The sequence below is a fragment of the Miscanthus floridulus genome, chromosome 8, assembly GCF_019320115.1.
Source record: "Miscanthus floridulus cultivar M001 chromosome 8, ASM1932011v1, whole genome shotgun sequence".
Taxonomy (NCBI): domain Eukaryota; kingdom Viridiplantae; phylum Streptophyta; class Magnoliopsida; order Poales; family Poaceae; genus Miscanthus; species Miscanthus floridulus.
This window is the reverse complement of record NC_089587.1, coordinates 72770762-72914940: the sequence shown is the minus strand read 5'-3', so window position 1 is coordinate 72914940 and position 144179 is coordinate 72770762. Positions and strand designations below refer to the sequence as shown.

General features: G+C 43.1%; 5 protein-coding genes, 1 long non-coding RNA gene and 2 pseudogenes across 12 annotated transcripts; 2 read left to right on the top strand and 6 right to left on the bottom strand.

The window, feature by feature from the left end:
* Positions 1–16856: 16856 nt before the first annotated feature.
* Positions 16857–18304, bottom strand: LOC136469376 (uncharacterized). Its single transcript, XM_066467590.1, has 3 exons — positions 17471–18304; positions 17173–17393; positions 16857–17004 (listed from the first exon to the last, which is right to left on the bottom strand). Exons 1-3 carry the CDS (start codon positions 18302–18304, stop codon positions 16857–16859), a joined length of 1203 nt encoding a protein of 400 aa, XP_066323687.1.
* Positions 18305–35863: 17559 nt separating this feature from the next.
* LOC136476675 (uncharacterized) lies at positions 35864–41333 on the bottom strand. 2 transcript variants are annotated; one of them, XM_066474607.1, is made up of 2 exons: positions 40834–41333; positions 35864–35888 (listed from the first exon to the last, which is right to left on the bottom strand). In XM_066474607.1, the coding sequence occupies exon 1, from the start codon at positions 41230–41232 to the stop codon at positions 40834–40836; it is 399 nt and encodes a 132-aa protein (XP_066330704.1). In that variant the 5' UTR covers positions 41233–41333; the 3' UTR covers positions 35864–35888. The 2 variants fall into 2 exon arrangements, with proteins under 2 accessions (XP_066330704.1, XP_066330703.1); XM_066474606.1 differs by lacking the exon at positions 35864–35888 and adding an exon at positions 39331–39579.
* A 565-nt stretch (positions 41334–41898) lies between these two features.
* On the bottom strand, positions 41899–45529 carry LOC136476674 (uncharacterized). Its single transcript, XM_066474605.1, has 8 exons — positions 45327–45529; positions 44303–44380; positions 43683–43790; positions 43420–43499; positions 43178–43253; positions 42679–42864; positions 42446–42571; positions 41899–42255 (listed from the first exon to the last, which is right to left on the bottom strand). The coding sequence occupies exons 1-8, from the start codon at positions 45390–45392 to the stop codon at positions 42085–42087; spliced, it is 891 nt and encodes a 296-aa protein (XP_066330702.1). The 5' UTR covers positions 45393–45529; the 3' UTR covers positions 41899–42084.
* A 14087-nt stretch (positions 45530–59616) lies between these two features.
* On the bottom strand, positions 59617–71585 carry LOC136476673 (putative F-box/FBD/LRR-repeat protein At5g56810; annotated as a pseudogene).
* A 14696-nt stretch (positions 71586–86281) lies between these two features.
* LOC136476671 (uncharacterized) lies at positions 86282–97657 on the top strand. Of its 4 annotated transcripts, XR_010763678.1 has the most exons (9): positions 86282–86802; positions 87522–87731; positions 87871–88107; positions 88235–88461; positions 92764–93231; positions 94026–94413; positions 94514–94628; positions 95454–95560; positions 96646–96677. XR_010763678.1 is itself a non-coding variant. In XM_066474602.1 (8 exons), exons 1-8 carry the CDS (start codon positions 86547–86549, stop codon positions 97360–97362), a joined length of 2607 nt encoding a protein of 868 aa, XP_066330699.1. In that variant the 5' UTR covers positions 86282–86546; the 3' UTR covers positions 97363–97657. The 4 variants fall into 4 exon arrangements, 3 of the variants coding, with proteins under 3 accessions (XP_066330699.1, XP_066330698.1, XP_066330700.1); XM_066474602.1 differs by lacking the exon at positions 94514–94628 and having other exon boundaries at positions 88238–88461; positions 96646–97657; XM_066474601.1 differs by lacking the exon at positions 94514–94628 and having other exon boundaries at positions 96646–97657.
* On the bottom strand, positions 88477–91708 carry LOC136476672 (uncharacterized). The gene is made up of 2 exons (XM_066474604.1): positions 90239–91708; positions 88477–90147 (listed from the first exon to the last, which is right to left on the bottom strand). Exons 1-2 carry the CDS (start codon positions 91706–91708, stop codon positions 89656–89658), a joined length of 1962 nt encoding a protein of 653 aa, XP_066330701.1. The 3' UTR covers positions 88477–89655.
* Positions 97658–130466: 32809 nt separating the features above from the next.
* On the top strand, positions 130467–132674 carry LOC136472569 (uncharacterized). 3 transcript variants are annotated; one of them, XR_010762383.1, is made up of 5 exons: positions 130467–131024; positions 131146–131317; positions 131405–131494; positions 131617–132237; positions 132348–132674. It is a non-coding gene; the product is annotated as an uncharacterized lncRNA (long non-coding RNA). The 3 variants fall into 3 exon arrangements; XR_010762385.1 differs by having other exon boundaries at positions 131617–132242; XR_010762382.1 differs by having other exon boundaries at positions 131617–132674.
* A 9751-nt stretch (positions 132675–142425) lies between these two features.
* The window catches only part of LOC136476669 (protein NCA1-like), a 3157-nt pseudogene continuing 1403 nt past the window's right edge, over positions 142426–144179 (bottom strand).

Genomic DNA, 144179 nt, shown 5'->3' with positions numbered 1-144179 from the left:
AGGATTCCGTCTTACCAGGAGACAATGTCTATATTGTGGCCCAACAGGCCACACAAGTTTATTATCTCCCATATGCGTGTCAAACCAAAAGGCATCTTAAGGGTTGGGATATTGTGCACAGGGTATCGCCACACGGTAAAGTGCATGTCCCTAACGATGAAGATTACAACTTAGACCCAAACACATATGATGGAGAATTCTTTCAAAAAGAGGGACTAGAAGGGAGGTTTGAGATAGAATTAACCGAAGCGATCGGAATGGAAGTAGACAATGAAACGGTTATTGAAGAGGACGCTGGAGATAAGGTGTAAAATGTGAAAGACTTACAAATGCTTGAGCGATTACATTTAGACAATGACAATGGCAACATTGCTCATTCGGATAGTGTTGATTATTTCGACATGATTGATAGTGATGATGAGACTTATGATGCAGCTAATCCCGATCATGAAGATTATTTCTAATACATGTAATACTATTTTATTTTGTAATTACATTTTATTTATTTTGCATCTCTTTCTAAGTACTTCTTGTTTATCTATGCTTATTGGTTTACTCTTTTTAATTGCAGGTGATTGAACAAAGATGGTGGGTGGTGGGATGAGGAAGCTAACGTCCTTGTACCGAAGAACAATATATATTTATGATATATTGTGAGACATGTGACGTTTGTGATATATATGTGACGTTTGTGATATATATGTGGTGTTGGTGATATATATGTGTTGTTGATGATATATATGTGATGTTGGTGATGTTTGTTATATATATCTTCTGTTTGTTTGGATGGGATGTAAAAAAACAAATAAAAAAGACTATTTTCAGTCACTTTGCCGAGTGCAATGGTCATGACACTCGGCAAAGTGACTATCTGAGAACTACCTGGAAACATGCTTTGCCGAGTTTGCACTCGGCAAACATCACAGATTTGCCGAGTGCCACGGGCAGGCACTCGGCAAAGGTGGCCTGTTTGCCGAGTGTCTTGTCGTCGGCACTCGGCAAAGTGACCACCTTTGCCGAGTGTCTAAGTCAACGGCGCTCGGCAAAGCGGTTACCTTTGCCGAGTGCTTGACCTTGACACTCGGCGAAGTCGCCGTCACGGTGGCGCTCACCGTCACGGCCACTTTTATTTGTCGAGTGTCGGATTGGCACTCGGCAAAGCCTTTGCCGAGTGCCCGATAAAATGCATTCGGCAAAGAGGTCTTTGCCGATAAACTATTTATCGAGCGTCTTTTGCCGAGTGTAACACTTAATAAAAGCTTTGCCGAATGTATATCGCCTTTGCCGAGCGGAAGCCGCCTCCGGTAGCGGTAGTTTGCAAGTGCTGAACAAGAAACCATCATACATCTCGGCTGCCGTTTTTTGTCAACTGTTTGACACTGCAGTCATGATTACAACGTTTACCTGCTACACCAAGCCCATGCATGCAGATCCATCTGCTCCGGTGCACAGAAGCAACCGGAAAAGAAATATGTACTATATATCTACTTCTTTATTTTTTGACATACTTAGCGCGCGCGAGATTTTTGTATATTTAGTTTCTTAGGAAAATTATATGAAAGGCCATGTGCCTCGAGACTTTGTGCTTGTGTTATTCATTTGTTCGAGTTGAGAACTGAATGTAAGGGTAAAAATATATAACTACTCCCTCGCTCCAAACTGTATTAGGCCATTGTAGTTAAAGAACTTTGTACTTTGTAGAAAACCAATACGAATTAATGTCTATCTACAGCATTAAATTAGTTTTTATCAAAAGCACCATGAAATTTATCTTGATAGTAAATTTATTTAGTATTATAGATGCTAATATTTTTTGAACAAGTATGATCAATGTCAAAGAACTTGACTTTGTAGAAAACCAAAACGACTATAATTTATTATTAGCCTAAGTCTATAAAAAAAATTTCAGAAAACAGAATAGATCGAAACTATTGACAACTTGGATAGCACAAGACTAGTCAGCGGATCTATTCTTGTTAGAATTTGTATGACGACTTATCTCTTTTCTAGCATGTCTTGTAACACTATATAAGGGTTAACTCCAAGGATCTATTCCATATTTCGATTTGTTTCTCAGTGTGAACACACACGCAGTGACGCAGTGGTTGTGGAAGGTCGGTTTCAGGAAAAGTTATCCATCTATCAATCAAGAGCTAGCCTTTTGCTGCGAGAGGCAGCTGGTGGTAGTAAAAGGTTAAGTTTTTCTTTTCCGAACAGTGTAGTAAAGTTTAATTGGTAGCTAGCAACTGATAACAGTGCTGTTGACGTGTGATTAAGGGATCATTATCAACGGTAGTAGCTGATCGAGCGAACATATATGACTCCTTTGTTTCTAGACGACGAAGACGTTTGTATGCAATGCAGCATGCATGCATGGCGCATGGTAATGTGGATGCACGACGCATGCAAGGAGTTCAAATTGGAGGAAGAAGATGAACGCGTGAGTACATACTACTGAGTTTTGCATTTAATTTGCTCGAGATCAACTGGTGTCCGATCCTCAGACCTGGCCTAACTAAAATTAAAGCATCCATGTGCTACGCTGAACGCTGACTAAGTACGTACAGCTGCAGGGCTAGTTGCATGTAATTAACTTTTGCCAGCTGAGTTCAGAGGTGAGATCAGTTGGAACGGCCGGACCACAGGTCCTACGTTGTTTGGATCAACCATACACACATGTCCCATCCATGCATGCTCATCTTATTGTTTGGCCTGGTTTGGTTAATTTCCTTCTCCTGCATGTTCAAGGAAAAAGAAACTTCAATAACAACGCAACGCAACTTCCTCGCGAGGTCAAAGGTGCCGACGCGGATCGACGTGGTGGAGATGGGCAGATCCGCCCGATAGCAGCGACACGCCAGATCTGGCTGCCTCCATGGCAACGCAGGGTCAGGGCGTGTGGCCGGGACTGGCGGCCACCACGGCGGCAAGGGACGGGGCGAGATCCATCTGCCTCCATGTGACGAAGATTAGGAAGGTGTAGACGACGACAACCAGTGACGAGCCCGGGGACGAGGCGGCAGCGGCCTGGCGGTGACGTAGGGGAGAGCTCGATCTGCTATGCGACCATGGCAACCAGATCAATAGGATCGGGTGCCTAAACGGGGGCGCTGCCCCCGGCGGCGGTGGCTAGGGTTAGGATCTAAACCTAGGCGAATGATATCATGAAGGAGAATATAATTGATGGAATATTAGATGATGTATTGCATTGGGTCTTATGGACTGATTATATAGAGTATATAGGACTAACACCCCACGTGGGTAGATAATGTGGTACTATTCCTATTTACTCTAACCGAAAACAACACTATGTTGCTTCAGATACATTATGGAACGAGGTGACATCAAAATCTGTAGTTAGGTGGCCGCCAAGTCCCTGGTTTCTGCACCCAGCACGCACGGAGCTTGTTATCTAAGCCTTGCTTGGCAGCAGCAGTATAATGAATGATCGATAGCTGCACCTGTCCTGTCATCATACGAAAGAAAAGCAAAAATGGCGCCATCATCAAACTGAAACTTATCCATCAATCACCCCCACCTTTTCCTCATCATCTTCATAGTTAGTTCAATTCTGACCGTGAGCTAATGCATCAGTTAACGGCGACCGGCCACCCACCTGATGACAATTTTACATACACACCGAAGTAAACTCTTGTTAGGTAATTAAATTCTTAAAGGGAATTAAAGCAGATGAGCTCCTTTAATTTGGCAGATCACGCCTTTTCTGCACACAAAGTGAGATTATTACAGAGAGCTGTACATGTCTACATCATGTCATTTATTTGCGTTGTTTCTCATAAAGAAATTCACTTTCGTTTTCACCTTTATTACCTGATGCCTGCTGAGCCTGCAGATCGAATGACGACCCCTCTCTTTTTGATGCGGATGAAGATCATGATGAGATTTGAAAGGGATGGAAAACACATGATTGAAAGTCGAAAGAAACATGTATATGCATTGTCAGTTTTCTTTGTGTCAACTCTGCAAACACACACACTTGGTATACTGATCCTAGACACAGAAAAAAATTGACATATTCCTCAATTAACAAAAAAGTTCAATTCCAATCGGAACTTAAGAAACTCCAACCAGAATTTAAGAAATTGATGTTTTATTCGAAAGGCTTAGAATCATATATAAAGAAAGTAATCCAATTTGGATATCCATCCACCAAACCAGCAGCATGACAACCATGATTCAGAAGGCTCTCAAAAGACTTTATTTGGCTTATCATCCAAGGAAAACAGAAGGGCAGCAGTACAAGCTCTAGAAACAAGACAAGGTTTGCATTATAACGCTGGATCGGAAGAGGAACAGACAGATAGGAACATTTTGAAGTCTAAATGATGTGGCCACCAATCGAAACGAAAGCGAAAACTCAGTTACCTGCAAAAAGGGGCATTGGTGGCGTAAGATGAAAGAGGAATTAAAGGGGAGGTTTTGACATGATTTTCCAGGTTATTAAGAGGGTCACATCCCCAAGGGTAGGTAACAGCAGCCTTGCTACATAAGAAAAAAGGCCAGGTTAGGTGGTAGCCGGCTTGTGGAAGTACCATTCTAATTCTAGATTTCTTGAAGCATTTGCATGCAGAGACGGTCGCTAGCTTTGATAATTAACCAGTGGCTGCAAAATATAAGCAAAAACAATGGAATGCTGACAATGCAAGGATTTATTCCTAGTCCTAGCTCACCGCACCTTGACCTCTTCAAGTACCAATCCTTGTGTTCATCTATCCATGCTGACAATAAATTTTAATTTTATTATCAACCTACCACGCTATCGGATCACGATTCGCGGTAGTCAACCGGCATTGATCTTAGAGGCATCAAGTCAGAGTGCTGTAAACAAAACAAAAGTTTCTTTCAGGAACGTGTGTTCCAAGTTGTAATAATGTGCAGGTCATGCTGGTGCAGATCTTTTCTGCCCTTTTCCTGCAACACAAGTTGATCTGCTCCCCACGGATTCTGGAATTGACCAGGATATCCAACTCTTCTAAACCTTTCACGGGGATCATATGTGACAAATTCAGAAGATGACAACACGGTTTACTTTCGATTCGTAGCGTCATCACATCTCGGTCTTCTCAGATTTTATGGAGGATCTTCTGACATAGCTTGTGGCACCTATGAAAAATCGACTGATCGATAGATGTTTCTGCTGATAGTGATCAAGCTCAGTAATTTCAACTTCCAAGGATCTGGTTACTACTAGAAAGTACTGCAAGTTGTTTGCTTGTTTGGCAAGGAAAAGGGAAAAAAACTGAGGATGAGATAGCTGATTGGTTGCAAATTCCTGTCTTCTAGAAGTCAGAGAAATGAAACATACTGGAGACTTGAGAGAGCAAACTTGTTGGGCCAAATGTGTCAAGTTGTTTTTCTCTGGTTTGAACCAGACCAGCCAGCCGACTGCTTCCCCTCTCAAGTTACTGTTTACCAAACCAGCCGAACAATGTTTTTCTCTCACAACAAACCAGCCGGAACAGTGTTTTTCAGCCAAGTTTCAGACCAGCGAACGAAGCCACAAAATGGATGGAGATGCAGCTCCCATTACAGAAGAGAACAAAATAGAAGGTGCTAATCATGCCAGGGTAGTAAGCAGGATGACAAGAACGGGTGGAACAATAGTATAAAAGTTGGCTAGACTGAAATCTCCATTTTCAAAATTGTGGAATGCACAAACCGGCGACGGTGGCATATCCTCACCAGCTCGCTCAAGTCTCTGAAGCAATACGGCATGCACACGAATGCAGCAGTTTCAGAATTCAGACGCTGTTTTCATGTCGGTTACGGTTGCAACAAACATAACCGTGTTGGCAGATCAAGCGCTTCTTCTTTGGGATGATGAGAAGTTTGATGCCTTCATGTAAAAGTCACCTCTGACTCTGAGCACGACGAAGGTTCAGAGTTCAGACCAAGTGCCTCAATTTCAATTGCAAGCAGCGTCTAGTTCTATGTACACACACGGTCATGCTTCTTAGTTTTAGCCAGGGCTTATCAGCCAGCCAACAGTGTTTTCCTCTCATAACAAATCAGCACTAGCCGGACTTATCAGCCCAGAAACCAACCAACGCACGGCCTAAACAATTACAAGCGACTATTACTGTAGACTCGCATGTGAATATGTTACGCATACGTGACAAATTCAGGTGGATCATGTGAGTGTGGCAAATTCGAACAGGAACAACACTCGCAGATTGAATTTCATGAGTTGAACAGTAGACAGGTTGTCATTTACTGTGTCTTCTAGATCCTTGACTTCAGAGAACACACCGAAGAAGGTTCGAGAGCAGCTACATGTGGGCAGGATTTTCCCAAGACGAGAATTCGAGAGCAGCTACTGGTAGCCCTGGGCATTCGGTACTACCGAACCGAACCAAACTGAATTCTTGGTTCCTCGGTTCTTCGGTTTCAAGGAAAGTCGGTACCGATCGGTTCTTTCAAAAAATCGGTAGCGACGAAGTTCAGCTTCGGTTAGTTCGGTTCGGTTCCGGTTCCGAACCGAACTAACCGAACAACTTCGGCTTCGGTCGGTAACATGGTTCGGTCGCGGGAGGTCGCGGGAGTTTCTGTTAGTTCGGTCGCGGGAGGTCGGCCATCGCAGGGGGTGTCGGGACTCCGGGTCATCGGGAGGCGGGAGTTCGGTTCCGCGGGCAGTTCGGTTAACCGAGCGGAGGAACCGAATTAATCGAACAAATTTCGGTTCTTAGGAAATGGGAACCGAACAGGAAACCGAGATTTCGGTTCTCGATAAATTCGGTTCGGTTCCTCGGTTCTTCGGTTCGGTTCTCGATAAAATTTGCCCAGGGCTAGCTACTGGTCGGCTGTTAGAATGCCGACACAGCTCTGTCGGCCGGCCACGGGCCGACTGTACTCATCGGCCATCGAGCAGGCGATACGTGCCCTATCGGCGCCGACGGCGCCTGTCGCAGCGGGCGTCGGTTGCCACGTCAGCGCCACGTTGACCTGTCGGCTCATGAGATGCCGACAGGATGCTATATCTTAAATTTTTGCCTATAACAACTTCTAAATTTGTAATTATTCATTAAAACATATTATTAAAAAAAATCGACCGGTTGCGAGTTACTGTCACTTGTAGATGCTAGCTAGAATTAAGAGAAACTCGCACACTGAAGAAGGCTTGACACGAGCTGCAACTGCAAGTGGGCAGGATGATTTTGCCAAGACGAGAATGTCAGAATGAGATGCAGGCATGCAGCTCCTGCAGCACTGGCTAGTAGCAACCCCCCAAAAAAAATTGTGATACGCATGCAGCTATCTCTCTTGCGTGTTCTTCTGGGGAACGCAAAACCTCAAACCTAGCAAGTGCCTCCGTTGGCCCGTTGCCAAACAAGGCCTTCAAGTGGACTGTGTGTACGGTTGCAGGGGCTGGAATGTATCCACCCTGGTGGGCCGTTCGGCCCATCAGACCGGATGCTATTCATGTGCGGGAGACTAGGAAAAAATTTACATTACCTCCCTCAACTTTCACAAAAATCCGTTTTTTCTCCTTAACTCTAAAACCAGGCAAAACACCCCTCAACATTTAAAACCGTTCATCTTAGCTCTATGCCCATGTTATAAGCAGTTTTGAAGGCGGTTTTCTCTTTTTCTTTTTTATTTAGTTCGGCTGAATCTTTGAAAAGTTTTTGATGTGGCTTTAGATCTATGCTTTTCTGTAATTGAATGAAACAATTCATAACTGCAGAATCTATGGTCCAGATACTTTTTATGGTGGGCTAATCATTGTATATAAACTGTACTAAAAATTTTATACTCATTGGATCATATATAACTTAGTTATAAATTTTATTTAGGTTTATGCTTGTTAAATATAAATAAATTCATAACTAGGCTATACATGACCTAATGAGTATGAAATTTTACTATAGTTTAATCATACAATAATTAGCTCATCATAAAAATTTATCATAATTGAACCATGAAATTGTAGCTATAAATTATTTCAATCACGGAGGTTCATCTTCTCCGGAGATGTGGACGTCGCTGGGCAGCTGGCTCAGAAAATCACTAGTAGCAGCTTCCATGGCCATCCTTTCTTGTCGTCGTCGAATAACGCGAGAGGATCGATTGTTGCATACTTATGCAGCTACATTTATACCGTACCGTGTATGATATGTGTTCGTGTCCAATTTGGACCCGAAGATAGCGATAAAAAGGCAGTTTTTCTGCCCTCATGGGCATGTTCTCTTGTGTTGTGAACCACTATATATACATCACGATACGTGCACATCAGCAGAGAGACAATATTCTCCTAACGTGCATGTATCTTGATGCACGTCATTAGGGCACGTGCTTTTTCTAGTTCGGAAACGCAGGGACCATACGTGCACCGACTTGCTTTTTAGAAATTATAGCTGGAGATCTGTGACTCCTACTTCTGCACGGGATAATTTCTAAAATTTTATGTCCAACATCTTGTGTTGGCTAGAAGACGATAATTAAATAGAAACACCAGAAATATGATTTTTTCCATCATCCACTTGTTAAGTCTGCATGGCATCTATTTTACCTAATTTTTTATGATTTGACCTTTTTTTTTAAGAAATTTTACGGCTTAAACTCATCTTTAGACTTTGGAGGTCGGCGGCAGGACTCGTGGCGCCGAAGTAACACTTCTCGACGCCACAAATTTTGACATCGAGGTGTTTGGTCGTGTACAGTAATAAGTAAAGATGACATGATCCGTACATCCACGTCAGAATACATGGCGCCGAACAGCGCTGAGTCTTTGTTTAGATTGGTGTTAAGAATCAGTATTTGGCACTTTAGCACTTTCGTTTGTATTTAACAATTATTGTCCAATCATAACCTAACTAGGCTCAAAAGATTTGTCTCGTAATTTACCATTAAACTATGTAATTAATTATTTTTTTATCTATATTTAATACTCTATATATGTATCAAAGATTTGATGTGACGGAGAAAGAGTGAAAATACTTCGTCTAAACAAGGCCCGAGTTCGGAGGCATATACAGGCGAGGTGTGCCCTGAGTCATCTCCGTCGTCAGACGTCAGAGGCCAGAGGCACGCTGCTGGCATCGGCGGACGGGACGGCAGCGCCAGAGTGCAGTCAACTCAGGCCTAGCCGGCGTCTAGCTGCAGTATTCTCTCCGGTCTACTGTAGAGTACTATACATGTAGCAGCAGACACAAGCACGAGCCTTTCACTGGATGCAGTACCGCTCTTCCAGGCATGCAGCGCCGCAGACCTGCTAGGCGCCTACGGAGTATGCCGTAGGGGGCAGCACAGCACAGCATGCGACTGCTGGCTCCGGCCACATCCTCTGACCTCGGTGCCTGTGTGATCGCGGGGCGCCTGCCATGCATATCTGTCTCTTCCCGTTCCTGTAGGCACTAGGCAGCTGCGAGCTCCCTCCCGGCTTTACACGTGTACAACAGTAGTAGCCCAAGCAAACAGCCTGTTATGCCAAAACATTTGGAAGCATAAGACAGAAAAAAAATTAAAAAAAAACAAAAGAGTTTATTTATGGTAAAAATACCTACGAGCATACCTGTTGTTGAAGATGGAAAAAAATAGATCTAAGATTGCATAATAGTATTTATTCGAGTGCATGATTTCTTGGGCTCGGTATTTGGTCCCCATCTTATGATACACTAGCGACAAGGCCAGCCGAACGCCCTGGGCTCGGGGGCACGGCCCCTTCGAGGGCAACTGGCCAAGGTACAGGGGCCACCCTGAAACAGGCTACCGGAGGCAGGTTGCCATGCCTCACTTTTTGACCGGTTGGGTTGGGTCCGGCCTCGGCAGCATACGGAAGGTAGGTGAGGTGGGGCACCACTACAATCGCTTCTGTAGTCTGCCCTCTGCACCGCAGGAGCTTTGCTTTGCAGCGAAGGAGCCAGCGGAGGGCCTGCCAGAGGGAGAACGAGCATTTATGATAATTTATGATAGCACAGTGTTTCGCATGGATGCAAGGCACCGTTTGGATGCCAATTTTTTTTTTTCAAAACGTTAGTATTTTCGTTGTTATTTGATAATTAGTGTTTAATCATAATCTAATTAGGCTTAAAAGATTCATCTCATGAATTTCGTCTAAACGGTGTAATTGTTTTATTTTTTATTTATATTTAATGCTCTTCCAAAGATTCGATGTTACGAAAAATCTTAAAAAAATTAATATTTTAAGGTGCAACTAAACAGGGCCCAAGACAAAGCGGCGGACTCCGCAGACAAAGCTTTTGAATTAAGGGTTCCATCAAATTTCCAGCTTTTACATTATGAAAAAAGAAGATTCTTCGTCACATCAAACTTACGGTATATAGAGTATTAAATATTGACGAAATTAAAAACTAATTACATAGTTTAGTTGTACTTTGTGAGCCGAACGTTTTGAACCTAATTAGTCAACGATTGAACAATTATTACCAAATAAAAACAAAATGTTACTATACCTACAGTTAATCTGCCGCCGCCTAAACGAGGGGGTAAAGCATGGGCGCTGCTGCTGCTAGATCCGTCTGTCTCTGCTTACTCGTCGGGCTGCGTTAAACTGTTCTTCAAACTGTTATCTCGCTTCTACGGCCTTCTTTAGATTATAAGTTTTTTTACTCTCTCTATCATATTAAATCTTTAGATATATGCATGGAGTATTAAATGTAGATAAAAAAATAACTAATTACATAATTTAATTGTAAATTACGAGACGAAACTTTTGAGCCTAGTTAGACTATAATTGAACAATAATTATTAAATACAAACGAAAATACTACAATGCCAAATACTAATTCATAACCTCTATCTAAACAAGGCCCACATACGCCTCGCAGTACCATATAGACATAGACCCCGGCCCCTAACCTGAAAATGCCGTTGCAGGCTGCTACGAGTACTTAACCTGTTCGAGAAGCATAAACGATGTGGATTATTTACTACTGACTGGTTTGATATGAGAGAAAAACACTATTTCTAACTAGAAATTTACGATCGTTTACGAGAACTATCGGCTGGCTAATAACCTACACAGCTTGTACTGTATATGTGTAGGTGCTGCGACAGGCCAGCTACAGTGTGAGCAGCTTGTAGCCCTGGCTAGCTCTAAGCTTAGCTTCCCTGCTGTCGTCGGCACCTTTTGATCCTTAAGCTGTGTTTAGTTCATGAATTTTGGGAGTTTAACTATTGTAGTACTTTTGTTTTTATTTAATAATTATTATTTAATTATGGACTAATTAGGTTTAAAACGTTCGTCTCATAATTTCCAACCAAACTATATAATTAGTTTTTTTCGTCTACATTTAATGCTCCATGCACGTATCGCAAGATTCGATGTAATGACTACTGTAGCACTTTTTGAAAAAACTTTTTGAAAACTAAACAAGCACTTAGCTGCTGTGCTCCGCCATTTGGCATGCATATTAACAATAATAAAAATATAGGCTGTGCGCCGTCTAGGCTGTCTAGGCTGTGCGAAAAAAAAAAGGTCTAGCGTTGTGCGCGCACGCGTGCCGCACGTGCCTGCTCTCCCGCCCGAGAACGTCCCATGTGTTCGGGGGCCCACCTCTTTCTCTTCTCTTGGCCAGGCCCAGATCTATAACGTCAAGCTCAGCTCAGAGCCATGTATTTTACCGTTGAGATACTGACCACGTAAGATTTTCTTCTATGCATAGACGTACTCCCTCCGTCCCATTGAGTTTGTCGTTGGAAAACCATGCCCCTCTCACAATCTTGGTTCCCGAACGACAAACTCAATGAAACGGAGGGAGTATTAGATTAACGTCAGGACTCGCAGCGCCGACCCCATGTCTAAAGATTTGAGCGCCTTGACACGGTCCTCGACGCTTTTGATGTCAGCTGTGAGGGTCCGCAGCGTCCGCCTAGCTAAGCCGGGTGTCGTCCACTCAACCAACCCACCCCAAGCAACTAACTAGTACATAGAGGTGGTCAGGGCTGGTCAAAGCTGCAGCATGACCTCACAACAATAAAAACACCAAAGGGCGAGAGTGGAAAGGAATAATAAACCTAAACAGAGCGCCAAACACCATGAAATTTATCTAGTCTATAATTTAATATAAATGAAAACTAATTAAAATTGGGGCAGTTTACCATATAATTAGGTTTTAGACAGAATGGTTTGGTATGATGGGAATAACTAGACTAATCAATGACACTAGAAACGCGGGGACGGCTTTGCCACGCCTTCGCTTTCAATTAGACCAATGGCAATAAGAATTTAGATGTAGTTTATGATTTTTATGTATTTTCGAGACTTTATCATCATGAAGGTATAATTTTATTTATCCCTAAAAAATATAGGTAAAAGTTTATGTGAAAAAATTCTTACTAAAACATATGATATTATGGATGCACTGCATAATACTAGTCGTTAGAATTTCAGATCAACTCCAAAAGGCAACTGTCGTGGCCATTAGGTGGACGAGAAGGTAGGCAGAGGCCAGCACCATCCACGCCTGGCAATATAACACAACGAAGGAATCGATAAACGTGGAAGCCGTGGCAGTCCACGTGAAAGCACCATTCAGCCCGCTTGTTGGTTTCGGCCAGTCCAAACCAGCCAGCCAATAATATTTTTTTTTCACAATAAATTAGCACCAATCAGTTCAAACCAGCCCAGAAACCAACCAGCGAACAGACCGATTGAAGATACCTCCTAGGCAGCGAAGGGTGCAGACGGTATGAACAGTCTCAAGTCCACATAAATCAGTGCAACGTAGATGGCTGGCAACATGAAAAATGGCAGACGCCACAAGAAGCCAGCACCCTAGTTGGGGTCGTTGTAAAAGATGTGAGGTAGGTTGTATGTTGATTTGAGAAAAATCTAAGGAGGTTTTCGAAAAAATTGCTGAAAGGGTCTCTGGAGCGTGGGTTGATTTTCGATAAAGAGAAGATCTTTTTTGCAAAAAAAACTCGACGCCCATCCGATCTGGACTGCGGGTTGATTTCGAAATAATCTAAGGTGTTTTTTGTAAAATATACTGAGAGGGCCTTTGGAACACGTGTTGATTTTCAAAAAGTCAAAGGGGTTTTTCAGAAAATGACAGTGGCTCGGCCGATCTAGGCCATCCACGCGCCAGATCGAACGGCCATGAATAGCCCGTGACGTGGCTGGCTGGCCGGCCAGCTTTTGAAGACAGGTTTCATATGTAAAGATGACTCAAAAAAAAAAGACAGTACACATACAGCAAAGCTCAATCCTAAACAGTTGACACTAAAAAACCTATTCAAAAATAGTTGGGACTAACAGCCTACACATCAAACAAAAGGTTATCCTAATAAAGAATAAATCAAGCCCAAACTGAGTTTGCAACAGATTCTACAAACAAAGAAAAAATACACTACCAAAGACTATCAAAAGGATGCAAATAAACAGATAACTAGTACTCCTCCCATTGTCACATTTAGTTGCACAGCAGAAATACTTAATGTTATAGAAAATAAGAACAAAAAAACAAACAAGTAACACCAATTTAAAGGGAAGGAACAGACAAGGGAGTGAATAATACAAGCCTCACTCCCATTGTGCACAATCCATATATCAAAAAAAAGCATTGTAAATACAGAAATGCTATACAACACACATGTGTTTTAGAAAAAAAAACATAGATTTTTTTTATCTCTCTCCCTCTCTTTCTCACCGGTGACCACCGGCGCCAGCGACGGCGACCAGTGAGCTCGCCCCGCGCCCGCGCCAGGTGGCGGTGGCGGTGGCGGCGGCGACGACGGATCTGTGATTTGTCCTTCCATAGAAAAAAATTATGATATGTGATCTATGGAGGTTGGAGGTAGAAAAAGGATGGAGACTGTTGAATCTTAATCCTATAATGTAAAAAAATTCATATGTTAAAACTACATAAAACACATGATTATGTAGTGACTCTAGTAAATAACATAGGATGATTCAGTCCAAATAAAAAAAGCAAGGAGGAACATCACAGCTGCTAAGCTAGCACACGTCGACAACAGTGCAAACAACCTTTCATTGGACTGCACATCACATAAAAAGCTAGCACACACATTTGGCGCACATTTGAGATCCAAATCAGATTTCTCTCTAGGATGTCGACGCCACCGGCGGAAAAGCGGAGCTCATGAGCAATGCCACCACCCATTAGACTCCATCCCGGTTGAGCTCCTCACCAAGGTCGTGCTCCCAGTCTCGACATCGGCCGCCCTAGTCAACGCCGCGGCCACCTGGAAGAGCTGGCAGCACGACATCGACACCCACCCCCCAGTTCCTTGGACCTCTAAATCCCGTACCAGGTCGCCCACCCCCAACCCCACCGCACACAACGCCCGTGAACACATCGGTAGATCAGCAATCAACATCAATCGGGGAACAACTAAGCAATGACCAAATACACTTACCAAGTCTTCAGAGTTCGGAGAACCTGCCAGCAAACGATAGCTTCATCACGCCATGGCTCCTCTAAGGCCGTCGGCTTAGGGGGGTAGTGGCGGCTAGGCGAACCGCCCGCACGGCGAGGCTCCTCTAAGGCCGTCGGCTCTGGGGTAGCGACGGCGAGGCGAACGGCCTGTGAAACGCCGGGGAGGAGACGCGATGCAGAGGGGATTGGGGAAGAGACTTTTACCTCTGTACCATTATAAAAGATGGTCGTTTCCCACATGCCACTAAAAAGTTGGGCCGCACCCATGCGCCATCCACCTAAACTTTCTTGTATCCCAGGCCATTCCATCCACTTTGCACTCTAACGGAGGGAAACGGCATGGAGAAAAGACCTGCTTGCCCTGAGGCCATAGAGGTGGATCAAAATCACCATTGTCCTTCTGTGCCACTCCATGGCCGAGCTGGGTAGTTGGGTTGGTGCAAAAAAAACTAGAGTATGTACGTGATGCATGAACATATGAATTAATGTGCACCTTTTTTTAATGCCAAAAAAACTGAAGTATGTACGTGATGCCAACACAAGAAATGAACACAATATATAATAATAATATTTAACACAATATATAATAATAATATGGTTCATAGACCAACATTTGGTCACTGGTTTTCAACGCATTAGCTAAAGTTTTCAACATGTCACCAACATTACAGCAGGCACATAAGTGCTTCATCCAGACATTAATTTCTAGTCAAGCCAAAATGAAATGATGCCAGCAGGCACAGCAAACAGCAGTAGCTCATGTACTACTCATCCAAAAGCAGGCACCAGGCACAGCTTTAGCAAAACAGCCACAAAAGCAAATGAGGCCAAAAGACATCCCCACACAACAATCAGGCAGACATCTTTCATTCTAGCATTACCTTCTTGCTCCTGGTATTTGAAGCTGGACTGGCTAGGCTTGCTGGTACAAGGGGAGGCTTCTTAGGTGTCAGCTTCTTCTTCACTGCTATCTTCTTCCTTGGTGAACTCTGGGGCAGAACAACCTCCAATGGTCGTGTCTGCACTGTTGCAGTTGATGCCTGGAGGGAGACTAGTTCATTGGAACCAGTTCCAGACCTATTACTATCAAATACCAGTTATTAGAACAAGCTTCATTACAATGGAAAATTGCAGAACTATAGGAAAACATACCTGCCAGATAGGGTGTTTGGAGTTGTTGATGGTGTAGTGCTAGCTGATGCCTTCTTTTTCTTGGAAGTTGTTGAAGAAGATGATTTGCTCTTCCTCTTCTTTTCTGTAGCATTGGCCACTGCCTCATTGTGTGGGAATACCATCCCTATTGATGGAGTGGCCACCACAAGGCTAGTCTCTGTATTGGTACTAGCTGATTTCTTCTGCCTTTTCTTTGGGAGACCTCTACAAAAGACAATTATTAATAGAAAATGTAGTTCAGTTAAATGATAGTTTCATTTATGTAGATGTATTTGATTACCTTTCTGCCTCCATTGCAGCTATGTCTGCTGGATCTCCATTCTTGCAAGTGTACCAGTGATGCCCCAATTCATGGCATATGGGACACTCATGTTTCTTCTTCTTATTCCCACTTTCTCCCTCTAGAGCCTCTTTCATCCTATTTTTCCTTCTTCCTGCTGTTGACTTAAGCAATGGAGGGTGCATGAAGAACCCATGTGTGGCTTTGGGCCACATGGACTTGTCAGGAATACATGGGACAGAGCCTGCATAAGCTTCTTTGAATTTCTAGATAGAAAAGTACTCATCTACATGGTCTTCTAGTTTTGCTCCAGGAATTGAAGTGATGTACGCAATAGCATGTTTGCAGGGTATTCCTGACCCTTGCCAAGCATTGCATGAACATGTTCTATTACCTAAGTCAACCACAAACCTAAATGAACTGCCCCCCTTAGCACAAACTTCTGCAACACCTTCAAGTGAGCTTGTGATCACTTCTATGTCAAGGTTGAAACTGTCTTCTCTTAGCTTCTTCACAATATGAGGTAAAATCTTGCCTTCAAATGTCCTTGCCACCCTCTTCCTATGATTCCACTTGATCAATATCTTCTGTCTAATGGTGTCCATCAAGTCATCCAGGTGCTTCCCTTTCTTAGGCTTTATCCAATTATTGAAGGACTCAGCCAAGTTATTAGTGACATAGTCCACCTTTAAACTAGTGAAGAACTGGCTCCTAGTCCACTTTTTCTTGTGAGTCTCTTGGAGATATACCATAGCCTCTGGTTTGGCTTGAGCCATTGCCTGATAGTGTTTATTAAACATGTATGGGCTCCATGAATATGCAGCTGCCCATAAATGATCATCAAAAATCTTTCCACTGTATCTCTTCTTGAAATTTTGTACTAGATGATACATACACTCTCTATGTTCACATCCTGAAAAAACCTCACTAACTCCATGCATCACTGCCTGTCCACAATCTGTACTGAAAGTAAGTCCATCTGGGTTGCCTATTGCTTCCTTCAGCCTCTCCATGAACCACACCTAATTCTCATTAGTCTCTGAATCAATGACACCAACTGCTACTGGAAACATCCAGTTGTGCCCATCTACTGCACAAGCAATGCACAACTGGCCCCTAAACCTCCCAGTTAAAAATGTACTATCTATTGCAAGATATGGTCTGCAACCTCTAAAAAACCATCAACAGAAGCCTTCAATGCAAAAAACAGCCTATTAAACCTTATCTTGTTGTTGATGGTGTGGTGATCAATGACAAAAAAAAGTACCAGGACTGCTTTCCTCTAACTGAGCCTTAAGTATAAATAGGTTATCAAAGCTTTTGTCCCAAGGCCCATACAGCTTATCCATGGCAAGGTTTTTACCTTTGTACACTCTCCTGTAGGGCACCCAGATCCCAAATTCAGCATTCAACTTCTTCTGCAGTTCTTTGGCACCTAGAGTCCCATCTTCCTTCAGCCAATCAATCACTTGATGACACACCCAAAACTGTGTGACTCCTATACAGACTCCAGTCCTCCTAGCACTCTGACAGTCATGGCCAAATGGATTCTTCTTCACCTAAAAAAAAGAAACAGTCCTTACAATCATTAGGCCCAAAATAAATAAATGAATGTACATTTGGTAAAACAAAATACCTTTACAGTACGCCCATCCTTAGTAGTTGATGCATGAATTCTCCACCGACAGCCCAATTCTTCCTTGAAACTGCAGCTTTCCCTAAACCTCCCTGTGTCACTAGCCTCAATGTCATAATGGATCTCACGTCTCACAGCATGAGTAGCTACAGCCAATTTAAAAGCATTAATGTCTGAATACATAGTGCCTACTGCCATAGGAGGGTCCTTCTTGTCATAGTTAGCATCAGGCATTTGTTCAGGCTGTTTATCTTTAACAATATCATCTACATCCTCTATTTCATAATCTTTCTCATCATCATGATCATCAACATCAGACTCTTCATCAGTATCTGATTCAGAGGCCTCAGGGGTAGCAGGTTGTCTTGGCTTATGAGGATTGGAAGGTTCGAGATAATCAGGACCAAGGTCGAGATACAATCCTTCATCATCAACACCCACATGCTCATAGGATGGATTTGGGTTTTCAAGTGATTCATGTTCAGGCACTACAGACACACTCTGGGTGTTTTTGCTTGGTTCAGCTATGCTAGGACAGTGGACTAAAGGGGTGACTGGGGCTTGAACAGAGTGGGCATTATCACCAAACTCCCAATCAGGAAGCTGAGGCTCACTAGTTGGGCTAGTATATGCAAATGTCAAGTAGCAGCACTTCGAAGCCTTGTTTTTGGCAAACATTTCAACCAAGTCTTGGTCTTTGCAGGCTTCAACATGGAGCTTACTGTCCAGACACAAATAAAACATTCGAGCTACATCACCGTGCGTGGGAGGACACTTGTCGACAACGGACCCAAACAAATCTCTGAAGTTAGTCCGGTCAGCATCCACAACCATGTCCAACGAGTACCACCGACCACGCGCATTGGGAGCAACAATCCGGATTTCTAGGTTGAAGCTACTGTCTGCGTCCATCTTACATAGGAGCATGCAATTTTTGGACACACTAAACATTCAGAGTAGAAGCCGTGTAAATTTCCTCATGCAAATAAATTAGCTCAAGCTAAAGGAAATACGTTGAAGCTTAAATCATTAGATAAAGATTGTAAGAAAGGATATTCATTATTGCATCACTATAGCTTGACAATGACATGCATATTTATCATGACTAAAAACCTATTGCCCTGCTGCTTACCTGCATGAGCAGACGAACAGAGTACACACAAGCTCCAAAAATCGACGCCATAAGCACCTGGGATGGGTATTCTTGCCTCCTAGCCGCGACGCCTCTAGGGTACCGCCGCCGCCGCCGATTCGGACTCCGCCGCTAGGGTTTGGGGAAGAGACAAGAGAGAGGAATCGAGAGAGAGAGAAGTGAGATGGCGGTCAATGCTAGTCAATTTGCCCACCGTATATGCACTCCAGTCTCAAGGGGTAAGATGGTCAGTTCTCCTGCTCGGTCCCACATGTCAGACCTGTCAGACGTTACAAACCGAATAGAAGGTGGACGAAATGGCATGGGGGACAAGAAAGTTTAGGTGGATGACACTTGGGTGTGGCTTAACTTTTTAGTGGCACGTGGGAAACGACCATCTTTTATAATGATATAGAGGTAAAAGTCTCATTGGGGAAAGGAGGTCGAACGATCGGTGAAAGACAAAAATAAAAGGAAAAAATTGGGTGCAGATTTCAAAAATAGCGGGGTTCGGGTTTTCAGTGCGCAGAATTTAGAATCCACTACATGAGTATACGCCCAAAACATAGCACGAATCTTGAAACAAATCCAACGGCACAAAATTTGACAGATCCAAAGTAAAAAAATCAGCTGACAGATAAATAGCAAAATTGAATTTGCCTTGAAAGTTTTTGTTGATGCAAATAGTGACGGCTAGCTCTTCAATTTTGGCAGACCTGTGGCGTTTGTTTGAATGGGCCTAGGCCATATTTAATTGGGTGGAATTTGATGTCACCTATAAAGTTAGCTTCAAAATGAGCTAGGCCCACAAGGCACAAACAGTTTACAAAACTGGGTTAAGAAAAAAAAAGTTAGGCCCCAAATTGGATCATAAAATAGGCTAAGCCCAAACAACCTGGTTTAGAAATGGAAAAAGTCCACATTGTCTCCCTCAACTTTTGCGAAAGTCTGTTTTTCCTATCTAAACACTAAAACTGGGTAAACCACCTCCCTAAACTTTTAAAACCGTTTGTTTTACCTCTCTGACCGGTTATAAACGATTTTCAAAGGTGGTTTTATCTTTTTCTTTTTTTATTTTGGCTGAATTTTTGAAAAAACATAATAAATCATAGAAAAATCATAAAATAGAAAATCTAATTCTGTTGGACTCTACATGAATAGTCTACATAGTGAACATATAATATGATATGTTTTAGTACAAATTTTTTGATGTAGCTTTAGATCTATGCTTTTCTGTAATTAATTCATAGCTGCAGCTTTTATGGTCCAATTATGGTGGACTAATTATTGTATGCTTGAACTGTAGTAAAAAATTCATACTCATTGGATCATGTATAACTTAGTTATAGATTTATATAATAAATCTAGGAAAATTCGACTTTCGTAAAAGTTGAGGGAGATATTGTGGACTTTTTCCTTTAGAAATTGGCCCATAAAAGCTACAGCCACATGGGCCATGGTTCATGTGACAAATTTATGATGAAAAAACAGGCTCGTGGCAGCATCTCAAAGACTCAAATAGCGTCTTATGATTTTATTATTACGATGATGTGTTTTGTCACTAATTCTATGATGTTTTGACACCCGTTTGTTGTAGAAGTTGTTGCTCAGAGACGCATCGCATCTTCTATGACAATTGGCCGATCGCCATTTCGTTATTACTGGATGTCAACATCATACGTTTATAATGACATAAAAAAGCATCTATTTGTTCTCCTCCAATCCTCCATCACAGTGACTTGTGACATGGCATGTTGCCGTGTTATGTCTGATATATGCAGGAGGTTCATGATGCTCTTCTTGACTAGAACTTTCTTTTTTTCTGGCCGAACCTTTGTGCAAGACAAGAAGAATATATTACGAAAATTATTCCATTTTATTTACTCTTGTTTTAATCCCGTGCGTGTATGTAGATCGAGTATGTATAACTGGGAGTCTAGATGGAGCCATGCCAAACACATACGTACCCTGCATGAAGGAAGGGCTCTGTCTCATCCCTGGTCCGAGACAGGATCCCATCCAGCCCAGGACACACGCATGATGCGAATTCCAGTTGCATGCATGAGGATTTAAACCAAAAAACAAGGAATTGCAACAGCTCTGACGAGCACAGCTTGACATAATGTTTGTATTGTTGTAAAACATACGAACTTTATCGTGGAAGGAAAGGAGAAGGAGAAATCATAATCCTATTCCATTTGTATATGGGCTCTTACCAAACTCTTAGGCCTTGGCATAGTTATATATACGTGGGAGCTATATGTTGTAATTACTAATATTCACAGAAATAAAGAATAGTCTTCCTATCTTGTGTATATTTATTCTTTTACTTTCATCTACTGTATTAATCATGAGAGACCGAGAGGGGAAGATCGACGTGTTTTATAACGCGTTATCAGCACGACAAGCTCTACGTCGATATCTCGCCGTTGAAGTTGCCGGCGATCTTCGACGCCGACACTTGTGCTGACATCTCACGGCGACTACTTCGACAACGTCGACATCTCTGACGTTGTTAGCTGAACGGATCTGCTACCTCTACCTGCTGCTGATATGAACTACATCGACATGCACCATCGCTGTCAAATAGGCAAATCTACGACAATGACAAACGCCCTACGCAGTATGTATCTATTAATCACTGTCCTACACGACATGTAACGTATATCAAATTGACATCCTCTGCGAGGTATGAAGCAAGTCTCGCAGATTTTTTGTGCTGGCCATCGAGCTGGTCTATATATTCTATGCACGTAGAATTGTATATGAAGTGCATATACTTGAAGTATATATCCATACAGTAACTGAATCTACATGAGTTGAATCTGTGAAAGTATACGGTAATATCTGCGTATTTATTATTGGCTCGCATGCCAGTATGCACCAGACGACGAGTCCACTTCGCCGCACATGCATGGCCCCGTGCACAGCAGGAATTGTTTTGGACCCGTATTCCCTGGCACCTTCCATGTTGTGATCCAAATCCACTTAGGCCTTGTTTAAATTGTAAGTTTTTTTACTCTCTCTCCATCACATTAAATCTTTGGACACATACATGGAGTATTAAATGTAGATAAAAAATAACTAATTACACAGTTTGATTGTAAATTACGAGACGAATATTTTGAACCTAGTTAGACTATGATTAAACAATAATTATCAAATACAAACGAAAGTACTACAGCGCCAAATACTAATTTCTAACCTCAATCTAAACAAGTCCCTAGTGACCTGCATTGGTTCATGGGCCATCTCGGCTTGAAGCCGTTGCCACGTCCTGGCGCCCCGGCTAGACCAGAAGTACGGTGGCCTTCAGCCCATCACGAACTGCAGAAGTGCAGATTGTGTGCCACCCACCGCAGGTGCTATCCAGACACGTCGCTTCCTCGAGGCTGGTAGTCTCCCTCGCTGTGTATAGGCCGGATCGAAGTCGACGTCAGGCGGCCTGCACGCCGCTAGTATCTCCCTGTACGCTCGTACACTATCACGAGCGCACGGCTTCGGCCTACACGCCGTCCCTCTGCTGTCCGTGTGCTATTGCATCTGCCCGCCTGCACGCGAGCATCCGCTACCCTGCAGCGCAGCTAGCATGGTCGGCTTGAAGCCTCTACTAATATTGCCCGAGACCGGCTTGCCAAGCCAAGTTGCTATGACTCGGCATATATAGCATCGCGCAATCTGGCAAGAACACCACTTTTATGTGGCCACCCACACGCGGCTCGCAGCCTCCTCGCTCCTGTTGGTCAGCAATATGCATTGCAGCCCTGAAGCGTGTTGCACTACAGAAAAACGCCATGAAGCTGTATTGCTATTATCTAGTACAGAGTAGTATATATGGTAAATTGATCACGTTGATCATCTATCCACTACATCAAGCAGCTGATAGATTCATTTATAGAAACCTGTAGTTTCAATATTCTAATCTAATATATATTCTGACTAGTCTATGCAAAATCGCAGCTACTCGTACGCATGAATTAGTGAATTTAGTGAATTGATGCTAGCATGCATCTCATCACCGTCGCAGATATGCAAGCTCGCAGCTACTCGTACGGACGTGCCACAGGTTGCGCCTTATGATGTACACGAAGTACATATTATTTTTGTATATGTAGTACCTGTATACATGAACAGTATATGCTTCACCGGATTTGCATATAGGATTGATTAAATAAAGAAAAACAGAAAAAAGAATTCTTCTGTTGGAAACTTTTGCATGCTTATCTATTGTTTATATATAAATGCAATGGGTTGATATGCTTATGCTCTTTTGGATGTGTTATTATCACACATTATGAATTATATACCATGTAATTGCAAGAGTAAAATTTTGAATGATTACACTAGAAACACGGTATAAGGTATATGAGCTCTCTATAAATCCTACGGACCTTAGACTTATCATCTTTGAGAGACTCATATTTGTTTTTCCTAGCATAATGAAATTTTGGGATGAATGAATGGTTGGTATTAATTCTGAAAATTTGCATATACCATAATTCTGAAAAATGCTAGGATGCTTCTATGAGTATTTTGTATAACCATCCGCTATCTTTTTTGCACTTTGCCACTTGTTTACATATAGTAAACTCATACGCACATGATGATTCCGGTAATAATAATATATGCATACCTTCGTGAAGAAGGAATATTCTGGACATGTCCTGAATGACAGAATTATATAGCATGGTGATTTATTAAATTCTAGTAGGATATTCTACCGTCACTGAAGTGGAGTGGACCTTAAGCATTATAATTCCTTATATTACTCTCCAAGAATGAGTATGTGACCAAGCTAAATCTCAAAGGTCTTGTGGGACTCGCTGAATAAGAAATTCTAGAAGATATCCTACATTATGATTGCATAATGCCAGAAATATTAAACATTGAATTTTCAAGCTATATGATTGTCGACAAAAGATGCTCGGCAGTCCACCGAGGGGTATCCCGCGATGGTAGATTTGTCGTAGAGGTGAGCGAGATCAAGAGCGAGATGGTAATACAGGCATCAAGACACAAGATTTAGACATGTTCGACCGTCAGTATGACGTAATACCTACATCCTGTGTTCTGATGTATTGCCTTGAGATGTCGAGTAGGGGAGCCTGCCTCTCCTTATATACTCTAGAGGGGTAGGGTTACAAGGAAAGTATTCTATTTGGTACTATACAATAGCTTACGGTGCACGCCGAGCAGCGCCGTGCACGCCTTGATCTTATGGGCTGGACCACCTCTGATGGTGTGGCCCATGTCTTGTCTTGTGGATATCAGGGGCCATACCCCCACAGCTAGTCCCCGAGTCTGACAGTAGGTGACGTAGTCATGTGGTGCTAGGTTAGAAAGTAGAAGACCAGCCGAGCAGGCAGTCAGTCCCCGGGCATAGCCTCAAGATGAGAAAAGCGCACATTCATCGCAAGGTGAAGTGTGCCCACTTAGTCCCCGAGCCTGCTGGAAGATTAAGAATGAATCCTGTAGTAGGGTAAAAAAAAGAAGTCTAAAAGCTTTATCGACGTCATCCGACGTGCGCGTATCAAGACCCCAGACGTGCTGTCCAAGATCAGCACCTTGATCCGAACAGCATGGAGCAGCTTGATAGCACACCGTTGAGACGTAGCAAGATCCGACCATCAAGGGCAATGTCCGAACGCCGAGGAGTCCCCGACGTAGTTGGCGACATCCGAGCACCGAGGAGTCCCCGGCATAGCTAGCGATGTCCGAGCACCGAGGAGTCCCTGACATAGCTGGCGATGTCCGAGCACCGAGGAGTCCCCGGCGTAGTTGATGAGGTCCGAGCACCGAGGAGTCCCCGACATAGCTGGCGATGTCCGAGCACCGAGGAGTCCCTAGCGTAGCTAGCGATGTCCGAGCACCGAGGAGTTCCTGGCGAAGCTGGCGAGGTTCGAGCATCGAGGAGTCCCCGGCGTCGCTGGTGATGTCCGAGCACCGAGGAGTCCCCGGTGTAGCTAGCGTTGTCCGAGCACCGAGGAGTCCCCGGCGTAGCTAGCGATATCCGAGCACTGAGGAGTCCCCAGCGAAGCTGGTGAGGTCCGAGCACCGAGGAGTCCACGACGTAGCTGACGATATCCGAGCACCGAGGAGTCCTCGGCGTAGCTAGCGATGTCCGAGCACCGAGGAGTTCTCGGCAAAGCTGGCGAGGTCCGAGCACCGAGGAGTCCTCGGCGTGGCTGGTGATGTCCGAGCACCGAGGAGTCCCTAGCGTAGCTAGCGACATCCGTGCGGTGAAGTGTGCCCACTTAGTCCTCGAGCACGAAGAATCCGAGTGCCGAGGCGTAGCTGGCGATGAAGCACGAGCGACGAACAGTCCGATCAACAGTTGAAAGCTCCTAATAGCTAGAGGGGGGTTATAGCCTAATAAAAATTTCTACAACAACACTTAACAAAATGGTTAGACAATTATGAGGCGAAGCAAGTGTTGCGCTAGCCTACTTAAAATGCAAGCCACCTAGCATAATTCTAGTTTAGATAGTGTCTATTCACACAATAGCTATGACACTACCCTATGTTAGTGTGCTCTCAAAGGCTAACTAAAGAGCCACACCAAGCAAGCAAGCAAGCTCTCACAACTAGCTACACTAAAGAGCTTGTCAACTAGTTTGTGGTAAAATAAAAAGAGTGATCAAGAAGGTTATACTGCCGTGTAGATGAAGAAATCAATCAATCACAAGGATGAATAACACAGAAGACCAATCACCTCGGAATCAATGATGAACACAATGATTTTTATCGAGGTTCACTTGCTTGCCGGCAAGCTAGTCCTCGTTGTGGCGATTCACTCACTTGGAGGTTCACGCGCTAATTGGCTTCACACGCCAAACCCTCAAAAGGGTGCCGCACAACCAACACAAGATGAGGATCACACAAGCCACGAGCAATCCACTAGAGTACCTTTTGGCTCTCCACCGGGGAAAGGTCAAGAACCCCTCACAATCTCCACGATCGGAGCCGGAGACAATCACCACCCTCCACTCAACGATCCTCGCTGCTCCAAGCCGTCTAGGTGGCGGCAACCACCAAGAGTAACAAGCAAAATCCACAGCGAAACACGAACACCAAGTGCCTCTAGATGCAAACACTCAAGCAATGCATTTGGATTCTCTCCCAATCTCACAAAGATGATGAATCAATGATGGAGATGAGTGGGAGGGCTTTGGCTAAGCTCACAAGGTTGCTATGTCAATGAAAATGGCCAAAGGTGTAAGCTTCAACTGGCCATGGGGCTTAAATAGAAACCCCCACAAAATAGAGCCGTTGTACCCCTTCACTGGGTACAGCGCGGGGTGACCGGATGCTCTGGTCCAATCGACCGGACGCAGCACCGGACGCTTCGTTCGTGAATACCGGACGTGTCCGGTAGGTTGACCGGACACGTCCGGGCACTCCCAGACCGCCACGTGTCTAGTTCAAGACAGGGTAGCCGTTGTAGCCCACATGTTCATGTGATCGGATGCACTGACCGAACGTAGAACAACAAATGACCAGACACTGAGCCTCAGCGTCCGGTCGAGTACAGTAAGCACCCATGGACGACCGGACGCGTCCGGTCACACCGGACCGGACACAGCCAGTGTCCGATCAACTGTTCTGCCGAACACTGCATTTGCTGATTCACACAAAACGCGTCCGGTGTGGTGACCGGACGCGTCCGGTCGCACTGTACAGTTCAGTCCTAAGCCACATACCGAACGTGTCCGATCTCCATACCGGACGCGTCCGGTCACTCTACGACCAGCGCGACTAACTCATTTTCAACTATATCTTCTTCACCCTTGCTCAAATGTGCCAACCACCAAGTGTATCACCTTGTGCACATGTGTTAGCATATTTTCACAAACCTTTTCAAGGGTGTTAGCACTCCACTAGACCCTAAATGCATATGTAATGAGTTAGAGCATCTAGTGGTACTTTGATAACCGTATTCCGATACGAGTTTCACCCCTCTTAATAGTACAGCTATCGAATCTAAATGTGATCACACTCTCTAAGTGTCTTGATCACCAAAACAAAATAGCTCCTATGGTTTATACCTTTGCCTTGAGCCTTTTGTTTTTCTCTTTCTTCTTTCCAAGTCCAAGCACTTGATCATCACCATGGCATCACCATCTTTATGATCTTCATTTGCTTCACCACTTGGAATGTGCTACCTATCTCATGATCACTTGATAAACTAGGTTAGCACTTAGGGTTTCATCAATTCACCAAAATCAAACTAGAGCTTTCAATCTCCCCCTTTTTAGTAATTGATGACAACCCTTTCACAAAGATATGAATTGAAATTCAATTGAATCCATGTTGCTTGCCCAAGCATATTTATCATTTGTAAAAGGATATGGACAAGTTTCATAAACCCTAAATGGTAGCAATTGCTCCCCCTACATATGTGCTAAGAGTTTAGATAGTAGCTTGCACATATGCTTAGATAGGAAATATAAGAGACAATGTCTACCAAATGATGCTAAGGTATAAAAGATGGACCTTTGAAACGTGATACCAATCGGAGTGCACCAATATACCATCCTTAGCACCATGGTTAGCTTAATACCACATGGAAATGTTTAGAAGTGAAAGCACTAGATATCCTATGCATGCTAGTTTTCATTTCATCATTCAAACCGACAACTAGCATACACCACACACGCATAGATATTGAATTTTAAAACTTGTGTTATGCAACCAAACATATGAAATGTACATTCAAATGCACCATACAAGTTCATGAGCTTACTCCCCCTACTTGTGTGCTCAAAAGTTTTTAGTTGATCCCTTTCCTTTGTCATATCTTTATGTTTCTCTCCCTTTATGATATTTCTCCTCCTTTTTCACTATCTTTACTACTATCTTTGTTTCTCTCCCCCTTTATCATCAATGACCACAAAGGTTCAAAATATAGATAGTATTACTTGTAGGGTTGAGATTATCAATGTCAATCAATGAGATGAGGATCAAAGTTTTGAATTTGGTTCAAACTAGAATATATGCCAAGGATATTTAACTTGGTTTGATCCAAGGACAAGCTTCTTCACACCTCCAAATAAGGGTTATCTTGTACCATGTTGAGTTAAACACTTATAGCTCATTTTCTAGATTAAACACTAGGTTTATAAGCCCACAAACATGTCATATGCTACCACTAGATCAAAATAAGCATAGAAGCAATAATGATACCATATAAACATCAAATTCATTTGATTTTTATGAATGAGCCTAATAAAGTGGAGAAATGACTAGATGCACTAAATATGTCCTTAGCAAGGATGTATGCCATGCCAATCAACTTTTACCTTAGATTGCTCGAAGGAGAGGCATGTCATATAAGTGGGGGTGCATCAACACATATTTGAGAAATCCAATATGTTCAACTCATTTCTTAGCTTGCAAAACCTTTTCTCATCCAATGGCTTGGTGAATATATCGGCAAGTTGATCTTCGGTGCCTACACTCTCAATGCAAATGTCCCCTTTTTTTTGTGATCTCTTATGAAATGATGGCGGACATCTATGTGCTTAGTTCTTGCATGTTGAACCAGATTGTTGGTTAGCTTGATTGCACTCTCATTGTCACATAACAATGGCACTTTCTTGAACTTGATTCCAAAGTCACTCAAAGTGGCCTTCATCCAAAGTACTTGTGCACAACAACTACCGGCGGATATGTATTCGGCTTCGACGGTTGATAATGCAACACTATTTTGCTTCTTTGATGACCATGAAACAAGTGATCTTCCCAACAATTGACATGTGCCCGATGTGCTCTTCCTTTCAACCTTGCATTCCGCATAATCCGAGTTAGAGTAACCAACTAGCTCAAACTTTGCTCCTTTGGGATACCACAAACCAACATTTGGTGTATGCTTTAAGTACCTCAATATCCTCTTTGTGGCCTTCAAATGACTTTCTCTTGGTGAGGCTTGAAATCTTGCACACATGCATACACTAAACATGACATCCGGCCTTGATGCGGTCACATAGAGTAGGCTTCCAATCATAGACCGATATAATTTTTGATCCACCATGTTGCCACTTGCATCACTATCCAAGTTGCCATTGGTTCCCATTGGTGTACTAATGGCTTTGCTATCATTCATGCCAAACTTTTTGATCATGTCCTTAATGTACTTGCCTTGACTTATAAATGGAACATTCTTCAATTGCTTGATTTGAAGACCAAGGAAGTAACTCAACTATCTAATCATGGACATCTCAAACTCATTAGCCATCATCTTTCTAAACTCATCACAAAAATCTTGATTGGTTGATCCAAATATAATGTCATCAACATAGATTTGCAATATAAATAGATCTTTTTCAATCTTCTTGATGAAAAGAGTGGTGTCAACCTTGCCCATCATGAACCCTTTAGAGAGGAGGAAGTCCCTCAATCTCTCATACCATGCTCTAGGTGCTTGCTTCAAGCTATACAATGCCTTCTTCAACTTGTATACATGGTTGGGCTTCTTATCATCATCAAAACCAGAAGGTTGCTCTATATATACTTCTTCATTGATGTAGCCATTTAGAAATGCACTCTTAACATCCATTTGATAGAGCTTGATGTTGTGGGCACAAGCATAAGCAAGATTCTAATTGCTTCCAATCTAGCAACCGGGGCATATGTTTCTTTAAAGTCAAGACCTTCAACTTGAGTATAGCCTTGTGCTACCAATCTTGTTTTGTTCCTTACTACTATCTCATCTTGATCTTGCTTGTTTCTAAAGACCCATTTGGTTCCAATCACATTGTGTTCCTTTGGTCTTTCTACCATCTCTCATACTTGATTTCTTGTGAAGTTATTCAACTCTTCATGCATAGCATTTACCCAATCAACATCCTTCAATGCCTCATCTATCTTCTTTGGTTCAATAGATGACACAAATGAGAAGTGTTCATAAAATAATGCCAATCTTGATCTTGTTTGTACACCTCTTGAAATATCACCAATGATAGTGTCCAATGGATAATCTCTTACAATATTAGTTGGTTGGAGTATTGGAACTTGATTGCTTGCACTTGCTTGATCATTGGGTTGAGATGATGTACTAGCCACTTGATCTTATTCATTGTCATGAGAGCCACTTGCACTAGCTTGATTTGTATCATCTTGCACATTTGAGTTGGAGAGCACTTGCACTTCATCATCTTCATCATCATTCACTTGCCTAGGTCTCAATTCACCAACATTCATGTTCTTCATGGCATTTGAAAGTTGAATGTCTCTAACATCTTCCAAGTTCTCATTCTCTTCTTATGAACCCTTGGTTTCATCAAATTCAACATCATGAACTTCCTCAAGAGTACCACTATCCAAATTTCATACTCTATATGCTTTGCTTGTAGTGGAGTAACCAAATAGGAATCTTTCATCATATTTCTTGTCAAACTTGCCCAATCTAGTGCCTTTCTTCAAGATATAGCATTTGTAACCAAATACCCGAAAATATGCAATGTTGGGCTTTCTACCATTTAAGAGCTCATATGGTGTCTTTTATTTCAATGGGTGACAATAGAGGCGGTTGCTACAATAGCAAGCCATGTTGATAGCTTCGGCCCAAAAGGATTTACTCACATTGTACTCACTAAGCATAGACCTTGCCATATCAATGAGTGTTCTATTCTTTCTCTCAACAAGGCTATTTGATTGTGGAGTGTACTTGGCCGAGAATTGATGTCTAATTCCAAATTCATCACATAACTCATCAATTCTAGTGTTCCTGAACTCACTACCATTGTCACTTCTAACTCTCTTGATGGTTGTTTCAAACTTATTGTGAATGCCCTTGACAAATGATTTGAATGTTGCAAACACATCACTTTTGTCCACTAGAAAAAATACCCATATGTATCTAGTGTAATCATCCACTATCATAAAGCTATATTTATTTCCACCAATGCGAGTGTATTGTGTTGGCCCAAATAAGTCCATGTGCAATAACTCAAATGCCTTACTAGTGCTCATCATGCTTTTCTTAGGATGGGTGTTTCCAATTTGTTTGTCGTCTTGACAAGAGCTACAAAGTTTATCCTTTTCAAACACATCTTTCAAGCCTTTAACTAAGTCATACTTAACCAATCTATTCAATTATTTTATTCCAACATGACCAAGCCTTCTATGCCATAACCAACCCATGCTAGACTTAGTGAATAAGCATATGGACAATCTAGCTTCACTAGCATTGAAATCAACCAAGTATAGATTCTCATATCTAAAGCCTTTGAAGATCAAATTAGAGCCATATACACTTATGATTTCTACATCATCTACCTCAAATATGCATTTGAATCCAAGATCACACAATTGAGCCACAGATAGCAAATTGAAATTCAAGCTCTCTACTAGCAACACATTGGATATGCTCATGTCATTGGACATTGCAATCTTACCAAGCCCCTTAATCTTGCCTTTGCCATTGGTGTTGATTGAGTTGAACATTCTTGCATCACCGGTCATGTGTTGAGTGCATCCACTATCAAGAACCCAATGCATTCCTCCGGTTTTGTAATTGACCAATAAAAGAAGATCAATTCTTACCCAAACTTGCTTGGGTCCTTGAAGGTTAGTCACTAAGCTCTTTGGTACCCAAATGACTTTCTTCTTTGAGCCCATCCATGGTTTACCAATGAACTTAGCCTTTACACCATTTGTACCCTTAGTAAGCATATAGCATGAATCAAGCTTAAGGGAGGATACATTAGCATTTTTGCTCTTGTTTTTGCACTCTTGCTCTTTATGATCAACTTGCTTGCAACTAATGCAAAACCGACCATTGTTCTTCACAAAACTAGTCTTGTGAGGAGCAAAGGCCGCCTTGCCTTTCTTGGGGGTATAGCCCAATCCCTCTTTGTAGAGAGAAGCTCTTTGGCTACCCAAGCACATAAGCAAGCGGTCCTCACCACCATAGGCCTTAGCCAAAGTGTGAGTGAGCTTAGTGACTTCTTTCTTGAGATTCTCATTCTCAACCATTAGTGAGACATCATAAGTGAGACCATCACTACTAGATGAGGTAGAAGTAGATTTACTACAAAAAGGATTAGTAGGAGCAACAATGATAGGTAGAGATAGTGATGTATCAATTAAATCACAAGTTACACCTACATCACAAGTTTCTACATGCTTCTTTTTATCTTGTTCATTAAGCAAAGTGGAATGAGCCTTTTCAAGCTTTTTGTGAGCCTTGCCAAGCTTCTCATGGGCTTCCTCTAGCTTCTCATGAGTTGCTTTGAGCTCATCAAGGGCTTGCTTAAGGACCTTTATCTCCTTATTCAAGCTCTTGCATTCCCTTCTCTTAATGTCAAAGTATTCTTTAGCATCTTCTAGCATGTCAAATAATTCATTCTTAGTTAGTTCATCATTGTCACTATCACTATCATTTTCATTTTCATGTTCATTATCATCATCATATTCTTTATCACTTCCATCATCACAAGATTGTACCTTAGTGGCCTTAGCCATGAAGCATGATGAAGATTCGAAGAGAGAAGGCTTCTCATTTATAGCAATGCTTGCATGGACCTTCTTCTTGGTGATTTTGTTGTCATCACTATCATCATCATCATCACTTGATGAAGCATCACTATCCCAAGTGACTACATATGAACCACCCTTCTTCTTGAAGGCCATCTTATCCTTCTTCTCTTTCTTTTCCTTTTTGTCCTTCTTCTTGTTCTTCTTGTTGTCATCATCATTGTCGCTATTGTATGGGCATTGGGTGACAAGATGATCTTTGCTTCCATACTTGAAGCACTTTCTTGACTCTTCTTTGTTCTTGGATGAAGATTTCTTTCTTCTTGCACGGTAGCCCTTCTTCACCATGAACTTGCCAAATCTTTTGACAAAGAGAGTCATCTTCTCATCATCATCATCATCCCATGAATCATCCTCTTCACTTGATGTTTCTTGTTTAGCTTTACCCTTGGATGATGTAGCCTTGAATGCCACTCTTCTTCTTGTCATCCTTCTTCTCATCTTTCTTCTTCCTCTTTTCTTCCTTTTCATCATCATCTCTATAAGCATCATCGGTCATGATATCTCCCAAGATTTGGTTTGGTGTCATTGTGTTCAAACCGGTCCTCACTAGTAAGGTGACCAACATACCAAATCTTGTGGGCAAACATCTCAAGAACTTATTGGAGAAGTCCTTGTCCTCTATCTTCTCACCAAGTGCTTTGAGATCATTGACAATCACTTCCATCCGATGGAACATGTTCGGTATACTCTCATCTTCCTTCATTTTGAAGCTTGCAAACTTCTCTTTGAGAATATATGCCTTTGCACCCTTCACAGCTTGAGTGCCCTCAAATGATTCTTCCAATTTCTTTCAAGCTTCATGAGCCATCTCAATATTCTTGATTTGCTCAAATGTTCTCACATCAATTGCATCATGAATGGCACTTAGAGCAATGTCATTATTTTGGAGAAGCACTTCTTCGGCCACGGTGGGATTTTCTAGATCCTTAATCTCAATTTTGGTTTCTACCACCTTCCACACCTTTCTATTGATTGACTTGATATGTGTGGTCATCTTTGACTTCCAATAAGAGTAATTTGAGCCATCAAATTGGGGTGGCTTCTTGGTGTTGTTCATTTGAGCCATTTTAACACCGAAGGTTGTTAAGCCTCAAATAACGGTGACCTCATCTCTGATACCACTTGAAAGGTCCTAATGGCTAGAGAGGGGGTGAATAGCCTAATAAAAATTTCTACAACAACACTTAATAAAATGGTTAGACAATTATGAGGCGAAACAAGTGTTGCGCTAGCCTACTCAAAATGCAAGCCACCTACCACAATTCTAGTTTAGATAGTGTCTATTCACACAATAGCTATGACACTACCCTATGTTAGTGTGCTCTCAAAGGCTAACTAAAGAGCCACACCAACCAAGCAATCAAGCTCTCACAACTAGCTACACTAAAGAGCTTGTCAACTAGTTTGCGGTAAAATAAAGAGAGTGATCAAGAAGGTTATACCGCCGTGTAGATGAAGAAATCAATCAATCACAGGGATGAATAACACAGAAGACCAATCACCTCAGAATCAATGATGAACACAATGATTTTTACCGAGGTTCACTTGCTTGCCGGCAAGCTAGTCCTCGTTGTGGCGATTCACTCACTTGGAGGTTCACGCGCTAATTGGCTTCACACGCCAAACCCTCAAAAGGGTGCCGCACAACCAACACAAGATGAGGATCACACAAGCCATGAGCAATCCACTAGAGTACCTTTTGGCTCTCCACCGAGGAAAGGTCAAGAACCCCTCACAATCACCACGATCAGAGCCGAAGATAATCACCACCCTCCGCTCAACGATCCTCGCTGCTCCAAGCTGTCTAGGTGGCGGCAACCACCAAGAGTAACAAGCAAAATCCACAGCGAAACACGAACACCAAGTGCCTCAAGATGCAAACACTCAAGCAATGCACTTGGATTCTCTCTCAATCTCACAAAGATGATGAATCAATGATGGAGATGAGTGGGAGGGCTTTGGCTAAACTCACAAGGTTGCTATGTCAATGAAAATGGCCAAAGGTGTAAGCTTCAACTGGCCATGGGGCTTAAATAGAAGTCCCCATGAAATAGAGCCGTTGTACCCCTTCATTGGGTACAGCGTGGGGTGACCGGATGCTCTGGTCCAATCGACCGGACGTAGCACCGAATGCTCCGTTCGTGAATACCAGACGTGTCCGGTAGGTTGACCGGACGCGTCCAGTCACTCCTAGACCGCCATGTGTCTAGTTCAAGATAGGGTAGCCGTTGCAGCCCACATGTTCATGCGATCGGACGCACCGACCGGACGCAGAACAACAAATGATCGGACGCTGAGCCTCAGCGTCCGGTCGAGTACAGTAAGCACCCACGGACGACCGGACACGTCCGGTCACACCGGACCGGACGTAGCCAGCGTCTGATCAACTGTTCTGCCGAACACTACGTTTGCTGGTTCACACCAGACACGTCCGGTGTGGCGACCAGACACGTCCGGTCGCACTGTGTAGTTCAGTCCTTAGCCACGTACCGGACGTGTCTGATCTCCATACCGGACGTGTCTGGTCACTCTGCGACCAGTGCGACTAACTCATTTTCAACTCTATCTTCTTCACCCTTGCTCAAATATGCCAATCACCAAGTGTATCACCTTGTGCACATGTGTTAGCATATTTTCACAAACCTTTTTAAGGGTGTTAGCACTCCACTAGATCCTAAATACATATGCAATGAGTTAGAGCATCTAGTGGCACTTTGATAACCGTATTTTGATACGAGTTTCACCCCTCTTAATAGTATGGCTATCGAACCTAAATGTGATCATACTCTCTAAGTGTCTTGATTACCAAAACAAAATAGCTCCTATAGTTTATACCTTTGCCTTGAGCCTTTTATTTTTCTCTTTCTTCTTTCCAAATCCAAGCACTTGATCATCACCATGGCATCACCATCTTTATGATCTTCATTTGCTTCACTACTTGGAATGTGCTACCTATCTCATAATCACTTGATAAACTAGGTTAGCACTTAGGGTTTCATCAATTCATCAAAATCAAACTAGAGCTTTCAACAGTCCGATCAACTCGGCAGCAAAGTGAGCATTGAGTAGAAGCAACCAGCGAACAGTCCGATCAACTGGTCGGTGATGGAGTCCATGAACCAAGCGGTCCGACTAGTTGATCAGTGGAGAAGTCCGAGCACCAGGTGGTCCGATCACCTGGACGATGATTTTGTAATACAAACATGTATAATGTGTAGTACATGATGTAAAAATATATAAACCCTAGAGAGAGAAAATAGCGTATGTAGCTCGGCGATCAGTTGGAGCGAAGATGTATTTATATTTAATATAAACCGTCTGACCAGTTAGTGTATAGCTGAGTCTCCAGCCCTAGCTAGCCCATAGTCCATAACATCGAGCGCAGAGCCTGTGCATGTGTAGGAGGAGCAGGCGTCACCAAGGAACCACAGCCGACCACCCATAATGCAGAGCATGGAGCCCATAGCACGTGTAGGATGGAGCCGAAGACAGGGCCGTCTCTAGGGACATCCGAGCGTCAACATGACTGTTCAGGGGTTTAGAAAATTGTTTGGAGAGCAAACATGGAGAAAACAGCTCGGAGAAAAAGTATCATATTTGGTACTATACAATAGCTTGCGGTGCACGCCGAGCAGCGTCGTACACGCCTTGATCTTGTGGGCTGGGCCACCTCTGATGGTGCGGCCCATGTATTGTCTTGTGGATACCGGGGGCCATACCCCCACAATGACCATATGGGATATAATGCTGCTCTATAAACAAATATAATAAGCTTGAAGCTTTGTGATTAAAAGTCATAGAATGAAGACTAGATGGTAAATAAGACTATGTCTAATTCCAGAAGAAATTGAAGTACTAGAAGTATTCAAATTTATCATTCATAATTACTCAATATCAGTATAAATTGAGTTAGAATTTTTGGACAATATTATGATCAAGGATATATGACTTGCATATGTTCTACTCCTAGAAGGATCATGATTACATATCATAACTATGAAGTAGAGCATGCATGAAGCTGCTAAATGTCAAGCATAGAAGCTAAGACATGTAAGAATGGATAAGAATTAAAATATTTAAGGTTTTTCTGAAGAAGAACTTAAATCATGTGCTTACATACTTGTTTTGTTTTTGGAATTACTATCATGAAGTATCAGTGGGGGCGGTGCTTTAAGTTTTAATTTCTGTTGAATTAAGTGGATTATGTAAACTCATAGAAGAGTTAATGGTTATTTTATTAGCTTGAAGACTGATATGAAGTTCTTAGTTACAATTTTTACTTGCAGTAATATATGTTAATCTTGCATGGAATGAATTAGATTTATATGTTTTACATATAAACAATTGCCTATTGCCTATCTAAACAAATTTTGTATTAATTTTATCCACAAAGAAGCATCAATTAACCATGAAGGCTATATATTTCTTTGTGCACTACTACCATGTAGGTAGAAAGGAAACTAAATTTCTAGAAGCATATGAACAATTGGACTATACTAGCATATTAACTAATCTTAAAAGGATCAATTTAGTCAAGAAATAGTATAATCCATAAATTAAGTATTTAATACTTTAGCCCAAAAACTAAAAGTTTAAGTCCTATCCTGAATATGTTGTTGTACACTAAACAATGCACTTGATATGTGAATTTCATGCCTGAACCAATGAATACCCGAAGTATAATTGGATTCTATGTAACATTAGAAATGATTATTCATAGATGATGCGTGTAGCATATTACTACTTGAAGTAACTATGGCATGAAAAGGGGGAGGAATTTTGGGTAAAGGCATAAGAAAATATGGGTAATATATATTTATATAGACATAGTCTTCCTAAATCTATTTTAAGTGCATGTATTATGACTCGAAGTCCTAGCCGTGTCCCTTTCGGCCGAGTTAGCTTTCACTACATTGCACTAATTGCAAGAAAGCTTGTAGCTTTGCATTTTATTGTTATCTATACATTGGATTGAATATCAACATTACATATGAATGTGTATCATTATGTTGTGCACTCTCATCGAGCTACAACAATCTCCACTCCTACATGAATATTAGCATAGAAGCTATATTCGTAGCCTATAGCTACTACCTTTTCCCCTCATAATTAAACTGGCTAGCCAACACGCTAGTTCTCATTGAACTAAGAAATATCTTGCTTTCAACGGATCTCATGATAAGCAATAAATTAGTCTAGGGCCAAGTAGCCTAAGATCAGAGGGGGTTGCTTAAATTGAAATTGGCTAAATAGAAAAGTGACCCAATTGAATGGGATGGATTATAGTGGAAATTGAGTTGATAGATAAAACACTTATGATGATTTGTGATTTATGAAGAAAAGATATTTGGGGAATTTTGCATTAATGGCAATTAGAAAAATCTAGAAGGAATTCCATGTGAGTTTGAATGTTGCATATTTTATATATTTGAAGTATATGGTCTAATTTTTTATGTACGAGTACTTGGATCAAAATTTTGGGCTAAACAATAAAGAAGCTACACAATGAAATAGTTTTAAACCATGATATGTGCAAATCAGGGGGAGAACATCCCTGAGTTTGTAGGAATGCTGAACATTCTTAAGTGCATTTTATGTATTCTAGCTCGCTGTATTTAGTGAATAATAACCCCTATGTTAAAATATGTGCTTGAATATTTTCTATAAAACTACATCATAGCATACATGAATGGGCCTCCACTTGTAGTTAGAGATACGTGAATCTAAATTATTTTAAGCCCATGATAGGGGATATCTTTTGAAGTATGCTATTAAAGATCTAATATTGGCATTAGGGGGAGAGAAAGCCTATGTTGAATGCCAAATATTATTTCCATAGAAGGAAAATGATCTTAAGAGAAAAATATTCCTTAAAGCTTGAAGCAGGAATAGTATCACGCAGTAAATCTAACAATAGTTTAACTGATCCTCTTGTGAAGCATGAAGCGAAGCATATGCCAGATAATTTTGAAAAATAAGAGGGGTAACTTGAAGTTATAAACCAGAAGTTGTGTTTACTAGTAGTAAACTAAATGTTGTATACTATCAAGCTAAAATCTATGAGACACCTATAGGTTCTAGTTTAGTGTATATTTGTTAAATGAAATAAAATATGTGCAAATCAGGGGGAGAACATCCCTGAGTTTGTAGGAATGCTGAACATTCTTAAGTGTATTTTATGTATTCTAGCTCGCTGCATTTAGTGAATAATAATCTCTGTGTTAAAATATGTGCGTGAATATTTCTCATAAAACTACATCATAGCATACATGAATGGACCTCCACTTGTAGTTTGAGATACATGAATCTAAATTATTTTAAGCCCATGATAGGAGATATCTTTTGAAGTATGCTATTAAAGATCTAATATTGACATTAGGGGGAGAGAAAGCCTATGTTGAATGTCGAATATTATTTCCATAGAAGGAAAATGGTCTTAAGAGAAAAATATTCCTTAAAGCTTGAAGCAGGAATAATATCACGCAGTAAATCTAACAATAGTTTGACTGATCCTCTTGTGAAGCATGAAGCGGAGCATATGCCAGATAATTTTAAAAAATGAGAGGGGTAACTTGAAGTTATAAACCAGAAGTTGTGTTTACTAGTAGTAAATTAAATGTTGTATACTATCAAGCAAAAATCTATGGGACACCTGTAGGTTCTAGTTTAGTGTATATTTGTTAAATGAAATAAAGAACAAACTCCTCTATTCTCATAAAGAGAACATCTCATGAAGAAGGTTAAGCACCTCATGAAGAGAATCATCATGAAGACGAAATCCAACACACTAACCGTGTGCATCATAGTGTTGGGTATGCAGAATAATAAATTATCTCTTGTTTAGGAAATGACAAAGAGATAGAATAATCTCACATTGTAAGAATATTATGAGAAAATAATAGTTGTCAACAACGCTACCTCTATAATTGCAAATGTTTCTCTTATGAGAACTCGGATCTAGAAAATAAAGTACATGGCAAAGTTGCTTGTAGCAATTATATATGGTCAATGAAGAAAGCAATTGAGGTTGAATCTCCTACTAAGAAGAAATAAATATTCTGCTATGTCTCTGGCAAATGAAATGAATGAATATGCAATTAGTAAGTGGATTCTAAAAATTCATATAGTTCCTAAAGAATAGAAATCGCAACATATGAAAATTAAATCTCATACTAAGTATTAAGAAGTCTAAGGTAGAATATATTCATGTATAAATATTGAAGTCTCAAGAAGAGCATGTCCTAGAAGGAAAAGCGTCATCGAACGACTTTGTAGTGAATAGCGCTGTCTTATTGTGTATATTACATAATAATCTCTCATGTAGTAGATAATATATCTCATAGAAGAGAATTGTTATTCAATAAGAATAAGAACATCCTTGAAGAAATTAATCCACGAAGAATTTACCAGTCGATTCTTGAATAAACACCATTGATCCCTGAAGTGAATATGGCCCCGAGAGAAAGCAATAAGGAATCATAATAAACACCATGAAGGTGCCATACAAACACTCAGAAAGTGTATATTGTAAAGCTAGCAATTAAGTATTTATATCCTCTAAATATCATAGAAGGTATAAGAATAATGGTGACTTTGGCAATTGAATTATCTCCTAAATGTCAAATGTAAGACTGGATTTATTATTTAGTGGTACAATCAAAATCTCAAAGATTTGTAGAACATATAATTTGAAAATCCACTAATAAAAAATTATAAGTATTCAAACTCTAGTATAAGTTTGATACATTATCTAGACGATATTGAATATTGTAAATTATTTACCCCCATAATTCTCTGAAAGGATTTATTACCCTAAAGGATAAATTTTATTTGTTTTACATAACTAATAAGTGGTCATTATGCATGAAGCACATTGCTCTTATTTATACTCATATTATAATTCATAGAAGAATTGGGAACCATCTTTTGAAAGATATAGTATTATGGTACTACGTACCATTAGTTAATCACACAATTATAAAAAGTGAGATTTGAACAATGAAGTTCAAATTATGGCTTTATGAGGGGGAGCATATTTGATTAAATCTACCTTGAAGATAAACCACTAAAATTATAAATATCAAGTAGATTATATTTGCCAAAACATTAAAATTTATGCATATATTATGAAGATCAATATCTGTTCATGAAGAATAGAATAACATGAAGAATACATCACCAAGAAGGTTAAATGTTGTACTGTTTTTCTCTATGTGAGTTTTTATTTGAAGGTTTCTCATAAGGTTTTTAATGAGACAACATGTGCAATGCAATTAACGAATAAGATGTACTCTTTCCTCCGAGAACCGTTTTTTCATACTGAGATTTCGGATTGAGTTTTTAACGAGGCATATGCATATCATGATAATCGTCTAAGGAGGAGTGCTGTAAAATATACGGACTTTATCCTAGAAGGAAAGGAGCTGGAAGAATCCTAATCTCAGTCCGTTTGAATGTGGGCTTTTACCAAACTCTTAGGTCTTGACTTGGCTATATATACGTGGGAGCTCTGTAATTACCAATATTCACAGAAATAAAGAATAATTTTTCTATCTTAGAGCTATTCGGCTATTATTAAAGCTGGTTGATAAGCGGCCCGACTGATAAGTTCAAACAAACAGTCCAAGAAAAGGTCGGCTGTTTTATAACATGTATCAGCATCCAGCAGCGCTTCGAGAAAGCACGGAAGTACCTATACAGAGCTCCTCCAGCACGTAACAGCCCTGAATATAGCTGCCGCGGCCTTGCTGCCCCTCCACCCCCTCGTCCTCCTAGCCGCGCCCGCGCCCGCGCCGCGGTTGCCGGTCTTGGCCATGTCGGGCGGCAGGGCGGCGCCGCCCCGATGATGCCGACGCAGCGAACGCCGCCTCGACCGCGACACCGCGGCTGCGTCAGGGACGAACGGCAGGACCATCGTGTGCTTCTCGAGGACGTAGTGCAGCGACGCGAGCTCGAAGGAGTCGTACAGCGGGCTGCCGCAGTCCCACGTGGCCAGCACCAGCTCCTCCTCTTCGTTCCCTCCTCTCATCTGCAGCTGCAGCTGCAGGTCAGCTCCTCCCGCGGCCTCTCCTTGCTGCTGCTGCTGCTGCATGGTAGCTTGGGAGATCAGCTGCTAATCATCCCAGGCCAAGCCCAGGGCCAGGGGCTATCATATCGTCAGACACTTCACGGCTGTGCATGTGCCCGTGTAGTACCAGTCACCTTCTGTGTAGGTAGAGGAAGCAATGCCGGTCGCCTTCTATGCAGGTAGACGGAGCCATTGCAAGCAGTGTGGTGGACCGGTGGGTGGCTGCAGGAGAATAGCCCTCTTTTAAATAGGAGATCTCTTTAAATAGTGTCTCCGACCAGCGACCAGAGGCCGATCCAAGAGGAAAATTGATTGGGACCATAAAGTATAATTTCACAGTGTAAGAGGGCCTTGTAGTAATTCATTTATGTGAGGCATTTATTGTAAAAAAAAGAGACTCTATTACCATATTTGGATTGCTGCTTTGTGCCCTCAGTCACTCCAGAAATAGGAGCTACATGCTAACTCTTACATGCTACCTAAGCATATTTAGATAAAGTTTGTAAACGATGGCACTATCAGCTCAGCACAGGTAACAGCTGAGAAGTAGAGCTCCAGGAATGAACAAACATTACACCATACTGCTTCTATGTCGAGGGTTGCCCACTTGTCCCTCCATAGTCTTGAGTGCTTTCAAAATGCTACCAAAAGGCCACTTCAAAACGACCGCGACAATTCAACAATGATGAGTGGAGGGGCGCCTGAAGGCAACAGCATCTCTATATATAGAATGGCACAACATTGATATTTCTAGCTTCCACAAGTTAAAGAGTACAGGCTCCCCTGGAGGCCAGGTCGGCACTAAACAGCCATGGAAATGTCTGTTTGGTGATGATACACTCACAAGCTAACAAATAAGTGACATGCCGGTTCAGTTTATTCCTCGTCATCCGCTGCATCCCCGGAGCCACCTTTAAGGTGCAGATGCTTCTCCCTCCTCTGGAAGTCAGTCAGGCCTTTGCCACTCCCAGTGACACCCACCTTACCTCTGTGGTCATCCGGTGACTTGAAGATGCTCTCCTTCTTGCGACCAGAGAAGAACCCCACCTGCAAACAAACCATCAAAGTTCAGACAATCTGTTTCTCCACTAACTGGGATGCAGATGCTCCATTTTGGTCATCATAGCATGAAAGCTGAGGATAGGCAGGTACCTTGAAATTCAGTTTTTCAAACTTAATGAAAGAGTGCCTAGCAATGTTTTTAAAAAATAATATGGTGTGGGGGCCAAGAAGCTACCTTTTTGGCTTTCCCTTTGGTTTGAAACTGCTGCCATGTGTTCTGCCGCTTGTTTTGGGCAAATTCAAGTTGCTCAAAGCGGGCTTTTGATTTGAAAGCATGTATTTTCTTACGCTTTGCAGCTTTCTGCAAACACAAAAGGGTCAGCAAGAACACATGATACCAAAAGGTTCAGGTTAGTTGAAGCTTGCGAGGCACATTATCGAAATGAAAGGGCAAACTTTTTCACTTACAACATCCTCAGGATCACTTGGTTCAATACGAAGTTTGGCTGGCAAGCTACGCGCCTGAAAATCAGATGTTGCTGCTTGTTCAATTTTCCTCTTTATTGCCATTTTTGTAGCTTCAGCTTCCTTTTCAACTTGTCTCAGAGCATCAGCTGCTTCTTCCTCAAGCAGCCTCACATTATCTGGGTCCACCTATACAAGGCAGTGAAATTAATAGCTTAGAACAACATATTATAGAAGTTCAGAACTATATATGAATTACTAATTACTATATACCAATCTTACAAGACAAACTTAAACAGGATAAATGTAGCTAGGATGACCCATGTTCATGAGAACAACTCAACCCATTAGCAATTTGTTTTGGTCATCACATAAGTAATATGAGAAACAATTCTGTTTAGTGCAACTGAAGTAGCTGTTTGCTCCGTACTCATATATGAATATACCAACTCTATTTTTAAAAGAAAAAATATATTGCTTTCAGAAAAAAAAAGGAGCATACCTCTTCCCTGTTTCCCCAGCCATCGTAGGCTACATAATATCCATTTGGTGTCAAAGCTTCAACTGTTGCATTATACCTGGCAATTCAGCTAATCAAACATGTTGTAATGGAATGATGTAAAAAAATATTAAAGACAATCATCTAGACACAAACACCCAACTTGCTTGGGACTGAAAGGCTATGTTGTTGTTGTTGTTGTATCTAGACACAAACAATGCTAGGTATATCAAAGAGAAGCTCACCATTCCCCATCTTCACTCCACACAGCTTGAACTCTAGTACCAACAGCAAACTTATGGGAATGCGAAAGGTCATCCAGTCCCTGCCACAAGACTGTCAGAGTAGTGTAGGAAGACAAGCCATTATATTTCAATGCAAGCAACACAAATTGTAATTCATCAGGACAATCCCTTTATCTATGGAACAATTGGCATGTATTTCTTTCTTATTCAGAATTTCAGCTAAGGAAGGAAGCCATCCAACGAGTAATGAAGAAAAAAGCTACCTCAGACTGCACTCCAGCTGAATAATTTGGTGGTGATAGACCTGCCGCATTCTGGGCACTCTCAGTTTGCTTTGCAGTTGCCAAAATCTCTTCGGTTAATGTTATGACCTGCAGTGGTCACAAAAAATGACATTAAGCATCATAAACACAAGTAACCTCCCAGTATTATTAAATACGTGCTCGTATTTTTTGAGATCCAACTTAGAACAGCAGCAGCGACACCCAAATCAGGAGGAGTACAAACCTGCAATCAATCAAGATAAAGGGTAATGGACAACTTTGAAGCCACTGAATTTTTACATATTGTTCATTACTATTAATATGGTTGCTCAGACAGTCCCTACCATTGTCATAATCAACCTTCTCACCTTTCAAGGTTACAAAAAAAATCTAAATTCCCCAAAAACAAATCTTCTGTTGCAAGAGGCCTTTGCATGCTACCTTGCTGGGCATGGCTCCTTGTAACAAAGAATAGAGAGGAATCGATAGCAACAGGCCCCAAAAATCAGAGAAGAAATCAAGCATCCATTGGTGAAAAATCATTAATTCGATGTATCTGACGTGTAGCTACACAAGCATGAGGGCATCACATTACAGGATAAAATAAGAAAAGAACTCACTTCTTGAAGCTCTTTCTCCATATCAATATATTCAGAAATTCCAGGGTCATCCTTTTTCTCCTTGATAAGCTTCTTAACCTGAAACGCATGGACATAGTACATGAATTTGATTAGTATCTAAACCACATGGACATAACAAGAAATGTTTCACAGTAAAAGAGATTTGGTAAGGAAAAATAAATGCAAGGAATTAGCATGAAACTTTCAGTGAGAGATAGGGATAACAAGGATCTTGACTAATGCAAACTTCATTATTAATCAGTGACCAACAAGTAGTGTGGTGCCAATATAGCATATTATTGGCAGTTTCCAGACAGAAGAAAATAGTGCACCGCATCTGCTTGAACAATATCATTCCTCAAAATGAAATCACTGGTCAAAAATAAGAATGAGATGAGAGACAGAGGGTTTGAACAAGAGTGAGGTCACATGTTATAAACATCGACAGCAACACCAGAGCCTCATGCCTAAAATGCATAACATGAAGTCTCTAACAAATGGTGGTTTCCATCAAATAAATAACCTAATTAACATATAAAATACATATATAAATAGGCATAAAGATAACGCCGCTTTTTGCTGCTAGTTATTAGGAGCCAGGAGCAAAAATCGTAATTCCAAAGGCACTGGATTAATACCTAAATGGCTACATCCTATATAAGGTAAATGATTATGTTGCTAATTCAAAAGGTAAGGCTAATCTCGACCCTATTCCTGTGAATCCCTATTCCTATGAATCCAATACTGCGACATGCAAATAACCGAGCAAACCTGATAAGTATAATCCTATTACGCATAAACGAATTCTACAAGTAATGAAACTTACATTAATCAAATAATTAAAACCCTAGCCTAGAATCAGAGCGGAACATCCATAGTACAGGAATTCGGTTACAGCCGCGCGCGAATCCTGAGCCGCAGACGAAAACACTCGCTAGAACGACCATTCTGGAAGAATCGCAGCCAGAACGGAAAGGGGGCGCAGCCAGATCGAGGAGAGGGTGGGGAGAGGGGGAGAAGAGACCTCGCGGAGCTGCTCTTTGTAGGTGGAGAGGTTGGAGGCGAGCTCCTCCACGCTCAGGTCCTCCATGCCTGCCGCCGGCGCCGATTCCGCCGCCCTCCTCCCTGTCTCTGACGCTTCTCCCGGCTCGATTCGATTCGATTCGCCCTCTCTCTCTCTCTCTCTCTCTCTCTCTCTTCCCCCAATTCGAGTACCCTTTTTTCCCCTCCCCTGTTTTCGGATGGGTTGGGATTTTATGAGCAAGAAGACAAGAAAAGGCCGAGTCGTGCTCGTGCCCCAATCTTGCACATGGGCCCGGCCTCATCCTGGTACTTTCGAGCCCATCTGAGTTGGCACTACATGGGCCTTAAAAGATGTGCTCGGCTTGGTCTGGGAATATAGAAGGAAAAATCCACATTACATCCTCAATTTTCACGAAAGTCCGCTTTTTCTCCCCAAACTCCAAAACCAAACAAAACATCTCCCTTAATTTTTAAAACCATTCATCTTACCTCCTTGGCCCTATTATTATAAGTGGTTTTGAAGGCGGTTTTGTCTTTTTCTTTTTTATTTATTTCGGTTGAATCTTTGAAAAATTACAGTAAATCACAGAAAAATCATAAAATAGAAAATCTAATTTTGTTGGACTCCACATGAGTAGATCGATATAGTGAACATATAATATGGTATGCTTTAGTATAAAGTTTTTATTGTGCCTTTAGATCTATACTTTTCTGTAATTAAATGAAATAATTCATTGCTGCAGTTTCTATGGTCCAATTATGGTGAAATTTTTATGATGAGCTAATTATTGTATGCTTAAACTGTAGTAAAAATTTTATACTCATTGGATCATGTATAGCTTAGTTATATATTTTATTTAGGTTTATGCTCATTAAATATAAATAAATCTATAACTAAGCTATACATGGTTGAATGAGTATGAAATTTTTACTACAATTCAATCATACAATAATTAGCCCACCATAAAATTTCATCACAATTGGACCATAGAAACTGCAGGCCCGGGAAGCATCGCGTCCGTCTCCGGACGCCTTGAGGGTATCATTATCATTTACTAATCCCTTGTGTTTTCTCTCCATAGGTTTGTTTTTCCATTTTACAACATCTGAATCTGGATGCAATAGAACCTACTATAGAAACAACAATTTTTACCACTTGCGTTGTTTGAGAAAAAATAGAACGCGTTGCGCATATCCTAGTTATTGTAATGTTCACATCCTAGCTTGTCTTTTGTTCTTAGGCTTTGCTTAATGTTTTTGTTGTGCGTTGGACCTAGGATTTCAACTGATCAGGCTCCTTCCTAAGTTATGGATTTGATTCAAATCTATAGTATTATGTGCTTTTGATGGGCTGCTAGTTGCTTTTTGATCTGGTTGCCAAATTCTGTATTAATACCTAGGTAGAGGGGGCATGCTATATGGTTCATAATTCGATAGATTATGTGCCAAAATATCAGTCTACAGATAGATAGAGGATCCCTTATTTACTCTCTTTTGCATCCAAGAATTCTGTAAAACTAAAAATGGATATCTTCAATATTAAATAGGCATCGAATACCTCTAGGGATCTCTATTCATAATTGATCATACAATATCTTGGTTGCACCATAGGGTATCTATCTTTCACAATGTTTGATTAAAGGTTCATCAAGCATCAATGCATGAAATCCTTTGTAGACTATGATCACTTGCCTTACCTATAAAAAGGAGCTCGTAGCTAGGCCATTGTTCTATACAGAGCATCAGGCTTAGGGCTTTGTTCATTCACCGTACCCATTTGATCAGCACCTGCTTAATTACACTATTAGCACTGAGATGTTACCTAAGAAAGTAGCTATTCTCTTTCTAGTAGTGATCACAGCAATTTCTTCTCTTGACACTGTGACTAGTGGACGTTGCGGTAAGACATGCACAGATAAACAAAAGAACTACATCTTGCAAGTATGTGGGCCCTACATCATGGCATCAGACACCCGTAGACTGCCACTTAAAAATGATCCGTGTTGTGCGGCCGTGAGAACATTGCAGAGCCACGGCGAGGGGATGATGCAGTGTGTCATCGATCGACTTACACACGTAGAGAGCGGGCAATACAATGCAACAGTGATGATATACTTGAAAAGATATTGCACACAACGTTCATCTTTTGCTCTTCCATCTGCTGAGGTAAAAATCATGTTGTTCATGATTCTTTTCATAGTAGTCCCGCACAACATGCGAGTGTAGGAGAAGCTAAGAAATTGGTCATTCATTAAATCATGTTTCCTTAATCCTTACCAGGTCATGGTGTAACGATGCTGACGAAGTGCATGGTCATCACTACTACAGAAAGATTTCTGGAGAGGCGGTTCTAATTGAAATCGAATGTTGATACATCCGCTAATTGATTAATAAAATCGATCAAAGCATGACCATTCCTGTAACTTGTATCTTGAATTGTTCCTAGCATGGTATAATCCTAAATAATAAGTGGGACGTTAATTTGGTTAAACTAGCAAATATACCCATACATTGCAATAGTAGAAAAAATCATTGCATGTCCTGGACCTAATCTCTATGAAGAACTAAAAGGAGACTTCCACACTTACCTTCGTCTGTCGTGGCTTTGTTCGTCGCCCCATTCACTACCGGACAGATCATCTTTGCCGAGGGCCTGTCCCTTTGCCGAGGGCAAATAATCGGGCACTCGGCAAAGAGTCTTTGCCGAGGGCCTGACCCTCGGCAAAGAACAGCCCTCGGCAAAGACTCTTTGCCGAGGGCCAGACCCTCGGCAAAGACAAGCACACGGCAACAATAATTATTTACCGATGGCTAAACCCTCGGCAAAGGGCCGGCCCTCGGCAACACCGCCTGACATGATGTCCGTCTTCTACCGTCAATCTTTGCCGAGGGCATCATCGTTAGGCCCTCGGCAAAGACTTTTTAACCGTTTTTGCAATTTTTTTTAAAGTCCTTTGCCGAGTGCCCAGTGACCTGGCGCTCGGCAAAGACAGTCTCTGCCGAGTGTCAAGGTTGGCACTCAGCAAATTAAAAAAAAATTGTTTTTTTTCTCCCCATTTTTTCCTGGGCCTTGCTACAGTAATTGAAACTCCATTTCAAAATTTGGGACAATTTTGAGTTTTTTTTACTATATTTCCTTAATTATTTTTATTTCGTTGAATTTTTTCGACTATTTCAAATTTAAACTGCATGTACATGAAATAATGGAATTTGGTCATTCAAAAAATAATATTCATGATGTTTGGCGTATGTTGAGGCCGTATCCAGGAACTCGCATGAAATTACGAGCATCTTGTTGTCGTAACATGGCGATGTACTTGCGGTAAAAGTGTATTTAAATTATATAAAATCCAAACGAAGTCTGAAAATCACGAAACTTGTCGAGGTGTCTTGTTATCGCATGTGGAGGCCATGGTAAAAAATTGAGAAAGTTTGAAGCAAGTTGTGACGTCGGATGCCTAAAAGCCCGCGCCACCCCCGCCGTCGTCCCCCTCCGGCCGGCGAGCTCCTGCCTGTCCCGCCCCGGCGCCCCCGTCCAGCCCCGACGGCCCCGCGCCCCCGCCCCAGCGGCCCTGCGCCCGCGCCTCGAGCTTGCCGGCGCCCGACCGGCGCTCTCGCCTGGCCCTGACGGCCCAGCGGCCCCGCGCCCGCGCCCCGGTGTTCCCGCGCCCCGGCGGCCCCGCGCCCCTGCGGCCGGCCAGCAGAGGGAGAAGGAGAGGAGCAAGAGGAAGAAAGAGAAGGGGGAGAAGGAAGAGGAAGAAAGAGAAAGGGGAGGAGGAAGAAGAGGAAGGTGCCGACCCGACCGCCCGTCGATCCTCGCTTCGTTCCGACCGCCCGTTGATCCTCGCGCTGCTGCGGTCATCCCCGCCGTCGTCGTCAGCCCTCGCTCTTGTCGTTCTTGCCGCCAAGGTAAGCCCTACCCTTGTAGGGTTAGTAGTAGTAGTAGTTAGTAGTTAGTAGTAGTTAGTTGTAGTGTTAGTAGTAGTAGTTAGTAGTGTTAGTTGTAGGGTTAGTAGTAGTAGTAGTTAGTAAATAGTAGTAGTGGTTAGTAGTATTAGTTAGTAGTGTTAGTTGTAGGGTTAGTAGTAGTAGTAGTAGTTAGTAAATAGTAGTAGTGGTTAGTAGTATTAGTTTGTAGTGTTAGTTGTAGGGTTAGTAGTAGTAGTAGTTAGTAAATAGTAGTAGTTAGTAAGTAGTAGTGGTTAGTAGTAGTGTTAGTTGTAGGGTTAGTAGTAGTAGTGGTTAGTAAATAGTAGTAGTTAGTAAGCGACGGCGAGGCCTGCTTGGCGAGGCCTGCACGACAGCGTCTACGGTGGATCCAGGGCGCCCGATATGTCTCTCCCTCTCTCTCCCACCCTCTCTCTCCTCTCAGTCCTCCCTCATCTCTCGCTCTCTCTCATAGGCGAGGTGCTGCACGGCGCAGGGATGGGCACACGGCGGTGGATCCAGGCGGCCGCGTCGACTCCCTGCGATGTGGATCCACACGACAGCGGATCCAGGGTGGATGCGTGGATCCAGGCCGGCCGCGTCGACTCCCTGCTCCCGCGACGTGGATCCACACGGCGGTGGCATGGATCCATGGCAAGACGGCCCCAACCTGCGGCGTCGGCGCAGATTCGGCGGCGGATCCGGTGAGGAGGAGACCCCGGTGGCGGATCCAGCTAGGTGCGGTGGCTCCAGTATTGGGCTAGGATGGGCTCGTCGATGGGCTCGAGAATGGGCTCGCCGGCGAGTTCCTGGTTTTTTTTGTTTTTTTAAACGATTAACCGCGGCGGGCATCCTAACGTTCCCGCCATGGTAAATCGATTAACCGCGGCGGGCAAGGCTGCCCGCCATGGTTAAGCCACAATTTATCATGGCCTCTAGGCCGCGGCGGACGGCTTTGCCCGCCGCGGAAAACCAAAAACGCCCGCCTCCAGTAAAGTTTGTAGTAGTGGCTATCTACAGCATCTTTGGTACTGGTGCTTGCCTCCTGCTGCCACCAACCATTATGCGATGGTTGGCTCTGCCTAGATCTCTGCTACCCGTGCCACAACATATCCCGCACCACTCCAAGCCCACTACAAAGTGTGATCCACTTCCTCCTTGCCATCCAATTCCCCATGGCCACCGTTAAGCACAGCGAACATGCCATGCAACAGGGCTTCTCACCATGTGTCATGACGAGGCCAGGGAGGGTGACAAGGTTCTGTGTTTTTTGTTTTGACATTTACAAAAGGTGCAGCAAACATTGGTGAGATTTATGTTTGTATAGGTAATAGAAGCAATGATGGCCATTAGGTGTTTCTTGACAGATGAGGAGAAATACTACGAGTTTGATGAGTCTGACAATTGGGACGACGAGTAGACAACGAACTACATGGTGTCAATGAGCGACGACGAGTCGAAGATGAATTCCATGTTGTCGATGAGTCGACGACAAACTCCGTGGTGTTGAGGAGGTCCTACAAAGAACAATGAGTGCCACAACGGGTTGACAATGAGAGTCGCTATGAAACAACAATGAGGGTTGTGGCAGGCTGTCGATGAGGGCTATCGTAGGAAAACGAGGGTTGACGAGGGCCATGGCTAGCTGCCGACGAGGGCTACCGTGGGAAAATGAGGATCGACAAGGCGACGGTGATTTCTGCACTGTCAATGAGAGATGACACATGACGATGATCTCGACGCTATCCACAAGAGATGATGAGGCAACAACAATCTCCATGCCATATTGATGAAATGATGAGGCGATGATGATCTCTGCACCGTCGACAAGAGAGGACGATGATCTCTACACCATCAATGAGAGACGACGAGGCAACAATGATTTTCGTGCCATCAATGAGAGACGACAAGTTGACGATGAACCCTAGGTTATTGATGAGGGACGACGAGTTGACAACAAACTTCGGGTTATCGACGAGAAACAACGAGTCAATGACGAACTCCGAGCCATTGATAAGAGACGATGAGTCAATGAAGAACTCTGAGCTATTAACGAGGGTTGTCGCTTGATGATGATGAGGGTCACAATGGGACGACGAGAACCATGGCAGGTTACTGATGAGGGCTTCCACGAGAAGATGTCGATGACGATGAACTTGGCTTTGTCAACAAGGGATGATGTGTCGATGACAAACTTCAAACTGTCGATAAGGGATGTCGAGGAGCACCACAGATAATGATGAGGTCCTCAACAGACTATCAACAAGAGCTGTCGTAGGAAGAGGAGGATCGACGAGGGCCATAGCGTGCTGTCGAGTAGGGATGAAAACGGATCGGATACGGACGGATATCACCGATATTACATTTGTTTTCATATTTCTGTCCGGATTCAGATTCGAATACGGATAGTGTCAACTATGTCGGATAGGATATGATTGGATATCGACATCATAAATATGCGATTTGAGTATTCGGATACGGATACAATATCGGATGTTGGATATCTAGACTCGGATATGAACAGATCTCAACCCCTCTAAACGGATTCAGTTTCGAATACGGTCGGAAAATATCCATACCGTTTTCATCCCTACTGTCGAGATGAGGGCCATTGTTGGACCATGACGATGTAGTTCCGACGGTTGAAGGTGGTGCCTCACTCAGAGTGAAAATCGACGATGTCATTGTTGAAGAAATTCCCACGAAGTTCGCCTAGTTAGCACGCGAACTTTTGTGGGAATTATCATTAACAATGTAGATTAATGTTTCAAGCACAGGGAATCAGATGGGTAGCACATCACGCAATACATATACTTGTTCAAGCAATGTGTACCCTACATCCAATAGAGAATTGATCTATTATCTTGTATGCTCGGGTTTACAAGGGGGCTAATGAATTTGTGTAGCTATATAGAAGTGAATTGCTTCAAGGTATGCTAAGGTATGATCAGGTGACTGATCAGGACTCCCTACCCCTCCTTATATATATAGTTCGGAGGTAGGGGTACATCTAGAGTCATAATCTGTTTACATATGGGTTTCTTAGTTTGTTACAAGAAAACTAGTCAGATAGAGTTGGTTTCTAAGTACATCTTGCTATGCTTTATCCTCCAAGTAGATGAGGTAGAGGTACCTTGTCGGCCTCTCAGATTGGCTGCTTGTTATGTCTCATCCCATTTGGGATATTTTAATTTCTATGAGGCGAGGTACCTGAGTACCAATATACCAACAGTATGACTTTGGCCAAAGCTAATGTGACATGTGAAAAAAAGAGGGCGTGTTAACAGGCAGAGGTACCATAATATTGGTATATAATTTGATAGATGATATGCCACAATAATATCAGTCAACAAATAGCTAGAGGAACCCTCTCATTTATTTCTCTTGCATCTAATAAGAGGATTCTGTGAAACTAAAAATGGATATCTTCAATATTAAATAGGCATTGAATACCTCTACGTATCTCTATTCATAATTAATATACAATATCTTGGTTGCACCATAGGGTATCTATCTTCCACAATGTCTCTGATCAAAGGCTCATCAAGCATTCAAAGCATGAAGCCTGTGTAGACTATCACCATGTGCTTTACCCTATATATAGGAGCATGTAGGCCACGGTTCTAAACATAACCTCGGGATTATTAGGGCTTAGGGCCTTGTTCGTTCACTCATTTGGTCAGCACTTGCTAAATTATACTATTAGCAAAGATGTTACCTAAGAAAGTAGCTGTTCTCCTAGTGTTCACAGTGATTTCTCTTGAGAGTGCTGTGACTAGTGGATGGCCGGGTAAGAAATGTACAAATGAAGAAAAGAACTACATCTTGCATGTATGTGGGCCCTACATCATGGCATCAAACCCCTGTAGACTCCCACCTAAAACTGATGCCTGTTGTGCGGCCGTGATAATAGCACAGAGCCTCGGTGTGGGAAGGATGAAGTGTATCGTCGATCGACTTACACGCACAGAGAAGCGGCAATACGATGCAAGAACGATGCTATATTTGGCAACATATTGCATATAACCTTCACCTCTTGCTCCATGATCTGCTAAGGTAAAATTATGTGTGTTCATGGTTCTTATTTTCATACTAGTCCGACGCAACATGCAAGTATAGCAGAAGCTAAGAAATTGATCAATCTTTAAATCATGATTCTCTACTAGGTCAGGGTTGTAACGATGCTGATGAAGTGCATGGACATCACTGCTACAAAACGGTTTCTGGAGAGGCGGTTGTTCTTGAAATTGAATGAAGATACATCCTCTAGTTAAATAAAATCGATGAAAGCATGACCATTGTAACTTGTATCTTCAATGATTCGTGATATGGTATTCTCCCAGATGATAAATGGGGACTGTCTGTTTGGTTAGTTTGATCAAAGGATATGACTTATTACCCTCAGTTAATAGGTCATCCATAATTATCTTTCTACTTGCTTGTGCCAATATAAAAAAGGACTTCTACCTTTAAAATTCATCCCAAACTATTAAGACGTATTGGTGCTTCATTTAGAGGTATCAATTGATTAGGAAAATTTAGTTGTGTCATCGTAACTTTGGTGATTGGTAAAGGTGCATGGGTTCACTAAATAGGGAGGCACTAATTGTGCAATTATAATCTAGGTGCTTGATTGAGGGGCATTGGTTAGCTGAATAGGCAGTAATTAATTATGTTATTTTAATCTTGGTGCTTTATTGAGGGAATTATAGTTATTTCTCTTCATCCTTAATCTAGAAATCCTAATATTTTGTTGGAAGAGAATATAGAATAGGATAAATTGATAAGAAATTGTGGTAGAGAATCAGTCTGCTGAGTTCTGCTCCAAATCTCTAATTAGATTTGATTATCTGGCACACCAATCATGACATGACAATACAATTTTCATTTTAATATGATGGCAACAAAAGAAACATGGCATATTATGTTATATTTTGGGATAAAAATACAAGAAACGTGTCAACTAGATTAGATCCAACTATGTTGGACCCACCAATAAAGCTAGGTAGGGTGGCCACCCTACCTATCCTTGATGGCAAGAATCCCCGCCCCATCTCTCCAAGTGTTCTAATGCGTAGCTCGTCCATCACTCGGTTGAACTACTTTGTTTGTTGATTTGGGAAGAAGAGAAATGAAAGAATATGGCACAAACCATAAACCATTTTTGCATTAAAGACCGTGTTTCATGTGTAGTCAATAATGCAACACTCATTCAGGTGATAGTTGAGAGTAAACGGTGTATAAAACTGACGAATATGTATACCAGGCTAATCCTCACCTCCCATGTATTATAGCACCTGATACTTGGCCAAGTTGACACCTAAACGAGTGCAAAGGCTACCGAGTTCCACAACCCAACTTGGACAAGGGGGAACTCAGCTAAGGTGGGAATGTGGGATTAGTGCCAGGGGTTTTAATTTGATCCCGCCGATCAGGTAGGCCACACTAGGAGCACTACTACTTAAAATCTTTTACGAGGCGTTTGAAAGGTCCTTGTGTGGTTTTGGTAATTAAGTGACAACCTAGGTGGACTAATTGTGTTTATGTGAGATACACGGGTGATTAGCCCACAGGTACATGTGTGTGAGCAACATATGCCATGGAGGTGGAAATGGCTCGGAGATGTTGCAAAGCTCACACATGTGATGATGAAGGAGCTCATTGCACATGAGACATGACATTGAGTCATGTGATCAAGGTGGAGAAGATTAAGACAAGACTTGCGGGCTGGGCGTCTGCCTCCATTAATCGGTGGTAGGGCCGCCGGCCAAGCGCCTGCATCAGTTAAGTCTTAACGGAGGCGGACATCATAACGCAACCACCTCCATTAATCTAATAACCGAGACAATCACCTCAAAACAACCGCCTCGGTTAATCACTTAACGGAGGCGGGCTACTTAAATCACCTACCTCGGTTAATCACTTAACAGAGGTCGATGGCTAAGGGTGAGCGCCTCGGTTAATACATTAACCGAGGTGGACTAGCCAACTACCTCCGTAGGTCTGGATTAACCATGACCTTTGGACAGAGGTGGATGGTTTGTCCGCCTCGGTTAATCCAAAACTCCCATCTTGGTTAAATTTATTGTAGTAGTGGAGGGTGTGCCCCCATGGAACTCAGTGCTCTCCTGTGTAATGAACGTTTGAGTAAAGCATGGAAAGCTCGGCGAAACTTTCCTTCCACTCGAAGGGTCAAAGGCTGGTCATACAAGGCTATCACCTCAATGTAGTGTCCATAGTGCCGAGCGTGTTGCCCACAAGCACTACAGGGGAGGGCACGCCCCCTTACTAAATAGGAGATAAGGACAGGCCATGCCGCCTGCCCTTGAAATGCCACTGGCACCACTGCCTGTTAGTGAACGTTGGATGTGGATAGCCATGCCCTCCACATCTTCCGCCCCAAGCATGTGGATGATGGATCCTAAGACCTCGAACCAATAAGGATGGATAAAAGCATCGTACAAAGAAGCCAACGTGAAGTACCCCTCCATCTTTTTTGTAACCTGCCACCCAGAAACAATATAACAGGAGGTCATGATTCTCTTTCTCTTAGGTATCTAAACATTCTCGACTCCCATGTCTTTGCACTCTAGCTTTCACGCTCGAACCTCTTGTGTTGTAACCCCTATTAAAAACATTCAGGCTCTCAAGCTCACCAACACGAATGAACATCACCACTGGACGTAGGGAACATCACCTAAACTAGTATAATTCCTGAGTCTTAGCACCAAGCCGTCTGAGACCATACATACCATTTAGAGAAGCTATAGATGCAACAACTTAAACATACGACACCACCATACCACATTTAGCTTTGTTTTTCCGGTTGCATTTTCTAAAATTTCATTGGTTCATTCAATACTTCAAGTTATTTGGCATTCTCCAATATAAGCAAGCATAAATGACCCATAATTAAATGTGGCATCCATTGTATTCCTTTGTGCATTATTTTTGTTATCGTTACAATATATTCACGAACCCACCTAGAAATTCTGGCCGGGTCCATGTTAAGAAAAAAAGGTGACATTCTTGTGCATATTTGTAATGATGCAAATAGACGAATGTGACATATGTACATTATATTTTGGAATACAAATTAAAGAGACGTGACACGCTATGCACATGACGTTTTTTATTGTGTATCGTGGCACAAGAAAAGAAAGATGTATTTGACATTTGTTTTGAGAGGAACTACTTTATAGTGCACACAAACCTTTTTTAAACTATCCATATGCTTGTCTTGTAGTGACTCAGATCTCTCCTCTCTGTTAGGATCCTCTACTACCCCCCCCCCCCCCCACCCACCCACTCATTGAGTAGTATAAGAATTATTATTCTCGATCTCTGTAGGGTAACATTGTCACTTATTACTCTGCTTTTTTCCCAAATAGATACAACAATCTAATAATCTCTTCCAGTTTTCTCTTCTTTAATAAATGTGTACGCCGCCTGAATATTTGGTCGGTGTGATGCATCATTCGAATCTTAGGGTGTTACATGCATGTTCCTTGCAAACATCTAAATAAAACCACCAATTTTAAACCACCATATAATTAATCAGATCCAATTACTGGCTTCTGTGCATAGGCAGAGCTATCTAGGTCTAGGTGGCACTATGGGGGCATGGACCACCTTAAAATTTGATCCAAGGTAAAACTATACAGTAGATGAGCTACCTAAAATTATGAAATTTACATATTGACCATCCTATAATTTGGCCTTACATATATGAGATGAGATGGGCCACCCTGATTCTAAATCCTATCTAGCCACTACTTCTGCGTTAATCGTCAAATTGATCCTATTTGCAACTCTAGTGTAACTACATAGGAGAGCATGGAGAGTATAATTGAGATTAAGATGACACCATCAAAAGCTTATTCGGTTCAGTGGCGACATTGATTAGTTTGGTGCCACGATTGATAGTCGATGGGGTGCAGTCGGTGTTGATGATAAATGAACAGGGTGTTGTGTGGATATCTGTCTCTCAATAGCGAGTTGTTCTGCAGGTTAATGGGGGGCTTGTAGAGTCATCATTAAAACATTGAGTCCTCGCTACCAGAACATGAGAGTGTTATGGTCGAAAAAAGTAGCCAATGTACCACTCCAAGATATGCTTAATTTTTTGCTAGATATTGCCTATACATGCCTTGAATTACTTTCATATCTTTGAAACTTAAAATGGATACCTTCAATATTAAGTGTTGGCAATGAATATCTCTGGAGATCTATTCATAAATGATACAATATCTAGGTTGCACAATAGGGTATCTATCTTTCACATGGTTCAATCAAAAGATTCAGGAATTAAACCTTTTGTATACTACGACTGTATGCTTTGTTGCCTCCTATATATAAGTAGAGCAGTTAGGCCAGAGCTCTAAACATAGCATCAAGCTTAGGCTTTCTTCATTCACCTTTTTGGCCAGTCAGCACTTGCTAAATCATATTAGCACTGAATAATATGTTACTTAACAAAGTAGCTGTTCTCCCCCTACTAGTGTTCGTAGTAATTTCTCTTGACCATGTGAGCGGTGGATACTGTGGTAACAAATGTACGTGTACAAATAAACAGAAGAAGGTCATTTTAGAAGCATGTGGGCCCTACATCGTGAAATCACACATCCCTATGCGTCCACCCAACACAAATAATCCCTGTTGTTACGCTGTGAGAACACTGCAGAGCCTTGGCGAGGGAATGATGCAATGTGTCGTCGATATACTTAACAATACAGAGAAGCGACAATATGATGCATCAAAGATGCTATATATAAAACGATTCTGCACACAACATTCATCTCATGCTTCAACTGCTAAGGTAAAAAATCACGTGTTGATGGTTCCTTTCATACTTAGTCCTCCACAAAATGCAAGCATGGGGATAAGCTAAGAAATTGATCAATGATTTACTCATGATTCTGTGGCAGGTCATGGTGTAAAGATCCTGATGGAAGTGCATGGTCATATAGTAAGGAGTCTGAACAAAAATATATCCGCTTAAGAAATAAAATCAATAAATTTAAACTTATTGTAACTTACAGTATCTTTGATGGCTCCCACTATATATTTATGGTACTTTCATATAATTAATTATGGGTCTTCTATTTTGTTAGATATGATAAAATTAATATGATCCATTATCTTCAATGAATTAATAGTTCATTACATTTACATAAAACAGTGGAATGTGGAGATAATTAGCAATGAACAGATGCCAGTGGCACAGCCAGCCACGGCATGGGCCCGCTAAGACATGGCTCGATTAGGGTGGGCCTAGCATGATACTTCATGCGTGCAGGACCAACGATCCCGGTCATCATGACAAGTTGTGCCTACCTAGCAACATGACACAATAGTTGTTCATAGATCCAGCCATCAATATAAATACACAAATCTCAAATCAAGTGAGCAAACTTGGAGAAGGGACACCGATCACATGTGACATCGCTATGGTGGTTGGCGGACCGAGTCGATGCCAGGAGCACCAACCGAGCACCCTCATGGTCGATGTTGTCCTCTCTTAGTACCTTGGCCCTCTCTAGCCTAAAAGATTAGAAGCCTTCGAGCCAGGGCAAAGGACAGAGGAGAAGCTCCATCAAGTCAGAGATGATGGAGGAGAACTGAGAATCTAGTAGATACAGAGGAGACCACGATGGGGGAAGCCAAGATGGCAGAGAGAAGTGCGGTGAGGGATGAGGGCGAGAGAACCTAAGAGGCGATAAAGGGTGAGGGTAATGAATCAGGGTTAGGAAGGGCTGCACCTGCGCGTGGTTTATATACCTTGAAAGGGTGTTCATCAATCACTACCACCCCAAATCCGAAATTAGGGCCAATAAGCTAGATGTGTTCCATAACATAACATACTGATAGGACTCAACAGATGTGCATAGAAAAAAAAGGACCGAGATACATGTGAGGGATTCATGTTTTAATTGGTATAGGGTTATGTTATGGCAAAACAAATAGTTGCACATGAGTTGCATTACACATGCACAACAAGTGTATTGACATGTAATAGGTCCAATAGTTTTAGAGAAGCCATTAATTGTATTATATATGTTCGTAACATAATGTAATGACATGTGACGGGTCTTGTTTGACGAATAACACCAAAGCCATAGGGGACAAGAGAAATTTACTCTCTTTTTTCTCAAGTTCAACTTATCTTAGTTATAATTAAAATCTCTAGAATACACATACACTTTATTGTTTATTCAAGGACAGATGAAGTATATAAGTAGGAGAAGAGAGATGATGCAATGCGCGAGACAATATTTATTAATTCGTACCCATCTAATAATATCAATCTGAATGATAGAATCAGGTAGCCAACCACAACAGTCAACCGACGAAGAAACATCAACTGAAGAAACGGAAACAATCTCCCACCACACACATCATGTATTCTAAGAAAACTAAATGGTTCACATGCCCAGTAATTCTCAAGAAACAAAGCACGATTATCTATAATAACTTTACTAAAGTGACCATGCAGTGCACATTTAAGATAACTTGTCCAACAACCAAAGAAACCAAGCACAGTTCACTAAAGATAAAATCTAAAATTGTTACACATGGCAACACAATGCAAGATAACTTATGAAAACTTCCACCCTTCAACTTGGCACCGGCTGCAGCAACTTGCAAGGTCTGCCTAGACCATAGGCCCCAAACCATCGTCCACTGCGGTGGCAATGCACTGTGGGCAATGCTCCAGAACGGTCAGCTTAGTTGCAGGCGCAACTTTATCCTCGATGTACCTTCTTATAGCCACCACTGCTCTAGAAGCTTGCTCGACCATAAACTTGCTATAGGGCAAGCCAAGACCATCAAAGCAACATGGAGCGCCACGAATGGTATCCAATGTAAGGCTCTCGAGTGAGACTGCGCTCTTGACAATGCAACATGTTAGCTCAACCAAGCTCTTTGTAGAGTGGAATCCTGAGATCTCCATACTCTTGAGGTGGTCGTGACGCCGTTCTGATAGCTCCCTCAGATCTGAAGAACCTACCAATTCATGCCCCATATCTGCCAAAGGTACCTGAAGACAATGTATATTAAAACTAGCTAGGAAATTGAATCTATGGATATCGGATGCACCCGAATGAGCATCCATTAATTTGCTGGATATATAGAATGGATAGCGCCTCTACCTCCAGCCACCATGTCTCCAAGGAAGGAGATGCATCCAAGAAAGAAATCAAAGAAGAATAAACGTAGGATGGGGACAAGGTCGATGAAGTAATCTGAATGTTCAGGTACTTGAGGTTGACGAATTTGGAGGGCAGCATTGGTGTATTCTCCTGCACAACAGATATATGTCATGTTCAGATTAATTATGCGCTTGCACACATATATGACTACTGTCGATCATATGGATTGTATAGATACTCTGCATAGTATACCTCATGGCTCGAACTTAAAGAAAGAGTCTCAAGATTTGGCATAATGGACAGAAGCTTAGCACGAGCATAACCGGCAGCAGTAGCAACAAACAAGTTCAAGAGCTTGATCGTTTGCGATGCTTCTCCAAGCAAGAGTTTTATAAGTCTTCCAAAGAGGGTAAAATTGGAGATACTTGGAGCTTTGTTCTCTATAATTTGCATAGCATAATGTTAGAATATACATGTATATGTGCTGTGCGTGTATGGGCCTGTGCCTGGTATAGCCGGCCAGCCCTATATTTGGTTAGAGAGATATGAGGAGATCTCTGTTGGTTCTGTTTCTATAAGCCACAAGATCTCCTCTTCCCTATATATATGTACATAGGACTCTCCAATCAATTCAATCCAATATTCCACGCAATCTCTATTGCTTTCATGGTATCACGAGTCTAGGGTTCCCTTCCGCTCCTGCTCGCCGCCGCAAATTCGCGTGCGCATCCTCTGCAGCACCAATCATGCCCGGCGATCCTCCACCCCCTGCTCCCCAGCCGCACGCTCCGCAGCCCTCGAGCGCAGCCTCCGGCATCGTCACCGACGCCTCTGGTGCTGCAGCCATCGCTGCCCAGGAGAAGCGCGCCCATGCCGACGCTGCTCGCCTCCGCGAGCGCGCGGCCCAGGCTCGCCACGCCGCTGCCCTCGCCCGCGTGGCTGAGGCTGACCGCGTGGCTGCTGCAGCGCAGGCTGAGCGCGACGCCGCCGAAACTCGCCTCCGCGCTGCCCTGGCTCGCGCCGCCCTCGAGCGTGCTGCGACCCAACCCCTCCCTGGAAGTGACGACGGTTCCGGCGGCGAAGACTCCGACGCCGGCGACGATCCCCTCCAGGATGCTCTCTTCCAGCACGAGGCCGCAGCCTTGATCAATCTGCATGCCCAAGCCGTGGCTGTGCAGAACATCCATCTCCTCGTGCCGCTCGTCCTCGACGTCTCTTCGACGTTCTACGGCCGCTGGCGCGAGTCCTTCCTCCACGTCGTCGGCCGCTACTCTCTGGAGAGTCACGTTCTCTCCGACGCGTCCACTCCCACCTCGCCGGATTGGGTGCGCATGGACTACGTCGTTCGGACTTGGCTCGGCGGCACCATCACCGACGCCCTCGCCGAGACCGCCATCGAACCGGGCAACACTGCCCGTGTCTCATGGCTCGCCATCGAGTCCCAGTTCCGTGGGAATCGCGAAACCCGTGCCCTCCACCTCGACGCGGAATTCCGCAACTTCAAGCAAGGCGATCAAGACATCACCACCTATTGCAGGAAGCTCAAGGGCATGGCTGATGCTCTCCGCGACCTTGGCGAGCCCGTTCTAGACCGCACGCTTGTGCTAAACCTCATCCGCGGTCTCAATGGCCGCTTTGAAGCCATTGGGCTCCACCTTCGTCGCGGGCATCCCTTCCCTTCCTTTTTGCAGGCCCGCAATGATCTTCTCCTTGAAGAGCTCACCATGGAGGCGACTGCGCCGGCTACTGCTCTTCATGTCGGGGCTGCCACCCCCTCCAGCGGCTCGCGGCCGCCGTCTGCTCCTCAAGCACCTCCAGCCGCGCCTCCACAGCAGCGGCCGCCGGGTCAACAACAGCCCTCCAACGGTGGGGGGGGCAAGCGCGCCCGGCGCGGCAAGCGCGGTGGTGGCGGCCGTGGCCAAATGCCCAACAGTGGGCAGCAATCAGCGTCTTGGCCTAATCTTCATCAACCATGGACCGGATCCATCAACATGTGGCCTGGACCCCGGCCATCGACGCTCCCGCACCCTCATGCTCTCCTCGGCGGCGTGCAGCAGCCTCTAGGCGGACAGCAGATGCCTCATGCACTGCTGGCCGGCGCACAACAGGGCTGGGGTGTCCACCCGGGCGTGCAGCAGTGGGCACTGCCCCCAGCGGGCCTCTACAGCCCGGCTGTTGGCTCCCCAGGCTGGGATGCGGCAAGCTTGGCTGCCAACTTCCAAACGATGTCGCTGCAGCAGCCCCCATCCAGCAACTGGTACTTCGACTCCGGCGCCACCAACCATATGACTTCTGATGCTGGTACAGTCACTGCTCCCTTCACTCCACTTTCATCATCACCATCCCATATTGTTGTCGGTAATGGACACCTTCTTCCCGTTACTTCCACTGGCGTTACCAATTTTCCTCATAACCTTCATCTTAATAATGTCCTTGTTTCTCCTGGCCTTATTAAGAATCTTATTTCGGTACGTCAGTTTACTTCCGATAACAATTGTTCTGTGGAGTTTGACCCTCTTGGCTGTTCTGTGAAGGATCTACATTCTCGGAGAGAGATCGTCCGGTGTGACAGCTTCGGTCCCCTCTACCCACTACAGTTCCATGAGCCTGCCTCTACTCTGATCGCCACCTCCAGTCCTTCGCTTTGGCACCAGCGTCTTGGTCATCCCGGTCATGAAGTCTTGTCTAGGCTAGCCCAATCGTCTGCTATTCCATGTAATAATAGTGCCAGTCAAACATTATGTCATGCTTGTCAGTTGGGGCGTCATACTCGTTTGCCATTTCATGCGTCCAATTCCAGAACCACTCATATTTTCCAATTAATACATTGTGATTTGTGGACCTCGCCTATTCCAAGTGTTGCTGGATGCAAGTATTATCTTGTCGTTCTTGATGACTTTTCGCACTACCTCTGGACTTTTCCACTTCGGTTAAAGTCAGACACCTTTTCGACCCTGTCTAACTTCTTTGCATATGTTGCTACACAGTTCGGTGTCTCTATTCAGGGTATTCAGTGCGACAATGGACGCGAGTTCGACAATCATGCTTCCCGTGCCTTCTTCCTCTCTCACGGCGTGCAGCTACGCATGTCTTGTCCTTACACCTCCTCCCAAAACGGTAAAGCCGAACGCATTATTCGTACCATCAATAATGTTGTTCGCTCCCTCCTGTTCCAGGCTAGTGTCCCTCCAGCCTATTGGGTTGAGGCCCTCTCCACCGCCACACTGCTCCTTAACATTCTCCCTACCAAGACACTCAATTTCTCCACCCCTCATATGGTCCTATATGGGTCTCCACCCTCTTATGAGCATCTTCGTGTTTTTGGGTGCCGTTGCTATCCCAACCTTTCAGCCACCGCTCCCCACAAACTCGCCCCCCGTTCCTCCTTGTGTGTTTTTCTTGGCTATTCCCCTCATCACAAAGGATACTGCTGTCTTGACAGGTCCTCCAACCGGATCATCATATCCCGGCATGTCGTCTTTGATGAGACATCCTATCCCTTCTCCGAGGATTCCGCTCGTCCTACTCCCCAGGACTTCGAGTTCTTGGACTCTACTGACCCTGTGATGGCTCCACCAGTGTCGTCATTTTTTATGCCTGCAGGTTCTCCCGGCGCCGCCGCTGCACAGCCACGTGCGGCTGTGTTTCCAGGGAGCAGCGCCCCATGGCTTGCTGCTGCTCCCCTGGCCCCTGGCGCATCATCTACAGCAGGCCCGGCTGCAACAGCCGGTCATGCACCACCAGCAGCTGGCTCCTCCATCAGCCAGCCAGCTGGTCTGGGCAATCAGGCACGTGCACCACCAGCAGCTGGCCCCTCCAGCAGCCAGCCGGCTGGTCTGGACAGTCGCCCTGTTGGTCCTCCACCCGGCTTCCAGCGCTGGGATGGGCAGGCTGCTACGGCGCCGGTCCCACCAGTTCGGCTGACATACAGTCGTCGCCCACGGCCTCCATCTCCACCTGCTCCACCTGCTCCACCACCACCGGCTGCTACTGCTGTTCGCCTTCCACCTGGGGCGGTTCCCATCGTCCCTGTGGTCAATCAGCATGCCATGAGGACGCGTGGGAAAGCCGGTTTCCGACAGCCGGCGGCATTTCAGACGACCTCCCTGTCGCCGATCCCGCGGACGTATCGCGCCGCTCTTGCTGACCCCCATTGGCGTGCAGCTATGCAGGAGGAGTTCTCAGCTCTGCTTGTCAACCACACTTGGGATCTAGTTCCGCGACCACCGCGCTCTAATGTGGTGACTGGCAAGTGGGTCTTCAAACACAAGTTCAGGGCAGACGGTTCTCTCGAGCGCTACAAGGCGCGCTGGGTTCTTCGTGGATTCACCCAGCGCCCAGGCATTGACTACGATGAGACTTTCAGCCCCGTTGTGAAGCCCGCCACTGTTCGCACAGTTCTCTCGTTGGCTGTCTCACGCAGTTGGCCAGTTCATCAGCTTGATGTGAAGAATGCATTCCTCCATGGGACCCTCTCCGAGACAGTCTACTGCGCCCAGCCAGCAGGATTTGAGGATAATTCTTGCCCGGATTTTGTCTGCCGCTTAAACAGGTCCTTATACGGCCTGAAACAGGCGCCCCGTGCTTGGTATAGCAGGTTCGCCACGTTCCTTCTCCAGTTGGGCTTTGTTGAGACCAAGTCGGACACATCCTTATTTGTTTATCGTCGGGGTTCTGAGACTGCATATCTCCTGCTCTATGTTGATGATATTGTGCTGACTGCTTCCTCAGCGGATCTACGCCAGCGTATTATTGCAGCGCTTCAGCGGGAATTTTCTATGAAGGATTTGGGAGAACTCCATCATTTTCTGGGCATGCAGGTTCAGCGCACCAGCTGTGGTCTTTTCTTATCTCAACATCAGTATATGCTGGACATCTTAGATCGTGCTGGTATGGCAGATTGCAAGCCCTGCTCTACTCCGGTTGATATCAACCCGAAGCTCTCAGCTGATGGCAACCCCATTGCAGATCCTACGGATTTTCGCAGCCTAGCAGGAGCTCTGCAGTATCTCACTTTCACACGGCCGGACATTGCTTATGCCGTGCAGCAAGTGTGTCTTCATATGCATGATCCGCAAGAGCCTCACCTTGCAGCTTTGAAGCGCATACTGCGCTATGTTCGTGGCACTTAGTTGGGGTTACACATTCGAGCCTCCAGTCAGCTTGATCTTGTTGTCTACTCCGATGCCGACTGGGCCGGCTGTCCTGACACTCGTAAGTCCACCTCGGGCTACGCGGTGTTCCTCGGTGACACTTTGATTTCCTGGTCCTCCAAGCGCCAGAACACGGTCTCTCGCTCCAGTGCTGAAGCTGAGTATCGTGCGGTCGCCAATGCCGTCGCCGAAGCTTCTTGGTTGCGCCAGTTGTTGTCTGAGCTGCATACACCCCTGCGCCATGCCACACACGTCCCGACGACGTCCCAGTTCGCCGACATTTTTACCAAAGGCTTGCCTACTGCTGTCTTCACGGAGTTTCGGTACAGTCTCAACGTTCGACCCATCGATGCTGTGACTGCGGGGGCGTGTTAGAATATACATGTATATGTGCTGTGCGTGTATGGGCCTGTGCCTGGTATAGCCGGCCAACCCTATATTTGGTTAGAGAGATATGAGGAGATCTCTGTTGGTTCTGTTTCTATAAGCCACAAGATCTCCTCTTCCCTATATATATATGTACATAGGACTCTCCAATCAATTCAATCCAATATTCCACGCAATCTCTATTGCTTTCACATAACATCCATCAACCAACAGGTAGCTAAGCCGCTGCAGCACGGAAGGTATCTTCAGGGAAACTATCTCTCTGCAATCCTTGAGGTCCAAGCTGGCAAGCTCTCCAAAGCAAGGGAGTTGGAAAGAAGGCACTCTAATTCACCCCCCGTGATACACACAGAACACAGACGCAAACTTGTTAAGCTTCTCAAGGGTCCAAGTTCAGCCGTAGGACGGAAGACACACAAGTGTCAAGTTGAAGAGAACGGATTGAGTTTCTAACCCCCACAGATAAAACTGAGCATGTCAAGTTGTGCTTAGGCAGGCGAAGGTTGAGCTCTTCAATCCGCTGCAGCACGGAAGGTATCTTCAGGGAAACTATCTCTCTGCAATCCTTGAGGTCCAAGCGCTCCAAAGCAAGGGACTTGGAAAGAAGGCACTCTAATTCATCCCCCGTGATACTCACAGAATGCAGACGCAAACTTGTTAGGCTTCTAAAGGGGCCAAGATCAGCCGTGGCGCGGAAGACATAAGTGTCAAGATGAAGAGACCGGATTGAGTTTCTAACCCCCACAGATAAAACTGAGCATGGGAAGCTGTACTTTCTATATATGAATGGAGTCACAAGAGTCAGCTCTTCAATCCCTGGTGTAACAGCAAACTTGAGCCACCTGTCGATATGAGGAAAGCAAGTGTTCTCATCATGTAAATGAAGCCTCAATATCTTCACGCCAATTCCTGTGTGATTTTTCGGGATGCTCTCTATTCTGCGACTTAAACTTCCGTTATGTTTCTTAACTGTTTGCGAACTCAAAATTAGTTTGGAATAAGATCTCCAGGAACTTCGAAAGGCCTGAGAAAGGCAAGCAGCACGAGCAGCAGCATCCACTGGCATTAAAGAATGTATATGACGCCAGACATCCTGCATGCATGCACAATGATGGGATAAAATTTCAACTTTAAAGTCAAGTGGAATTTCAATCAATCAGATAAAGGCATTATGCTCAAAATCAGATAAAGGCAACAGGTAGCTCTCAGCATGCTTGCAAAAAGGATGTGTATTATAGATATGTATAAATTGCCAACTGAATGTAACGGTGGCAGGTAAACTTAGCAATTCACAGAGAAGTTTATCTCTAACAGTATTATTACTAGAGGCTTTTTGTAAGCAGGGCCTTGGTCTAAAATTTACTAGAGGCTTTACGACAAGAGAAAAAAAAATACACATACTCTGCATATAGCCACACAGAGTAGACAATGTGTCTATCAAAACGCAATAGATGATGTCTTATTGTGCAATATCGTCAGGTCAAAATCGCACAGGTGAGAGATCATAGGCTAATACGATTATTTGCATATTTCAATTCATCAAGAGACAACAATACAGCATCAACGGGCACATGCCTGATTATGCAGATATACTCAGGTTCTGGATTTTTTTTTTAAGGAAGCAGGAGGGGTTTTAGGCCCCTACTGATATATATTACAAAAAAACAACAAGCGAATCAGACAGAGAGAGAGAGAGAGCGATTTTATCAAGTGGGAGAGAAAACAACAAGCGAATCAGAGAGAGAGCGAGAGAGGACCGGGAGCCGACGAACGAGCACCCGCGTCGTCGTTGGCCTCGCTCAATGCAACGCGCGGCAACGCCATGACGGCGGCGACCTCTGGGCTCTGGCGGCGACATGATCTGATATGTACGTGCCTGTCTTTGTCAACGAGGAAATAAAAACAGCGACTTCGGCTTTATTAGGTCATCAGGGCTGGAGCTGGACAAGGGGCGCCGGGCTAGGCTTCGACCGTAGGAGTAAATTTTTATTTCAGAAAGAAGAAGAGTTTTCTTTTGGAAGGGGCGAGGAGGTGACCAATTTTTCCCTAAAAAAAGTTATGATCCAACTTGTGCCCCGTGCCCCCGTGGGCTCAAAGGCTTTGTGTGCTCGTGGCATATATATAGGACCGTTTACGCAAACTACTAGTAGATCATCAGATCATGGTCCATGCCCTTTTCTTTAACAATTTCACTTTCTAAAGATTTTTGTTTTTAAGGAAAAAAGTTCTTTTTTTGTTTGCCTCCCTAAACCATCATCGTAGTAGTCTTGCTTTTCTCGTAAAAGTCTAAAACCGGACATCTTACTCTCTCTCAACTCTCGAAACCATTTAAGTTATCTCTGTGCCCTTTTTCAAGAGCTCTAGATATTTTATTTGGGTTCCATAGGTCACAGCCTATCTCTATAATTTTCTAAGAACTTTTAGAAGTTTAGAGGCTTTTTTCTTATTTTAAAAGACTTATCAGATATTTACCTTTTTAACTTAAAAAAGGATGAAACCATCTTTAAAACACTTTTAACCAGAATAGAAAGGCAATTTAAACGGTTTTGAGAATTGAGGATGTAAGAGCATCTTCAGCAGGTTATCTAAACACATTATCTATCCTATATTTGGGTAGTGGAGGTCAAAAAATACACTCCAACACGCTATCTATTAGACTACCTACTTTTATTGGCCTAACAAATTCTCCCCTCCACTACCTACTTCCGTTGGCCCAAGAAACCAGACTACATATTTTTTTCTTCTGGCCCTATTCACTTGAACTATTTTAGCAATACTTTTCAGCGAACAAACAGTATTTTTCTCTCGCAACCAATCAATGTAAGCCAAATTTCAACGAAGATAACACGGTCTCGTTCCTCCCCACGCGACGAATCGCACGCACGCGCAGGTGCTCGGTTCGCCGTCGACCCCCGCAGGGGAGCCCCGCCGGTCCGCTGTAGGGGAGTCACCGTCGGATCCGGCCGCCCCCGGGCGGCTGCTCCTACCCCTCCCCGGCTGGCTCTTCTTCCTCAGCGATGGCGCCCTCCCCGGCCAGCTCTTCTTCCTCAGCGACGCCCCCATCTCTTCTTCCTTGGACGGCGCGGCCTGCAGCCCCCGGCGCGGTGCAGCCTGCCTGCCCTGGCGCGGCGAGGCCTGCCTGCTTCCGGCGCGGCGCAGCTTGCCTGCCCCAGCACGGCCTGCAGCCCTCGACGCGGCGGCGAGCTGCCTCCGGCGCGGTCTGCCTGCCCTCGACGACGGCCCTCGGCGCACCTCCAGCTCCATATGTGGCGAGAAGAACGCCGGTGAGGATACCCACTTGTCATTCTATGCTAGGATGAAAATGGGTAGCCAGTTTAAGGCAGTACTGCTGGAGTTGGGAGCAAAATTTGAACAGTACAAGAATAGATGGCTACATAAACAGATAAATAGGTAGTCTCTTTTAGGTGGTACTCTCTAAGATGTATGGTATTGGAGTCTGAGTAGCAAAGCTAAAGCCTCGATAGTTTAGGGAGGCAAAAAGTATCTTTTTCCTTTTGTAAATAAAAAATTTAAAAAACTTCTTATCCCATCCAAGAAAACAAGCCAGCCCCTCTAGAACATAACAGAGATTTCAACCATGTTGGAACTTCGTAAGTTGCATGAAACCTACACGGTCAATTACCTCAGATTTGAACTAATACATGATACTTCCTCGTATGTCAATCCCATCGTTTGTTGAATGGCAGAAACAAAATATTTAAAGTGTGCATTTGTACCAATGATCTCAACCCAAAGCCCCCAATGCTTGCATAACTCATATGTAGATCAAATACTTGAAGCTAAATTACTTAGAAATACTGCAAGATATATTTTGACTTCATATTTTACTCTATTTCTTAGACAGTTATTAGCTATTCATTAGTTCTTAGTTTATGTATTACTTTATATATAATACATTATTGTTGTTTGATTCATTGTTCGGTTCCTCTTATTTGTTTATTTGGTTGTTAATTTGGTATTTTTCTTGGTTGACGTAGGAAAAATGGATGCAAAGGAAAGGGGAAGGCCAATGGCAAAACAACGAGGTTAAGGACTGTAGTTCATTTACTCTTTTTGCTTAATTCACAATCAGGCTCTGGACATTAGGATTTAGGAAGAGTGGTTACATGATCAAGAATTAACACATCAGCATCTTAAAAATTATAAAAAATTTGAGGGCATGCCCTTCATAGATAGAATAGTGTATGGGGTTGAGCTAGACGAGGATGGAATATAAAAGATGTGGAAAAGGCTGAACAGGTTGCATTTTTAGGGTTTGGGTAAAAATAAACAAAACAGCAGTAGATCTAGTGGACAGTAGCTAGAGCAAAGAAGAACAAGCCACTGCTAACTCAAGAGAAAATAGGATAGTAGATTTTTAGGTGAAAGTTGCAGCAGTTAAAATAAAGCCAGGCTAGTAGGATTGTAGGAACATGACCAATTGTAGCACAAGATGTACTCTATATTTGTAGATAATATTCAGCTAGCACAACTCCACGAATTAGTAGCCCAGTTAGAGATATCATGGTGAAATATGCTTACATCATCAGAATTTTATGCATCATACCTCTGGAAGGCCTGGAATTGAAAATTTCATCATTTTTTCAGCTTGACAGTCATCATCACCATCTTGCTTACAGGGCGAGCCCTTCCTTTTATTCACAGAAGCTATCGATCCACCTGCCACCAACAAGAATGGCTATTATAGCACATCTCAGACATGAACGGATCAAGAAATAAAACGAACTCAAGCATGAAAGTCTTCAGTCTCTTGAAATCTCCACCCAATACCTCTGGCTCAAGGACAGGCTCGTAGTGGAGATGCAACTACAGTGAGAAATTAGAGAGTAGAAAGGACACTAGCTAATTACCTCCACTATGAGAACACACCCTTATCTAAAAAATGAGAACACACCCTTGTGCTCATAAATAAAGACTTACTCCTAAAAGAAAAGAACCCCCCTTTTTACCGAGCAAAGCAGACAGAGGGTTAAAAGGAGCTCTTTGGAGGCCTAACCAACTAAAAGAGAAACACTAAAGTGACAATTTAAGCTCAAACATATAAAAGTTTGGTAGCCGACTCAGTCATCATTTTATATAAAACAACAAGAACAGATTAGCATACACACAACACACAACAGGTAAGAAGATAGGATTAATTTTTCATGGATTGAAGTCTGAAGAAAACAGCAACGGAACCTCGCTGCAAAAGTTGTTGATTCTGAAGCAGCTGTACATAAAACAAGACAGAGGGCGAGCCGGTGAGGTAGGGGCCTTACTGCGGGCTCGGATTTGCCGGCGCCGCCGCCGCTGCCGGTCGCGTTGCAGGGACATGAGTCGCTGCAGCGCCAGCATCCTCATTGGTGCGGGTAGACGGTGATACCTCCCGGAGGGATGTCGAGGAGAAATCACTCCGATTCTGTTTTCAATCCTCAGATCTCTACTCCTCTCCTGTCTATCCATATACAAAAAAAATTATCTCCGTAATATTATTGGCGCCGTCCCCCTCTTTCTCCTCTGTTTTTGGGTTGGCTTTGAACCCAATTTGGGTTCGAATCCCACAAGGCGCGAAAGAAATCGCATCGGAACCGCCGGGCGGAGCTACCTTCCTTGTACGAGCGAGACTGCGAGAGGGATGGGCGACCGCGGAGATTTTTTTAGCATCCTGCTGGCCATTGGGAGGTCCTATCCCTGTCGGCATTCCAGGGGTTCCTTGTACGAGCGAGACTGCGAGAGGGATGGGCGACCGCGGAGATTTTTTTTAGTCAATAATTGCAAACCTATATGGCCACTGGGTATCCCTGTCGGCAATCCAGGGGCCTACAACGTCGTTTGCCCTCGTTTGCCCCTGAAAAGCATACGAACCTACGATGTCCGCTGAATTGTCCTTCGCCTGGCTGGATGTAGGCGTCGAAAGTGAGCGTTGCCTTGGCTAAATGAGTCGTGTGTCCTTAAATTCGGCTCGATTCACTTATTTTTTTACTTGGAACAGTATTTTTTTTTCATAAATTCCTTCAGTATTCCTCCAAACCATCCAGATTCCTCCAGAATTCAGACAAACGAACAGGCCTCTTGTAAAAGGACTAATACAGTTTCAGGCATAAAAAATCTAGGAGTACATTAGTTCACATCCATACAACTATTCAGGAGAACATTAGTTTAGGGCTGGATATCGAGCCAACTCGGCTTGGCTCGGTCCAGCTCGAGCTGGCTCGTTAGGCTAACAAGCCATCTCGGTTCGGCTCGTTAATATTACGAGCTAGAGTTAATATTATGAGCTAGAGGGGCAGCTCAGCTCGGCTCGTTAGCGAGCTCGAGCTGGCTTGTTTAGCTCGCGAGCTATAAAAAAATAGGACACATATATTTATAATGTTTATCCCACAATAATTTCAGAAGGTGATGTCCACCATTATACAACCATACACGATTAATACATATCAGGTTCATCAAAAGTATCAACCATGCAACGTAGCTGGTTCATCCATGATCCATACAGTTTCAGCATACTTACTAGTTATCTGCTACCACAGACTTAGAAAAGTCCACAAATTCAATGTTAGCATCATCATCTTCTCCCTGAAAAACAATCCATAAATCAACATTTAACTACCACAACAATTATAAAATCAAAATTCATATGAAACATTGGAAATAAAAATTACATATCAATGGAATATATGTACACTTCTAGGTCAGCATCATCATCTTCTGAATTCATGGTCATGGGCGGATATGCCTCAGCTCGTTTGAGCTCGTGAGCAGCTCACGAGCTGGCTTGTTAAAATAGCGAGCTAGACTTCCAGCTCAGCTCGTGAAAAAAGTTAAAACGAGCCGAGCCGAACCGGACACGAGTCAAGCGAGTTGACGAGCCGCGAGTATTTTGTCCAGTCCTACATTAGTTCACATCCATGCAACCATACGACTAATACAGGTCAACTAGCACGATGTCCAAGTTTGACGGCCTGTGCTCCTTGTTTGACGGCCTGTGCTCCTCAGTGAAGTACCATGAAAATTTTAGCCGGAAACCTAAGCTTAACAACAACTAACCCTAACCCTAACCCTACCAAACAAAAAGTAATAAATAATCTAAACCTAACCCTAGCCCTGAAAAAATAAACTAAACTAACAAAATCAATCTAAACTAACCCTAACCCCTAACCATAATAAAATAAAGTAATCTAAACAAAAATAATAAAATAAACTAACCCTAAATAATCCTAATAAACTAACCTAATTTAACTAAATCTAACTACTAAACAAAACTAACAAATCCTAACTACACTGACTACATTTAACAAAACTAACAAATCATAACTAAACTAACTACATTTAACAAAACACGCACACACATACATGTGACAAGGCCGGCAAGGTGCAGCGTTAGCCTAGGTGCAGCACCGGCGGGGTGGGGGGCGGCGGCGTCAAGCCCACCGCGGATCTAGCGGTCGCTAGCGAGGGCGGCCAGGCCACGCGGTGGTAGGGCGAGCGGCGGCGGGCAACGGCGCAGCCGGGAGACAGAGAGAGGGAGCGGCGAGCGAGAGAGAGAGAGCAAGGGAAGAAGAGAGGCCGTGGTGGATATTTTGTGGCCTGCCGGCTCACAGTTGGCCGATAGGACCCTATCGGCTCTCCACGGGCCTACAGGCCAATCGGCCCGATAAGGGTACACTGGCCAGCCATGTTTGGCCTGGTCAGGGGCCCAGTCGGCTACTGGCCTGCCGATAGGGTCCTATCAGCCCGCCAGTTGCCGATAGGGCCCCTATCGGCTAGCCAGAAGCCGACAGGATACTATATTTACAATTATCATAATTCAGATGCTATATTTGCAATTATTCATTAAAAATATTATTAAAAAAACAATTTTCTTTTCTTTTAATTAATGTTTCCATCCCATAATTTTAGGGTTTTGCAAAAAATATTAGGATTAATTTAAAATGTAGGTATAATTTTCCTTACACGATAAAATGATAGTAAGCATGCTTTTGCCATACAACATTCTTAGTGGCAAATTTGCAATACTTAATAGTGTCGATTATGCAAAGTCACTGTTGATGGTCTCTTTAAAACTTGATAAGATTGAATGTAATTACTGGCTACGAGCAACTCGTGCTCCTAATTTTTACTTTTACTTTAGCATGAGCCTTCAAATTCATTTTAGTGGTCTCTATTCATCTCTCATCCTCGCGTTAGCTCTTTCCATTGAGCTATGTGCATCGAGGGAAGAGGTCGGAGGCGCAAGGGATAGAGTTGGACGCCGAATTCAAACAAGTGGATGCAGACATGCTGGGAAGGAAGCGAATAGCGACGCCCCACGAGATGGGCACCAAATCTGAACAAGCGAAGGTAGAGCCACTAGGGAGAGGGAGAGGGTGAGGGGCGGCCTCCATCGGGGAGGAAGCTGTGAGGAGGGTGGTCATCACCGGAGGTCGTCACAGGAGGTATCCATGGAGAGGGAGATGTTTGCTATCAAAGAGGAGCCCACTGGATCTAAGTAGAGGAGGAGCCCACGACGGGAGGTGCTCGGTGGCTCCTTGCCCACCGGATCTAGGAGGCCATTGATTTCCAAGGCTAAGGCAAATAATACAACAGGATCACCCCGTTGACAACATCCTTGGAAGTCTTTGAAAGGAGGTAACACCTCGTTCACATTTAGCAAACTTTTGCCAATATTACTCATTTGTTTTCTCTTTGAAACCTCTTAAGGTTGAGCAAACACTTGGAGACCTGGATTGGGTGATGCCCACCAATAAACAAAGAGTCAAATAGTAGCATTATTTCAAAATTTAAAGTTTTGAGCAACTCTCAAACTTTCCACCTAGTGAAGACTAACACTCATCGAATAGGACATGAAGCACAACTGTTGAGTTGTTGACTCCTCTAATTTTCTCCCCCTTTGGCATAAAGCACCAAAAAAGAGGAAAAGAAGAAAGATCAACACCTACTCGTCATCTCCCTAGATGTTAGTCCAATCAATATCATCACCTCCTGCAGCAGTCCTGGCACCACCATCACAATCATCATCGTTGGAGTCAATACGTGCATGGCCCTGATAGTGAGTGGTGGCGTTGTAGTAAGTGGAATGCCTCAGCTCCTGTCGCTGACGGTATCCCTCCAGGGTCTCATCCTAATCTGCTACTCGTCCCTGCTGCTCCTCATCATCATCTGAATCTATGTCGAAGAGACTCGGAAGGTCATACCGTGGAGGAGGTGGAATAGGAGGAAGTGGTGGAAGGTCCTGTCCATGATGCTGACGTTGCTCAAGCTGTGTCTCATACGCTCTGTCAGCTACATTGGTGCACTTTCCAAAGATTGCCTTCAACCACTTGCCAAACTTCTTCATCTTGCCTCCACTGCGAGACCTAGAGCGGGGAGATTCAGGGATATCTATATGAGTATGAGAGCTCTCCGCTCCCTAAGTAGCTATAGCAGGCTGAGTCTTCTCAATTTTGTAGATGGTATGCATCCCATCCTTTGAAAAATAAAATCCAGTGACCCTCTCAATCATGAACATGAGGTAGGAGGCATAGGGCAGACCCATCCTCCCATCCTCCACGGCAAATCTCAATTTAGTCCACATGAATCTAGGAACATTGAACCTATCCCCACCTGGAGCGAATCTAGCCAACACATTTCTCACATAGCCATTAATATCTAAGGCTGCTCCATCCTTTGGGTTGATGGTATTCCTGATGAGGTTGTTGAGGATGTAATAGAAGCTGTGTAGACCACTCCTCTTGCCATTTGCAATCATTCTATCTCTCCACATGTAACTGATGTCATGGATCTCAGCTTGAGGCTCATCATGAATGTAAGTATAACCTCTGTGCTCCTCCCCAAAGCCAAGAATCCAGCTGAAAGTGATAAAGTCAGCTCGGTAGTGCTGACCATCAGTCATCCAGTAAATCTCATTAGAGGTCTGGTCATAGAAGTATGTGGCATGAAACTGTGCAAGGACTTCCTCATTCTAGTTATACTAGAAACCCATGATGTCTGAAGGCTGGAACCTGTCATAAATTTTGATCACCTTATCAAACTCAGGCTCCTCCTTCTCCTATATCTCATCCCAATTAATATATTGTATCTTGATGATCTTAGTTTTCTTGGATACAAGAATGACAGTGGCATAAAGGTTGAAATGAAACTCATTCCAGAATCTGTAATCAATGCCCAAATCTTTGCGCACTGCATAGGGATTGATCTCCCTTGCCTCTTCCACCAGCTTTCAACTCTTGGAATAGTTGACAATTGCATGCTGACGGGAGTCATCTGGAGGACTCATGATGATCTCACCCTCAAAATCCCTCATGTATCTACCATCAAACTCAGAAAGATGCTGTGGGGGTATCGGGAATGGCATCAGTGGTACAACCTATAATCTCTAGTCTCTCCTTATCTTCAATATATTGCTCATGTCTCCCCTTGTCACCAAGTCCCCTTAGAGATGCACTACTGCCTGCTGCTGTTGACCTCCCTCGACCATGGCGAGGTGGATCCTTATCTCTTTGCTCATTCAACTTCCTTTTTCCCCTTCGATTATTATCTCCGTGCTCCATCTTCTCAACCGAGGATAGGAGAGGAGAGGGAAGAAACTACTCGGGCTAGGGGTAGTAGCAGCCATCAGCGTTGTTGAGGGAGAGCTGGCAGCCACCGTGGCACTGCTAGAGATTGGCAATGCGTGACCAAGCAATAGCGACGGTACGGGTGCGAGAGGAGAGAGAGGTGCGGGCGTCGACGTCGGGGCGAGGGGGGGGGGGGGAAAGAGAGAGAGGGAAGGAAGTTACTGTGGTCATGACGATAGGAGGAAGAATAAATGGGCCCTACAGTAAAACCGTTTGGGCTGAATCGCAATTGAGATTTAAAGTGCGGCACTGCCGTATGGCAGGCGCGACACTGCCGCGCTCCCCAAAATACTAGGAGTTAGCTATAATCTATATGACTATCTCTGTATTAGATATGGACACATGTCACCTATATACCATGATGAAAAACAAATAATCAGTACCGACCAGGATCATGATACATAAGTTGTCTTTTATAAAGCATTTTCATGCATAATATGAATTTTTAACTCTTTTGCCTAATACTAGTTTATCAAATAGAGGCATGCTAAAATTCAAACCACATTATGAGAATCAAGTATATTTAGCTCACTACGTAAAGCACAAAACCTTGACTCATCGAGGGGCTTTGTGAAGATATCGGCTAGTTGCTTCTCGGTGCTCACATGACGAATTTCGATATCTCCTTTGGTTTCATGATCTCTCAAGAAATGATGATAGATGTCTATGTGCTTGGTTCAAGAGTGACTTACGGGATTGTTTGTAAGCTTAATAGCACTCTCATTGTCACATAATAATGGGATTTTAGTAAAATGACATCCAAAATCTTGAAGGGTTTGCCTCATCCAAAGTAGTTGAGCACAACATACACCGCCTACAACATACTCGGCCTCGGTGATGGAAAGGGCTACACAATTTTGCTTTTTAGAACTCCAAGACACTAGGGATCGTCCAAGGAATTGACATGTCCCCAAAGTGTTTTTTCAATCTACTTTGCAACTGGTGTAATCAGAATCCGAATACCCAAGTAGATCAAACTTAGAGCCCTTAGGATACCACAAGCCAAGGTTAGGAGTGTGTACTAGATATCTTAAGATTCTCTTAACGACCACTAAGTGACACTCTTTAGGTTAGCTTGAAATCTAGCACACATACACACACTAAGCATAATATCAGGCTTAGATACGCACAAATAAAGTAGAGAGCCAATCATGGAACGATATACCTTGGTATCCACAGCTTTCCCTTCAATGTTGAGATCAAGATGTCCATTGGTTGGCATGGGAGTTTTGATAGGCTTGGCATTCACTATATCAAACTTCTTGAGCATATCATGGGTGTACTTTGTTTGACTAATAAAAGTTCCATCCTTCACTTGCTTGATTTGAAATCCGAGGAAGAACTTCAACTCACCCATCATGGACATCTCAAATCTCTATCATGATCCTACTAAATTCCTCACAAAAAGTATGATTAGTACTACCAAATATTATGCCATCGACATATATTTGGCACACAAATATATTTTACCAACTTTGTGAGTGAAAAGGGTAGGGTCGGCTTTGCCTATTTTAAAGCCTTGTTTAAGTAAGAATTCCTTAAGGCATTCATACCATGCTCTTGGTGCTTGCTTAAGCCCATAGAGCGCCTTTCGGAGTTTGTGGATGTGGTTGGGGAACTTGGGATCTTCAAAACCCGGTGGTTGCTCAACGTAGACAAGTTCTTAAATGGGGTCATTGAGGAATGCACTCTTCACGTCCATTTGATATAGCTTGAAATTGTGATGAGCGACATAGGCTAGAAGCATTCGGATTGCTTCAAGTCTTGCCACCGGTGCATATGTTGCCTCAAAGTCCAAACCCTCTACTTGAGTGAAACCTTGAGCAACTAATCTTGCCATGTTTCTTGTCACCACGCTATTCTCATCTTGCTTGTTGCGAAAGACCCACTTGGTGCCAATAATATTGGCGTTGGGTCTCTCCACCAACGTCCACACTTGGTTTCTTTCAAAGTTATTGAGCTCTTCTTGCATGGCCATCACCCAATCTAGGTCTCCAAGTGCTTGCTCAACCTTAAGAGATTCCAAAGAGGAAACAAACGAGTAATATTAGCAAAAGTTTACTAAATGTGAATGAGTTGTTACCTCCTTTTGAAGAGTCCTAAGGATGTTGTCAATGGGATGATCCTGTTGTATTGATTTAAAAGTTTGAATTTTTGTGCTCATGAAATATAAGAAAAAGAATTTTTTTCATTATATTAAAATTCATCATAAGGAGTAGCAACATGGTTGTGCATACATGCCAGTGCATTTGATTTATTTGGTTGAGTGGTTTGAATCAAGATTCAAAATGGTTTGAATTGCTTTTTGAAATAAATTTGAAAATGGCTTTGAAGTAAAAGAAAAGAAAATTTGAAAATAAAAGAATTTAAAAAGTTGTAAAAATTATTTTTAGGAAGACCTACTAAAATTTCTCATTTTTACTTGAGTTGAAAAGTATATTTGAAACTCTATTTGAATTTGATTTGGATCATATTTGAATTTGGATTGAAAAAGGAAAATAGAAAAGGTTTGGAAAATGGAAAAATTATTTCTACCGCAATCTGGCCTAAAGGCTTGCTCCTCCCCATCCTTTTCTTTTTCTCTGCTCAACCTAGCTAGCTATTTCCTTGCTTCGTCGCGTGTCTCCGCTCATGGGCCGGCCCAGTAGGCCGCGTCGCCCGCACCTCCTCTCTCCCGTGTCTAGAGTCACTACCACCCTGGCCCTGCCTTCTTGTCTCGCTAACGATGTAGCCTCACCTATCGGCGCCATCCTCTTCCTCGTGTCATCGTCACTCCAGAGTCCACCTCCGCTAGGAGTCCATGCCGCCCCCGCCCCGTGTCGTTGCCGTGTGCCCTACGCCGCTGCCTTCTTAAATACCAAGCCCTCGCACTCCGCCGCCTCCCTACCAAACCCTAGCTCGCGCTGCCTCGCCTCAAGCTACACTGCCACCATGGAACCCTAGCGTCACCATCGCCATCTGCTTCATCGTTACCCGTGCCCTTTTGTGCCTCACCATCGATGATAACCTCCTAGGCGAGTTCGTCGTGCTCCGCTATCTCTCGGTGCCTTCCCCGTGTCGTAGCATGGCCCATAGGCGCTTTCCCCTGCATGCCGGAGAGCTCCTCGCCGCCGTTAATGGCCGCCACCGTCTGGAGTTCTGTTCTAGCCGGCCGTGCTCTCTCCCTCTCCCTTGCTTCTGTTTTCGGCCATCCAAAGTAGATCCAACGGTCAGGATTAACCGGTACCCCTTCGGCGATAACTTTGTTAAAGAGCCCTTCGTTTGTGCTAAATCAACCCGCCGTCTCTGTACTTTTGTTAAAGAGACCCTCGACTTTTGAAAAATTGAACCCGCAGTCCTCGGTCAGATTTAAAATCATATTTTATTTATTTTAAATTCGAAAATCAAGTTTCATCTATTTACAAAATTGTCACTATCTTCATTAGGCCATATCTTTTTTGTTTTAACTCCGATTTGACCCGTTCAATTTGCGTTAGGTTCGCAATTCCATAATCTACATGTTTGTACTACTATTAGGTATGTTTTCAACTTTTAAAATTTGAGGTTACATTTAATCTATTATTTTATTAAAGGAAATTTATTTAATTCATATCTTCTACGTTTTAGCCCCGATTTGACCTGTTCAAGTTGCGCTAGATTCATTGCAATGAGATCAACGTGTTAGTAACAATGTTTATCATGTCACTATTTCTAGAATTTCATGGTTTAACCTCTAATTTAAATAATAATTATGCAACTGGATTTTATAAATAAAATATGAATTGTTTTCCTTTAGTTTTATAAATCAAATCTAAATTTGACTTAATTCAATTTATATTATTTATAAAATATCTTATATGAATTTATATAGTTAAAATAAATAAAGCCTATAGTTTTCTTTTCCACGTATAAAGTAAATCTTTCGATAGTTTTATGTTTTCAACCGTAGCTCCGATTAGCGTGTTTTTCGCGTCTGTGTTCGTAATAATGTGTAGAACATCTTTAAAATCTTTTTACTTGTTGTTTCATATGTTTAGTGTACTGTTCCAATTTAGATCTATTGTTTGCTTCATGTATGATTGCATGGATGCTTGTGTGGTGCTTTATGAACATGTCCAGTCGGTGAGCTATATATGATGAATCAAGAAGTAGATCTTAGAAGATTTGGACTAGAAGAAGAGCAGAGTTTTAAGGCAAGTATAGCATGGGATCTTCCTTGTTGTCCTACACACCTTTAATCATTTAATTCATACTGCATGTGTCTACCTTGATTACCACTAAGGATTTCCTAGTACTTTATACCTTATGCCTTGATACCTTTAGGTTATTGCGTTGGGTAGCTTTGCTAGTGCTCAACTACAACCATGATCTTATAACTTGACTAATGGAATATGCAATAAATACTAAAAGATGCTTTTTAGCAACATGAAATCAGGGGGCTAGAGCATTAGGCTGTTTTTATGGTGCTCTAGATTCCTCTTTCTAAGAACTTATCTGTAAGCGAACATCCAGGACTTACAGTACAGCTGTGAGGGCTACATGGCTCTGGCTTTAGCTCAGTATGAGGACCTTTTCTAGCTTGTTAGTGGTTACTTTTTTTGGCGTTAGAATGGCTTGACGAATCGGGTATAGTGCAACCTCTGTCCCCTTGTGTATAGGTTGCGCGTCATTGTGCCATCGGGAAGGGGGGCTATACATATGTTTAACGAATGAATCTAATGGCCCTAACTTGTTAGACGAACCTTTAAAAAGCTTTATAGTGAACCTTGCTGACCTTCCTTAGTAGTGGGTCAAGAGGTTGATCACATCGGGCGAAAGGATAAATCATGACTTACAGTGAAAGTGTACAACCTCTGCAGAGTGTAAAACTGGTATATCAGTCATGTTCATAGTCATGAGCAGCCTTGGATCCTTATGGAATAGATGATGAACACTGATGATAAAGATGCTCATTAATGATAACTGTTTATGCTATTTATTATTCATCTTTACCTGATCATGTATTTATATGGGCTTGTGATAAACTTGTTGCTACTCCTATGCTAAAATTGTGACAATTAAAAGATAATCGCAGTTGAACCAGTGTCAGTCTTCTGAGCGTCATGAACCCCATGTTATATTTGTTGAGTATGACATGTACTTACACTTGCTTTATTTTTCAATTATGTGGATAAAAATCTCGGATGAGTACCAGATTGCTAGAGTTTAGAGAAATTAGACTTATGATCAACCAGTCAGTTGTCCCTATAGAATTGGAGTCTTCACCCGAAGATCAAAGTTATTTTTCTGTTGTTTGCTGTCTCAGGTTATATTCTTTATACTAAGTACGTTATGTATTGAGCATTGTCTATTGATATTAGCCTTATTTGTAGCTATATATAAGATTTGACTTCCTGAGCTCATATATGGTGTGTATCTGGTTTTGTTCTTAAAACCGGATGCTACAACATAAGTGTTAGGTACTGTTTAATAATTCATTTGTTTCAAATTATAAGATATTTTTGCTTTTCTAGATATATTTTTCTTATTATGTATCTGGACAATACATCTAAGTGTATAACAAAAGTTATGTATTTAGAAAACTCAAGATGTCTTATAATTTGTAATAGAGGGAGTATATCTGATCAATAAAGAATTACTTGTATTAAATTCTATGTTTTCTATTTGTTTATTTTCTAACATAATATACATGGTAGATACTGAGTAGCCTTATCTAGTCATCATAAACTTATTAACTACTATTTTTTCAAGGAACTAATCTATATATTTTTTATCCATATTCATATTTTTCCTTTGCATGACACCTCTATATATTTTAAATATGCAATTACTTTGAAACCTTATCATTTATCATGGTGGCTCTTATTGCATCATGTATATATCTTATGAAGCCATGAAACTAAATTTTGATTTTTCAAATTTTATTCTCATTAACTGCTCTGGATTTTTTTATCTCCTCAAGTTAAGTTGTAACTCTTGTTCTTATTATATCTCTCATCACTCTCCTTCTTGCACTTTTTAAAATAAGGAATAATGATTTTAGGCCATAGAGTATGTTCTTAAGTACTACAATAGCATAAGCCATTTTTGTAACATCTACCATATCACTTAAGATAAGTCATTGAGCTTGAAATGTGATCTCAAACAAGGGTAGATATGCTAACCTTAAGAGAATTTTAATACTTATACCATATAATGATCGACATTTTACTCTAGAGTATTCTTAAAGGGCCAGGAAAATATAGCCACCCGTGGTCTATGCTTATCAAGATGATTGAAATTTCCTATCAAGGAATTATATTTGAAGTTATGGTTATACTATCAATATGGACATGCCAAACATTTTAGTTAAAATACATAAATATATCTAAAGTAACAGTCTAGATAAATTATAGTTATGGTTATATGGTTTTAAATAATTTGTTAGTATCATTAGAATATGAGTTGTTAAGAAAATATTATTTATGTGATGAAACATAACATATATTTACTTTAATCAAATCTTGATATATTAATATTGATAGAGGTGGGTAATGTAGAAATATATATATGCTCTGTTAGTTATCTAAATAATTTTTTTGTAGTAGGAGATGTTGATAATTTAGATTTATATTTGAGGGGTTATTTAATTTTTCTAATGATGAGATGAAAGTTGAGTTATGTAAATTATCGATCATAAAAAGAGAAATCAGTAATGCAAATTTAGGTCTACCTTAGATAATTTTTCTTAATGACATATGTGGACAATATAAATTAGAGTCATGAGTTAGTTTATATTGCTTTACACAATAGCAGGAGTGGATAATTATTTAGAAAATAGAATAGATCCAATAGCTATTATTATTATGAATGGTGATTAGGTTATACCAAATTAATGGTAAGATGTTTATGGTTTTTATGAGAATTTCTAGGATCTATCTTTTGTTTTCCTATCAAGTATTATGATGATTAACATGCAGGCTCCAGTGGGACATGTAGTTAGAATTTCTAGTATTTATCTTTTTTCTCTAGTGTAATATATATTTAGTCAAAATCTAGTCTTAAGATATATAAACTCTTGATACAACCCTTTTATGAAATAGTAATTCTATAGTTTATCTTTTAACTATTAATCAAGTTGTTGCAATTTTTTGCATGTTAATTAGCAATTCTAGTATTCTTTATCTTTTATTCAATTTTTTTTTATTAAAAAGAGTAGTATTGTTTTCCACATAAGTTGAAACTTGGCTTGCATCCTGACACTAAACATGTTGATTTTGTTATATCATAGGATAAATTGTGTGTAGTATTATTTATGTATCATAGTGTATAAAATTAAATTAATAATATTGATATGACACAATGTTTTAGTAAAAATATATAAACTTATTTAAAATAATAATTTATGAACGAAATTTATTATCAAGGAGTATAAATATAAAGTGTTATTGCGACGTGGTTTGTTAAGTGAACATTTTTTCCATGTTTCATAAGTTGTTAAAATAATTATTTATCCTAATGTATACATGTTTATTTGATATACATGGTGGAATGTAGCACCATAATTATTTTATTTCATGATTATAGAAATCTATGAATTAGAAATATATATATATATATATGTATCATACTTCATGGATATTGATTTATTTTTTAATAATATATATTACTATTTATGTGTAGATTTCAGAGATTTTTGTTTATTTTTTATAATGACTAAGGTACCTACAAATATAAAGAAATACCTTATATTATCTTTCATAATGATATATATGGATATGTTAAATGCAAACTTAGAATATTACTTTGCATTATCTTTCATAATGATAAAGGTAGATAATTTATAAAATCATTAGGAGTTATTTTAAATTATCTTTCATAATAGCATATGTGGGTAATTTAGATACAAAGTTCGAGGATTAAATTATCTTTCATAATGACAAAGTTGGGTAATTTAGATGCAATGTTAGGGGGTTATTTTAAATTATGTTTCATAATGACCAAGGTAGGTAATTTAGATGTATATTTAGGGGGTTATTTTGAATTATATTTTATAATGACATATGTGGGTAATTTACATACAAAATCAGGGGGTTACTTTATGCATTTTTTATAATGGCAGTGGTGGGTAATTTTTCAATAAACTACAGATCCAATGGCCATTATCGGTGATGATGATTATAGTCTACCAAATCAAAGGCTAGATATTTCTGATTATTGTGAGAATTTTTAATATTTATCTTTTTTCCTAGCGCATATAGTGAGAGTTAACGTGGTGCTTCCGTTGGGGCCTCTAATTAGTAATAATAAGATAAGATATAGGGCCTTGTCTAAAAAATAAAACAAAATTAGCCATCTAAATAAAAGCCAAAAGTTGTTGTGAGAATAAATAACATTAACAAATCTAAAATATTGGAAAACATAAAAAAAAGCAACAAATGAAGTGAAAGGAAAAGCAAAGTCCACGGTAACAATGAGTGAACCAGAAACAATAATTAACGTCACTTCACTAAGCAAAACTATCCAATACGCCCTTGTTTGGTGTACACGATAGGTTAGAAGCATAAGGCATCGGGTACAAAATGTAATGAAATGTCGGTGAGATGGTGTGTACGTACGCCCTTGTTTAGTTCGCGAAATTTGGATTTTGGGACTACTGTAGCACCTTCGTTTTTATTTGGCAAATAGTATCCAAACATTGACTAATTAGGCTTAAAACGTTCGTCTCGCAATTTCCCACCAAACTGTGCAATTAGTTTTTCTTTTCGTCTACATTTAATGCTCCATGCACGGGCCGCAAACATTCGATGTGACAGGTACTGTAGCAACTTTTTGGATTTTGGGTCCAACTAAACAAGGGCTACATTTGCATGTCAGAACAGAATTCAATGTGAGTACGTGACACTACCGTTTGAACGGTCAAAGAGAAAGTATTGGCACTACGGCAGAAGATGAGAAGAGAGACTGACGCGTGCGGTGCTACGAATGCCACGGATGGAGTTGGTGGGCAAAGCCAACGTACGCATATTCGTGTGACGAGGTAAAACAAATCACACACGCAGGCTTTAGCATTTCTGTAATAGAATCAAAATAGTGATCCCAAAAGTATCGCACCAAACCAAAGGATTCCTAAATAAAAAATATATATATCGTGCCGGCGGACAGGACATGCACCTAATCAAAATTTTAAAAGGATCTATCTACCAAACAACCGGTTGTTTTACTCCTTCTCAACAACCAGATTTTTACCCATCCACTTACAATATCTTATAGCTATATTTACACCATCTTATTACTATATTTATAATAATTTTTTTAATATAATTTATTGGATAGAGTGATATAATTTAGGTATTTCTATGGATTGCAAATCTCAAAAATATATATACCAAATTTTTCAAAAAAATTTATAAATTATTTCTATAAATTACAAATATTAGAGAAATATAGGTTAAACTGTTCACAAAAATCAAATATCATATACAAGTCATACCACTCACCCTAGCCCCTACCTGTCCCGCTTTCCTAGTGGACCGGATCCTCTACACCACCTACGTCACTTATACACCCACTTCCATGCCGCACTGCCACAGAGGATCCTGGGAGGGAGGGCTACGCACAGCAGCCATCTCGGGGCACGCGGGGCGCGCACGGCGCTCCAAGCAGCGGCAGGGACGGGTCAAGCAAGGCGGGCGCCCGGAGGGGGGTGGGGACAAAACAACGGATGCTGGTCTTTTAAAAATGACAAAGCCCGAGCCCGAACTGAAGGCGAGAGAGCCCGAACAAGGTGTAGTTGCTGATGAGGCTAATCACTCGGGCTTCAATCATCATGCACTCTATAAATTAACTAGCTAGCTAGTCGATCTCTGCATATACGAACAAGGTGTAGTTGACCTCCTCTCCAGTCTCCACAGCCTCCGATCCCCGGCGCCATCAGACTCCCATAGAGCCGACCGAACCGATAACCTATCTGGAGGCCACAGCCGCAGCGGGGGCCTTCAGCCAGCTGGAACTGGAAGAAGACTTGATGTCGTCGCCGTTCATGCTCTCTGATTCACCACCGCCTTCCCCGTGGCTGCCCCTCCCACCAGCGGAGGGGTTCGCTGCGCCCGAGAATTTCGGTGACTGGCAGATTTTTCTGGATGAGATGCCCTGTATTCCTTTCGGTGACGTGCAGATTTCACCTCTGGCTGCGATGCCCTGTATTCCTGCTGCTGTAGCTGAAGAGACCAACTATGCCGCCGCACCGGCACCGCTTGTGGACACGCATGGCACAGGAACAGGTTAGGTTTTTTTGATTGACTCGTTTTCCACTTCCATCTGATAGATTCTACCTCCAATGGATTTTATTTGAACTAACTATATGCGTTCAATGCCAAGAATTAACTATCTAGTTAACTGTGTAAATATTCAAAGGGCAAAGACATATAAATACGGATGGGAAAACACTTTCTGTATTAGGTAAATTTGATTAGCAATTTTAACTAGTTGTAGATACTAAATTAAGGACCTTGCTACTCAGATTACTTTCTACGAAATAAGCGCAACTCTCTATCGGGGGCTCCCTAAACAACAACCCCCCACCCCCTCTTCAAACCTCAAAATCTATTCTACCTACAGTAGATCTCTAATAATAGCTCACAAAAATTCTAAACCCAGCCATGTTATTTGTGGGAAGAGGGAGATGTGTGGCAAAAAAAAAAAGGAACATGGGAGGATTAGGAGAGCTCTACGTACGTGTCCTGCAAGTTTGAGGGTGAGGAGCTACTTGTGTGTGCGTTCCATGCCTTGCTTAGCCCTCACTGAAGCGCTCCACCTTACTTAGACCGGCGCCCGGCCAAGGATAGCCGACGCGGCTCCGAACCCGGCACCCACCCAGCAGTTCCCTTCCTCAATAATCAGCTCGGCCTAACTTTTACTACGAATGTCTTTTAAGATTCTGGCTACCAGGGGTTGTTAGACTACTGATTTTTGCATGGTTGTCTCCTGAATCCTGATGAAGGGCAATTATCGTCCAATTTTTCCCTGTCATCCACCACGTCTAACGAGTTTGACGAGGAAGAGGTCCAACAGAAGATGATGTCGTTGCAGCATTTCCTACATGAGCCGATAGCTCCCGATGGGTTGTCGAACACTGCCAATGGTGGTCCAGCAGCGAGGAGCCATGCCGATGCAGTGCCGGTGGTCCAACAAGGCACCAGCACCACCGCCGGTTTGTTATGAATTCAGATTAGATGCTGTCTGATTAGCTGTTCTCTGTGTAATCCATCTTTTGTTTTTGCCTAGTGTACTTGGAATGAATTGAAATATGAACCATTCAATTGGTTGTGTGTGTCATGGTATGGTTGCAGATGAACTGCCTCACCCACAACAGCGGCTTCCACTACCGACGAACGACCCAGACCCGGAGGCTCAGCCTGGCGGTGGCTGGGCCTGGCCTGATCTTTCACTGGCCGATAAAGAAGTACAGATACAGCCGATGAGGCCAACCATTTCGGCATCTCAGCCGCCCTCACCTACTCCGGTGATAAACGCTGGTCCAGACGAGGCCAACCAGCATGCTGCTTCGGCACCGATGGGTTCGCAAGGTAGTATTAGTATTTGGGGAAATTCCATCGAATTTGTTCTTCTGTTTATTTGAGCTTGCAGTTTCTTGTTTTCTCTATATAAGCATTCTGATATCCCAAAACTAAGGATATATGCTCTATAAATCAGCAGAGACTCTTATGCCAGCAGCGCCACAAGATCAAGAAGCTGAGGCCTTGTTCCCTTGTATCGAAATCAATATTTCTCGACTTTTTTCAGCCGGAACAATGTTTCTCCATCACAAAAGAGTGTTTCACCTTGATTTTTCAGCGAAGCGAACGGGGCCTAACATACTGAGTAGGGCCTCGACTCGGCGCAGGGCCAACAAAAGTAGGGGCCTCCCTAGCCGACTACAGGTATATAATGTTTTTTTTTATGAAACCACAACAGGTACATATTTGTGAATACTAACATAAGTATGCAGTACAATAACTAACAACATACTCATGATTCTAATAAATTGCCCAGCTGTGCCATTATGAAAGATAATACTACAAGTAACACAAAATTTCTTCAATTACCACATATGCCATTATGAACGATAATAAGGTAACCCTTTGATTTTTATCTAAGTTATCCACAATCACCATTATATAAAATAAACAAAAATATCCCTCAAATCTATATGTCTACATGCCAGTATAAGCCACTATGGAAAATGATCCAATAACCATAAAACCTAGTACGCTATTTATTCTTTTAAAGTATACATGATTATACATGTTCGCCACTTCTACATTAAAAATAACCATAAGTGCTATATGATACTATGTTTACCATGCATCCATTAGGGTAAATATTTATTATGATAGTTATCAATGACGAAAAAATGATCTCATAATAATTCACATACCGATGACACCGAGGATTCAAATTAAATTATACTAATACTCTATGATAATAAAATTTGTAGGATATTACTTTATATAAGTTTAAACATTTTAACTAAAACATACGACATATCGAGATCAATGTTTTTGAGGCGCCGCGGCGAGGCGCGGCGCCCGACCCCCTTCACAACGCCTAGGCGTTTATGGCGGACGCCTAGGCGACGCCATACACACGTTGTAAGGCGCCGTAAGCTAGAGTTTTATATAGTAAGTGCAGCACATACATACCTGGTTTGTTCCCAATTCTGGAGCCTAGGTTCCTTTCTTCCCTTTCCAAAAGCTCTTCTCCCATGTAGCATCCATCCCCCTTGAAGCAAACTACATGACAATTCCAAAATTCAGCAATCTATGACATGAAGAAATGTAAATGAACATGTTACATTGTTACCAGCTGCTGAGAATTAAATAAGAAACAATACACAAGAGGCAATACAACAAATTAGCAAGCATTAGTGGCTTAGTGCATTAGTTCATGCATGAGCATGACAAATGACATCATAGTTTGTCTCTAATAGTCCACAAACTTAGAGACTGAAAGTCTGAAGTACTGGACTCTAAAGCATTCTAATTACTAGTCAACTACACCAAAGCCATACAACATGAGTGCAGGACAAGGGTGTAGGACACAAAAGGGCTGAGTGCAAATCTCTGTTTCAGCACTCAAAATCCATCATCAAACTCATCAAGATCAGCAGCGTCGTCTTGATCAGTAGCAGGAACATTGCCAGCTTCTTCACACTCGCTCACTTCTGCATCATCATGTGGGTCTTCAACTTCGTCTTCCTCTTCGCCATCTTCAGCAGCAGCAGCAGCAGGAACATTTCTGGAGCGTCTATAATACTGAACAGGAGCAGCAGCTCTCCTAGGAAGGTTACGACCCTGCAGCGCTTGTGATGCACCGATGGCTTCATCAACATGCTGCCATGTGAGGTCATCAACAGCATCAGACCCTCGAGCACCCGGAACAGGCACATGCAATGAATCAGCCCATTTATTGTCCCAATCGAACTCCTCAATGACCAAGGGGTCATATTTCTTGCCTGCCTTCTCACGCCTAAGCTGAAACCTTGTTCTCATCTTCCGATTGTATGAAACAAAGACAATATCATTCAATCTCTTGTGCAGCAGCCTATTCCTTTTCTTTGTATGCATCTACAAAAAAATCAGATGGGAAGCAAAACAAAAAATCAGATTGTATGCATCTAAATATAAACTGTTAGTCACAACTCATAAGGATACTCACATGACTGAAGGTACTCCAACATCTCTCACATCCTGAGGATGAAGCACAAAGACTAACTATACGCTTAGCAAGTCTTTGTAGTTCAATGGCTCGGCCACCATAAGAACGCCACCAATCAACTGGATGAAAAGGACAACACATATTAGGTGTTTGGAATGCAATTAAGTTGCTGAAATTTACAAGCTGAGATAAACAGCACTTACGAGGATTCATTTTGTCATAGCTTTCCTTTGCCATTTTGTTTGAGAAGGCTTCTCCACGTTGCTCTTCATACTCAATGGCCTGCCTATTGATCTTCATTTGTGTTTCCACATCTGGTATCATTCTTCCAAGCACTTCAATAAAACAACCTCTTAGCTGCCCAACAGTGACATCATCATTAGCTTTTATCAGAGGAAAAAATTTTCCCGGGTTCAAATATAGTGCAGCCCCATACAATGGATGGTCCATTTGTTTCACCCAACGCCTCTCAATAATTTCCATGATCTTCTTGAGTAGGCCATCCTTGGTTGGTATATTGAAGCTTTGCTTTATCCTCTCTTTTGCATGATTCATTAGAGCCCATACCTCTGGCATTGCAGGCTTCTCATCACCATCAACAGCCCTCAAAATAATTAAGAGTGGGGCTGAAGCTCTTAGGCAATCTTCTACTGAGTTCCAAAACTCAGTAGATAGCACAATGTCTTGCACTTGTTGACCTGCTGCAGTTGTACACAAGTTGTTCCCAGTCCATGCTTCACTAACAAACAAGCTCTTCAAGGCATCCTTGTTCTTGTACAAACTCTTCAATGTCAGAAATGATGTGGCAAATCGAGTCTTTGCTGTCCTAACAAGATCAGTCCCACCTGTTTGAGCCCTCATTGCACTAAGAAGCCTTCCATGCCTATAAATGAAGTTGGTGACACGCTTAGCACGTGCAATAGGTTTCTTGAATGCCTTCAAGTTCTCAGTTTCTTCCAATATCAGATCCAAGCAATGTGCAGCACAAGGACTCCAAAACAGTGTGGGAATCCTATCCATCAAGATCTTACCAGCAGCCTTATAGTTAGCGCCATTGTCGGTCACAACTTGAACAACATTGTCCCTTCCAATGTCCTCAATCTTCTCCTGTAACAAATCAGCTAGCATTGTTGCACTATGAACTTCACTTGATGCATCAACTGACTCCAGAAAGTACGTTCCCTCAGGGCTGTTCACAAGAAAATTAATCAGGTGGCGCCCTCTCATATCAGTCCATCCATCTGACATTAGTGTACAACCATATTGCTTCCAGGCCTGCTCATGGTCCTTCCTCATGTCACTTGTCACCTTAACACATTCTTGGAGCAAAGGGTCACCAAGCTGCTGGTTAGTTGGAGGCTTGTACCCTGAACCATATTGGGCTGTTGCCTCACAAGCAATTTCAAATTGCCTTGATTTTGCTGCATTAAAGGCTACACCACACTCCATGAACCACAGTGCCCATTGCATATCCACATATTGCTTCTCCTCCTTAGTCTTTATGCTGGACTCAATGGTGGGCTGAAAGTCCTTTGCACGCCTTTGATCTACTATCTGTTCAGGTGTTCTTCTAAGCATACCAACAACTGACTTTGTTGCATTGGTCTTTGGTGTCTTCGGTGTAGAATTGACACTGCTAGCTGTTGAAGCCTTGAATTGGAAGATAGCATGCCTTTTCTTAGCGGCTGTCCCAGAACTTGGTTTTTTTGCAGCCACTTTTGGTGTGGCATTTGCTGTTGCTGCTGCTTGTACATCTGCAGCTGCTACCTCCACAATTTCATCTTCTGGTTCCCCATCCTCCTCAATACCATCCAAGTACAAAGGCCTTCTTCTCTTCTTTTGCAAGTAAGCTTCCATCTCTTTCCTGATTTCAGTGCTAACTTTTGGACAAAGGATAATATCTCCATATCCACCAGCCAAATATTGCTTGAACCTCTTTATGCCTCCTGAACCCTCATGTCCACACAGGATACATGTCACCCAGTCTCTCCTAGCAGGGTCCTGCCAGTAGCCATATTTCCAGCCTGGATCATTGGACTTTGCTTTCCTTGCTGGATCAGTCTTGGGATCATACTCAGGTACTTCAACTGTGCTTGCCATGTTGCTGGATGCTACATAAAAGAAAGCAAGAGCCTTATGTAGTGCAGCATTCAGTTTTCACACTGTCATTCAGTTTGCACACATGGAAGCAACATGGAAGCAGCCATTTTCAGACTGGTCACAGCTTGCACACTGAATGTTTCAGGCTATCAGTTCAGTAGTTCAAAGCAAAAAAATTCAAGATAGAGAGCTGTTTCAGGCTATCAGTTCAGTAGTTCAAAGCAACATGGAAGCAAAAAATTAAAACCATGATAATCAAGATAGAGAGCTGTTTCAGGCTAAGCAAAAGCAGTCACAACAAAAATTCATCAACATTGGACTATAAATCACCCTTCTAGTAGTTCAAAGCATCAGTTATACCAGGCGGAGGCAGAGCAGGTTCAGAGCAGAGCAGACAGCAGACAGCTATAACAATATCATTGCAGGTTCAGAGCAAGGCACGAGGAGGCAGAGCAGGTTCAGACTTCAGAGCAGACAGCAGAGGAGCACGAGTGGAGGCGGGGGAGAAGCAGAGCAGACAACAGACAAGCAGAGCAGACAAGCAGGGAGCAGAGTGGAGGCGGGGGACATACCAGGCGGAAGAGCCCGACGGAGGCGCAGTCAAGCGGAGATGCAGGGGCGGACGGCCAGGTGGAAGGGCCCGACAGGCTCCACGGCAGGGGCGGACGGCCAAGCGGAGAAGCAGCTGCCGACTGCGGACGGCCGGCGGACTGGAGACTGCGGACGGCCGGCGGACTGGAGACTGCGGACGGGGCAGACGGAGGCAGAGTCGACGGAGGTGCGGACGGAGGCAGAGGCAGTGGCAAGCAGCGACGTGCGATGCACGGCTGCCTCCGCGGCAGGGACGGACGGCCGGTGGACTGGAGCAGAGGAGCAGCCAAGCGGAGCTCGAGGTAAGCCCACCGCCTTCTCTCTTCCTCTCCCCTCGCCCGCACTCGCGGCGCGCGGTCGATTTTCCGCGCGTAGGTCCTATCTGGGCGGCCGCGTGCTCGATTTCCCGCGTCTGTTGCTTTTCGCGCGGGCGCGCGGACGATTTCCTGCAGGGCCGCGGTCTTTTGGCGCCCTTCCCCCACGAGTAGGCATACGGCGTCCGCGGCGCGGCTGTTGGCGTCCGCCCGACGCCTTTCTACACCTGGGCGACGCCTAATACGATTAGGCGGACGCCATACCATTGCAGGTTGTGGCGCCCCCGACGCCCAGCACCTCTGCCACGCCTTGTCGCCTAGGCGACGCCTAGGCGACGCTTAGGCGACGCCTCAAAAACATTGATCGAGATATTGGTAATATAACTTTATTAGTCACTCTATGCTTTTATAAAATATTATTACTACAGGAATAATTCTTTGGTATAACAAATTCAACATCTTGAGTTCACTTTTACCTGCTAAAACAACTATTTATATCATTATAAAGTAAAATATCCATCAAATCTACACCTAAATTACCAATACGGGCTATTATAGAAAAAAATAAACATAAAGCATATTGTATGTTTTTCTAAATTACCTAGCTCTACTATTAGCAAATTCAAAGTAAACATCAATGCTTCCGTGGTTAGTGGAGCTGGTTGTACCTTTTCCTCCAAGGATCAAATTAAACCTAGGTTTGATTAAAAAAATAACTTGATTGAATGATGTTCCTATATATTTCACTAATAATATGCATGGTACGGTTGCTCCTTTCTCAGGATGTGTCCGGCAACCTCTATCGTATGGGGATAGATATGATACAGCAATTAGGCAGGCGTATTGGCAAAATGATGAAGGATGAACAGCACAGATCGTCAATAGTTTGGCAGCACTTCTGGAGGACGTCACCTTGTAAATACTGTCGTACCGTGACCGTGATATGCCCATATTGCCACACTGTCATGAGAGACCCCTCAACCATTAAGATGTTAAGGCATCTAGAGAGCATTCACCAGCTTCCGGCTTCCTCTGGGGCACGGTCCTCTCAGTCACTACAGATTAAAGAAATTGCTGAGAATGCCAATGGTGAGAGAGAACCAATTGAGACAGACAACAGCAATAATTGTGCCACTGCAGCGAGGGTGGACACGCAAGGCACCAACGCTGGTGAGGCTTCCTTCATTTGTTCCTTTCTTGTATAAAAGCTTCCATATAAGTTATGGCATGCACTAAGTTACGACACTTATCGTCTTCCTGTTCTCAACAGTATGGGAGTCATGCATGGACTAGCAAGTCCAGGGGTTATTGAACTTCTGTTATCTTCAAGGCCATGTGAAATCCTAAATCACGAGGCCAGGAATAATGGACACTAGCAAATCAATGTATGGGTGGTTTGGACTTTACTTATGTTTAAGGTCATGGCGTGGTTTCGTGGTTTAAGTGTTTAGTATTCAAGTACAAAATTGAAGTAAATCCCTTTGGACTACGATAGCAGTTTTGATCTGTTGTTGGCGCCTCAGTAGTAAGTCTATTTGGTGGCTGCTTAATCTCTTTTCAAAGAATTGTGTGTGTTGCTTTCCTCAACCAGGTGAGTGGTTTGTTGTTTTTAGGGTTCTAGCTATTGAAATATACCGTGGATTATGTGCTTTTTCCTCATCAACTTGCCTATTGATTAAGTTGGTTGGTGCATGGTATAGCCCAATAAGATATGATAATAACTTTGAACACTTAGGTCGTTTGAGTTATTTGAGTCCCTGGCTGTTACAGCACAGCTTAATAACAAAAATTGTTGCTCACTCCTTCCATGTTCGAAAGCTCGAGATATCTCCACTAGGGAGAGTACTGAGACGATATGTAAATTGTCCAATTTTCTTCATCAACTTTTAAGGTTTTAGGTTAGTTTTGGCCGGTGCATGGTAGATGGGTTACACTCTTTTTGCCCGATCAGCAAGTTGTTCTAAAAAACAGTTTGTTTGGTTTCTACAGTTTTTTAATAAGTATAAGCATTCAGTGATATTTTATCCCACAACCAGTTTGGGCTTGCAGTTCTTCTGAACATTTTTTGTGTTCTTGCCATTAATTTTCTTCTGCGATCCATACAAGCTCGAAAGGATTTATGTCAAAATTATTTTCCTATAGTTAATCATTCGATAACCAGGTTGAATTAAATCCAAACTGTTTTATTTGTTGTTTTCCTATGGACGTAGTTGTACTGTCTCCATGGCAACAGCATCAGCCACTGATGGACCGCGAGGAACAAATGGCAACAATCCTTTCGTCCCAGCCGTGCTGCCCAGGACCCGGTGGTTTTGTGGTAAGGATGTGCCTTTATAATAGTTTTATTTACATGTCAGGTATTCATACCCATCTCCGGTTTTTCATCCATACTCATATAGATATTTTATTGTCTTTATCTTTTTGGTTTACTTACTAATTACTAATTTATTTGCTTTTCCATCCACATTCATAGTTACCCCCCTTTTAGGTCACATCTCTACATGTGTTCAACATATACTTAGTTGAGACCTTTCCTTCAGCTATATGTGTTTGACATGGAAATTGATATAAGCTTATTACCTCTTGCATACATGTATACATAATTTGCATGATGGCACACATCATTTTTTTATATTAACAAGGGAAAACACTTTGGGGTAATTTAATTTTTAATAATGAAGGAATTAGATTGTTTAGGTATAGACTAACAGTGATTTTATATTTGTTTTAATAACAATGATGAAGTAAGGTAGTTTATATTTAGATTTAGAGTGTTACTTTAGATTTTATTTATAATAGCATAGGTGTGGATATAATTTGGATGAAGAGTAGGGGGTTAGATTAGATTATTCTTCATGATGGTAAAGGTAGGTAATTTTGATACATAATTAGGGGGTAAATTTAGAATAATTCCATAACCGTAGATGTGGGTATTTTTAAGAACAAAAAGATAATAATTCCGATATCTATTCACTACCAAAATGATGGACTTCTCCTAGTGTTTTTAAGTAGTAATAAAACACTACCACTAGTCATAGCACATAAAAATCTCACTAGGAGGCATTTAGTAGGAAAAATTTATACTAAATTTTGAATACTAAAACACTAGGAGAAGCCCACCTCACTAGGAGAAGTCTAAAATTCTTGTTGTGAGTATTGTCAATGATAATTGCAGTCTATAATGGATTAATCGCTGATATTTCTATTTTTTTTTGTGAAAATTCGTATTATTAATCCTTTTTTCTAGTGCCACTCATTTTTACTGTTGGTGAAAATTTATGATTTCGTTTTTTTGTTAAAAATCCTAATACTGTCGTGACACAAGAGTAGTATATTGGAAGGCTAACTAATTCTGCTTTTGATGATGATAATAATATGGTCGGTCATGCATCTCTTGTGCAGGTCCGTACTAAATGGCCAGACTCATGGTGCGACCTCATTATCCGACTCTCTGATAGCTCATATTGCTCATCGACTACTAAAAGTCCTCACGACGGCTTCAGATTGAAATTTTACGACAACAGCAAGGAGAAGGGTTATACAATTTCAGCACAACAAAGAGTTCAAGTGCGCTCGTCAGCAGCTTGGATGCACGTCAGCGAGAACCCGTATGAAGATCATCCTGGAGTCTCGCTAGCAACTGGCTCCCATACTATTGGCAGTTCATACCTGCTGGTGGGAACTAGCAATTGGGACTCGGCGTCCGCACCAGCTGGGTGCGCATATCCCTGGCATTCTATGCGCCGTGTCCTTTGCTCGTTAGGATTCAAGAAAGAATTTGCTACAAAATTAGTGATGTATGCATTTGGACGGATCGACGAGTGTAATTTGAGGTTAAGGAGCCCCAGTTCAAGTAACATGGGCAAAAGTATTGTTAAACAAGCTGGTGATGTGCCATCAGGAAAACGGAAGCGAAAACCGCTTCCTCCACGGTCTAAAGTTTGGAACCATTTCACGAAGGAGGAGGTGGTGGAGGCTGAAGGTTCAACTGTTACCATGGCAAGGTGCAACCACTGTGGATCTAAGCTGAAAGCTGATTCAGCAAGTCATGGTACTACTCAGTTGAAAAGACATATTACAAGCACACACCCGGACGAATTAGCCAAATCACCATTATAAAGCACAGGATGGTAATATATGGGAATGGGTCCATCATCTGCCTGCCAGCAGCCAAAAAAACTACTCCTACTGCGAGAGCTTGTTGTCTTCTTGTCCATAGAGCTTTGCGCAGCCTACTATTTCTTAATTAGATTAGATGCATATTAGCGTTTGATATCTGCTCTGGTGTCTGTATAAACCTTGTGTTGTGTGTTAGCTGAATATACCGTTCATGTTTGTTATCTGTCACTTTGGGCATGTAATAGGTACTCGTTTGTTTGGCTATTTAATAAAGTCCACAACATAATTGCGGTGCTTTTGCCATGTCATAAAGTACACTAAAGTTCGAAATCTTTTAATTTTACAGCAAATTATAACTCGATTGACTAGAATTATGTGCAAAATACCTCAAATTAAACACTGAATTTTTTCAAAACGTTTGAAAAAAAATTAATGTACTCCTTTGTAAAGGTCTACTTAAGAGGAATTACGAGTTTGTTACCGTGTTTTTCATAGATGATCTCTCATACACGGCAACAGAAGACTTGTACAGAACGATACAGCTCACACGCGCACCCTCACGTGCATCCTCTCCTAGTTTTTTTTTTTTTGAGGACAGTCCTCTCCTAGTTGCTGGTCAAGGCCGGGCCGTAGTAGCTCAGATTCGCCTTCCTGGGCCGGTGCGGTCTTGGACTCTGCAACCCGTCAGGTTCAGCCATAGCCGCTTCATCAGCGTTGTTAGTTGTCGTTCCGTGAACAGTGTCACCATGGGGCTGACACTTCGCTGCCACATACGCCACAGTGCGATCCCTTTTGAGTGTGTTGACCACCAGACGCAGGGCGCCCTTGCAGATGCTCTTCACAGCTCGGGCGATGTTGCTGGTGACTGCAGTGCCCGGGGTCTGGATCTCCCAGGTCGAGTCGTGGAGTGCACAGAGGTAGTGGACGCTGGAGGGGTTCTCGCAGACGAGGAGTAGGTGGACCTTATAGATCTGCCCGCCTGCCAGGCTTTGAGTGGGAAGCCAAGCCTGAGCAACGTGGGGGCACTCACGCCTTTCCTTGGCCAGGTGATGCTTTACAAGGTTAGGAGCTTGGCAGATCGAGCCAAGCCCCTAGGTGCGGGGGACTTAGGCGTGGATCTGCCCTCCTGGCCCATCTCTCGGGCACTAAGGCCTTTCTTCGAAACGGTCCAAGACCCATCAGGCTTTCCTAAATGGATCAGAGTGCGTGCGCGAGCGCACACAACGGGTATAGCCCCCCGAGCCCCTAGCTGATTAGGAGAATCAGTAAGGGGGTTAATTATCGAACTGTTATGATGTTAATCCTAGGATTTAGGCAAACCCTTGTTTGATACTCAACAGCAGCCCCCGAGCCTCTCACAGCCTCTCGAGCCACATCTAGGATGGTAGTGAGGGGATCTCTTCTTTTGTTTGCCGCACCTCTCTGTGTTGGGCCAGATAGGAGTGATCTTGGCCTTTAGGTCCATGTATGTGCCTCTCAGCGATTGTCGTGTGATCAAAGTTGAATTTCTTCGCCGTTTGCACAAGTATTCGTAGTATTTTCATGTAGAACCCCTGCATACAAATAATCTATAGGCACAAGTCAAACTATGTTATTTGAAACTAAATATGCATGTAAGAAATGCTAGTTCTCCATTATTTCTGATGTAATTGACAATTGCATTTGGCACTTAGTGACCACCAACAAGGTTGTGAAGGGCGATCCTCGTGACCAAGTTTCGAGTTGTATTTGAGCCACTTCTTGTATGAGCATATCTACTAGGTCATCCGAACAGATACTACAGCTATACCTAGAGGAGAGGCTCAAAAAAAATCTACTAGGTCATGTAGCACCGACCATAACCTAGTAGCTGAAGGGCTACCATTGGGAGGATCCATATGGTATATGGGTCAAGTCTTCCCTTAGAAGAGGCCCAATTGTGCTAGTGTAGTTGCATGTGAAACCCATCCCCACCATTGGCTATATATAGTGCCCAAGGGTATGAGGGCAAGGGGCTCTCTCCCACCTAGGGATGAAAACGGATCGGATACGGACGGATATCACCGATATTACATTTGTTTTCATATTTCTGTCTGGATTCGGATTCGAATATGGATAGTGTCAACTATGTCGGATAGGATACGATTGGATATCGACATCATAAATATGCGATTTGAATATTCGGATACGGATATGGTATCGGATGTTGGATATCCGGACTCGGATACGGACAGATCTCAACCTCTCTAAACGGATTCGGTTTCGAATACGGTCGGAAAATATCCGTACCGTTTTCATCCCTACTCCCACCCACTATCATTTGTGTTCTAGCAAAACCCTAGCCGTCGCCTCTCTTCTCTACACTACCCCTTAACTTGTTGGGAATCAGCCATCCCAACATATATGAATGCAATCCATTAGTATTTTAAAGAAAATGTTTAGAATATAAAGATAATCTAAATTTTAGATTTTCCTGTTTTCAAATGTGTTAGCACAATCAATATTTAGAGGATTATGAGATGGTCATACTTAAAAAAAAGCGTGTCAAGAACATTAACTAGAGGATATATGCAGATGATCTGAAGTGCTAATAGAACTAAAACACACATTGATTACATAAAGTTCAGTACTCAGTTGACCTTTTAAAGAAATGAGCAAATGAATAGTATCATTTGCATGGAAAGTTAAATCCTGCATTCTTATAATGACAATATTTCAGTCAACAGGCAAATGCTTTAAGAAATGATTTTACTAAAAAGCCATTCACATTTCCCATCAATCATCATCACAATTCAGGTCCACAAATAGAAGAGATTCACTATCAGGGATACAAACTATAGTTTCCAAATGATTAGGGAAGGAAAACAACTACTATTAACTCACGAACTGACCCTCCAATTTCACCAGATTGAGAACCGAGAACTATTGAAACTAGATTGCAACTACGAACTATTGAAACTAGATTGCAACTACGAACTACTTGCGAACTCCTCCTAAGACTGTAAACATTGGTACTGAAGTTACTTCTCCTATCTGTGGTAGACTTATGATGATGAAGTCTTCGGTTGCCACCGCTTCAGTTTTCCCCACTAGGACCAATAGCCGCAGGCACCTCCTCCTGCTTGTGGGTACGTCTCATCGAGGAGGCCCTTAACGATGCGCTGGATGTCGTTGATGCCCTCGTGGAAGCCGCCGTTAGGGGAGTGCGGTGGCATAGCACGAGCCTACCACTAACGCAGCGAGGCGGTCGGCGAGGAGCACCGCCTCCCTCTAAATGGCCCCAACAGTATCTCTCCCGTGCTCCCTCAACTTCACCGCTAAAGCGTCAACGATGCTGAGGATGGCTAGTGTAACACCCTCGGTGTTACGCCCTAAACAAATTACTAAACCATATCATGAGCATCATGTTTATGTGATAATACATGTGATGGAATGTGTGGATAAAATTTTTGGAACCTAAGATGATCAATAAAAATGCTAAATGAGAGGCTATTCCATAACCCATGTATATCAAGTAGGGTTTAAAACCATTTTTTATTGAACAAAAATACTATAGAACATATATGGCACTTAAATAAAGTTTGGAATATGAACTTTGTAGATGACAATGAAATCCTTGCTGTAGAAAAATAACATCATTAGCTAACATTTTTGATAACCTAGAAATGGAACTTGGAATCAAAATTCAAGACAGCAAGACAATGCTATGTTTGGCAATTTATTTTGTGAAATCGAGTTAAGAAGTGGTGTTGTGTTTTAGCTTAAGTTGGTAGCCTGATAAGCCCTCTTGAGCATGGTGAAGGTGGTTTGATTCCTACAACAACCATTTAGTTTTTATAGATGCTTTAAAATTCATCCACGACACGTTCTCGGGCTGTTTCGCTGGGTGAGCGCGATCACCACGCCCGGCCGCATGGTGTCACGCACTGGTCATGCGCGTGGGCTACCGCACATGGAGCCGCTGCTGCTGCTTGCGTAGCCAAGCGGTACTGCCGCCGGCCCCGCGGCGTTGCCACACTACCGACCCACCTCGCGCCGCGACACAGCCGCTGCCGGTGCCGTTGCCTCACCGTCACGTCTACGCTTCTCTCTGCACCTCTGCGCCACTACTAGCCTGATTCGAGGCCACAACTATCGCGTGCACATGGCCAAGCTCGCCGTCGCCTTGCCATGCGCACGCTTGTCCGTAGCGTCTACGCGTGTGCCTCCACGATCACGCCGATCGTGTCCCGCCAGGGTGAGCCTGAGCTAAGCCCACCGGTCGTGCCCCATCTCTCTCTCTCTCTCTGTTACCGTCGTCGAGCCATGCCATCAAATTAAGCATCGAGCGATCACCTCCATTCAATTCAGCGCATCCACGGCTTCATCATCAAGTCCCCTTGCTGCCTGACCCCACCTAGCCTTGAACCGTGCATGGCCAAGCTCTAATTTGGAACTTACCCCACCGCCGTGCTGATAAGGCTACGCTCGGCCATGGCCAAGTGCAGCCCTCCATCACTTCACCCCGAGCCAATTCGTGTGCACCACTAGATTCGCCTTCATCTTGTCTTCTCCCTACGCGCCATAGCCAAACCTCTATCGCCTCCCCGTCATCACTGATGCGATCGTGCCACCGTGGTGCACCGCCGCATGGCTTGGTCGCACGTGGCAAGCCCTTCTCCGCCATCCTCCACTCCAACCGTCACCTCGACCTGGTCCACGGTAGCCTCCTGATGCTCGGGTGCTAACCAATTAGGTCTGTAGCTGCCCTAGCTCGGTAAAACAATGGCGCTGTCGTCGCGGATGGCTGCACGCCGCTGCAGCCTTCCCCAGCAAGTCATGTCACCCCGCACCACCACTTAGCGTAGCCGCTCAGGTCGAAGATGGTTGTCAACCCACTTGATGGGTCCGCGTAGGCCCTAGGTGGTCGGCATAGCCACCCTATGCCACTGCTTGCCGTGGCACCGTGCACAGAGTTGCCCGGAGTTGTGTGCGGGGAAATTAGGAAAAACTCAGGGGGTTAAATGAATTCATCAAAGAGATGAAGAAATAGTGTTAGGACTTAGGTGTAGTTCGGAAGAAGTCTGAGGACTCTTTTGCAAAAGCGCCAGCACACGCGGACTCCCTCGTCGTGGGCCGTCTCGTGCGTGGGCCGTGTCCGCACCGGTCGCGTGTAGGTGGGCCACGTGGTTGAATCCACTTTTTCTTTTTCTTAGGAATTAGTAATAGTTTTTTCCATTTCAATTTCTGAGCTAGACTTGTATAATTGATATAAATTCGTGTAGGTGTCCATAACACTACCCTAGATCTGGACATCACCGCCGGTTCAAAAACCCACTTCACTGTCGGATTTTGAACCAACAGTGGCATACCGACAGTGATGGGAGGTTGACATCACTGTCGGTCCTTAAAAACCGACACTGATCTATAGGAAACAGTGTCGGTTCCTGACTCCATCCGGCAGTGTCCAGTTGAACAACACTGCCGGTTTGTTGTGCCAACCGACAGTGACGATTGCTTCAAGAGTGTCGATTCTTGGCTCAAGCCAGCAGTGTTGAGCAAGCCTACACTGTCGGTTCATGGATCAAACCGGCAGTATTGTAGTAAATATCAGTGTCGGTTCATGGATCAAACCGGCAGTGTTCTCGTAACTATCAGTGTCGGTTCATGGTTCAAGCTAGCAGTGTTGAGCAAGCCAACACTGTCGGTTTCCTTCTAACTGGCAGTGATGGTTATGACAACACTGCCAGTTTATTGCTAACCGGCGGTGATGGCCCGTTCATATTTTATTGTTTTATAATTTATTTTAATTTATATTTTTTCTTGGAATCAGGTTTCGCTTTATATACGCTACGTAGACGACAGGTCCATCAATATTAAACATTACAAATGTTACGATTACAATTCAAATGTTCTTATCCACATCTCGATCCCTCAAAATAAAAAAGAAATGTTCTTGGACTTCACACATGCTTCTCGGACTTTCTACAATAATCTAGCGAGCCGCTCTGGGCCATACTGGTCCTTGTACTTCACGGATTGTGCAATGGAAAATACTCCATCTTTTTCCAATACCTCGGCTAAGATGAATTTTGCCAGCTCCAATTGTAGTGCGACAATCTCCATGTCTAGCAGCCTTTCGTGCTTAAATTTCTTGCGCTGCCGTTCAAAAAATATGATATCCAAAGAGGAACAGTAAATCATTTTGTTGAATTATTAACATACATAAATGAAATGGAGATTATACACACCAACTTATCGGCTTCTTCCGATTTCCCGCCGATGTAGCGAAGCATTGCCCACATTACACAAAACCCGCATTCATTGTTTCCCGCCGGTTGTGATAGGTACTTCCCCTCCATTTTGACAACCTTGAATGGGACCGGCGTCCCACCGATATGTCTTCTTCGGACACTGAGCAACATTAAAAGGAGAAACATTAGAAAGCGGTATGTGTGATTAGAAAATAATAGTTATTAGGATCGCTTACTAATTCAGCACTGCTACCAGTGCATCCAGATGATGAAATGGTTTTTTCTTCGAGTCCCACACCTCAAGCAGATTTTTGGCAAGATTAACACAAATGAAGACGAAATGGTTGTTGCAATCACAGAATCCTAATTATCGAATAATCTTAACAAAAAAGAAGCATAAAATTAAAAGCCGAGAACACATACTCGCAGTTGTAGGCTAGAAGTATGTGGGTTTTTTTCTTCATCGTGAATTTGTCAAAAACAACAATCAATCTTTGTTTCAGGTCTTCCACGTCACATCCATAGAGGCCTAGACATGTCCTCTCATTGACTCGCATGGGGTCCAAGAAGCCTATGTAATCCCATTTGCTTTTTAGAATGCAAAATTTTGCTATACACTTACATAAAATCATGGAAAGTGCTCAAAAGTTAACAATTTGTGTCTCGAGAGAGTAGTTAATTGTAATATCGTGCATGTAGGGTACTTACATAGTCCACAACGTCAACATTTGAACATCGAGAGAGTGTTTCTGGTATTGCTGGAACAAGCACTCCCACTCGACATCGAACTTCTCTTCTTCAGGATATTGAAAAACATGTGGCGAACGGATAATAACCTCAAAACCAAAGTCATCCGTCTCTGTTGCTTGAGCCATGTAATATTCATGTAACTGGCACATATATGTTGTCAGATTTTTATACTCATGATCGGGAACCAAAAGATTACTCCTTTCATACTTCATTGCCGATGTTCCCGTCTCTTGTACATCATAATAGATGTCCGCGACCTCTTCCATAGTTAAATCAGAGTTGTCTTCGACTAACTTCATAATGTTCCTTAAATCTTTATTGTGTATTTCTTCGTCTCTTGTTGTAGCATATTTATTCTGTGTTTATCTTTCGAATTCGGACTTCAACAAAAATAGAGGCAGTGAGGCACATAGATTGAAGAAACTAACACAATCTTCCTTCGAGATGTGTGCTGTAAATTTATCTTTCATCAAGGCGGTAACACTGCCACTGAACGGCCTTTTTCTTTTATGTTGGTCCACTTTGGGAACATTAGCGACCGAATCCAAGGACCTTTTCTGCGACTGCGAGGATGTCTCATTTTCTCTAGCTTTCTCAGCTGTCTTTCACTAAGACATCCGGTCTCTACATTACGTAGTAGCTGAGAAATGCCATCGTTATCCTCGATGTCGTCAGCTAGCGTGTTCCTAAACACATTATTAACTGTGGCCATAGGTTCCGTGTTGACACTGGGTTCCTCGTCAGCATCGTGGATGGCTACGTCAGGCATATCCACATCATCATCGTTTTCCTGCAGAACATTCACACCAACCTCGCCATGCATAGTCCATATCGTATAGTTTGGCATGAACCCCCTGGTAATCAAGTGCGATCGTATAGACTCAATTTGATAAAAGTTCCTATGATTCTTGTAATCTTTGCATGGGCAGAAGACAGGGTTCTCATTCTCAGCATGGGCTTTGGCATCGGTGATAAACTAGCTGACGCCATGCATATACCGCTTGTCCGTTCGGGACAGATGCATCCACTCTCGATCCATCTCTGCACAAAAAAATACTAAGACAGTAAATACAAAGAATTAATAAGAAATCGAGCTTCATGAACAACAATTGTAGCTCGAAAGTACCATTTTTGGAAAACATTATTGTACACTAATTATTAAAAAATTGAAATTAGTAGCCCCGGCCCTGTAAATTGAAAATCGTAGTAAAAAACAATTATTGCACAATATTGAAGAACAACTATTCTACTCTACTTCTAAGAACTAATTATAGCATCACATACTAACAATGATGATCTTGACCACCATGGAATAATTAGCTAGGAATTTAAATGTGTTCATAGACACCAACCTTTTGGATGATGGATTCACCACAATTTGAGCCTTGCACAAATGTCTAATTGGAAAAGTGCTCTCTAGAATGGAGAAAGAACTAGAATAAGAATCAAGCAATGTAGCCATCAAAACGAAGCTAATTAAGCAACAAAATCAAAGGAGTGGATGTTTGTTACTAACCTTAAAGCAAAAAGATCAAGCCATTCTTCAAAATCCAAGCACTAGCTTCATGGTGAAGAGGAGTCGCAGCAATAGAGGGAAGGGTCCAAACGCGCGCCTCTGTTCTCGGGATGGAAGAGAGGAGGAAGGAGAGGACAACTGTAGCCTTTTGTGTTGTAGGCTTATCACCGTCGGTTCTTGGCTAGAACCGACAGTAATAGAGCACAATCACTGTCGGCTCTTGGCTTAAACCGGCAGTGATGAGTGGCCGCCAAAAACCGGCAGTGATGTGGTCCTTCACTGCCGGTTTTAGCCCAGCCCCAATCATTTTTTTCATTTTCCAGCTCATAACCGGCAGTGAAGGTACATCACTGCCGGTTCTCACAAATCCGGCAGTGATGATGCCGACAGTGATGTGCAAATCTGGCGTAGTGTAAATTGCGAAACAAATTTTGTTAGGTTCCTAAAATTGTAATCTATCTGGTAGTATAGATAGATCATGCATATCTGTGTTGATACTAAGGGCTATTAAATTGTTTGAAAGTGCTTAATATTATTAGGGTAATTATTGTAGAAATTTTTGTGGTACATTGGTGATAACTTTGATCCTGAAATTTTTATAGTAGCTTTATTGTATTATTATGTGCTTACTGTAATTTTTGTAGCCCTAATATAGCTTGTTTATTAGGGTAGCTACATATCCATTAAACCTTTAATATGAATAAGAGCATAACATTGATTTAGGAAATTAAGCACTTGTTAGGGTGAGCTTGACACTTGATTTGATAGAGCTGATGGTTAGCTTAGTATCTTAGTCATCAGACCTAGTTTGTTAGTATGGCATATGTGTTCGTATTTTAAAAGTTATCGTTGCCTAAATACTAAATCGTTGCATCATCATCATCGCATGCATATAGAGAACGAGTCGGCGGAGATCGTAACCACCGGCGAGCATGAGTTTGAGGAGATTGTCGAGGAGTACAAGGAGGAGATTCTCATGCAGGAGGAGGTCCCAGAGCCACCACTGACTGACACAATTCACACCGCGCCTACCCAAGGCAAGCCCCGGTGCATAACCCTTATTTTTGATAATCACTATATGTATATATGTGATGTGCATTTACATTATAGGACTTTATAGAAACCACATGCATAAATATATATGTCCTATGAGTCTTACTAGTGCAGGTTCGAGTAGTTGCTATGCTTAGGTTTTCGGTAGCGTGAGTAACATGTCGTTACTCACAATAGGTGATTATTATAATTACTCTCATGATAAAATGATGAAAGGAAAAATAGAGAGCGGGCAGGGATATGGTATGGGTTATGGTGGGTGTGACGAGTTGTGTCCCGCGGCCATGGGGCTTAGCTTGGTTACACTGTTTTCCCTGTCCGTGTCGATTGAGGACTGTCCGTTGTTGTGGATGGTAGTCAGGTCATAGATTTATTATCCTGAGCACATACTTGCTTATGGGAGCAGGAAGGCTCATTACGCTCTTGTTGTGGGTTCCGGCTCTTTCCGGACCGACTGATTAGAGGTGGGAAAGGTGGAGGTCTAAGCACCATATTGAGACTGGGTCTCAAGTGTGGGGGCTTGGAGTCTAAGTTTGGACGGGGACCTAGACCCCGTGACAGGAGTGAAATGGGATTGGTCTTGTTTGTGCCTGGGGTACAAACAGGGCGTGTGTTTTGAGGTACCCAGCTGGGATACATTGGTTCGCTAATCACCGTTTCCATGAGACGGTATGACTTGGCTATGGTTTAGCACCGTAGTCAGAACTAGAATATGAAAGATGGTAAATTGGTTCTGATTGCTCAACCCTTGCTTGAAAGTAGAATATGTGCTTACCTAGAATGGTTAGCTAATGAAGTAATCATGACTATTAATTAAACTTGATCTTAAGGATGTACTTCTAGTAATGCTTTTCGCAAACAAAAAGAAAACAACAAACACATATTGCCTATCATACCCCTTAGAGTCGGAAAACTATTCTCACTAGTCGGGTAAGTCTTGTGAGTATATTGTGTACTCAGGGTTTATTTTACTCTGTTGTAGGTGCAGCTTGAGGAGTAGCTCTTGTGTGGAGGATTCTTCTGGTGGGCACAGACGGATCCTTGTATCATTTCCGCTAGATGTTTATTTTCATTCCGCTGTTTAATTATCGCACTCTGAACCCTAGTATTATAATAAATAATTTCCAAGAACTCTTGTTGTATGAAATAGACTAAGTATTGTAAGCTCATACTCATTATTGGATTCTGGAGGTAAAACGTGGATTGATTCGAGTTCTCACGTGGGGTGTGCTCGATAGAACTATCCGATGTAGCTAACTTTTGGGGTGCTTAGTGTCTAGTGGAAGACGAGTGCCTCCGAAAGCGTGTTATTTCGGACGGTTCTGCCATAGCTAGGGTAGTGGGGTGGTCTCGGAGCGCCAGGAGGAGGAGGAGGTTCGCCACCTCCGTCATCCTGGTGATCGAATCGGGTTAAGGAGTTCAAGCAGGCTCGCTCCCGCCACCTGTAGGTCGGCGAGCTCAAGGAGCAGAACCACACCCCGCGCACGGAGCCTCCTTGCAAGCATAGAGAATGGTGGTGCGTGCCGGTCAACATGATGGTGAATAGGGTCTCCCAGAGGCGTCGACCTGGATGGAGGGGACTCGAGCCACCATGGCTCTCTCTCTCTATGAGGTCTCTCTTCTCATATTCTCTCGTCGTGTGTGGGTGTGGGATGGCTATGTCTCTCTGATTCTTCGATGGGTAAGTTATGCTTTGCTGGCGATGGTGTCCAGTGAGGCGCCTCCACTTCTATAACCATCATGGTGAGGGATGAGTTGGGAGGTGAAGGGGAAGGACCATAGGAGACGAAGACGGGCCTGCTGCGATGGGCCCAGTTAGCCCAGCTAATGCATCCTGCTCCTATCTGTTGACGCAACCTGAATTGTTACTAACATTATCATTATTATTTAGTATATAATATAATTGTCTCCCCTTGGAATAATGATGAAATCTTGTTGTATTCCACTATAGCAAGGGCCCCTTTAGAACACGTGTTCCAAAGGCGTCCTAAATGTACTTTTAGCATCCAAATTTTATTCTAAAATACTCCTCAGTGCATATCTAAGCATGAGACAACCTAGTTATAATACTTTTTTCTCTCCTCCCAAAATGTAATTATTATATTTTTGACATCTTTTCATAGGGGTATATTATAATTGCTCTAATAATTTTGATCTTCTCAACAAATTCTAAAAGTGCATTTATTTGGGAAGGGGGGAGCAGTACTTTGCTCCAAATAATGAGAGGAAATCTAAACGGCAATGTACTGCCTTTTGTGTTTACTAGTGTGGCTCTTCACGGTAAAGGACACCCTCAATAATAGAGTCAACTTGCTAGCTTATATAAAACTTAAAAAAAAAAGATAAAACTAGAGTAATATAAAATACTCATATAGAAAATATGTAAGCTTAGACATATAAATCAAAGAAAATGTTACATTGTTGGGTCTAAAACCTATCGAGTGAAAGTGGTAGACACAATCTGAAAGTTGTTACATTGGGGTCTGATTGGCCTTATAGCCTGCATTGGGTATAATGCAGACTAAGCTTAGTCAGCATAAGTGGATACAGTATGGTGGTGTTTGTTTAGATGATTTATTTAATCTTATCGTGCAATGGCTAGCTATACATATGTTTGTTCTGGTCGCCTACATATATACTATTCCTTCACCTGGAAGCGGTGTTGGAACCGGTGGTGACCACCGAGTTCACGATCTTGGAGCTGGCTTATAGACGGCCCGGCTCGTTACCATGAGCCTACGCTCCCACATGTCCCAGGTCCACCGGAGCTAACAACATATAAGGCCTTTGGGCCTTACTCAACCCAAAAGACTAGCCTGATAGGTGGGGGCTTCTTCCGTCTTATATGTTGTTCTCCCCCACCATCGCTACACGATGTGGGACTAAACCCCAACAGTCTCCCCCTTAGTCACACATCGGAGTGCCCCGCCATATGTGACGCTCGAGATTTTTTATCGGGTTTAGCTTTTTTTTTACCATGGGCTCTGATACCAATTGTTGGAACTGGTGGTGACCACCGAGTTCACGATCTTGGAGCTGGCTTATAGCCAGCCTGGCTCGTTGCCACGAGCCTGCGCTCCCACAGGTCCTAGGTCCACCAGAGCTAACAACATATAAGGCATTTGGGCCTTACTCAACCCAAAAGACTAGCCTGATAGGTGGGGGCTTCTTCCGCCTTATATGTTGTGCTTCCCCACCATTGCTACATGATGTGGGACTAAACTCCAACAATCTCCCCCTTAGTCACACATCGGGGTGCCCCCGCCATATGTGACGCTCGAGATTTTTTATCGGGTTTAGCTTTTTTTTTACCATGGGCTCTGATACCAATTGTTGGAACCGTTGGTGACCACCGAGTTCATGATCTTGGAGCTGGCTTACAGCCGGCCCGGCTCATTACCAAGAGCCTGCGCTTCCATAGGTTCTAGATCCACCGGAGCTACAACATATAAGGTCGTGGGCCTTCCCAACCCAAAATACTACCCCAATAATCTCTCCTTAGTCACACATCGGGGTTTAGTCCCACATCGTATAGCGATGGTGGGGGAGCACAATATATAAGGCGGAAGAAGCCCCCACCTATTAGGCTCGTCTTTTGTGTAACACCCTATGTGTTTATCACCAGTTAAGCAATGGGTTTAAACTCAAACATGGCATGTTAAGTGGTGATGAAGATGTCAAGGTCAAACCTATGGAAATGAGCCCCAACCTAAACTCGGATATTGCACCCTTGCTTTACATATAGGTCTTTTCAAGATATATGCTTGGCTGGTGTTATTGGAATATCTTCATGTGTCTCACATCAATTTCCACCCACATGGATGATTGGAAAAGTTTCATAAGGTTTGGAATCAAGAAATCACATGAAATGACAAGTTATGTCCTCGCCTGAATTACTTTATTAGGTGAATAAAAACATGTAATGACAAACAAACATTGCAACCTTGCTCAAACAACTCTACTTACACTTGTGAATAAAAGTTATGAAGGGTTCATGTTGAACAAGTGGCCAGAAAATACTCCAATAGATCAAAAATGGTAATTTAAGCTTTATCATGATGCTACTTTGACTTAGTTTGAACTATGGCTTAGAGTGTTTGCATGGCAGTGGAACCTAAATAAAAGTTGAAGTTTGAGTGGAGTAGAACAAACTTTGTTTTTGGACTAAGAGTTAGATCATCTTGTAAGCAAGTCAAACCGAGGCTCCAACTTTGAATCTACTGCGGTTTTCAGAGTCTGAAAAATTGGCTAAGTCTGGGATGCCTGAATTTCACGATTTCAGTTTCATGTACCCCTCTTCGTAGCCGTGTATCTCTCCAACCAGGCTGAATCAGACTTTGACGCTTTAAGAAAAGTTGTAGATGTCGCGTAGCTCTACAATTTTGATTACTACGGATTGTGCCAAAACTAAGTGGTTTAGAAGTTACGGAGGCACGAAATATGGGTTTCAGTGGTATGTTTGAGGTAGAATTGGAAATTTGAAATTTCTGAACAGTGTCGTCACCGTGCAAACTGCTAGCGCCGCGTGGCCTCCCGTGTCTGCGCCCATCGCCACCTCGCCCCGGTGCATGAAAGCCGAACATGAGCCCTGTTTTCCCCTACCCTCTCCATTCTCCCTCTCCCTTCCTCTACATTCTTTTTCTTTCTCCCTTGCTGAGCCAGACACGGCGACCGCAAGGAGCCATTGCCGCTGCCGCAAATACACCGTAGCAACCACGCCGTCCTCTGGTTCCAAGACCTACAGCTGCTCCAACCTCGCCTGGGTAACTCCCTCGTTTGTCTAGTCCCCAAGCTCTAACCGGCAGCCCCTCCTCCGTCGTAGTTCGCCGCCACCGCAGTTCGTCGCCGCCGGTGCCGCCTGCTGCCATGGCCAAGCTGCTGCTGGCTGCAGCCGGCTGATCTAGGGTCAGGCGCGGCCGAGGGCTAGCCACAGCCGGATCCCAGCGCCCTAGGTCCAACCCCGACGCCCCCCCTTGCTAGCTGACCCGACGACGCTGCCCCTTCACGACGTCCGGCGTCGTGAGGTTGAAGAAGAAGGGGTGAATCGTAAATAGAAGCTCTTTCATGTGTTCACTTTGCATAAATGCCAGACACATGTATTTACATATATGGGCTTTGTTGGTTTCTAAGATTTCCAGGGTTACTAATGCAAAAGTATTTTTCTTTTTCGGTTTAATCTTTCTTTTGCAGATTTCTGTGCTGAACTTTGGAAAATGGTAATAATTAGTAGAAAAATCATAAAATAACAAATGTGGACTTTTTGGAATCCTTGTGAAATTCTCTATGCACTAGATCTATAATATGTCATGATTTAGTTTAAAGTTTTTGCTGTAAAAATCAATTTATGCAGTTAGGTTTGTAATACTAGTTGTGTCTTGTCTTTTTCATAATTGTAGTTATTTTGCTCCTATAAATGTGAAATTTTTACGGAGTTCTGATAAGGTGATTTTTGTTGTCTGGTAAAAATTTTAGGAGTTTAGGATTTATATTTTAAGAGTTATAAAAATAACAACTGCCCTGTATTGCTTTGCTCCAACTCTGAATAGTCCTGCATGTTTGAATTAATTGGCTTAGTTAAGTTAAGAATCATGACTTTATGATAATACATGAGTTGTAGTACTTTTATTAAGCTTTTCAAAAAGCTAAATATCATGATTTTTGGTTAAGTAGATCTTGAGTTATACTTGCTTAAATCTCTGTGGCTGTTTCTGCCCAAACCCAGAGAGGGTTTCTTTGTTCTTACTGTGGGGCCTTCTTAATAGTAGAATTAGCTTTAGGTGTTTACAATAAAGTTGTTTAGAATTTCATAAGCTTTCTAAAAAGTCTAGAACCACATTTATTGGACATGTATAACTCCATTTATAGCTGTTTAAAGTGGCATGTCATTTTCTGTCTATGTTTTGGACAGAGATGCAATTATTGAATTAATTGACCCTTCTAACTGTAGAATCATCTTAATATGAGAATAATAAAGTTTTAGGTAACTTCCTAAGCTTTTCAAAAAGTTATGTTTCATGTTTGTTGGAGGTCTAGAACTCCAGTTATGCTTCTCTGAAGTTCCTATCAGTTTTCTGTACCACTGCTATTGGGTTGCATTTGCAGTTTTGCTTGTGCAATTATTTTCGTGGTGTAAATGATGTTTGCTATGGTTGCAGTGAATACAAAAGTTGTATCAACTTTCATGATCTTGCTTGTGTTCAACTTGTAAGGCCATAGGCCTGATAGTGTAGGAGTTACATGACTTTTAAGTCTTCTGTCAGGTTTTGATTGTATTCTGAGCAGATCTGAAAGATGCTAGTGTTTGATCTAGTTAGGATTTGAATGAGCTTTTGGTGATAATAACAAAGTGGTAGATAATTCATGTATCTAGCTGCTGTTAAAATTTGGTGGTATTTGGTCTTGTGGTTGGTGCGTTATGCCTGTTTAAAGTTGGGTTTCAGAAATGGCCGCTCTCTGTCAATTGTGGACCAGTTTCTGTAAATATATAATTTCGACCCACTTAACTTGAGAATCATGCTAAGATGATTAAAGATGAATTGTAGAAAATTTCATAAACTTTCGAGAATGTCTTGTTGCATGGCTATTGGATTTGTATAACTCTAGTTATAGCTAAATCTTGTAGCTGCTGTTTGCATATCTAGAAATTGGCAGATTCCAATTATAGTGTTTGCTTGTATATTGTTAAGTGTGACTTATGCCTTGAATGATGACTGAGTTAGAGCACCTGAGATCTTAGGAAACTTGTGTCATGCTTGGTGTTGTCGTCTTCTTTGCCATCTTAGCATGATAGATTGTGTGATGTTTAAGTTAAGCATCGCAAAGTACTTAAGTGTGTTAGTGTAAACTATGCTTGTCTTGCTTGCTATTTTGTGATGCGTCTCTGAAAGGTCCTAATGGCTAGAGGGGGGGTGAATAGCCTAATAAAAATTTCTACAACAACACTTAACCAAATGGTTAGACAATTATGAGGCGAAGCGAGTGTTGCACTAGCCTACTTAAAATGCAAGCCACCTACCACAATTCTAGTTTAGATAGTGTCTATTCACACAATAGCAAAGACACTATCCTATGTTAGTGTGCTCTCAAAGACTAACTAAAGAGCCACACCAACCAAGCAAGCAAGCTCTCACAACTAGCTACACTAAAGAGCTTGTCAACTAGTTTGCGGTAAAGTAAAAAGAGTGGTTAGGATAGTTATACCGCCGTGTAGATGAAGAACCAATCAATCACGAAGATGAATAACAATGATGACCAATCACCTCGGAATCAAATGATGAACACAATGATTTATACCGAGGTTTACTTGCTTGCCGGCAAGCTAGTCCTCGTTGTGGCGATTCACTCACTTGGAGGTTCACGCGCTGATTGGCATCACTCGCCAAACCCTCAATAGGATGCCGCACAACCAACACAAGATGAGGATCACACAAGCCACAAGCAATTTACTAGAGTACCTTTTGGCGCTCCGCCGGGGAAAGGTCAAGAACCCCTCACAATCACCACGATCGGAGTCGGAGACAATCACCTCCTCCACTCAACGATCCTTGCTGCTCCAAGCCGTCTAGGTGGCGGCAACCACCAAGAGTAACAAGAGAAATCCGCAGCGAAACACAATCACCAAGTGCCTCTAGATGCAATCACTCAAGCAATGCACTTGGATTCACTCCCAATCTCACTATGATGATGAATCAATGATCTAGATGAGTGGGAGGGCTTTGGCTAAGCTCACAAGCTTGCTATGTCAATGAAAATGTGCAAGAGTTATCCCTTGAGCCGGCCATAGGGCTATAAATAGAGCCCCCATCAAATAGAGCCGTTATACCCCTTCACTGGGCAAAACGCGTTCTGACCGGACGCTCCGGTCAGACTGACCGGACGCTGGCTCTCAGCGTCCGGTCGCTCGATGTCAGCCACGTGTCCAGACTCAACGGTCATCAGCCTCGACCGGACACTGCTCCTTCGAACTGACCGGACGCTGAAGCCCCTGCGTCCGGTCGTTTACAGTAAGCTCCCGAGCATGACCGGACACGTCCGATAAAAATGACCGGACGCTGAAGCCCCAGCGTCTGGTCGTTTCCAGTAAGCTCCCCGAGGCATGTTTTTTTCGACCGGATGCGTCCGGTCCACCTTGACCGGACGCAGCCAGCGTCCGGTGCTCAACCCTAGCCTACTGTGCCGTCTGACAGCTCGACCGGACGCAGCCTTTCAGCGTCCGGTCGCTGAGTGACCCAGTGTCCGGTCAGTAGACTGACGCCAGTATCATTTCGACCAACTCCATTTCAACTCTAACTTCTTCACCCTTGCTCAAATGTGCCAATCACCAAGAATTTTGCATCCGGCGCAATAGAAAATAGACATTTCATTTTCCCGAAAGCGCCGAATCCCGCCGAGCTTGTGAGGCGGGATTCGGCGCTTTCGGGAAAATGGAATGCCTAGCGGGAGGAAGAGAGGGACCCAAACCCATCTCAACCCTACAACCACCTTGTGCACATGTGTTAGCATATTTTCACAAATATTATCAAGGGTGTTAGCACTCCACTAGATCTAAAATGCATATGCAATAAGTTAGAGCATCTAGTGGCACTTTGATAACCGCATTCCGATACGAGTTTCACCCCTCTTAATAGTACGGCTATCAAACCTAAATGTGATCACACTCTCTAAGTGTCTTGATCACCAAAACAAAATAGCTCCTACAAGTTATACCTTTGCCTTGAGCTTTTTGTTTTTCTCTTTCTTCTCTTCAAGTGTAAGCCCTTGATCATCTCCATGCTATCACCATTGTCATGTTATGATCTTCATTTGCTTCTCTACTTGAAGTGTGCTACCTATCTCATGATCTCTTGATGAACTAGGTTAGCACTTAGGGTTTCATCAATTCACCAAAACCAAACTAGAGCTTTCAGTCTCATGGTACTATTCTTCATATTTATGCACTTGTATATTGCATCTCATCTAGGTATGCTAGATGCACCATGTGAAGGATGAGATGTTGGAGCCAAACCCGAAGATTTGGTTTGGTGGATATATCCCGAAGATAGAAGGACTAAGCAAGTGCTAGGACCGAAGATGTCACCATGACGGTGTAAGCTAACTGAACTGACTTGTGTCGGATCCCAGGCAAGCCCCGGAGCATATTAAGCCTCCTAATTTCCGAAATGCAGTTAAAGTATTATTGTTACATATATATATTGTTGCATTAAGTTTAGGTGTTGGATGCAAACACTTGCTGCATTGGTTATCCAATCCTTGTCCAGATATTGATACCCTGAATCCTATGTAGCTCAGGCTCATGTAGTGCTTAGCCCTGCTTAAACGCGGTAGAAGTCAGGTGATTTCCTGTCACCTACGATATGGCATGGTTGGCTATATTTGCTATCATGGAAAAGAACCTGTCTTAATTTGAAATGAAGACCAGGCGGAGGCTTGCCGGTTTGTAGTGACTTCGTCTGTGTCGCTTAAGGACTGAATCTTGGAGCCTTTCCTATTCATGTTGAACGCATGCCTCTCTCTTAGTTGGCCATGTCTGAAGACCGACCACGAAGCCGAGTAGCTCACCTCAGGCCAGGAGTCGATAAGTATAAAGTACACCTCGGAAGGGAGCCGTAGGCGTGAGTCCAAGGGCAGGTGATTTAAAATTCCTAATCGTCCTAGCAGAAGGGTAATCCCTGAGAGCGCTGGCGCTGATCGAACCCGTGAATTTGGTTCCTGAGTTGTACCAAAGGTGACCCACAGCTACCCTTGCAAAGTATGCCAGGGTGAGAGTTAGGAATACCCCCTCAGCTGAGTTGTAATTCGATTCGAGTCGCCGTCTCTCCCGGTTAGTGAGAACTTGACGAGCTTATCTCCAAAGTAGATACACTAAATAACATAATAGTTCAGAAATGATGATATGATGATGATAGCCTTATTATACCTGCTATGGTTAATATTGTTTGCTCCTAATAAGTGAGTGCTCTAGTACAGGTGCAAATCTAGTGGACAGGTAAATGATGATAACTCGATGCTAAGTTTAAATTGGTCACTATATTCATAAGCTCTTTTATGCAACTGTGTCAAGCTAGCCCACCTCATAAGCCTTGCATGACCCTTGGTGTCCTTTATTTCTGGTTTTGACGGATAAGTCTAGCTGAGTACATTCTCGTACTCAGGGTTTATCCCACCATGTTGCAGGTGAAGTTCTCGGCCTGTTGAAGATGGTGGCTAACCGCCGATGGGCTCGGTGATTCTATAGTTACTTCTCATCTATATGCTTTTGTCGGATGATGTCACTTATGCTAGCAATGTATTTGGAACATATATTAATGTAATCTTTTGAAAGCTATGTTGTTTTCACTAATCGGTTTTGAAACCCAAACTTGTACTATTATTTGTGAATCCACTTGTAATATTATTTTCTGCTACAACCCTGTGTATGTGATGTGTATTTGCTTAATCATGCGATCTTGGTTGTGATGTTGATTTACTGAGGTCCTGCGTGACACTCGGCGGACTACCGGGTTTATATAAGTGAGAGTATACGCGTGTCAACGTGATAAGCGGGGATAGCCGTACTTGATCTTGTATAAATTGGGCGGTTCTATTACAGCTAGCATCAGAGCAAGATTAAGCATAATACTGTCATGTACATCGTTTTAAAAACAAAGTTTTGGTTTTAAAAAGCCTATTTTAACTAAAACTTTAGCTACAGGCAAATTTGTCAAAAACTAATTTGTAAAACTATGCTAGCGATATCCTCCTTTATGCCCAGTTAAGGACTATTAGGTGGCTATCTAAGTACTAACATGGGGGTTTTTTACTTTCGTCGTCCATATGGCATGCTATTGTATGGATGCCATTCACTGGAATGGTAATGTATGGATCAATTGCCTCTACGCCTAGGTAAAAGGTAAGTGGGAGTTGTGAGAGCATGACCGTCCAACTGTCGGTCTAGGGGAGAGTTAGCTGTGGTTACTGGAATATTTACATGTCACACACATGTATATATGAAGGTACTTAATTGCGGGTATATTTATTGGATAGCTATGGATATCGAAGTATATACATTTGGGGATGTATATATGGAGAATATCTTAGTTTACTACTTTCATTGTGTGCTTATTTATCTCTTGTGGGGATGGGCTACAATGAATTTGCCTGCAGGTACGCTAACCACGAATGCGTAGATTGAATATAGCTGACGACTAGCTATATATCGAGAGAGTACGTGTTATGCCACCGACATAGAACGTGATTGCCACCTTAGGTTGGCAATTTCGTGAGGATGAATAGGACGAGCATGCATCATGATTGTGCTTGTGCATAAATATGCTTCCTTCACCTTGTTCTAATAATAAGTAACTTGTGATCCATGTGATGTTACTATCTTCCCTGTGTGAAGCTAGACAAAATGTCTTGTCCCATGCTGCTTGAATAGCTATGCTTGAAGATAGTGTGTGATTAGCTCATCTTGTATGTCTGCGTCCAAAGGAAATAGATGGCAAGTTATTAATTAGCAAAACTTCACCCCTTGAAAACTAAATTGCTAAATGTAAGTAAAACTTGTTTTGTAGAGGTATCCACCTACTCAGTAAAAAGGAAACAAAAGATAACAGTGCCTTACCCCCATGTGTTGCATGATATGTGTAGTGGTGTTGCTATAGGTGACTGCTTGTTATGTATGAGCTTTATGCTTAGTAATAGTCGCTTAAGCTAATCGGATTGAGTATATTCGAAATGCTCGCTTAAGACCATGATGTAGGTGTGGATGTTCGTTATCTAGGTAGTACAGTAGTTGTCACTCCTTTTGTCCTCGGTAAGCATACGAGTGTTGAATAGTGCTATCCTAGAACAACGTCCAAGTTTTGATAATCTCATGGTTGTCGTTTCCAATTAAGTTCTCTCTTAGGAGCCTGAGCCTGTACATGTGGTCACTAGCCCTTGAATGTTGCGCTACGAAGACCTTTATCCATGCCTTTGCTTGACCTTAGGCCCAAGCTTAGTTTCCATGATTTCTTGCATGTTTTGTGGTTGTCCCGCTCCTGTGTGGGAGGACCCTTCTCAAAAATCCTTGTTAGATCTTATTGCTCTTTCTCTTACGGATGAGCTAGTGCAACGCTAATCGCTATCTGCCCTGGCTTTGGAACCTTTTCTGCGCAGATCATGTCATTGCTTTATCAACTGAATCCCTCGTTAGTGCATTGGCTCTGACCTTCGACTCTCATTTATTTTGCCTCCAACCCATTCAAGTCCCTGGATGTTTATCAGTCTTGATCTCATGTTGCTGCTCGACAAGACCAAATCTCATGTTAATCTTTATCTGGTAATCACTTTGGTGGACACGAGGCGTTTATGGAAATTAAGCAAGAGTATCCTGCTTAGTTGCCTTCGGCAATTAGGCTATGTTCTTTTGCGCTGTGTTTTGATCTTCTGATCGCCTCCTTGTTGATTCCTAACCTTGTGACTAGCCTTGTTTGCTATCCCTCTTTTGCACAATGCTTGTTCTTACAATCTAATTGGTGCCACTAGAAGTTTCACTTTAGTTGTATGTTCAGTAATGGTGCCACGATTAGCGATCTACGGTGCCGCGACGGAACCTAGGGCCTCCTTGTGGGCGATCGACGCATGGTTGTGCTGCTGGGTGCGCGCTGGTATCGAGGTTTCTAGTCATGATCCATTGCAGAACTGCACTGATGTGTTATTTTCATGTGAGCTCTTCCTTGGTTATCTCTCCATATCTTATCGAAGATCCCTATATCAGACCGAAAGTAGTAGAGCGTCCTGTTGAAGTCACAAAAAGGATAACCTTTGAAGAACTGGTCACTGACATGAACAATAACAGACTACAAGAGGTGATAAACAAGCGACTCTACCTAACTGTCCCTGTAATGACGTCGATTGTCTGATGAGCAACTTATGTCATCCATGTTGGATCAGAAAGGTATCCAACACTTAATGTTGGACAAGTTATCAATCTAATATTAATGGATGGCGATATCATGTGGTGTAATAGGTCACCGGGTGCTCATGAACCTCCCGTTCAAGTTCTTGATCTGTAGGTGCATGATGGTCATACAGTTGAAATCAACAATCTCTAGTGTGACCCCTTGTCTGCTGACTTCGATGGCGACCATCTGTTATGCGTCAATCACAACTATTGTTGGCAAGAGTACAGATTTAGAACTTTTAGTGTTGAGAGACAACTAATTAGTTACTAGTCGGAAGCTTAACCTCTAGCTAGGTGACAACTTTTTGCTAATTACGAAGGTTATGTCTCGCAGAGCAATGATAAGCAATGTAATAGCAAGCCGTTTAGCAATGCAGCTACTGCTTTGTTTTCCCAAAACCTATGCTATCCAGTCAATTCCATCTTGGACAATCACACAGATAGTACAAGACGTTGTATCGGCTATGTAGGAGCTAGCAAAAACACATCCCTAGTTTCGATCAGCATCATTGTGCCCCTGGGTACCACAAACGGATTTGTTCAAGGTTCTAATGGACGTAGTGCCAGAGAATATTCAGAAACGGTTCCTTGTCTTTATAGGGATGCTCTCCATGTGGAGTAATGCTTGGCGCCCTGTGAAAATAGCCCACAAGTCCAATGCTTGTGCATCGTCAAGTTGGTGTCGAGATCAACGGCGGAAATTGTTACCTAAGAAACATGTCAGGAAAACTCTAGCCTCCATCCTCAGCTAGGGAAAGGCTGCTGCTGCTATGAGAAAGGTTAGAGAGTGCAAAACACACACCTCAACGTGCGAAGCAAAGAAAAGGAAGAACACGCAATCTGTCCAGATTTTGTGGCACTAAACCGGTTATCATCAAGCCGGCGATTAGTGACTCAAACGAAGTTGGATTGACCCCAAACTTGGTGATCTCATTCCTTGCTTAGGACCCTTCAATGTCTTAAGTTGGCTTGAGTATTGGTTGAGTAAAACATCGGATTTGAGAGATATCTTGTCGGCTCAGTTTGCTGCCATTTCAGAACATAGCAGTTTTAGTAGATGAATTGTTTGGATGGTCAAACGGTGTCCGGTTGAGTTGAATTTTGGTGAGTAGTTAGAAGACCCATGGATCTACATGCCCACCAAAATTTGTGCATATTGAAGCAGTAGTTTGTGAGATATGAATAGAAAACAAAAGGGTACAGAATCTGCAATTTCGCTATGACTACGATCATAATTTGCATTAGACGGTTGTGTTTGTCATTCATGCCAAGAAATTACAACTTGTAGGTGTATTGCTGTTAGACAACCCTCCTTACCCTTGAGAAGACTAATTGCACCCCTATGTGCCTTGCTTTTGCCCTCTTAGGTCAGCAATGCATGAGCAGTCAAGGTGTTCTAGAAGCCAAATTGTGCCCTTGCAATTCGAAAGTAATTGGAAAGGTGTCAAACCATAGATTTTTGGATTATGGTTTTTGAGATATTGATTGGCCTAAGAATGGAAGCCTCGACGTCAAATATAGTTTAAGAAGGCTAGTTTTGCCACGATACAAGTCAACCCAACTTGCTGTGCGACTGCACCACGAAGGCAAATTGTAGTCAACCTGCTTGGTAGTGAACTAGTCCCTAGTTTTGTGATTACTTGCAACTTGTGTTGTCCTCCAAGCCTCTCTAACATCCTTCTATGTCAATGGTTCTCCAATGCTGACATGCCTTTGGTACCTTATATGTGTTTTTACCCAAGAGGTTGCATCAGATTCAACCCAGATCACTGTTGCAACTTGGATCCAAAGGCTCCCTAAGGAATGATCATCGAGAACGTTGAGCCGACTGAGTCAGCTATTATGTTTACCACTCACTCAACAGACTCAGATAATACAGTGTGTTATCAGAGAAAGAGCACTACACACATGGAACATTATGTAGCTTTCCATCAGTTGACATCTGAGTGATTGCACCGCTACAACCAGTTTGGATATTGGTTAACTAGCTTCTCATACCCTCAAAGGATGTTTACCCCATCTATGATCACATCCTTTATGAGAAGTTGTGCTCAAGCCACTTTAGTAGAGAACTGCTTTTCAAACCTTGGGAGCAAATATAGCACCGTTGCAAGGAATATCCGTCAACCGACTACGATCTAGTGCAAAGTCCATAAGTTCTGTGCTATATCCACTAGGGAAGTAAATGTTACAAGTATTTAGTATACGTTGAATCACTCTTCATACATCGAGGACGAAGTACGTAGGACAGTGCTATCTTGGATCCCTTCCAATGTAACAATGCTTTATGGACGCCAACGAAGGAAATTCTTCAGACAACATCTTACGACGAAGAGCAAGTATCAGAAAGTGTCGTGACCAAATTAGTCTCTCTGATACTCCGAAGTTAAGTAGCCTAATGCTATCACTGATGTTGGAAACTAGATGACAAGTTTCTCTTCCCTTAAAAGTCTTTCGCACCGAATCTCGGGATGCGATTCCTTTAAGGGGGGAGGGCTGTAACACCCCAGGTGTTTATCACTAGTTAAGCAATGGGTTTAAACTCAAACATGGCATGTTAAGTGGTGATGAAGATGTCAAGGTCAAACCTATGGAAATGAGCCCCAACCTAAACTCGGATATTGCACCCTTGCTTTACATATAGGTCTTTTCAAGATATATGCTTGGCTGGTGTTATTGGAATATCTTCATGTGTCTCACATCAATTTCCACCCACATGGATGATTGGAAAAGTTTCATAAGGTTTGGAATCAAGAAATCACATGAAATGACAAGTTATGTCCTCGCCTGAATTACTTTATTAGGTGAATAAAAACATGTAATGACAAACAAACATTGCAACCTTGCTCAAACAACTCTACTTACACTTGTGAATAAAAGTTATGAAGGGTTTATGTTGAACAAGTGGCCAGAAAATACTCCAATAGATCAAAAATGGTAATTTAAGCTTTATCATGATGCTACTTTGACTTAGTTTGAACTATGGCTTAGAGTGTTTGCATGGCAGTGGAACCTAAATAAAAGTTGAAGTTTGAGTGGAGTAGAACAAACTTTGTTTTTGGACTAAGAGCTAGATCATCTTGTAAGCAAGTCAAACCGAGGCTCCAACTTTGAATCTACTGCGGTTTTCAGAGTCTGAAAAATTGGCTAAGTCTGGGATGCCTGAATTTCACGATTTCAGTTTCATGTACCCCTCTTCGTAGCCGTGTATCTCTCCAACCAGGCTGAATCAGACTTTGACGCTTTAAGAAAAGTTGTAGATGTCGCGTAGCTCTACAATTTTGATTACTACGGATTGTGCCAAAACTAAGTGGTTTAGAAGTTACGGAGGCACGAAATATGGGTTTCAGTGGTATGTTTGAGGTAGAATTGGAAATTTGAAATTTCTGAACAGTGTCGTCACCGTGCAAACTGCTAGCGCCGCGTGGCCTCCCGTGTCTGCGCCCATCGCCACCTCGCCCCGGTGCATGAAAGCCGAACATGAGCCCTGTTTTCCCCTACCCTCTCCATTCTCCCTCTCCCTTCCTCTACATTCTTTTTCTTTCTCCCTTGCTGAGCCAGACACGGCGACCGCAAGGAGCCATTGCCGCTGCCGCAAATACACCGTAGCAACCACGCCGTCCTCTGGTTCCAAGACCTACAGCTGCTCCAACCTCGCCTGGGTAACTCCCTCGTTTGTCTAGTCCCCAAGCTCTAACCGGCAGCCCCTCCTCCGTCGTAGTTCGCCGCCACCGCAGTTCGTCGCCGCCGGTGCCGCCTGCTGCCATGGCCAGGCTGCTGCTGGCTGCAGCCGGCTGATCTAGGGTCAGGCGTGGCCGAGGGCTAGCCACAGCCGGATCCCAGCGCCCTAGGTCCAACCCCGACGCCCCCCCTTGCTAGCTGACCCGACGACGCTGCCCCTTCACGACGTCCGGCGTCGTGAGGTTGAAGAAGAAGGGGTGAATCGTAAATAGAAGCTCTTTCATGTGTTCACTTTGCATAAATGCCAGACACATGTATTTACATATATGGGCTTTGTTGGTTTCTAAGATTTCCAGGGTTACTAATGCAAAAGTATTTTTCTTTTTCGGTTTAATCTTTCTTTTGCAGATTTCTGTGCTGAACTTTGGAAAATCGTAATAATTAGTAGAAAAATCATAAAATAACAAATGTGGACTTTTTGGAATCCTTGTGAAATTCTCTATGCACTAGATCTATAATATGTCATGATTTAGTTTAAAGTTTTTGCTGTAAAAATCAATTTATGCAGTTAGGTTTGTAATACTAGTTGTGTCTTGTCTTTTTCATAATTGTAGTTATTTTGCTCCTATAAATGTGAAATTTTTACGGAGTTCTGATAAGGTGATTTTTGTTGTCTGGTAAAAATTTTAGGAGTTTAGGATTTATATTTTAAGAGTTATAAAAATAACAACTGCCCTGTATTGCTTTGCTCCAACTCTGAATAGTCCTGCATGTTTGAATTAATTGGCTTAGTTAAGTTAAGAATCATGACTTTATGATAATACATGAGTTGTAGTACTTTTATTAAGCTTTTCAAAAAGCTAAATATCATGATTTTTGGTTAAGTAGATCTTGAGTTATACTTGCTTAAATCTCTGTGGCTGTTTCTGCCCAAACCCAGAGAGGGTTTCTTTGTTCTTACTGTGGGGCCTTCTTAATTGTAGAATTAGCTTTAGGTGTTTACAACAAAGTTGTTTATAATTTCATAAGCTTTCTAAAAAGTCTAGAACCACATTTATTGGACATGTATAACTCCATTTATAGCTGTTTAAAGTGGCATGTCAGTTTCTGTCTATGTTTTGGATAGAGATGCAATTATTGAATTAATTGACCCTTCTAACTGTAGAATCATCTTAATATGAGAATAAGAAAGTTTTAGGTAACTTCCTAATCTTTTCAAAAAGTTATGTTTCATGTTTGTTGGAGGTCTAGAACTCCAGTTATGCTTCTCTGAAGTTCCTATCAGTTTTCTTTACCACTGCTATTGGGTTGCATTTGCAGTTTTGCTTGTGCAATTATTTTCATGGTGTAAATGATGTTTGCTATGGTTGTAGTGAATACAAAAGTTGTATCAACTTTCATGATCTTGCTTGTGTTCAACTTGTAAGGCCATAGGCCTGATAGTGTAGGAGTTACATGACTTTTAAGTCTTCTGTCAGGTTTTGATTGTATTCTGAGCAGATCTGAAAGATGCTAGTGTTTGATCTAGTTAAGATTTGAATGAGCTTTTGGTGATAATAACAAAGTGGTAGATAATTCATGTATCTAGCTGCTGTTAAAATTTGGTGGTATTTGGTCTTGTGGTTGGTGCGTTATGCCTGTTTAAAGTTGGGTTTCAGAAATGGCCGCTCTCTGTCAATTGTGGACCAGTTTCTGTAAATATATAATTTCGACCCACTTAACTTGAGAATCATGCTAAGATGATTAAAGATGAATTGTAGAAAATTTCATAAACTTTCGAGAATGTCTTGTTGCATGGCTATTGGATTTGTGTAACTCTAGTTATAGCTAAATCTTGTAGCTGCTGTTTGCATGTCCAGAAATTGGCAGATTCCAATTATAGTGTTTGCTTGTATATTGTTAAGTGTAACTTATGCCTTGAATGATGACTGAGTTAGAGCACCTGAGATCTTGGGAAACTTGTGTCTTGCTTGGTGTTGTCGTCTTCTTTGCCATCTTAGCATGATAGATTGTGTGATGTTTAAGTTAAGCATCGCAAAGTACTTAAGTGTGTTAGTGTAAACTATGCTTGTCTTGCTTGCTATTTTGTGATGCGTCTCATGGTACTATTCTTCATATTTATGCACTTGTATATTGCATCTCATCTAGGTACGCTAGATGCACCACGTGAAGGATGCGATGTTGGAGCCAAACCCGAAGATTTGGTTTGGTGGATATATCCCGAAGATGGAAGGACTAAGCAAGTGCTAGGACCGGAGATGTCACCATGACGGTGTAAGCTAACTGAACTGACTTGTGTCGGATCCCAGGCAAACCCCAGAGTATATTAAGCCTTCTAATTTCCGAAATGCAGTTAAAGTATTATTGTTACATATATATATTGTTGCATTAAGTTTAGGTGTTGGATGCAAACACTTGCTGCATTGGTTATCCAATCCTTGTCCAGATATTGATACCCTGAATCCTATGTAGCTCAGGCTCGTGTAGTGCTAAGCCCTGCTTAAACGCGGTAGAAGTCAGGTGATTTTCTGTCACCTGCGAGATTTAGGGACATACATATGGCATGGTTGGCTATATTTGCTATCGTGGAAAAGAACCTGTCTTAATTTGAAATGAAGACCGGGCGGAGGCTTGCCGGTTTGTAGTGACTCCGTCTGTGTCGCTTAAGGACTGAATCTTGGAGCCTTTCCTGTTCATGTTGAACGCATGCCTCTCTCTTAGTTAGCCGTATCTGAAGACCGACCACGAAGCCGAGTAGCGCACCTCAGGCCGGGAGTCGATAAGTATAAAGTACGCCTTGGAAGGGAGCCGTAGGCATGAGTCCAAGGGCAGGTGATTTAAAAGTCCTGATCGTCCTGGCAGAAGGGTAATCCCTGAGAGCGCTGGCGCTGATCGAACCCGCGAATTTGGTTCCTGAGTTGTACCAAAGGTGACCCATGGCTACTCTTGCAAAGTATGCCAGGGTGAGAGTTAGGAATACCCCCTCAGCTGAGTTGTAATTCGATTCGAGTCGCCGTCTCTCCCGGTTAGTGAGAACTTGACGGGCTTATCTCCAAAGTAGATACACTAAATAACATAATGGTTCAGAAATGATGATATGATGATGACAGTCTTATTATACCTGCTATGGTTAATATTGTTTGCTCCTAATAAGTGAGTGCTCTAGTACAGGTGCAAATCTAGTGGACAGGTAAATGATGATAACTCGATGCTAAGTTTAAATTGGTCACTATATTCATAAGCTCTTTTATGCAACTGTGTCAAGCTAGCCCACCTCATAAGCCTTGCATGACCCTTGGTGTCCTTTATTTCTGGTTTTGACGGGTAAGTCTAGCTGAGTACATTCTCGTACTCAGGGTTTATCCCACCATGTTGCAGGTGAAGTTCTCGGCCTGTTGAAGATGGTGGCTAACCGCCGATGGGCTCGGTGATTCTATAGTTACTTCTCATCTATATGCTTTTGTCGGATGATGTCACTTATGCTAGCAATGTATTTGGAACATATATTAATGAAATCTTTTGAAAGCTATGTTGTTTTCACTAATCGGTTTTGAAACCCAAACTTGTACTATTATTTGTGAATCCACTTGTAATATTATTTTCCGCTGCAACCCTGTGTATGTGTTGTGTATTTGCTTAATCACGCGATCTTGGTTGTGATGTTGATTTACCGAGGTCCTGCGTGACACTCGGCGGACTACCGGGTTTATATACGTGAGAGTATACGCGTGTCAACGTGATAAGCGGGGACAGCCGTACTTGATCTTGTATAAATTGGGCGGTTCTGTTACATTTTGGGTTGAGTAAGGCCCAAAGACCTTATATGTTGTTAGCTCCGGTAGACCTAGGACCTGTGGGAGCACAAGCTCGTGGTAACGAGCCGGGCAAGGCAGCACATGCATGCCGCTCTCGGCCATGGCGGCACCTTGAACGTGAGCAATCAAAATCATGAAATCCACAGACATCTCCTTTTTCTCTTGAAGCAACACACCTGCAACCTGCGGTGCGCCGTGCACGCCGAGCCCGTGCCGCAGCCGTGCCGTGGATCCTCCTCCAGCACGTCCACAAGGATGATGGCACGGCAGTCGGCAGACGACGGACGGCGAACGTAGTAGAGTAGCTTCCCTGTACTGGATCACTGGCATGGATCGGAACGGCGGCACCAGCACCGCACACCGCCAGCACACCCAATCTCACTGGCGAACGGGCCTAACCTCACGGGCACGACGTGGAGTAGGTAGGAGAGGAGGTGATCGATGCAACTCATAGTCCCTTGTACTATTATACAGTGAGTGTAGTGGTACACTATTCAATTAGAGGCTGTGAGTGTAGTCATAGTCGTTGCGTTCATATGGATGCGATCAAAGACATGATTTATGATTACAATGTTTTGAGAATGATACGGTGCAGTCTATTCCATGAAAAGTGCAACATATAGGCCAATTTAGGGAAACACTTGGTGATCCCTCAAGTACACCAGAATCCACACATAGTGACATTAGATCACTAGACATCGTAGCTATAACAAGGCCTTGTTTAGATTGCAAATTTTTGCAATCTGGACACTGTAGCACGTTTTGTTTATATTTGACAAACTTTGTCCGATCATGATCTAACTAGGCTCAAAAGATTCGTCTCGTGATTTACAACCAAACTGTGCAATTAGTTATTTTTTTACCTATATTTAATGCTCCATGCATGCGTCCAAAAATTGATGTGATGGAAAGAGAGTGAAAAAACTTGGAATTTGGAGGTGATCTAAACAAGGCCCTATAATGAAAGATTATTCAAATGTATATACTGTATAAACTAGTGCCATGCAGTACATCGATTGTGGAAATTGGAAAGTGTATTCTTTACAAATCAAAAAATTGTGGCCGCACTTGACAATAGATGCAGGGGAACCAGCTGAGAGATAAATGTTACAACTCTAAGCTTTTTTTTTTTGGAAGACGTCACCGGAGGGGTGAGAGCCCCACCTAAATGATTTTTCATTGATACCAGGCAAGCCAGGGGATGGAGGGTGCCGAGCACCTAATACGTGGATGACCCTTGATGGTCAGAGAAGTACATGAATGGGAGAGAGAAGGATTATAACACTTAACATAACAAACAACAACATTAACAACAAAAATAACATGATTTAGCTACTAGCTCAGCCTACCAACCAGAGTGAGCGCACACACTACTTCCTAACTTGTGCCACCACTGATGACAGGCTCTGAAGTCCTCTAGCCCACGTGCAGCTGTAAGGTATTGAGTTGGATCCAATGGACGACAGCCAGGAAGCTGTAGGGCATTGAGGTGGAGCCAACAGGCGGAAGCCATGACTAGCATCGCCTAAGAGCGCATCTGGGCTCCAACCGATGGCCACCAACGCCATTTGGAGGAAGGAAGCCTCAAAGGGGAGGACCTCCGGGAGGAGAACGAGGAGATCTAGAGAAGAGATCAAGGTCCACGCAACCCAGCATATGATGAGGCGAAACACTCAAGTGATCTAGAGGACGACGGGGCGAGCCGTTGATGGCGAGCGCCTGACAGCAAGTAGTGTTTGCAGAAGCCAAGGGGTCGGAGGGTAGCCAGATCAATAACAAGAAGGGGGAGAGCAATCGGGAAGAGCACAAGGCTACATCTAGCGTGGACGGAAGCAGATGTGCTTGCATCGATGCCTTCAAAAAGGGGAGTGACGTCCACGAACGCCACCATCGATGACAGAGCACAGGCTCGTAAAGGCTTTCGCCCTGAGAACTGGCCAGCAGATGCAACAAGCTTGGATTGGTTGTCGCGATAGCAGTGGCTGGAATCTACGGTGACGCCTCTAGGGAGGGAAACGACGCTTGCTGCGCCATCATCGCTGGTCTGGAGCAAAGTCAGACAAGGTTTTCACCCAGATTCCATATGCCTGTGGAAGCCTACCCAGAGCGTAGCGCTACAAACCGGAATATGCGGCGACGAGAAGTAGCCGAAGGGGATGGGCTGGCCAGCCAGAGTCCCGACCAGCCATGCCGAAGCTTTGTCACCGCTACTGCTGCCACAGGCGTCGGCGCCGGCGCCGGCACCGGCACGCCCCTGGTTGAGCCCTGCAGCTGCTTGGACGAGGAGGATGTCGTCGTCTAGCTGGTGGTGCAGGCCCATGGAGTAGCAGCGCACAGGGACACCTGGGCGGGTCCCTGCTTGTGCCCGTTGCGCTAGATGCAGGTTCACGTGAGGAGCCTGCCCGCAAGTGCCGGCGCGAGCGGGAGGTACAGCAGCAGGGCTGCCGCCTCCGCTCCTCAGGACCGCAGTAGAGCTTCTAGAGTTCGATGACCATGAGGCCCAGCATCGTCCCACCGCGCTGTCGCCGATCGCGAGCACAACGGGCTACTGCCCTGCTGCGCAAGCCAACACGCATAGGGCGAGGCCACCTGGTCGTCACGGGCAGGCGCAGGGCGAGTCCGACAGGCCTTCGGCCATGTAACGACCTGTAAATGGTTACAATTGTTCACAAGCACCTTGAGCATAAAATGCATCTAAAATTTTCAAAAATCATAAATCTTACATGTTACTTGTGAACTTATTGAGCATCATGTGCATTTTGAATTCAAATTAGAACTTGACTTATGCCTAGACCAACCAAAACCGAGCACTGCTTGTTTAGGCGGATAGCCCGTCTTCACCACCGTACCATCCGTCAAGACATCTCATAGACTTAGAATAATTTTAGCCAACCCGTGCACTGACAGAGCGTCCGTCGCCACCGGCGGACTGTCCGTCAACACATGCCGACACATGTCCCATGCATGTGTCCAGCTGTCACACTCGCGCACTCGAGCCCCGGCGGACTGTCCGCCAGATCACACCGACACCTGTCTCATACAGCTATTGTGTTGTCACACTCACACACACCTTGGCCCCACATGTAAGTCTCTCTCCCTCACACCAAAACCCACTAGCCAGCCCTCTCCACTCTCCCACCCTCATTCCCCACGCCCAAACACTGGAGAAGAGCAAAGGAGAGAAAGAGAGAAGGAGAAAGAGGAGAGGAGGAAGAAGAAGAGAGGAGGAAGGGGAGATGGCGTCCAACCCTGCAGCTGGCCGGCGACGAGCTTCTCCACCACCACCATGCCCTGGACCTCACCGGAGTCGAGCAGGAAGGCCTCCCCAAGCTTCATCTTCTACCTCGAGCTCCAATGGTGCCCCAAGGCGATCTCCCACCCCAAGCCGTTCTAGCCCGAGTTGCTGCGGTTGGAGAACCTTCAATACATGGTGAGCATGTCCCAAGTCATCTCCCTCGCTTCCCCTAACCCTAGCAAGCTTTCCCATGAGCTCTATGCCCCTCCATGATGGATTCCACCATGGATGAGCGTCCTGCGCGGCGTCCCCAGCGAGGGTGCCCTCCGGTAGGGCAGCCCCTAGCGTGGCAGCCCAGCACGGGTGGGCTACGGCGCGGTGGCCTGACCACGGCCGCGGCTGCTTCTCGTGCTGCGTCAGCTCCGGCGGATACTCGGCCGGATCCATGGGGTGCATGGTCGGATCTATCGTCTAGGTGAGCTTTTTCAACTGCAATTGACTCCTGTCAAGTGTTCATCTTGCTCTTCATCCTATTTTCCCTGTACTGATGTTATGGCTGGATGGATGTCCAACATGTTTACCTATGGGTTGTGCAGGCAGTGCCACATAAGCCAGAAAAATTATGCCGCAGAAGCCGAGTTCAAGATATGCAATTTCATGTTTGTTGTTTGCTTCCACCTAGGCATTGACAAGGAAGAAGGTGCTTAGTAGCTTGGACTGTACTGCCAAAATTTAGATGGATGAATATAAAGCATTTAAGTTAGCAAGGTATTTATGTGTGTGCTTCTTCCTTTTTCTTTGAACTAACTCCCAATGAATTTCATTCTCACCCCAATTCTTATGTATGGCTCACAGTTTGGTAAACTGATATGTAATGATGGCTGCTGTTAATGTTGAAAGTAAAGGGATGGAGCATGGAGGCGAAAGGAAATTTCATTTATCCATGTAGGCTTCTCCATGTCCTTGACATTTCAGCAATCTAGAATTTTCTTAAGTTTGGTCAATAGATTTAGATTTCACCAATCTTGTATGGTTTGTAACAGGCTGATTACTTTGCTGCGATGCAGGTAGCTTTGTTGCTTGGTAGCTACTAAGAACAATGCCTCTGCTACAGCAAGGTAAAGAGACAGCTAAAAAAACTAGATGGCTATAGTGTCAGCCTCGTGTCCTGTTTCATATCCAATTGGTGCATGGACATAAACATGACAAGATGAAAAGAGTGTCATCAGTAGAACCAAGAAAATTCTAGCTTTAGTGCCTCCTATATCCATTTTAGCCTTTTAATGTTGTGTTGCCTCCTTTTCCCTACAGGTTGTAGTCAAGTCCCAAAATAAATTTGTATGTGCGCAGTTCAGCTTCATTTTCATGTTTAAGAGTCTCAGGTGACATGTGCTTAGATTTTTTGTAAACTGGTCCCAAAATAAAGTAGAACCAAGTATGCATTATTTGCCTATCCATACGGAGCTTTATTCATTATATTTCATTATTTGCCTATCCACATAGAGCTCTACTCAGTATATTTCACAATGCTATTTTATCTTTTATAGGATTAAAACCATATCCTGTGAATTGCTGGACTATTCCCATATGTCACGGACAAAGGTTCCCTTTCTGTTTTATCTTATATTTTTGTAGGGCCTTGAGCTCTCCGAGTTCGAGTTCAAGGACCTGTACATCAACAATGCTATGTAAGGTTACCGTTTCTTCCTACTATCTATTGTCGCCTGTTGAGATGTAGTAGCCTGTGGTTTTTGGTTTGGACATTGGGTGACGATGCTGGTTGTGACTTTGCAACCAGATGGATGTTGCCGGGAGCAGGAAGGCTGTTGTGATCCACGTCCCGTACCGCCTGCGCAAGGCCTTCAGGAAGATCCACGTCAGTGCTTGCTCTTGAGTGCTTGCTTGGCCTTTTTGTTTTGTTAGCACTTGAGTGCTTGCTTGGCCTTTTTGTGATATAGATATATGTTTTATTGTCATAATATGAGTCTATTTGTTATTATTGTGATTCTTGTACTATAGAAGATGTTTAGAAACTTTTGGCTAAACAATCTTGTTTGGGCCACAATATTACAATCAAGTTTGCCAGGATACTTGATCATGTATTTTACTCGTCACAGGATGATTTGGGGGAGCACGTGTTGGTAATTTGAATTTTTTTTTTTACGAAAAAATCGATTTGTAGGGGTAGCTGATAACACCAGCCGCCTCTACAAATCGATTTGTAAGGACGGTCTGAAAATCGCCCCTACAAATGCATGATTTATAGAGACGGTATGGTAAGGGCGGCTGGCTGAGCCGTCTCTACAAACCATCGCCAGCCGCCCCTACAAATATTTTTTGTAGTAGTGCTCGGAGTACAGGTTATCATCTATGGGGGGCCTAATGCATGAGTTGAAGGAAATCCTTACTGATGAATTTACAGAAGCTTCAGTAGAGCATGTTTCAAGAATTTGTAATGCAGTAGCACATGAGTTAGCCAGTCTAGGTAGTTTCTTTCAGGCTTCCTTTGGGAGCCAAGTAAGGCATGCCCAGGGTAGGACGGAACAAGGATTTTTTTTTTGGACTAATTAACCCTTGCTATTTATCTTCAAGGACCCTGTTGCTCTTTGGTTTCCTTCCCTGTCCCGTTTTCTTGCTGCTACGCGGCGCTCGCTGGCACGGCGAGGCCGGGGAGCGACACCCGCATGTCCGTGGTCGGGGAGCGACGCCAGGGGAGGCAAGGCCGGCCCCTCGCGTGGGCATCAAATTTGGCATGTGCCACAATTACGCGCCGGGGTCACGCCCGGGAAAAGGGCCGGGTTGTTTCCAAACGAGGCCTCGGAGAGAAGTTGTTTTTAGTCCTGGTAATATACCAGATTGTATTCATATGTTGGTAACTAGTGATTTATCGGGTTCACAAGGTTAATGGAATCCCATGGTTCCCAAAAAAAAACCTAATCATAAAAAGGAAAAACAGCATGTTCGTTTCGGCTTATACGATCGTGGATTATAAGCTGCAACAGTATTTTTCTCTCACACCAAACCAGCTAGCAGTACTTCTGGCTTATAATCCACGATCGTTTCAGCCGAAACGAACAGGCTGAAAATCCTCCCGAGCCCCTTAACTGTTGGTGTAGATCAATTTACCTCATTCAACTATAAAATCAATTGTTTGCGCTCTTCAAATTATTAAAACTGTTGGATTTACCTCTTTAACTGGATTTGAAAGCGATGCGATTTTGGGTAATGTAACACCATGCCTACTGTCCTACATGACGCCACGTCACCAACAAAGAGCTAAATCGGACTTTCACAATAACTTAGGGAGGTTAATTAGACTTCAAAAAAATACTTTTTCAAAAAGTTATCCAAAAATTTTCCAGCAATAAATATGCATTGAAAAATACTGAAATTTGATTTAATGTTAGAAAATTCATAGAAATTTCGTTTTAACTCAGAAAAATAGCAAACTTGTTTCATATTTTTCTTAGATCATTCTCCATGTTTTTCAAAATTAGGAACTATAATATAGAGCATGATTCGATGAAACGCAAGAAGTCCGGCATCCCGAGCCCATCCAAACTGCCTTCTTACTTATCATGTGCTCCTAATGTGTGCGCGGACCTATGATGGTGACGACAAGGAAGCGGTCGCATCCATCAGGATGATGCTACCAAGTCGTAGAGGTCAATCTAGAGTCTCAGAAGTCACATACCTCGGTGAGCAAAATTCTAAACCTTTTAATTTTACAGCAAAGTTACAACTTGATTGACTAGAATTATGTGCAACATACCTCGGTGAGCAGAACATCGACGGCGGCCGACGCCTTGACGAGGTCCAGGCCGCGGACCTCCCAGCCCTTGAGGCGGCGCTGCTGGCGGAGCACCTTGAGCAGCGCATGAGCCTGGTCCACCTGCGCCGCCTTGAAGCAGACGATGGCGCGGCCAGTGGTACGAGCCACCAGACCTTGAGCCCCCTGAAGACTCCACACCTCGATCGGCACCGCCGCCATCGCCACCCCCTCCTTCTCGCGGTCTTGCTAGTTTTGCTCTCCCTCGCTCTGTGATTTGAATTTCAAAAGGGGATGGGTGGGGATCGATTGCGATTTGCGAGAAATAAATGGGAAAAGCGACACGGCACCGGCCCACGTTATATATCCTGGCGGTTGAGCAGGGAGGATCCCGCTCTCACTTCGGGCTTCGGTGGACAGAGAGCACGATGCTTAATCATTTGGGCCGCATGCTGAGTTAATTTTGGGCCCATGTAGTGGGCTTTCAAACTGATTTTTACTTTATCTTCAGGATTTCCCAAGTCCTGAGTGACTTCGGGCGCTGTCATGTTGGCAGATGCCCCGTTCTCCAAATCTCGTTAAGTAACTAAGCTAGCTTCCCACATGTAAATCAAAGGCTGCAGTGGACATCTAAGGGCATGATCCCGGTAAAGGTTGTAGTGGACATCTAGGCTTCCAAGTTTGGCCTGAAAGTCATCCAAATTTCATTGGATTTGACTCAGTTCATCAACCTGTAAACGGTCGCGGACACACACAATTTGGACCTCTCTATCTCTCCAGTTCTTGATCAAAGTTGAAGGTGGCATCACCACATGATATTAAGAGAAACGTTGCGTGGAACCCGTCACTGGCACACTGTTTGCAGCCTACCGGCCGGCGAGGTGCCCACCGCCTGAAATCGACCTCCGCTGTCTCTGTTCCGTCCATGGGATGGGAGAAGGGGTGTAGGGTCGAATAGATAAAAAGGAAGGGGTTTAAGTGTGAGGAAGTCTGGGGTTCCCAATGCAAAGTGTCTTAACTCCAGGAAATTATCAAATCGGCTGAGATTTCTAAATTCATATAAAATCGAATACTAAAAAATAGTGAACCAAATCTTTTTAGACTTGTCTTAACTAGAGTATGCACATTAGGAAGTGATAAATCACTTGTCACATACTCTATATTTCCCAAGTAATTAGGTTTATGTATTCCTTTGTTTGGAGGGGCTTCTCTCGACTCTGACTCCTTCACTATAGTAAAGTGTTATCCTCGACACTAAACAGTAAATAGTCGGTCACTTACCGTTTAGCTAGTATTTAGCCTAAACAACCATTTAAACGGGCAAAACGGTTGGTTAAACGGGCTAAACAGCCGATTGAAAAGAAACGGTGAACTAGTATGTAGTGTTTAAAGGGTGCGTAAATAGGCTAAACGACCGTTTAGATGACAATGAGCAAAACTGTAGTAGTATTGTAGCAGAATATGGGAGAAGTCCCAAATATGCGGATGTGGCTCCTCCATTTCCTAGTTCATTTCTGTTGGAGCTGAAGCTGGAGACATTTTTCTCCCTGCTACAGTGTGATATAGTGTCCAGCAGTGCTGTATACGGTGCTTTGTGAGCCACAGCACCCAGAAGCCACACTAAACAGAGCTGCATTTTTTATGAGGTTTTTTGCTTCAATAAATCTTACAAAATTTATAGCAAGGTAAGCATGTTAGTAAGGTCTCACAGTAAAAGTTTCACAACCAACACAGTTAATATGGATGGTATAAAAATGAATTTGTGTGTCTGGTGTAGTATTTTATAGGTTGCATATGTTATCCAAAAAAATCTATACAGTATGACTATTTTGTTATAAACCATTATCTTCAACTCTATTTTGTTGCAGTAGCCTAAGGAGTTCACTTTTAAGGATAGAGAACTCAACGATGATTTCTGGAAATCGTCGAGGATCTCTACCAGTTTATTCTTGGCAAGTTATACACAAGAACAGTGATTCCATGATTGGACGTTGTCCCTCGCATGTCGAGTAGATTGCAAGAGTCTTTGTGAGTGGTGGTATTAAGACTAAGTCATTGATGTCAAAACATGCATATAATGTAACATTTGTACTGTATGTATATATGTTGACGACATTTTGGTAGATGTGATGTGTTATGTTGACAATATTAATATATTGGTGATAATATAAATGTTTTTGTTGACAATTTCAATGATTCTGTGGGTTGTACATGTTTGTAGCAGGGGCTGGAAAACCCAGTCATCTTTATGTTTTCTGACAGCAAATAAATTTCAAATTTGGTGAGAATATTAAAATAGTTGAAATTGATTCCAGAGGCAGACATAAATAGAGTTGTCTTGGAAATGTTTTTCTAAAGGCGGTTGGGTTTCCAAACCACCTCTAGAGACATGATTTTTAGAGCCACAGCTGCCTCTAAAAATCAGTCTAACATGACTATTGTTCCTAGGCATAGAGATAGAAGCGGACACCCTAGCCACAGATTTCTAGAGGCATAGAGATAGAAGCAGACACCGTAGCCACCTCAACAAATGGTTAATAGCCACCTTTAAAAACAAATCATTGTGTAGTAGTGATAAGACTTCACAGTTCGGAAGAGTGTACAAAAAAACATGACTATTTGTAGCCCACGGAAGCCTTGGAAACTTCCTTGCATCAAGCAACATGCAGGAGTCAAAAAGATGATAGCTTTACCCTCCAAGTGGTTCACAGTTCAGGGCGGCTGAAACCGCCGGATTTGTGCTCATGGTGAAAACTTTGAGCCCCTTGGTGATCAAGAACACGAGTGAACTATCTCAACTGAACATAGGACACGATTGTTTGAGCAGTATAACCCCGAGTCTCTGAGTACTAAGCCATCTAAACCAACTTGCTACTATAAATTTACTGGTTAACGGTGTGAAACGCCAACAAAGTATTTTTTTATTTTCTATTGGTTTAAGCTATTATACGACATAACCATCGTGTAGTTTACCATAGCAAGTGTCAACTATTCATGGGCCCTAGTGTTGTGGGTTCAATTCCGCAACAATAATCTAGTGATTCTACGTGGGTCGATGCGTGTGAACTTGGTGGCTCCAACACTCAAAACACAAGGGGGTTTATCCTAGTTTGGGCGTCTAAGCCCTATGTCCAGCAGTAGTGTTCTTTGTGTTAGAATGCTCAATCGAGTTGTTACAAACTAGAGAGAGAAAGTAGGGGAGCGGTATGCTAGTGATCTAGGGTTTGATCTCTCGGTTAGGATCCGATCCTTTCTACAAGAGCCTATGCCCAACCTTATATATCGGAGAGCTATGGGAGTATAATGAAGCACTATTCTAGGGGTTTTCTAGGGTTTCATGTCCTAATCTTTAGTTGGTTGTGACACCAGGTACCGTCCCTCATCCCTTAATCATGGCCCACAGTCTCGAACCATCTCTGACATCCTCTGTTGGAGCCTGGTGCTGATCGTTAGAACTATAGTGGCCGTTGTGCCTTCTCTGGGTTCCCCTTCTCTTGGTTTCTATTGCACTCCAAGGGTCTGGTCGCATGTAGGAAGAGGCTAGTTGGTGGGCCTAGGCATGTACGCACGGTGGGTGCACGTTCGCCCTTGTCGCATTGTGTCACACCCTAGGTGTGACCCTGGTAGAAAGTGGCCGACATGGCCTCGTAGCGGTGAGGAGACAGATTCCTGGTAGCACCTAGTGCCCCACTGATCTTCCCATCTATCAAGCTCTAAGTGCCTTATAGATTCTAGAGGAATATTAGTCACGTGGGTTGGGACGAGAAGGTTAGCCCGAGCAATGTGTAGGCGCTCATGCCCTCCCTTGGCCTGATGACACCTTCCAAGGTCAGGAACTAGGTGGATCGAGCCAAGCCCCTAGGTGCGAGGGACTTAGGCGTGGATCTACCCTCCTGGCCCATCTCTCGGGCACTGAGGCCTTTCTCCGAAATGGTCCAAGACTCATCAGGCTTCCCTAAATGGACCAGAGTGTGCGCACGAGAGCACACGATGGATGTAGCCCCCAAGCCCTTGGCTAATTAGGAGAATTAGTAAGGAGGTTAATCAAACTATCATGATGTTAATCCTAGGGTTTAGGCAAACCCTTGTTTGATACTCAACAGGAGCCCTTGAGCCTCTCGAGCCACATCCGGGATGGCAACGAGGGAATCTTTTCTTTCCTTTGTTGCACCCTCTATGTTGGGCCAGATAGGAGTGATCTTGGCCTTTAGGTCCATGTATGTGCCTCTCAGCAATTGTCGTGTGATCAAAGTTGAATTTCCTCACCATTTGCACAAGTATTCTTTGTATTTTTCATGTAGAACCCCTGCATACAAATAATCTATAAGTGCAAGTCAAATTACGTTATTTGAAACCAAATATGCATGTAAGAAATGCTAGTTTGTCACCTTTATTTCCAAGGTAATTGACGATCGCCTTTGGCACTTATTGACTGTCAAAAAGGTTGTGAACGACGATCCTCACGACTAGGTTTTGAGTTGTATTTGAGACTCTTCTTGTATAAGCATCTTCAAGGTCATGTAGCACCGATCATAACCTAGTAGCTGAGGGGCTACTATTGGCTATATGGGTCAAGTCTTCCCTTAGAAGAAGCCCAATCATGCTAGTGTAGTGACATGTAAAACCCACCCGCACCATTGGCTATATATAATGCCCAAGGGTATGAGGGCAAGGGGCTCTCTCCCACCCACTCTCATTTGTGTTCTAGCAAAACCGTAGTCATCGCCTCTCCTCTCTACACCCCCTTAACTTGTTAGGGATCAGCCATCCCAACATATATGAATGCAATCCATTGGTATTTTCAAAGAAAATGTTTAGAATACGAAGATAGTCTAAAATTTAGATTTTTCCTTTTTCAAGTGTGTTGAGTAGCACAATCAATATTCAGAGGATCATGAGAAAGTCATACCTAAAAAAACAAGGATGTCAAGAACATTAACTATGAGATGCAATTTTAAATTGCACAAGAAGTTACAGAGAAGTTAAACAAATCGAGTGTTGCTAGCTCCTGTTACTTCCACTTTACAGGGAAATTGAATATGTTCTAGAAACCAAGTTCATTTACATGCCTCATGATCATGTGAAAAGTGAGTAATTTTAGGTGTCCATTTCAAAAATAAATAACGCCAACATCTCATTCCCTTCACTCCATCGCCGTTGCCGAGCACCCAGTCATCGTCGGCGAGGATCTCCATCATATCAACATCTCGAAGGCAACCGCGTCGCACTCTCTGCTCTTCAGCTATTCTACTCACAGCAGCCCTCTGAACAGATACAACATTAGCCAGGTTCAACAGAGAATTCTACAAAGCCTTCAAGCCGGCCATCACTGCTGCAGCATCCACGCCATCTCCTACGCTCGGTGGCTTCCACATGAAGAAACTACATAGGCCGTTGCCCTATTCACGCCGAAGAACACAAGATTGGGATGAACCCTAGATCAGGATTTGCAAAGGCCAAAATGGACCAACAAGAAATGCAAATAACTCACCCAGTCCTGATTCCTACAAGTGTAGAACTGCTTGTCTGGGTTGTTTTGGGTTCTGGAGGTCCGCTCCGCAACAGTCGTCATCTTGTAGAAAGGGCACAGCGGTTGCGCCTCTATCGCTCCACGTGAACCTATCGAGGACGAAGCGCCCGAGTCTGTCGCCATCTTCAACCGGCCTCCGCTTTCTCTTTCATGTCAACGACACCTGCCCACCAACGCCGCGCCTGCCGTGCCCGCCCGCCTGCCGCCGCCGACGCTGCCTTTATTATGGTGACAGGGAAGGAGAGTGACGGTTGGAGAGTGAGACGGGTCTGGGCCAATTATTATCAGGTCCAACCAGACCAGGTTGGGGTCGGACCCAAATGTGGCTCAGGGGCACCGGATGTCCATATTGAAAATTTCTCTCTCCTCAACCGGTTGAAACTGGGGCGCGGTGTCCTGTAGTCAAATTTCAACGAATCAGAGTGTCTTCTAGCAAACGGCTACATTTTAGGTGTCCACCAGCAAACGATCATTACTTTTGGTGCCCGCCAGCCAATTTTGCCAATTAAATATGGCAATTGGCAAGTAGTATATTTGAACGGCGGGAGAGGTAGCTTGTTGCCGCCTCAAGAAAGAAGATTCTGCACTGAAATTATTTTAGGTGCATTTAAATTTAGATTAGTAGCTTATGCATCGATCAAGGGCGTTCTGGTTCATCATCTGCAAATTATGGCCCCGTTCGGCTTGTTGAATTTTGGCTGAAACTAACTGAAAACACTGTTCCGGCTGAATTGTTGTGAGAGAAAAATACTGTTCCGGCTGAAAAAACAAGCCGAACAAGCCGAATATGGGATAAGCCGAACGAGGCCTATAAATATATATGTTGCAGGCGCGCTACCCAGTTTGTACAATACTCCTTCCATTTCAAATTATAAGACATTTTGATTTTTTAATTTATAATTTTGCTACGTATCTAGATATATGTTATGGCTAAATATATAGCGAAAACTATAAATCTACAAATATCAAAACTATGAAAGTAAGTAGGCAGGTACATCGCCGTCTCCGGCGGCCAGGGCCAGATGCACCCGGTTGTTAAGTTCCCCGTTCTCGTGTCAGTTGTCTCTAAAACGCGGAACCCATCGCTATCAGAACATAATGTATATAGATATTTTTTTATTTATATATCTACACATAATGTATATCTAGATATATATTAAAATATTAAATACTTATTTCTACCAATATTGTTATACTAAATACTTAATTTATAGTTTGCATGAGTATAAGTGTATAACCATAATAATATTAGGGAGATTATATGCATATACATACACGCCATGCAGAAACAAATTAGTCTTTCTCATTTAGCACTTAAAAATTTAAACTTTCTTATATGACACCAAGGTCCTATTCATTTCGCTGAAAAGTCAGACTAAAAAATACTATTCATTAATTTATTATAAAAAATAATATACCATATCTGATAAGCTAAGCCAATAAGTTGAAGCGGACCAGGCTAAAACTTCCGTCCACTTTATCCATCCAGTTAGCTGTTTGGACCGTGTCAGATTTTTCTAATTATGACCAAAATACCCCTCTTGTGCTAACGCAAGCAATTTTCTCTCCCGACTCCCCGAGCCGTACTCCTGTCTGCCGCGACATTCTTCTCCGTAAAAAAAAACGAACCCTAGATCGCTGGAAGGAGGAGAGGATGATGGAGCAGAGGATCCCGCGGCCGGCGGCGTCCAGCACCAGCTGCGCGCGTCCTCAGACGGGGCGGCGTCACCCGGCAGAGACAGGCCACGGCGCGGTGGCAGCGGCGGGGCGGGCTCGCGGGCCGGCGCTCCGGCCAGCCCGCGTCGTGGCGGAGGCGGCGCGGCCCCTCCGAGGCTCCGACCAGCCAGCTAGCTCCGTTCGGGCCGTGCCGAGTCGAGGAGGCCGCCGAGCTACGTCCGCGCCGTGCCAAGTCGGGGAGGCTGCCGAGATCTGTCCATGCCGTTCTGGCTCCTTGAGGAGCTCCATCCGCGCCGTGCCAAGTCGAGGAGACTGTTGAAGCCGCCACACGGGCCGCTGACGGGTCACGGGACGGCAGTCTCTTCGGCGGCCCACCGGACGGCAGAGCCTTCGTTCTCCCTATGGCGTCGGCGTGCTGCGCCGGTTGGTCCGCTTGCCTCTACTGTTAACGGCACGGCGACGACGATTGCTGCTGCTAACGGCAAATTGTCGACGTCCACGGAGAGCGCGGGGAAGAAGGCGATGGCAGCATGCCGTGCCGAGTAGAGGAGGCCATCGAGCTCCGTCCTTGTCGTGCCAAGTAGAGAGGCAGCCAGCACCAGGCGCTGCAGGTCGCATGCTTTCTCTGTCATTATTCCGTTCACGGAATGGGAATGAAGGAAACAAACAATATATAAATGGATGGTAGTGAGTGAGGGAAGGAAATAAGGGCATTCATGTCATTTTGCTCCATTTGATACCGTTACTGGTCTAAATAGACGGTAGTACTATTTAGGGAAGAAAATTTTAACTTGATGCTAGATAAGAAAGTTTGAAATTTTCAGTGCCAAACCATGCTTTCGTTAGTTATTTTCCTGTGAATGCATCGCTTATATATAATAAAGAAAACATCAGCCATGCTTGACCTGTGAATGCATCGCTTATATATATAAAGAAAACATCAGCCATGCTTCCGTTAGTTATTTTCCTGTCTTCTTGTCAATATATACAAGAGGTCGGTTTATCATGACACTGTAAAGCCAGATGTAATACGCGTTGTTCTAGACTACCACACTACTAGAGCATATTTGCAGCCATCTTATGCGCTGAGCTGAGCATACATATGGTACATTTACAGTGCTACACATTTTGTGCCACGAAAAAAGCTTCAAGTGGAGGTAAAACACACTCAAACCGTGCACTATTTCTCGAGCAACTCCTTCCATAGGTAACAGAAAAAAGAATTGTGAAATTGAACCTCTTCCATAAGTAACCATGAGAAGACATGATGTGTATGCATTCTTAGGATCGGAGAAGACCGTGCCTTACTTATCTGCCAACTGGTTGTGCAGGAATTTGAGAACAGAGAGGCGCTGCAAAGGTAGGTGGTGAAGGTTAGTTTGGAACAACAGGTATAGGCGCGGGGATGAGAGTAGGAATAATGAGGATCAACAATAGCTACCCGTTGTTCAAGGCTAGCTTGTTCAGAATCCAGCTTCAGCTTCTCAAGGCATTGTATTGCTTCCTCAAAACCCTCTATTGCGGTGTTCTCATTCCCAAGATTTCTATCCACATCAGCAACTTTGGCAAGAGAAGTTGCTAGATCAATGACCTATATCCAAGAAATGCAAATTAAAATACTATTACACTTAGCACACATACCTAGAAGCAAACTACACCCTGGATCATGTGTCTATTCTAGAGCGACAGATTAGCTCTAATGGAAACAGCTAAAATCAAGCTAATGTTCAAAAACAGCTAAAATCAAGCTAATAGAAACATGTAAAACTTCTCAAAAAGAGAAGTTTGATGAATAACATAAACATGTTTTCTGTAAAATTAAAAACGGGTAAAGAGAACTAATGTTCAATTTAAGCAAGGCCAGGCTTTGACCAAATATCTGCAGCAAAGCAGGATTTTCATACTTCGACTGAAAATTATTTATCTAGGCCATAGGTTCAAAAAGAATACAACAGAGTACAAAAGCTTGCCACTACCCAGTTATTACTGACTACCATTTTCTCCAGAAGTACAGTAAAAGTTCTAGCTTGCCAATTATTCCAGATCATTAGTTTGTTGCTCCCTTCTTTATCCTTCCCTATCACATGATTCACATCACTTCCATTATAGAATTGCACAGATGAACTAGATATCTTTTTGACAGCGTTCCTGTTCCATGTCACCCAACAGTTTACGTATAGTATAAACTCCCTGCCTCCTGCACAACATACCTGGGAAGCCACTGCTGAGTGCTCTTTTACGGCATTTCTGCGAACATCCAATGAACGGGCATAATAGTTTCTTGCAGATTGGAGGTCCCCATCATAGTAGCGAAGGTCACCAATTTTATTTAGTGAAACAGAGAGAGTATGTACCAGCTGCAGATGAATGTAAAAGATAAATCAGCAGATAGTAATTCCGATGTTATTACATTACACTAAAATTGAATACAACCTCAAGATCTTTTGTGGGGAGTTTCGAGAGTATCTCAGCACTTCCTTCATAGTATGTGATTGCTGAATGAGCATCTCCCAAGGTCCGACTGAAAACACAGTACAATGGCAAGGATGCAGTGTTGAATGAGTTCAGTGACTAACTGATTAACAAACTTAGCAAAATAAGATCTAAGTGCCACAGCTGATTGTGTTGATAAATATTGAATTAAGTACAAGACA

Excerpts from the sequence above, each read along its gene's own strand:
- LOC136476675 (XM_066474607.1), bottom strand. The coding sequence starts at position 41,232 with ATGCAGCAGCAGCAGCAGCAAGGAGAGGCCGCGGGAGGAGCTGACCTG.
- LOC136476672 (XM_066474604.1), bottom strand. The coding sequence starts at position 91,708 with ATGCAATGGGCACTGTGGTTCATGGAGTGTGGTGTAGCCTTTAATGCA. Across the intron at positions 90,148-90,238 it reads GTTGGAGTACCTTCAGTCAT|ATGCATACAAAGAAAAGGAA; the intron begins GTGAGTATCCTT and ends ATTTTTTTGTAG.
- LOC136476674 (XM_066474605.1), bottom strand. The coding sequence starts at position 45,392 with ATGGAGGACCTGAGCGTGGAGGAGCTCGCCTCCAACCTCTCCACCTAC. Across the intron at positions 44,381-45,326 it reads ACAAAGAGCAGCTCCGCGAG|GTTAAGAAGCTTATCAAGGA; the intron begins GTCTCTTCTCCC and ends CATGCGTTTCAG. Across the intron at positions 43,500-43,682 it reads CAGCTGGAGTGCAGTCTGAG|GGACTGGATGACCTTTCGCA; the intron begins GTAGCTTTTTTC and ends GTCTTGTGGCAG.
- LOC136476671 (XM_066474601.1), top strand. The coding sequence starts at position 86,547 with ATGTCGTCGCCGTTCATGCTCTCTGATTCACCACCGCCTTCCCCGTGG. Across the intron at positions 93,232-94,025 it reads GCAGCCAAGCGGAGCTCGAG|GATGTGTCCGGCAACCTCTA; the intron begins GTAAGCCCACCG and ends CTCCTTTCTCAG. Across the intron at positions 95,561-96,645 it reads CAGGACCCGGTGGTTTTGTG|GTCCGTACTAAATGGCCAGA; the intron begins GTAAGGATGTGC and ends TCTCTTGTGCAG.
- LOC136469376 (XM_066467590.1), bottom strand. The coding sequence starts at position 18,304 with ATGGTTGTGGATGCTGACCGGACTAACTTCAGAGATTTGTTTGGGTCC. Across the intron at positions 17,394-17,470 it reads AGGATGGGCGTACTGTAAAG|GTGAAGAAGAATCCATTTGG; the intron begins GTATTTTGTTTT and ends TCTTTTTTTTAG. Across the intron at positions 17,005-17,172 it reads AACCTTGCCATGGATAAGCT|AGGTTGCAGACCATATCTTG; the intron begins GTATGGGCCTTG and ends ATGGTTTTTTAG.